The sequence below is a fragment of the Podarcis raffonei genome, chromosome 13 (assembly GCF_027172205.1).
Source record: "Podarcis raffonei isolate rPodRaf1 chromosome 13, rPodRaf1.pri, whole genome shotgun sequence".
Lineage (NCBI taxonomy): Eukaryota > Metazoa > Chordata > Lepidosauria > Squamata > Lacertidae > Podarcis > Podarcis raffonei.
In genome coordinates, this window is record NC_070614.1 from 9,243,166 (window position 1) to 9,386,614 (window position 143,449).

General features: G+C 46.0%; 3 protein-coding genes across 8 annotated transcripts; 2 read left to right on the plus strand and 1 right to left on the minus strand.

The window, feature by feature from the left end:
• Positions 1-7,845: 7,845 nt before the first annotated feature.
• On the plus strand, positions 7,846-57,707 carry SMYD1 (SET and MYND domain containing 1). 3 transcript variants are annotated; one of them, XM_053363053.1, is made up of 10 exons: positions 7,849-8,045; positions 32,662-32,838; positions 37,881-38,094; positions 40,952-41,082; positions 45,801-45,839; positions 49,631-49,823; positions 50,764-50,856; positions 53,073-53,236; positions 56,258-56,426; positions 57,288-57,707. In XM_053363053.1, the coding sequence occupies exons 1-10, from the start codon at positions 7,924-7,926 to the stop codon at positions 57,444-57,446; spliced, it is 1,461 nt and encodes a 486-aa protein (XP_053219028.1). In that variant the 5' UTR covers positions 7,849-7,923; the 3' UTR covers positions 57,447-57,707. The 3 variants fall into 3 exon arrangements, with proteins under 3 accessions (XP_053219030.1, XP_053219028.1, XP_053219029.1); XM_053363055.1 differs by lacking the exon at positions 32,662-32,838 and having other exon boundaries at positions 7,846-8,045; XM_053363054.1 differs by lacking the exon at positions 45,801-45,839.
• Positions 57,708-59,255: 1,548 nt separating this feature from the next.
• FABP1 (fatty acid binding protein 1) lies at positions 59,256-66,160 on the minus strand. Its single transcript, XM_053363077.1, has 4 exons — positions 66,043-66,160; positions 64,233-64,405; positions 62,374-62,466; positions 59,256-59,371 (listed from the first exon to the last, which is right to left on the minus strand). Exons 1-4 carry the CDS (start codon positions 66,107-66,109, stop codon positions 59,321-59,323), a joined length of 384 nt encoding a protein of 127 aa, XP_053219052.1. The 5' UTR covers positions 66,110-66,160; the 3' UTR covers positions 59,256-59,320.
• Positions 66,161-81,819: 15,659 nt separating this feature from the next.
• Positions 81,820-102,120, plus strand: THNSL2 (threonine synthase like 2). 4 transcript variants are annotated; one of them, XM_053363059.1, is made up of 9 exons: positions 81,820-81,853; positions 86,374-86,613; positions 89,865-90,059; positions 91,411-91,563; positions 94,566-94,796; positions 96,559-96,707; positions 98,598-98,723; positions 100,038-100,189; positions 101,789-102,120. In XM_053363059.1, exons 2-9 carry the CDS (start codon positions 86,391-86,393, stop codon positions 101,997-101,999), a joined length of 1,440 nt encoding a protein of 479 aa, XP_053219034.1. In that variant the 5' UTR covers positions 81,820-81,853; positions 86,374-86,390; the 3' UTR covers positions 102,000-102,120. The 4 variants fall into 4 exon arrangements, with proteins under 4 accessions (XP_053219034.1, XP_053219033.1, XP_053219035.1 ...); XM_053363058.1 differs by lacking the exon at positions 81,820-81,853 and adding an exon at positions 81,861-81,975; XM_053363060.1 differs by lacking the exon at positions 81,820-81,853 and adding an exon at positions 81,861-81,882.
• The last annotated feature ends 41,329 nt before the right edge of the window (positions 102,121-143,449 follow it).

Here is a 143,449-nt window from a genome sequence, read left to right on the forward strand (position 1 = left end):
AGAAGAAGAAGAAGAAGAAGAAGAAGAAGAAGAAGAAGAAGAAGAAACCTGCCTAGAAGTTGGCTCCAGTGCAGGAGAAGCAGAAGACAAGACCACCAGAGAAAGTTTGTGTTGTTTCAAAATGGCGGTACACCTTGGAGAAGGATGGATAGCCTAGCTGTTTCTAATAATATTTAAAGGTGAGCTCTCTTGTGCTGGAGGTGTACGGTGGGAGATGCATACAGTGGTACCTCGCAAGACGAATGCCTCGCAAGACGGAAAACTCGCAAGAAGAAAGAGTTTTCCGTTTTTCGAGGTGCTTCGCCAGACGAATTTCCCTATGGGCTTGCCTCGCAAGAAGAAAGCCCATAGGGAAATCTCCGGGGACCTCTTTTAAAATGCTGGTGGTCGGGAGCAAAGACTTTCGCCCACCGCCGGCCTTCAGAAGAGGTCCTGGACCTCTTCTGAAGGCCGGCGGGGGGCAAAAGTCTTTGCTCCCGACTGCCTGCCTTCCCGGGATAGCGGAGAAGCGCAGCGCGTTTCTCCGCTATCCCGACGGCTTTTGAAGGCAGGCGGGGGGGGGGGGAGCAAAGACTTTTGCCCCCCACTGGCCTTCCCGGGACAGCAGAGACTTCTCCGCTGTCCTGGGCGATCTTAAAATGCTGGCAGGCGGCAGCGAAGCCTTCGCTGCTGATCCCCAGCATTTTAAAAGCCCCTGGGACAGCGGAGACTTCGCTGCCGCCCGCCAGCATTTTAAAATCAACCCGGGACAGCAGAGGCTTCGCTGCCGCCCGCCAGCATTTTAAAATCACCCCGGGACAGCAGAGAAGTCTCCGCTGTCCCGGGGGCTTTTAAAATGCTGGCGGTCGGCAGCAAAGCCCTCCTGTCCCCGGAGCTTGCGGGGCGGGAGGTGGGGAGAAGGGCTGGCGGTGGGAAGAAAAGCCCTTGTCCCCCCCCCCCAGCCTTCAGAAGAGGTCGGGGGACAGACTGTCCCCGGACCTGGTCTGAAGGCGGTTTCCATAGGAACGCATTGATTGATTTTCAATGCATTCCTATGGGAAACCGTGCTTCGCAAGACAAAAAACTCGCAAGAAGAAAAAACTCACGGAACGAATTAATTTCGTCTTGCGAGGTACCACTGTATCCCCAAAATAATTTAATACTTGTTTTCAGATGTGGGGTGGAAGGGTCTGTGTTGCTCATTATCAAAGTGGCCTGTGATAATCCATACAGTAAGTGATGTGGCACATTACTCTTCCCCAGGTATAAGTTATTGTAATTTTATTTCTGGGGGGAAAGTGATCTCCTCAATGGAATTGTAACCTTGTGAGGAGTCACTTTGGCAGTATTTATTCCTTGTGTAAAGCTGCGAGGAGAGGCTTTCTTGAGTTCATTTTTGTAAGTGTATTTTGTTGCTGCTTTTTGAATAAAGTGGTCTGGGCAGCTCAGGAAGGACACATGTAATTATAGTTCAAACGGCCCATGTCAAAACTCCAATAATTTTTTTAATATTCCTGCCTGCCCCACCTCCTCAATTTTCACCATCCTTTGTAGGGATATTGTGTCGTGTGTTTCAACTTTGAGGAACACAAACTTAAGATTTCCTCCCAAATTCTGCAACGCATCTCTTTCTAGCTTCACCTGGAGAAATTATTTGGGGAAAATTAATGGATTTTCAATTAAACTTACATTGTGGGTAAAACCACTTTCCAAAGCAAATGGGACTTTGCCCTCAAATTCTGTGACTGGTAGGAAATCCATTTTTATGTACTGATAACCAAACTGTACATTAGTTGTTTTTGAGCCAGACCTAGTAACCACACTCTCAATAACCACTCACAATCACAGTGTCTGACCAGGCCGCCTTTTCTGTCGTAATATGTCTGTGTTTTGGTGATATGAGATGCAACTGTCTCAGTGCTGAAACCCCAGTGGGAAAATCAGATGTGCTCCGTTCCAATTGGTATTTTGCAGCCTAACACAGCTAATCGCGCCAGTTTTGATGGGGAAAAGGTTTTGTCTTCTCACCGGTGAATCTGTTGTACAGGCTGTTCCACTTTGTATATGTCTTTAAGTGTGAAGTAGAGATTCTGACCTTCAGGAATGACTGGCTCTTCAAAACTGAATGTGTGTTAATCTTCCTCGATGAATAGCCACTACAGCGGAGGATTATCATCGCCTTTGTAGTCTATAATGCGTCCACACTGCCCCTCTTATCGGCAGTTTTCTCACTCTTGGATTGTTCCAGTGAAGCGGGAAGTAGCGTATTTTTCGCTCCATAAGACGCACCTAGTTTTTAGAGGAGGAAAACAAGAAAAAAAATATTCTGAACGAAACAGTGGATGTATGATTTTTGTGGTTCATGCTGTGGCCACAGACATGTGATTTGACGGTGAGTTTGGGGTAGCCCAATGCAAAAATCCTGAGAATCCATGTGGATCTGTGCTTTGTAACCATGTTTTTGCGCCACTGTGGCCCCACGGAACAGTGGGTACATGATTTTTTTGGTGCAGGCTGTAGCCATGGACATGCTATGTGATCCGATGGTGAATTTGGGGTGACCCAATGCAGAAATCCTGAGGATCTATGGGCTTTTACCCCCCCCCCCGGCAGCCTCCTTTATCGCTAGCATTCCTTATCTCCCTCCCGATCGCTTACTGATCAGCTGCTTCCTTTCAACACTCCCTTCACTCTTGTTTGCCTTTGTGTCTTTTCCTTAGCTGGAGCAGTTTTTTGCTCCTCCTTTTCTTCTAATTTCTCTCCTCATTGCTTTAATCTTCCTGTCTCCTCTCCTTGCAAGTTCGCTATCTTTACCTCCCCCCTCCCAGGCAGCCTCCTTGATCACTAGAGTCCCTTATCTCCCCTCCTGATCGCTTGCTCAGCAGCTTTGTTTCAACACCCCCTTCCTTCTTTTCAAAAAAAAAGAGCACAATCTGGCTTTTGCCCCTGGGCAATTCGGCTCCAGGGACCACGCATTCGCTCCATAAGACACACAGACATTTCCCCTTACTTTTTAGGAGGAAAAAAGTGTGTCTTATGGAGCGAAAAATACGGTATAAAGGCTCATGAGACTTGATCAACCATCTCCAGAAGGACTCACCTTATTTTGTCTAGCCTTTGGTTATGATGAGTCAAGTTGGACCCAGGAATAAGTCACATCCCTACAATGTTTGCCAGACAAGAGGACAGACAGTTCATATTGTGGAGAAGTCAACAGAGATACTGACTTCGCAGGTTGTCAGTAAATATACCCAATCTGATTTAAGACTGTAATTCTTTAATATTGGGACTTCTGAGTAGATGTGTACAGGGCTGCATTGTAAACAACTGGAACTGCAGTTTGCTTCCCTCCATCATGTACAAATAAATAGCATCATGGAAAATATATTTGCTGTTATGTTTGATATAGGGTGCTGCATTGTAATGGTGAGCTGAAGGCAGTCAATATTTTTGCTCTACTAGTAGTTTGGAGGAAAAGATGGCTACAAACACATGGACCCATGAAAGGGAAAATAGCACCTCACGTTGACATTTTTTAGCAAAGGTGTTTCACAGCTGTGTGCCTTTTTTCCTGTTGTTTACTCATTTAGTCGTTTCCGACTCTTCGTGATCCCCTGGACCAGAGCACGCCTGGCACTTCTGTCTTCCATTGCCTCCCGCAGTTTGGTCAAATTCATGCTGGTATCTTCGAGAACACTGTCCAACCATCTCGTCCTCTGTCGTCCCCCTTCTCCTTGGGCCCTCCATCTTTCCCAACATCAGGGTCTTTTCCACGGAGTCTTCTCTTCTCATGAGGTGGCCAAAGTATTGGAGTCTCAGCTTCAGGATCTGTCCTTCCAGTGAGCACTCAGGGCTGATTTCCTTCAGAATGGAGAGGTTTGATCTTCTTGCAGTCCTAGGCTGCAAGAAAACTAGATTGAGGGAATGGGTGTGTGAAGAGGCTAAAGAATATTATAATTATTAAAATTTCTATACCACACTTCATGTGATGATCACGGGGGGGTGTGTGTGTGTTGCAATATACAAACACAAAAAGACATAATGTAATTATAAACATAAAACAATACCCCCCGAAGTGAATCCAAAATGAATTCACAATTTTCCAAACTTCTAAATTTAAAAGCTTAGAAAGGTCAGACGCCTTGGTACGTGCGACAATTGACAGGAATAAAACAGATTTATTTTCAGAAAACCTTTGAAGCCCACTAGTTAAATGCCCCCCCCCCAAGTCTTTATCACAACAGGTCTGTTTTATAGGCTGCGGCTGCTTTTGTACACGACTATGTTATTGTTTGGACAAAAGGGGAAAAAATTGTTCCCACAAAGTCAGGTCCACAAGTGGAAGGAGAAATGCAATCTCCAAAGAAAGTGCCTATTCATTTACATTAGTAAGACCAATATGCATCTCAGCACTCTAAACTTATCTGATTTTTTTTGCAGCAGAAATCCCAGAAGTGTGCACCAGTATTTTAGACCCTAATGAGCAGGGCTCCAGTTAAAAAACCATATCTGGAAATATAGAACCAGGGAACCCAAGGCAAAATCCTAAAGGTGCAGAAAAATGGGTTTTATAGATTAACCCTTCAATAAGAATATCCCTTTCCTGTCAGGGAATTTTAAAAGATATTCTGCACCAACATATATTTTCTGCCCCTGGCCTTGCTAAAACCAATGGCTAACTATATTACCTTAGTTCTATGGGGCTACTTAAGGTCGTCACATTTAACTCGCTTCTTCCAAATCTTAGCTGAATTGGGGCCAATATTTTTATTTGTCAAATGCTAATTATTTGTACTGCAGAAGAGACCAAGCCAAATTAACCTTCCCTGCCAATTAATGAAGCTCTTGGTGGTAGTTTCCTGAGTTGTGGTTGCCTAGTTTTCCACCACATGATGGGGCTATATTATTAACTTATGTGTAAGCTAAGAGAAGCCAGTCTTTTGAATGTTTGCAGCCTTCTGGAACTAAAAAATCCCATCCGATGCTGTAGTGGTCTTTGGCTTGTCTTGTGAAAGGAAGAATACCTGCTGGCATTGCTTGAACTTCTGGCTGCACATCAGCAAATTTCAACAAGGCATTTTATTGTTTCAACTTAGCTTTGTAATTGCAGTTCTGGGTATTACTCTGTTTGTTTGATTAACATACATTTACTGTTTGGACTACCTGTGTCCTGGTCTGGGTATATTCTCTTTTTTTTAACAGAATAAAACTTTATTTAGAGTTCAACAATAACAAGGGGGGGGAACCACAGTAGTTGCTACATCAAATCATTAGAATTATCCAGTTTTAACATTTTATAAATACTAATGAAGAAATCATACAACATCACTTTTAACTTACTGAGGTTTTCATAATACACTTTTCTCTCTTTATCTTTTTCTTAACGTATCAGAAAAGGGAAGACGAAGAAAAGAAACAAGAAAAGGAAAAGAGAAGAAGCCTTTCCGCTGCTCCCCGACCTGCTCTTTGGGGCTAGCGGTGGGGGAAAGCAGCGCTTCCCCCCCGCCAGCCCCAAAGAGCAGGTCGAAAGGAACCCGAAGCCTCCGGAGCGCAGCGGGAACTCCCACTGCACTCCTGAGGCTTCGGGTTGCCTTCACTGAACGCACCTTGTTTTAGAGGGGGAGAACAAGAAGAAAAAAAACTCCCCCTCTCTGCTCTGCGCCCCTTCAGCAAAGCGGCAGGAGAAATGGAAGGGGCTCCGTTTTGGCATAATAAATTATTATTATTATTATTATTATTATTATTATTATTATTATTATTATGGTTCTCCAGTGGCTGTGTGGGGTCTCAACAGCCGCTGACATCTGGATACAGAAAATGGTCTTTCTATTTTTGTGCTGTCGTCCAGAGACAGACCAGACCTGCATACCAGACTGTTACATTGATACCACCCCTTTCCTATCTCGAGCCAATATTTTTATCACTCCTGTTATAAAAAGAAAACATCTTAAGTCTCTTCCGTCTTAATCAATCCACCTTTGTAGATTAGCTGAGTCAGTCATGTTCACAGCGAGTGCTATTTTTAACTTTGATGCTTTCTAGCCTCAGATGTGAGTCACATTCTTGTAGAATTTAGATTTTGATCGTATGTCTTTGTAACTTTTATCCAGTTGCCCTTTTTAAAAATACAAAAAGCTGTTTGTATTTGTTGTACAGTGGTACCTCGGGTTACAGACACCTCGGGTTATAAACACTTTGGGTTACAGACTCCGCTAACCTGGAAGTAGTACCTCAGGATGAGAACAGAAATTGCGCGGCGGCCTTATAATTGCATACATGTGCTTAAAGGTGTGTGGACAATGCCTGATGAAATCTCCAAAGACAGGAATTTCAGAAATAAGACTTCTAATATTCAGGGGTGGGGTTAATCTTCAGAATTCTGCTTAAGATATTTGTCTTTCTCTGTGACTGAGCAGAGGTAGAATGAATTAAAAGCTGCAATCTATGTTCTGAACAGTTACAGTTACCATGCAAATGTGCTTAATTTGCATGTGGAACACATCTTTCATATATCATAATCTGGTTTAATGTAGTGTGGGCTTTTTTGAAGGTACATATATCTTGCCTAGGGACGTGGGTGGCGCTGTGGTGTAAACCACTGAACTTGCCAATCGGAAAGTCAGCAGTTCGAATCCCCGCGACGGGGTGAGCTCCTGCTGCTCAGTCCCAGCTCCTGCCAACCTAGCAGTTCAAAAGCACGTCAAAGTGCAAGTAGATAAATAGGTACCACTCCGGCGGGAAGGTAAACGACGTTTCTGTGCACTGCTGTGGTTTCACCAGAAGCGGCTTAGTCATGCTGACCACATGACCCAGAAAAACTATCTGCAGACAAACGTCGGCTCCCTCAGCCAGTAAAGCAAGATTAGTGCCGCAATCCCAGAGTCGTTTGCAACTGGACTTACCGTATTTTTCGCTCTATAAGACGCACCAGACCACAAGACGCACCTAGTTTTTGGAGAAGGAAAACAAGAAAAAAATATATTCTGAATCTCAGAAGCCAGAACAGCAAGAGGGATCACTGCGCAGTGAAAGCAGCGATCCCTCTTGCTGTTCTGGCTTCTGGGATAGCCGCGCAGCCTGCATTCGCTCCATAAGACGCACACACATTTCCCCTTACTTTTTAGGAGGGAAAAAGTGAGTCTTATAGAGCAAAAAATACGGTAACTGTCAGGGATCCTTTACCTTTATATCTTGCCTATGCTCCTAAGCAAGTTCATGTTTACATGAGTATAATCTCATCTTCACCTAAGGGACAAGCAAAGATGTCATGTCTGCTTGGGAAAAGGGTGCCAGATTTCTGCAAGACCTTTGAGTGACTTCCAAGCAGGTTGCATGGCTAGTGCCCTCTGGGCAGCTTATGTGCTTAGGGGGACGTGTTTTCAGTGCACAGTCTTCAAATGCAGCCCCACATAACTCCGCCTGTGTGTCAAACAAATGCAGCATTGTTTAATTTCTTTTTAAAACAGCGCAAACAGCATCGAATATTATTGGGCATTGCACGCAAGGCATGCTACTTAGCACTTTCTCAGCTGTTGGCTCCTGACAGGCAGAAGCATGTGGTTTCTAAAAATACACACAAGAACACACATTATCTTTCCAGTAGGAGGGTGTAAAGTAAATGTTGTGGCTGTCGCATGCACAATAATTTTCATTTTGGGGGAAAAATAATATTGTGTTATTTCGTTGGGCTAATGAAACAAACTGCGATCCTACAGGACCAAACTCTCCCCACCCATCCAAGGACACTTTGAAGCTGTTCTTGTGTCTACCTCCCCCTTTGCTATGGGAATTTGGTGTTAGTTGGGAGGTGCCAAGGCAGACCATTTATAGGATTGGCCATCTGTAAACTGGGAAGCCTTTAAAGAGCAGGAGTGATAAGAGATTTGAGTCACTTGGAAGCCCTCGTCTTACGAGCTTGGATGCTTTGATATAACAAAACGGGGCATGGAGAACGTGGACGTCTTCACCTGCGAGGCCAAAGGCAGAGGACTGAAGGCCGTGAAGGAATTTTGGGCAGGAGATGTCATTTTTGCAGAACGAGCCTATGCTGCAGTAGTATTTGACAGGTAAGGACAACCAAAAGAAATGGAAGTGTGTTGCTGAAAGTTTGGACCTCGCTGCTGACAGTGAATGGAAGAGGGAGCGGATGTGGAAACAGCTGGCTTTAATCCATCACAGTCTTAGCAGGGGGACTGCTGTGACTCCTTGTCTAATTTACTAATGAGAAGCATTTCAGGAAGAGAGATGGATTTGGCTGCTAACCAGAAGGTTGGTGGTTCGAGCCCACACAGGGACAGCTGTGGGCAGGATTCCCGTAAGGGGTTGGACTTGATGACTCTCGAGGTACCTTACAGCTCTACAATTCTATGATTCTATGACACTATAGCCAGGATAGAGCTGGTCCAGAGTGGTAGCTCAAAGACTGAGCTGCGTCAGGAAGTTCCCAGTTAAATTCTCACCTCTGCTGTGATCTCACTGGGTGGCCTTAGATAGGTCATTCGTTCTCAGCCTTAGTCTCCCCCATCTGTGACTTGGGGATAATAATACTGATCTGCCTTACATGGCTATAAGAATTACTGAGATATGAAGATGCTTTAGGATTCAAAGCACTGCATGGGTGGCAAACATTTATCACCATGGTCACCTGACACCAGCAGTCCTGCATATCATGCATATGAATGACTTGTTTGCATTATTCCTCTGAGGCTACCAGATTGCGTGCTACAGGGATATTTCCACCCATAGCTGTCAACGTTTCCCTTTTTTAAAGGGAAATTCCCTTATTCCGAATAGGATTCCTCGCAAGAAAAGGGAAAAGTTGACAGCTATGTTCTGCCTCTCTTTTATTAATACGTTTACTGTACTGAATTTTACAGGGATATGTCTCTCAAAGGGTGGGAGTAGGATTAATCGACCTTTTTATTTATTTTATTTTATTAAACAAGATTTATATATCAAGAAAACCTCTAAGCTATTTACAGAAATATAACACATTAAAAATCTAAATTAAAAAGTTAAAAACAGGTACTTAAAATCATTCAAAATCAACAGCAGCTACAAAAATTATAAAACACATGTAACTTCTGATTGTCTGGATAGGCTTTTTTACCATTTGCCCAAAGACCCCCAAGATGCAGTATGGCAATGAATACAGTGGTGCCTCGCAAGACAAAATTAATTCGTTCCGCAAGTTTTTTCTTCTTGCGAGTTTTTTGTCTTGCGAAGCACGGTTTCCCATAGGAATGCATTGAAAATCAATCAATGCGTTCCTATGGAAACCGCCTTCAGACCAGGTCCGGGGACAGTCTGTCCCCTGACCTCTTCTGAAGGCTGGGGGGGGGACAAGGGCTTTTCTTCCCACCGCCAGCCTTCAGAAGGCTGTTCTGAAGGCTGGCGGTGGGAAGAAAAGCCCTTCTCCCCACCTCCCACCCCGCAAGCTCCGGGGACAGGAGGGCTTTCCTCCCGACTGCCAGCATTTTAAAAGCCCCCAGGACAGTGGAGACTTCTCCGCTGTCCCGGGGAGATTTTAAAATGCTGGGGGTCGGCAGCGAAGGCTTCGTTGCCGCCCGCCAGCATTTTAAGATCGCCCCGGGACAGCGGAGAAGTCTCCGCTGTCCCGGGAAGGCAGGCGGGGGGGGAGCAAAGTCCAGGACCTCTTCTGAAGGCCGGGGGGGGCAAAAGTCTTTGCTCCTCCCCGCCTGCCTTCAAAAGCCGTCGGGAGAGCGGAGAAACGCGCTGCGCTTCTCCGCTATCCCGGGAGGGCAGGCGGGGGGGAGCAAAGACTTTTGCCCCCCGCCGGCCTTCAGAAGAGGTCCAGGACCTCTTCTGAAGGCCGGCGGTGGGCGAAAGTCTTTCCTCCCGATGGCCAGCATTTTAAAAGCGGTCCGGGATAGCGGGAAAGCCCTGCTATCCCGGACAGCTTTTAAAATGCTGGCGGTGGGGAGCAAAGCCTTTCGGCCCCCGCCGGCCTTCCTGGACCTCTTCTGAAGGCCGGCGGGGGGGCGAAAGGCTTTGCTCCCCACCGCCAGCATTTAAAAGAGGTCCCCGGAGATTTCCCTATGGGCTTTCTTCTTGCGAAGCAAGCCCATAGGGAAATTCGTCTTGCGGAACGACTCAAAAACGGAAAACTCTTTCGTCTTGCGAGTTTTTCGTTTTGCGAGGCGTTCGTCTTGCGAGGCACCACTCTATTTCCTCGTTGAGTTCCTACTTCCCCTCTTATTCTCCCTTTTATTCCTTCTTCTCTGCTACTAAGTGGATGCTTTAAAACCTGGTGATTGTTTTCACATACAGTAAATATATTATTTAGTTTGGATCAAGCCTTGGAGAGGATTCCCCCAAATTACTGGGAATTAATCAATTATTATTTTTAATTATATTTATTAATTTCCAAGGAAAAGGATATAGGCATAACAATGTCAAAACGATTGGTTCTCCCTCTCCCACCCTTCCTTTGGAACAGAAGACGAATGCAGCAAATTTGCACATATGTGTAGTTGGCAGATACTAGTCATCAGGGCTTGAATACTTTATAAAGGGATGCCATGTTCTAGCAAAATCATCCATATCAGTTGCATCATTCAGGGTGTGAACTCTTCGTGCGTTTCTCAGATACTTCCTGTTTCCAGGGTGTGATATGAAACGACCAAGTCTTTCCCAATCTTTTGCTATGAGCAATCGTGTCGCTACAAAGAAGAAAAATGATATGTTCCTTGTGCAACAATTTACGTTGAGTATCTTAAAAAATTCTTGGTAAACCCAAGCATGGGTTGCATTGTACATCCTAATTCGCAATTTTGCTTGTTTCTGTAAATACTCTTTTCCAAAATGGTTGCACTATCAATTAACTGAAATGCTTTTTGAATCGAGCAGTTGTGAAGTCCCAACTGGCTCCACTGACTCACTCCACCTTGAAACAAGGCACTTGCAAAGGTTTCTTTAACTCCCTTCTCCCTGTTGTGAACACTATAACTCCTCTGTGCACTGTAGTCAGGAATGGTGAATTTGTAGTGCATGCTCCCCTTAAGTAAAACCCAGCCTCAAGTGTCTTCCTTGAGACATTGATCTCCTGCTGCAGGTCTGTGTTTACAACCTCCCAGGGGGCTGCCTGTAAGCTAGTAACGGTAAAGGGACCCCTGACCAATAGGTCCAGTCGTGACCGACTCTGGGGTTGCGGCGTCATCTCGCTTTATTGGCTGAGGGAGCCGGCGTACAGCTTCCGGGTCATGTGGCCAGCATGACTAAGCCACTTCTGGCGAACCAGAGAAGCGCACGGAAACGCCGTTTACCTTCCTGCCGGAGCGGTACCTATTTATCTACTTGCACTTTGAGGTGCTTTTGAACTGCTAGGTTGGCAGGAGCTGGGACTGAGCAACGGGAGCTCACCCTGTCGTGGGGATTCGAACCGCCGACCTTCTGATCGGCAAGCCCTAGGCTCTGTGGTTTAACCCACAACGCCACCAACCAAGTAAATTACTCTTCCATGTTTGGAGCCTGAAGTCCAGTGCTGTTTTTCTAGAAAAAGAGGTGCTGGAACTCACCATGAATGTCTCCCTCATTCTCTTAAAATGGCAATGGTGCCCACCTGAGAAGTGCCAGAACTAAGTTCTGGTGAGTTCCAGCTGGAAAAAAACCCCTCTTGAAGTCCATCTTCAAGGTTCAGCAGACAATGCACACCCTTTTAGTATGCAGTTCAAATTCTTACTTCAAGAAATAGGCAAAAGATCTTCTAACTCTCCCTTCCAATTCATCCCTGTTTGAAAAGTAGTAAGAGTTTTTTCTTTGAGTTAAGTACTGAAGTTCTCACCCTGGGCCAGCAGGGGAATACTGTAGATAGTTTTTACTCAGATCCACATATGCAAATAGGGGATCGAAAGTGACGTTCAGTGATTGGATAGTTACAGAAAGTGGTTACTGTTGCGTTGTAGTGGAGCTCTATATAAGCAGGCTGGCTGAACCCTTCAGTTCAGGTCTGTTCTGGCCTGTGAATAAATGAGCTGTTTGGAGAATCGCTGTGTCGTCTGATATGTTCACCCACATCTTAACACTTTGCACACTTCATCTTCTGAATTCTGGGCCCCTTGTTGTACCCAAGCCACAAAATTTGGCAGAGGCTCTGTTGTTGTTCACACTGGTGTGTGTGTGTGTGTGTGTGTGTGTGTGTGTGTGTGTGACTTAAAATGCACCCTGCCTGCATTTTGGCTCACACAGGAGAAAGTGGAACATGTGCTGCAGACTATTGAGAGCCAGTGTTGTGTAGTGGTTAAGAGCGGTAAACTCATAATCTGGTGAACCAGGTTCGATTCCCCACTCCTCCACATGCAGCTGCTGGGTGACCTTGGGCCAGTCACACTTCTCTGAAGTCTGTCAGCCTCACTCACCTCACAGAGTGTTTGTTGTGGGGGAGGAAGGGAAAGGAGCCGCTTCGAGACTCCTTCGGGTTGTGATAAGGCAGGATATCAAATCCAAACTTCTCCTCCTATTTAGGGCAACTTTGGGATCAGAGGTTGTGCCCGAGGCTGGGTGAGATTGGAATAAAGCTGGTTGTAAATGAGGGCAAGATATTTCTTGTGAGGTGCGGAAGAGAGTCGTGAATTCTCGAATTGCTATTTGAAACAAGTTGATTGCTAGAAACCGAAAATTGCAGTGTTGCTTGTTTGGTTTTTATCTATGTGCTGCCTTCCACCATTTTGCACTTTTAACAGAACTGAAAAACGGCGGGAAATTGCTGTGCTTTATCTTTATCTTTTTAAGGATCTGGTGTACAAACTTTAAAACACTGAAGTTGGTACAGTTTTAAGACATGCAATGTCTTCCAAGCTCACTTGGGTTTGTTTGTTTTTAATTAACAGTTTTATTGGAGGCTTTCCACATAAATAGGCAAGGCATGAAAGATGTGCAGGCCCATTCAACAATATCTCATTGTGGAATTCTTGATTGTTATGTACGGCTGTCTTCTGACAAAAGGGTTGATATGTGTAGAAGCAGGAACTGTTGATGTTACTCTTAAGCTTGTTCCATATCACCATTGCTTGGATAGTAGGTGGTGAGCATGCCATTGCTAAATACTGTATGCACAAACAGATAGTGGTAGTTTTTCCCCTGTAAAGTTAAAGTTAAAGGTAAAGGGACCCCTGACCATTAGGTCCAGTCGTGACAGACTCTGGGGTTGCGGCGCTCATCTCCCTTTATTGGCTGAGGGAGCCGGTGTACAGCTTCCGGGTCATGTGGCCAGCATGACGAAGCCACTTCTGGCCAACCAGAGCAACGCACGGAAACACCATTTACCTTCCCGCTGGAGGTTTATCTACTTGCACCTATTTATCTACTTGCACTTTGACATGCTTTCGAACTGCTAGGTTGGCAGGAGCAGGGACTGAGCAACGGGAGCTCACCCCATCGCAGGGATTCGAACCACCAACCTTCTGATCGGCAAGTCCTAGGCTCTGTGGTTTAACCCACAGCGCCACCCGGTCCCCTGCCATTGCTAAATACTTTATGCGCAAACAGATAGTGGTAGTTTTCCCCCTGTGCTGTTGCACAACTTAGAAACCGTGGCTGCTTGATTGAAAACTCATCTATACACTTCTGCTTTTTCCATGGCTTTCCCCAGAACACAGGACAACCCAAATTGTGTGTGAGCCTTCTTTTGATGTACGTTTAATCTGGCTCATTCACCCTGTGTGGAAGAAACCAACCATGGCTGGGGATCTGACCATGTGGTCTTGGTGAATGGACTGCTAGTTTTAATCACATGAGACAATTTTATTTGTCTGGGATGAATTCTGGTCTTCATTGTGAAGTGCACACAACTTTTCTGTTAAGGAACAAACTCCTTAACAGAATTGCTCGCAAGTGTCAAAAAGAAGCCGAGGCTCTTTTGGTGTTTCTGGGTAATAATCCAACACAGATTTAAGAATATTCAATTCTGCACTGAATCGGTGAGTTCCAGTAGCTCCTGAGAACAGAGAAATACATTGCACTGGGCCCAATCCTTGGTGCTTGCAACAGATCATATAGTAAAGGTAAAGGGACCCCTGACCATTAGGTCCAGTCGTGGCTGATTCTGGGGTTGCAGCGCTCATCTCGCTTTATTGGCTGAAGGAGTCGGCGTACAGCTTCCGGGTCATGTGGCCAGCATGACTAAGCCGCTTCTGGCGAACCAGAGCAGCGCACGGAAATGCCATTTACCTTTCCACCGGAGCAGTACCTATTTATCTACTTGCACTTTGACGTGCTTTCGAACTGCTAGGTTGAAAGGAGCAGGGACCGAGCAACAGGAGCTCACCCCATCGTGGAGATTCGAACCACCGACCTTCCGATCGGCAAGCACTAGGCTCTGTGGTTTAATCCACAGCGCCACCCGCATCCCCAACAGATCATATGCACAACAGCAAAGAAAATCTATAGTGCAAGAATGTCCAGCATGTGAGTTGATTGCAAGGGATAGCCAGCCATGCATTCCCAAATCTTTTCTAATCACAGGGATCTAAAAGTTATTGGTGATATGTCCACATGCCCCAGGACTTCTGTCTCTCCACTGAATGTAGCTGGTAGTATCCAGAATGCAATGTACTGGAAATCAAGGAGCACATTCTAGAGCTTGGCTGTGTCTCTGATGCGTTGACAGCTTATTCCAGTATCTCATGTTACAATCATGGCATTCATGTTGGGAGAGAAGCTATGGCAGCTTGACATAATGTAATGAGCTACTGTCCTGTATCCAATTAAAAGCTTGCATCATTGCTTCGGAGGATTATGATGAAGCAGTTTTTAATGGATGAGATATTGTTTGGTAAAATATATCGTATTTTTCACTCTATAAGACGCACCAGACTACAAGACGCACCTAGTTTTTGGAGGAGGAAAACAATAAAAAAAATATTCTGAATCTCAGAAGCCAGAACAGCAAGAGGGATCGCTGTGCAGCGAAAGCAGCAATCCCTCTTGCTGTTCTGGCTTCTGTTGTTTTTTTTTAAAGATGTTTATTAAAATTTTCAAAGTTAATACAATAAAAAAGAGTCAAAAAGAAAAAAGAAACAAGGAAAAATATAACAAAAACTATAACAAAAAACAGAAAAATACCAAAAAACAGAAAAATACCAAAAGAGTTTAAAAACACATAGAATTCACAATAATTATTTTTCATTAACATATTTCCCCAACCTCCTCATACCTCCCTTTTTTGTATTCCAATTCCAATTGTTAGTTCAGCAAATTCTTATCAGTAATTTTTAACCTATTTCTGCACCTTTCCCCCCCCCCGTGTCACTCAAAACATTGCAGCTGGAAACCTCTTAATTTCTATCCGACATCATCCTAACATTCATTAATTTTACAATATTTCTGTAAATAGTCCTTAAACTTCTTCCAATCTTCTTCCGCCGACTCTTCTCCCTGGTCACGGATTCTGCCAGTCATTTCTGCCAATCCCATGTAGTCGATCATCTTCATCTGCCATTCTTCCAGAGTGGGTAGATCTTTTGTCTTCCAGTACTTTGCAAGAGCGCAAAATATGGTCTGAAGCTCAACATCAAAAAAACGAAGATCATAGCCACTGGTCCCATCACCTCCTGGCAAATAGAAGGGGAAGAAATGGAGGCAGTGAGAGATTTTACTTTCTTGGGCTCCATGATCACTGCAGATGGTGACAGCAGTCACGAAATTAAAAGACGCCTGCTTCTTGGGAGAAGGGCAATGACAGGCCTAGACAGCATCTTGAGAAGTAGAGACATCACCTTGCCAATAAAGGTTTGTATAGTTAAAGCTATGGTTTTCCCAGTAGTGATGTATGGAAGTGAGAGCTGGACCATAAAGAAGACTGATCGCCGAAGAATTGATGCTTTTGAATTATGGTGCTGGAGGAGACTCTTGAGAGTCCCATGGACTGCAAGAAGATCAAACTTCTCCATTCTGAAGGAAATCAGCTCTGAGTGCTCACTGGAAGGACAGATTGTGAAGCTGAGGCTCCAGTACTTTGGCCACCTCATGAGAAGAGAAGACTCCCTGGAGAAGACCCTGATGTTGGGAAAGATGGAGGGCACAAGGAGAAGGGGGCGACAGAGGACGAGATGGTTGGATAGTGTTTTCGAGGTTACCAGCATGAGTTTGACCAAACTGCGGGAGGCAGTGGAGGACAGAGGTGCCTGGCGTTCTCTGGTCCATGGGGTCCCGAAGAGTCGGACACGACTAAACGACTAAACAACAACAAACTTTGCAATAAGTATTCTTGCTGCTGTCGTAGCATACATAAAGAAAGTTCTATCCTTCTTTGGCACCAATTGGCCGACCATGCCCAGGAGAAAGCCCTCTGGTTTCTTCAGGAAGGTATATTTAAATGCCTTTTTCAATTCATTATATATCATCTCCCAGAAAGCCTTAATCTTAGGGCACGTCCACCAAAGGTGAAAGAATGTACCTTCATTTTCTTTACATTTCCAACATTTATTGTCGGGCAAATGATAGATTTTTGCAAGCTTGACTGAGGTCATGTACCACCTATAAATCATTTTCATAATATTTTCTCTTAAGGCATTACATGCCGTAAATTTCATACCTGTGGTCCACAACTGTTCCCAGTCAGCAAACATAATGTTATGTCCAACGTCTTGTGCCCATTTAATCATAGCAGATTTAACCGTCTCATCCTGAGTGTTCCATTTCAACAGCAAGTTATACATCTTTGACAAAATCTTAGTTTTGGGTTCTAACAGTTCTGTTTCCAATTTAGATTTTTTCACCTGGAAGCCAACTTTCTTATGCTGTTCTGGCTTCTGTGATAGCTGTACAGCCTGCATTCGCTCCATAAGACGCACACACATTTCCCCTTACTTTTTAGGAGGGGAAAAGTGAGTTTTATAGAGCAAGAAATACGGTAATTGGAGGTAGATGTCATATTTGGCTGGGAAGGTTATGAGAAACCATATATAACTCTGAATATCAATGACCATACCCTTTACCCAAAGAGCAACTATTTTGTGTAATGTCAACCCTGATATAGCCAAAGGTTAAGTACGCAGATTGAATAGCTCCACACTTAACAATGCTATCCTGTTTGCTTTTGTGTGTTTGAAGAATGGGGCATTTGAGGGTTAGAGTGGTCTGATCTCCCCAGAGTAATGTGTTATGTCTTTGTCCAATTTGAAATGCATCTGAAATGCACCACAAATTTTGAAACAAGGAAGCCTTGCTGCAGAACCTAGCAGTGGGGCATAGAGTGCAATCATATCTGCATATCTACTCTGTAATAGGGGCAGATGAATGGGTCACTTTGGGTCATAGCTGTTAACCGTCCCTTATTTAGCGGGAAACTCCCTTATCCCAGCGCCGTGTCCCGCTGCTGTCCCTTATTGATGATGTCCCTTAAATTTCCCGGGTTTCATGCTCGCCCGGCTCGGGAGGGAAGCAGCGGCTCAGGGTCCTTTGCCGTGCGCGAGAGAGAGAGCACTGGCGCTGTCGTCCTGGCGCGAGGAGTTCCATCGGCCCTTCCCCGCCTGAGAGGGGAGAGGGAGACAGACTCTCGCCCACGCCGCCCGCGAGCCCGGAGGCGGCAGCGGTGGCGGCAGCTGAGGAGGCCACCGAGGGAGGAGGAAGAGGAGGGGATGGGGAGGGACGCAGAAGGGTGGCGCTTCAGTGGCCACCGCGGCGCCTCATGCCGGATTGACAGCATCTGTCAATCCTACCAATGTATTACAGCATCTGTCAATCCTACCAATGTATTACAATAGCAAAATCCCTTATTTTGGCTGCTGATCCCTTATTTTCAAGGCTGCTGGTCCCTTATTTTCAAATCTGAAAGTTGACAGCTATGCTTTGGGTTTCTATCAGTTTCTCAGTTTTCCAGTTCTTCACATTTCTGAATTAGTTGGCCAGTTCTTTTTAATGAGTCCTTGTGAAAATTTGTGAGTATTTTAGTGGCAATTTCTCTTAATGCACACCTTTCTTTGCAAGCAATTTCCCTTAATATAATGCATTTTATAGACTTTCTCCACTAATAAATGCCTTCCAATAACAGACCAATCTTTGGACACTTTATTTGGTTGGAGCACTGCACCACAAAATTCAGAGAAGCATGAATTTCAAAGGATTGCTGTGTTTCAGTTTACATATTTTCAAATTACAAATTGGGTAGGGTTTGCATTAAGATCCTAACCATATGGAATTCCCCCACCATCCCTACTTGGTAGTAAGTCCTGGTGCACATCTGGGAAATGAACATTTTAAAGCTTCAAAAATTAAATGTTAAATGTTAAAAAATAAATGTTCGCTAGATGGTGAGGCACTACTCTGTGAGAGGGAAGGTTTTACTGTTTTGACAGATGTTCTCTCCCCTGCCCTCAGTTCTGTAAAAGTCTAAATGAACACTCCTGCCAGGAGATGTCATTTCAATATTATATATATCTTTAACTGGATACCTCAGGTTACAGTTTACAGTTTACAGACACTTCAGGTTACAGACACTTCAGGTTACAGACGCTTCGGGTTACAGACTCCGCTAACCCAGAAATAGTACCTCGGGTTAAGAACTTTGCTTCAGGATGAGAACAGAAATTGTGTGGCGGCAGCGGGAGGCCCCATTAGTTAAAGTGGTACCTCAGATTAAGAAGAGTTTCAGGTTAAGGATGGACCTCCAGAATGAATTAAGTTCTTAACCCGAGGTACCACTGTAATCAAGGGACGCGGGTGGTGCTGTGGTCTAAACCACAGAGCCCTAGGGCTTGCCAATCAGAAGGTCAGCGGTTCGAATCCCCGCAACAAGCTGAGCTCCCGTTGCTCGGTCCCTGCTCCTGCCAACCTAGCAGTTCGAAAGCACCTCAAAGTGCAAGTAGATAAATAGGTACCACTCCGGCGGGAAGGTAAACGGTGTTTCCGTGCGCTGCTCTGGTTCGCCAGAAGTGGCTTAGTCATGCTGGCCACATGACCCGGAAGCTGTATGTGGGCTCCCTCGGCCTATAGAGCGAGATGAGCACTGCAACCCCAGAGTCGGCCACGACTGGACCTAATGGTCAGGGGTCCCTTTACCTTTACCACTGTAAAACCCTTTTTCTATATTTGGTTGATCTGAAATTATTTGCCAAAGGGGATTGAAGAGGCATGGATAGAAGTGGAAAGGAGGGGGAAAGTGTAAGTGGGGCCTCCCCAGCTGATCTTGGGGGGCTGGGGGCTGAGTGAGGGCTGCTTGGCATTTTCCTCACCTGGGTGGCTACCTGGAAGTTCATCCATCTCGCTGGAGGTCTCCCTAGCTTCAACGTGGCACTCCAGAGGGATAGTTTCCTGTGTGGGGTCTGCAGTCTGGAACCTATAAAGACTGAAAAATGAGTGAATAATAATAATAATAATAATAATAATAATAATAATAATAATTGTACCCCGCCCATCTGGCTGGGTTTCCCTAGCCACTCTGGGCGGCTTCCAACAAAGATTAAAAATACATTAAAATGTCACACATTAAAAACTTCCCTGAACAGGGCTGCCTTAAGATGTCTTCTGAATGTCAGGTAGTTGTTTATCTCTGACATCTGATGGGAGGGCGTTCCACAGGGTGGGTGCCACTACCGAGAAGGCCCTCTGCCTGGTTCCCTGTAGCTTTGCTTCTCACAGTGAGGGAACTGCCAGAAGGCCCTCGGCGCTGGACCTCAGAGTCCGGGCAGAACGATGGGGGTGGAGACGCTCCTTCAGGTATAGAAATAGAAATAGAAATATCTTTATTGTCATTGCCCCCTCTCAGGGACAACGAAATTACTTGACTGCTCCATAAAAACACTAATTAAAACAATACAGTATAATACAGCAAGGAAGATTAGATGACTTTCAAAGTCCAGGCTTCCCATTCAGGGCTGAGATTGCTCTGGAGAAGAAGCTGTTCTTAAGACGGCTCGTTCTTGTCTTCATCGTCCTGTATCTCCGTCCCGACGGCAGGAGCTCAAAGAGACAGTGACCAGGATGCGATGGATCTTTTACTATGTCCAGTGCCTTCCTATGGCACCTTGTGGCATAAATCTGCTCTAAGGTGGAGAGTGGGCAGCCAACAATGCTCTCTGCTGCCTTAACAACTCTGCACAACCCCATCCTGTCCTGGGTAGTACAGCTTCCGTACCACACACATAAGCCATAAGTGAGCACGCTCTCAATGGCACAGTGATAGAAGGCAAGCAGCAGTTTCTGCGGAAGATGGTTTTTCCTTAGAATTCTCAAAAAGTACAGTCTCTGCTGCGCCTTCTTCACAAGCCCCCTTGTGTTGACACTCCAGGACAGATCCTCTTGTAATTCAATGCCCAAAAATCTGAACGTTGTTACCCTCTCCACACAGACCCCATCAATCAAAAGTGGCTGGATATTGCTCTGTGGTATACTGTGGTATACTGTGGCTGTGGGTCCCAGGAGTCAAATTGTTGTTACTGGCATCCATCTGTCTTGAGAGACAATGGAGTGGGCCACCAGGGGAGAAGTCAAACCAAAGAGACTTACTTCCCTGTCGCACAAGCCTGGGCAGCGTGGATGGAGGTCTTGAGCTACCCTGACGACAGGACCCCCCTCTCAGCCTCGCTGATGTGGTCCAAATGAAAGCAGAGCAAAACATTTGGCACCCGTTTAGCTGCATGAGTTGCTGGAAGGAGGTGTACAAGGCTCCCTCAGGTTTCCAAGCCCTGACAGGTTCTGCTGCCAAGTCAGCACTCAAGCAGAGTGTGATGGCCTGGGATTCGGACTCAGAGACTGAACCTGAGGAATCCCAGCCTGCACAGGAGTCCCCGCCTCCAGAACCAGCTGAGCCAGGGCTGGGGCATGAGCCTGAAGGGTCCTCACCTGTGCTGGGTCCTCAGGTGCAGGCGTCAGCTGAGTCTGCTCTGGCTCCTGAGGTGATGGAGGACCCATTGCCTGCAGGTGCTCCACTCTCAGCCCCGGCAGAGGAAGAGGAGGTTGCCTCTGGGTCCGGAAACCCTCCAGCCTCTCCTGAGTTGCAGAGGCTCAGGGCAGAGAGGCGAAGGGAAATAAATTCCTGCAGGAGGAGTGCTCGCCTCCAGGCCAGGAGAGGTGAGTCACCTGTGGACCAGGGCCGCTCTATGCCTTGGGGCAGATAAAAGCCAGTCAGCCCCGGTCCCAGGTTTCGGGAGCAACATTTTTGATAACCTGTTCCTGCCTGCACCCTGTCCTGCTGGAGCTCCTAACCTCACTCAACTCCTTGCCTTGGACTCTCCTTCTGCCTTGACGGACAGCCTACACAGGCGACATTTTTCCACCTTCGCCACATCAAGCAGTTGGTCCCTTACCTTTCCCGCCCCGACCTGGCCACAGTGATCCATGCGACGGTCACCTCCAGGCTTGACTACTGTAATTCGCTCTATGCGGGGCTGCCCTTGAAGCTGTCCCAGAAACTCCAGCGGGTGCAGAATGCTGCAGCGAGGCTCCTCACGGGGTCTCTGCCATGGGAGCATATTCACCCAGTGCTTTTCTAGCTGCACTGGCTCCCGGTGGAGTACAGGGTCAGATTAAGGTGCTGCTTTTGACCTTTAAAGCCCTTTGTGGCTTAGGACCCTCATACCTACGGGACCGCCTCTCCTGGTATGCCCCACGGAGGACCTTAAGGTCCATAAATAGCAACACCCTAGAGGTCCCGGGCCCTAAGGAAGTTAGATTAGCTTCAACCAGTGCCAGGGCCTTTTCAACTCTGGCTCCGGTCTGGTGGAACGCTCTGCCTCATGAGACCAGGGCCCTGCAGGATCTGATTTCTTTCCGCAGGGCCTGTAAGACAGAGTTGTTCCGTCTGGCCTTTGGCTTGGAGCCAATTTGATTCCCTCCCTCTCTTTCTTTTTTCTTTTCCTTCTCCTCCTGCGATGAGGCTACAATTTAAAATTTTAATGTTTCAGTATTTTAATGTTGTATTTTAATGTTGTTTTTAAGTTGTAATCATTCAACTTGTTTTTATTATTGCTTGTAAGCCGCTCTGAGCCTGGCCTTGGCTGGGGAGGGTGGGGTATAAATAAATATTATTATTATTATTATTATTATTATTATTATTATTACACACCACACTCTCGACCCCGGACTGGACACAGACCTTGCCGCATGGTAACCCCCCCAGGACCAGGACACAGAGACAGGTAGACTCAGAAAAAGCTTCTTAAAAAAAAAGGACATAAATTTCTTGCAGATAAGCTGAGCAACGCACACAACGTTCCATTTCCCCCTGTAGGATTAAACCAGGCAAGACTGTAGGATTAAACCAGACTGTTCCATTAATACAGTCCCTCTTAAGATACGTTCAGTGGACACACTGCCTTCCACAGAACTCAAGAAACTCGGCCACATTAAGGTGATGCAAACCCCATACCTCAGGGTAGGTAATGTTGTGTTTACTTTTGGTGTCGTGGTGACAGGATGCCCTGCTCCTGGCCTCGGGTGATCTGGGAAACTCTGCTGGGACAAGTAGCTCCCACTCACAAATGCATCGTTACCAAAGGTGCTGAAAGACTAGAGTCACATTGACAGGGATGCAATGGGTCGCTGGGCCATTCCTCAAAGGGCAGAGGAGGGCTATTAATAAAATTGTAGGGCAGGGGTGAGACGTGACTGACCCACAGCTCCTTGTCAGGGAAAGGATGCTCTGCGGACGCAACCCTGTATCCGTGGTGATGGTGGCATCTAAAACTGTGCCACAGCGTATGCTTTTAGAAGACATCTGAAGGCGGCCCTGCTTAGGGAAGCTTTTAATGTTTGATGCATTACTATATTTTAATATTTTGTTGGAAGCCACCCACAGTGGCTGGGGAGGCCCAGCCAGATGGGCGGGGTATAAATAATAAATTATTATTATTATTATGCAAAGCACCCACCCTACACTAGCACTGCATTTGTGACGAAGGAGGAATCCTCTTTCAAACCCTCTCCTTTCCCCTTCGTCTTCCCAATTTTCTTATTTTCCCTCACAGCCCCCAGCACACCCTGTTCCCTGTGACTGGAACATGGCCTTATCAAAGATGGCAGCATGCCAGGCGGTTGTCCATCCTTGACCCCCTTCACGAGTTGCTCATAAGAAAAGGGGGGGCATCACACTAGTACTAGCATAACACCAGTCTTGAAAGACCTACATTGGCTCCCAGTAAGTTTCCGAGCACAATTCAAAGTGTTGGTGCTGACCTTTAAAGCCCTAAACAGCCTCGGTCCAGTATACCTGAAGGAGCGTCTCCACCCCCATCGGTTCTGCCCAAACACTGAGATCCAGAGCCGAGGGCCTTCTGGCGGTTCCCTCATTTCGAGAAGCCAAGTTACAGGGAACCAGGCAGAGGGCCTTCTCGGTGGTGGCACCAGCCCTGTGGAACACCCTCCCACCAGATGTCAAAGAGAACAACAACTACCAGACTTTTAGAAGACATCTGAAGGCAGCCCTGTTTAGGGAAGCTTTTAATGTTCGATGCATTACTGTATTTTAATATTTTGTTGGAAGCTGCCCAGAGTGGCTGGGGAAGCCCAGCCAGATGGGCGGGGTATAAATAATAAATTATTATTATTATTATTATTATTATTATTATTATTATTATTATTATTATTATATTACTAGGATGGGTATGTCGCCATTACCTCTGGGATGAGAAGCATGACCTCATGCATTAGCATAGCTGTCTGCGAAGCAAAAAACCTACATGTGAATAGCTGCTTGCCCATAGGCTTCCATGCAGCCTGCCAGGGCCGGCTCACCCATGAGGCAACATGAGGTGATTTCTTCAGGTGACAGGAGCAACCGGGGCAGCAGATCCTGGTGTAGATCTTTATCCCCCGTGTTCTTGACGTTCTTTCCTGGTGGGGAGTTGGGCACTATTTTGTGGTTCACCTCAGGTTTCTTTTCCGGATTTAGGTTCTGTTACAGCCTTTTGCTCGACTATGGAACCAGCAGAAAATACGCTACAGAACTGATGAGAGATGATAGTTAATGATATTTTAATACAGGTCTTTGAAATGAAGATGTTGCACCTTTCCTCTCAGAAGTCACTGAAACCTTATTTGTTAGGCAGGCTCCACTACTTTGCGAGCTGACAAGCTCGACAGATTTATGTGGTCTATTTTTTTCTCCCTGGCAAGCTGTCGCAGCCAAGACTTGGAGAAGGGCAAGTGCAGTCGCCGTGGGTTTCGTTTCAGGGACTTGAGAAGTTCACGTCCAGTGAACTTTCTGAGGAGGGGAGCTTCTGCATCCTCTGAGTCAGATGATGGCAGTTGTAGGACTTCAGCTTCTATGTCTGTGGCTTTGGTGGCTGGGTGATGGACTTCAACAGCATGTGGAGAGCTTCAGATTCCTCTTCTCTAGTGACGAAACACTTGCAGGAATGGTCATCTTCAGCATACCTGCCTTATGTGATTCCATTCATCTGTCCATCTATCCATCTATCCATCCATCCGACACACAGAGGCGCAGAACATGTCCATGCCCACCAGGCCTGCCGCAGCATCACACATCCCAAATGCCTGCACATTGAGTGCCAATGTTGAAACATATTTGTGCAGGAGTAAATACGGTATTTTTTGCTCTATAAGACTCACTTTTCCCCTCCTAAAAAGTAAGGGGAAATGTGTGTGCGTCTTATGGAGCGAATGCAGGCTGCGCAGCTATCCCAGAAGCCAGAACAGCAAGAGGGATTGCTGCTTTCGCTGCGCAGCGATCCCTCTTGCTGTTCTGGCTTCTGAGATTCAGAATATATTTTTTCTTGTTTTCCTCCTCCCAAAACTAGGTGCGTCTTGTGGTCTGGTGCGTCTTACAGAGCGAAAAATACGGTATCTGGTGTATATAAAAGACAATTGTAAAGCATTAAAGACACTGGCTGGGTTGGAATAACTTTTACAATGGGTGGAAAAATAAGTTAATTAAACGAAATACGTAAGGTTAGAAAATATATGATATTTACCGAAGGGGTGGAGGGAAGTCCGAAGCTCGGCAGAGCTAAAGATAATTATGTGGTGCATATAAACTATAAATGTATGTTTACTGAAAATAATAAAAATATATTGGGGGGGAAAGAAACATATTTGCGAACAGCTGCATATGAATGGGCTCTCCGCTCAGTCAGGAACCCTGTGTGGTCAATGCTTTCATGAGTCCACCTTGCGCGTACCCCCACCCCCTTGATCAAGGCTAGCCCTCTTATCGTGGTGAGGGTGGCGCTGTGGGTTAAACCACAGAGCCTAGGACTTGCCGATCAGAAGGTCGGCGGTTCGAATCCCTGCGGCGGGGTGAGCTCCCGTTGCTCGGTCCCTGCTCCTGCCAGCCTAGCAGTTTGAAAGCATGTCAAAGTGCAAGTAGATAAATAGGTACTGCTCCGGCAGGAAGGTAAACGGCGTTTCCATGCGCTGTTCTGGTTCGCCAGAATCGGCTTAGTCTTGCTGGCCACATGACCCGGAAGCTGTACGCCAGCTCCCTCGGCCAATAAAGCGAGATGAGCGCTGCAACCCCAGAGTCGGCCACAACTGGACCTAATGGTCAGGAGCCCCTTTACCTTACGTGTGTATTTGGCAAAATTGCAAACGAAATGGGAACTAAAAATGCGGGTGAATTTTCAAGAGGACTCTCAAAAAAGTCAGACTGATGTGAAATGGTGGCAAAGTGAACTTTAGACTGGGAAAACAAGAAACTGAGAGAAACTGAGATTCGGCCACTTCAAGAAGTTCTGGTTTCTGTCAGCTGCCATGTCAGCAGGGTGAAAAGGGGCAGCAGAGCTTGTCGCCATATATGGCAGCAAGGAGACAAAGGCTTGGGATAAAAACAACTGCAACTGCTGCCTGAAGAAATAAACCGTCTTAGAGGAGGCCATGATAAACACAAGTTGTAATGAGGGAGGGACACTTGTATCCCATTTTACTCCTTAGGACTTATTTGTGAGCAAACATACATAGGAATGAGCCGCATGACCGCACTTCTGTTTCACATCTCCCTGAAAATAAGTCACACTTGACTTACTGCATTGTTGCAAGGATTAATGCAAGGAATTATTTAGATCACTACTTCACTTGTCCGAGATACTATATATCACATTACCATGTTGATGCAAGTGCATTGCAGGCCATGTAAGTCAGCGTCCGACTGAGATACATAAGCACTTCCAGTCCAATCCAAATCTTTAATACAGTCGTAGACCAGCATAAGATAAAAGCACCTCCATACATAAATAAAACCTACTAGATAGGCAGCAAGGCAGCTGCAGAAGTAGAGGGTACACTTATGCATCATTTCACCCAGTGGTTTTGCAACTTGTTCCTGCCTTCTTGTCTCAGTAAGGCAGACCCCTGACCATTAAGTCCAGTCGTGGCTGACTCTGGGGTTGCGGCGCTCATCTCGCTTTACTGGTTGAGGGAGCCAGCGTACACCTTCCGGGTCATGTGGCCAGCATGACTAAGCCACTTCTGGCGAACCAGAGCAGCGCACGGAAACACCGTTTACCTTCCCGCCAGAGTGGTACCTATTTATCTACTTGCACTTTGACGTGCTTTCGAACTGCTAGGTAGGCAGGAGCAGGGACCGAGCAACGGGAGCTCACCCCATCCGAGATACTATATATCACAGGGATTCGAACCGCCGACCTTCTGATCGGCAAGTCCTAGGCTCTGTGGTTTAACCCACAGCGCCACCCGCGTCCCTTAAATACACACATGCTTGCAAGCAATTTCCCAGAACACAATGCATCATTGTATGTTATTTTTTACTTTAGCATCCCTTTGATAACTACATCACAGCATGAGGAGAAGTGCTGGAAAAGAGAGGGGTGGACTTGGTTAGGGGGCAGAACAGAACAAGATAAACTTATTATTTATTTACCCTTTCTAATACAGTGGAACCTCAGTTGTTGAATGTAATCCATTCTGAAAGACCGTTCAACTTCTGAAATGTTTGAAAAACAAGGATCAATGGGCGGCCGGCAAAATCCATTGAAAAATGGAAAAACATGCAGTGGAAGCCTTTGACTTCTGAGGCAGTTTTGAAAATGGAAGCAATTATTTCAAGGTTTTCGGCGTTGGGGCTCCAAATCGTTTGGCTTCTGAGATGCTCAAAAACCGAGGTTTCACTGTATGTCCTTTCCTGTTTTGACCTACATATCTCCTTCCCCATTTCTTTAAGCATGCTGGAGCACTTCCTAGAGCTAAACTCCAGAAAGTTGTCTGTTTGGTCTGATTATGAAGATAGTTTTGCCTGTTTGTAGAACATGAAGCAGCTGTGTGAAGCTCTGGCTTGGATACAGAATTTGAGCACACTGCTACTGAAAAATGGAGCCTGACGAAAGGAGCCCTTGACGGAAGCATCCCAAACACCTCACCACAAGACAAAAGTACCAGGTTAAAATGTAATTTTGGAGGAAAGCAACAGACGTGTCCAACCAAACACACACAGAGCAGGGAGTGCCAGCAGTGACTGGAAGGATGTTTGGTTTTGTTAAAAGTGCAACACAGGGAAGTGTGTGGCAGTAACAAGAGTCTATTGTAGTTTATTCCCCTTGGTTTTTTCATGTTCCCATCCAAACGGAAAGCTACACTATAGCTGTAGGTTATGAGAAAGCTAGAGCAATAATTCGCCAATGAATTTGGGAGTGGAACTGCAATGCCACTTGAGCGAGATGAATAAACACCTAGCAATAAAAGATAATGGGAGAGGATTTACCCCAGCAAATTATTTGTCAAAATTACAAATGCAGTGGTACCTCGGGTTAAGTACTTAATTCATTCCGGAGGTCCGTTCTTAACCTGAAACTGTTCTTAACCTGAAGCACCACTTTAGCTAATGGGGCCTCCTTGCTGCTGCTGGGCCGCCGAAGCACAATTTCTGTTCTTATCCTGAAGCAAAGTTCTTAACCTGAAGCACTATTTCTGGGTTAGCGGAGTCTGTAACCTGAAGCGTATGTAACCTGAAGCGTATGTAACCTGAGGTACCACTGTACCCAAATACAGATGGTAATTTACCCTTGCTAGTTTCAACGTGCTGCCATCTGCCCTATTGCAGGGCAGATTTGAGGGTAAACCATACGTTGAACGAGTCTACCCCTGCGGCTATATCTGTATTGTCTCTGTTACACCCAATTGCAATTCAATGTATTCCTGTTGTGTTTTATGATTTTCCTGATTTAGTAAGTGAGTCTGTGACCGTAATAATGAAATTCATTCATGTTCCCATTAAGTTCTGTAGGGCAAAAGCCTCGCTTCTTGACACTGGGCCTCATCCTGAATTCTTTCCTCATCCACAGCAGTTATTAACCGACACCAGAAGCTCTGTCCATTTCAGCTTCCAAGTCCCTGCCCTGTGATCTATTAAAACATGCATCTTTAAAACCCACATTGCTCTCTTGTCTGAAACCCAAATTATGCTTGGCCCAGGGCCAGTTTAAGCTAGCCAGTATGTGCACAGTGAGTGGTATTTCTGAAGACCAGCAATGCCCTCAGAGGCTTTATCACTGTTCCAACTTGTATGTTGTCTGGTAGGTTCCCTATTTCTCTCAACCATTTCAGCATCTCTTAAAAAGTGTTTACTAGTTAACGCTTTAAAACTCAAATGCCCACATTTCCACGTGCAAACCGTGATCTATAATGGAATCTGAAAGGCAGAGAGAGGCTGGCTTGCAGCTGTTGTGTCACCTTTGACTAAATGTCCCCTACATTTGAAATGGAATTTATGGAGACAGCTGGTTCTTGTGCAAAGAGCAGCTGCAGCCAACACGTTTGCCACAGCCTGAGAGGTGACAAAGGTGTTCTACAAACCATTAAACAAGCACTAAGTTTACAGAGACAGAAGTGCAGCTCATTATTCCATATACAGTGGTATCTCTGGTTACGAACTTAATTTGTTCTGGAGGTCTGTTCTTAACCTGAAACCATTCTTAACCTGAGGTGCCACTTTAGCTAATGTGGGGCCTCCCAATGCCGCTGTGCGATTTCTGTTCTCATCCTGAGGTAAAGTTCTTAACCCAAGGTACTACTTCCGGGTTAGCGGAGTCTGTAACCCGAAGTGTTTGTAACCCGAGGTGTTTGTAACCCGAGGTACTACTGTAATACTCAACTCTATGTATGTATAATTGCCAGTTGATTCACCCATTAGGAGTATGACAGAACTGAGCAAGACATTTGTAACGTAATGTCTCTCATGTCTTGTTACGCTGCTGTTTCTACGGGGATATACACTCGGTATTTATCACTCCTGTTATACAAAAATCTCCAAATGGGTCCAAACTTCAGTGTCTAAAACTCCTGGTAGAGGACAAGGATCTAGACATCACGCTCAGGGTGGCCAAATTCTGTGCGACTGCCATAAAACTTAGGGAACAAGCTGTACTACCAAAATGATTAAGGTTTTAAATGACAATTTTAGGTTATATTTTAGTGATCAAGATTTAATATATATTTTTAACTGCTGCTATATCTGAATTAAGGGATGCGGGTGGCGCTGTGGGTAAAACCTCAGTGCCTAGGACTTGCCAATCGTCAGGTCAGTGGTTCGAATCCCCGCGGCGGGGTGCGCTCCCACTGCTCGGTCCCAGCGCCTGCCAACCTAGCAGTTCGAAAGCACCCCCGGGTGCAAGTAGATAAATAGGGACCGCTTACTAGCGGGAAGGTAAACGCGTTTCCGTGTGCTGCGCTGGCTCGCCAGATGCAGCTTGTCACGCTGGCCACGTGACCCGGAAGTGTCTTTGGACAGCGCTGGCCCCCGGCCTCTTAAGCGAGATGGGCGCGCAACCCCAGACTCGGACACGACTGGCCTGTATGGGCAGGGGTACCTTTATATCTGAATTGTCTCTGTTATACCCAATTGCAATTCAATGTATTCCTGTTGTGTTTTATGATTTATTCATTTTTGTAACGTAAAGTGTCAGTCTGCCTGCCTGTGTGAATAGCAGGCATTACATCTTAGCCTGCCCCAGAGATCATTTGGGAAGTCCAAGCAAACAACTTTGGCAGCCGAGGGGCCAAACCCCCAACACAGTTTCATTTGGCTCCTCGTGATCCTATAGCCAATGAAATGATTGTCCACAGATTCACCGGTACGGAAAATGTGTGTAGAGGTGGGAGGGAGTGTGGATGGGGAGCCCCTTCTCCCAATAGTTCCACTTTCTGCTTGTGATATTTCATGAATATTTTGCTACTTTATAAACTGCGCTTTATAAATGCGTGGTGCAATGTTATGAGCAGTGGTGCACAGATACCTAGTATTGCATAAACAGTATAAACCATGGAGTGCTGAGAGTGGATCATGAATAATGTGCTGCTGCCACTGTTGGCTGGTATATTGTGTTCCATATAAGCTGAGGTGTGTTTACGAGTGGAGGATGGTTGCGGATTAACATACAGTGGTACCTTGGTTCTCAAATGCCTTGGTTCCCAAACGCCAAAAACCCAGAAGTAGGTGTTCTGGTTTGCGAACATTTTTCAGAAGCCAAACATCTGATGCTGCTGTCGGCTATTGTTCCCGGGGCACTTGCACCAGTCAAAAGCTGCACCTTGGTTTTCAAACAATTCGGAAGTCAAATGGACTTCTGGAATGGATTAAGTTTGGTGCTTTTGGTTTTGCTATTTATTTTGCGTTTTTGTTTTTGAAGTTGTTTCGGTTTATTTGTTTTTGATGACTTTGTGGAATCCAGATCAGTTATTAATTGATTGCTTGATTGATTGATTTGATTGTGTGACTGTGGAAATGGATAAAAGCCTCCCATCCAAACAATGACTATCATCAGTGGAAGTAAGAAAAAATAATAATTTTAATTTTTACCATCTACAATACTGTCTTATTTATTTTATCATACAGTACATTGATTATTGCTTTCATTTTATGAATCGATGGTATCATTAGATAGTACAACTCATGTTAAATTGCTGTTTTAGGGGTTGTTTTTAAAAGTCTGGATCGGATTAATCCGTTTTCCATTACTTTCTATGGGAAAGTGTGCCTTGGTTTTGGAACGCTTTGGTTTTGGAACGGACTGCCAGAACAGATTAGGTTTGAGAACCAAGGCAAGGTAAGGTAAAGGTAAAGGTACCCCTGCCCGTACGGGCCAGTCTTGACAGACTCTGGGGTTGTGCGCCCATCTCACTTAAGAGGCCAGGGGCCAGCGCTGTCCGGAGACACTTCCGGGTCACGTGGCCAGCGTGACAAAGCTGCATCTGGCGAGCCAGCGCAGCACACGGAAACGCCGTTTACCTTCCCGCCAGTAAGCGGTCCCTATTTATCTACTTGCACCTGGGGGTGCTTTCGAACTGCTAGGTTGGCAGGTGCTGGGACCGAGCAACGGGAGCGCACCCCGCTGCGGGGATTCGAACCGCGACCTTTCGATCGGCAAGCCATAGGCGCTGAGGCTTTTACCCACAGCACCACCCGCGTCCCACCAAGGCAAGGTACCACTGTACTAAAATGTCTTGGGCAAAGCCTGCCCAAGGCTAATGTTTCTTCTGTTCTGTTTCAGAAGGATCACTGGTCAAATTGTTACAAAGCAGAATGTACAATTCAACCCATGCCTGCATTTATTAACAATCTTTAAAGATACTCATTTTAAATTATTGCAGAAGGAACTTATTGCTTTTCTTCTTGTACCAGCACATAGCAAAAAATGGCAAAAGATTGGATCGTCTACTATAACAAACAACAGGAAGTATGGACAATTGATTTATCTGAGAAACTAGCTTATGCCCTGAACAATGCAGCTGATATGAATTATTTTGCTAGAACATTGCATCCCTTTATAAAGTATTCAAATGTGCACCCTGATTGCTGGCACCCACCAGCTATGTATATAGATTTATGGGGAAAGTTGTTGTATACAGTATATGGGAAAGTTTGCTGTTTAAGAGGGGGAAACCAGTTGTTTAGATAATGTTATGCTTATATCCTGTTATAAAATTAAAAAGGTAAGATTGGGAGGGTATTGTGGTATTTTAACAGTAAGAGACAAATTGCACTCCCCACCCCCAATGGCTACAAATGAGTCTGCTTCCTTTATTATTTATTTATTCATTTATTCATTTCATTTAATTTCATTTCTCTACCGCTTTATATTTTTAAGAAAAATCACAAAGCAGTTTGCAGAATATTAAAACATCAATCAAACAATATGAAGAAAGTCAAATATAGAGTATACAGTCAAAGCAACATAATTGCTGTATTTTTTACTTTACAAGACACACCAGACCACAAGATGCACCTAGTTTTTGGAGGAGGAAAACAAGAAAAAAAATATTCTGAATCTCAGAAGCCAAAACAGCAAGAGGGATCGCTGCGCAGTGAAAGCAGCGATCCCTTTTGCTGTTCTGGCTTCTGGGATAGCTGCGCAGCCTGCATTCGCTCCATAAGACGCACGCACATTTTCCCTTACTTTTTAGGAGGGGAAAAGTGAGTCTTATAGAGCAAAAAATACGGTAACAGAAAACTAAAACGTTATCTTAAAGATGTCAAAATGAAACATTACAAAGGAGGTCAGCTACAGAATACATGTTTAACACAAACCAAGTTAACAAAAAAAAAACCTTACACATTTTTTTTAAACACCACTGCTAAGTGAAGTCAAATATAAAATGCATATTCAAAACAGCATAATTAACAAGAGAATAAAATACTATCATAATCATGGCAGGGTTCCTTGGCAGGCACCAAAAGGTGCGGCAAAAGAATCCAGTAGTTGGGGTTTGTTGTCAGGCATAGAGATGTCCCTACGGTCTTACCAGGAACCTCTCTTCCAGCCTCACTCACCTGGTCTGCCACACCTGCTTTAAGCGCCATGAGAAGCTCCAGCGCTGCGGTCAGTGCAAGTTTGCCCATTACTGTGACCGAACCTGCCAGAAGGACGCCTGGGCGAACCACAAGAACGAGTGCTCTGCCATCAAGCGGCATGGGAAAGCACCCAACGAAAACATCAGGTGCGTGAATAGGCTGGTTGGCAACGAATGTGTGTAATTAATTGCTCCAGGGCTATTAATAATAATAATAATAATAATTTTTATTTATACCCCGCCCTCCCCAGCCAAGGCCGGGCTCAGGGCGGCTAACAAGCAATAATAAATACAAGTTGAATGAATACAACTTAAAAACAAGATTAAAAGACAACATTAAAACATTGAAACATTAAAATGCAGCCTCATCACAGGGGAGAAAGGAAAAAGAAAGAGGGGGAGGGAATCAAACTGGCTCCAAGCCAAAGGCCAGGTGGAACAACTCTGTCTTACAGGCCCTGAGGAAAGAAATCAGATCCTGCAGGGCCCTGGTCTCATGAGGCAGAGCGTTCCACCAGGCCGGAGCCAGTGTTGAAAAGGCCCTGGCTCTGGTTGAGGCTAATCTGACTTCCTTAGGGCCAGGGACCTCTAGGGTGTTGCTATTTATGGACCTTGAGGCTCTCCGTGGGGCATACCGGGAGAGGCGGTCCCGTAGGTACAAGGGTCCTAGGCCGTGAAGGGCTTTAAAGGTCAAAAGCAGCACCTTAAATCTGACCCTGTACTCCACCGGGAGCCAGTGCAGCTGGAAAAGCACTGGGTGAATATGCTCCCATGGCAGAGACTCCGTGAGGAGCCTTGCTGCAGCATTCTGCACCCGCTGGAGTTTCTGGGACAGCTTCAAGGGCAGCCCCACGTAGAGCGAATTACAGTAGTCAAGCCTGGAGGTGACCGTCGCACTGTGGCCAGGTCGGGGCGGGAAAAGTAAGGGATCAACTGCTTGATGCGGCGAAGGTGGAAAAATGTCGTCTTGGCTGTTGCTGTAACCTGCGCCTCCACGGAAAGGGAGGCGTCAAGGATTACACCAAACTCTTAACGGAAGGTAATGGCACTAATTGGGCCCCCGCAAGAGAAGGGAGTTGGTCCCTCATCCCCATGCCATCCCGATCCAGCCATAGGGCCTCTGTCTTCGTTTCAATCGGCTCCCACGAAACCATCCAAGCATCTGGTCAGTGTGTCTGTGGCCGGTAACATTATCCTCACCCATGGATTTGTGCTCACACAGGTTTAGCCATGGACAAACAGAGGAAAAACACAATGGGGCACAATCTTGTCCAAACCTTACCTGTACAATGCTGCCAATCATTATAGACTGGGGGTCAGCAACCTGAGGCCCATGGGCCAGATGCGGCCCACGAAGACCGTTTTACCAGCCCATGAGCCGCCCCCAAACCAAGCTGCCCGCCCGGAGACTCATCAAGTGGCGCCAGAAATGGTGTCTGCACATGTGCAGATACCAGAAATCCCGTCTGCACATGTCCAGATGACAAAAATCGCTTCTGCGCAGGTGCGGTTTTTGGCGTCTGGGCATGTGCAGAAGCGATTTCCGGCGCCACGGACATGCGCAGATGCAATTTCTAGCATTGCACTGCGCCAGTCCAGCCCACGGACGATCTCCATGGGAGTGATCCAGCCCATGGCCGGTAAACCTTGCAGACCCCTGTAGACGGCATTAGGCCAGCTGGACCAACAGTCTGATTCATTATGAGATGACTTCCTATGACCCTATAACCACCCCATGGATTTCCAACTTGGAAATCCCTTTGGGTGCATCTACTTCTTTCCCCAGAACTCAAAACCTTCCGGAAATACTACTAGACTTCTAACCACAAGGCTTCTCCTTGAAGGATCTCCGTCTGGGCCACAAGGACTGAAGTGAAGCATTTAACAAGTCTTCTGCTCCTTGTGCTCTGTCCAGGGTCCTGAAAAATCTGTCTAGGCTGCTTGGCGTCTTGTTCTTCCTACCCAACCCATGAGCGTGGTCTCTCCATAACATGCTATGAGTATTGGTGACAGTAGGACAGTAGGATCAGTATTAAGAACTGTCACTTGTTAAACAGCTTTTCAAACATCCGCAGGGGACCCAGATGTTTTCAGGGGTAGATCTGGTATAGTCCCACAACCGGATGAGAACGAACAGAGATCTGTGTTCTGCATGTGATGTGGCAATTTTTAAAAATATTTCACCATGCTGTTTATTTTTATTTCTTTATTTCTTTTATTATTTCTTGTATTATTTATTTATTTATTATTTTATTTCTTTATTTAGAAGAATTTATAAACCGCTTACGGGAGGGGGGGTTATTGGTTTGTTTTCCTTTTCCTTTTGTTTTATTATGCATTTTGTGTTTTTATGTTGTGAACTGCCCTGTGATCTTCACTTGAAGGGCAGGATACAAATTCAATAAATAAATAAATAAACAGTAAGCAGTGTACACAAAAACATGATCATGGTGCACTGACTCTAGAATACCTTCTCAAGGCAAGCTTGCCTGGTTCCAAGCCTGCTGTATTTTGGGCACCAGTTGAAGACTTTTAAAAATTAGCCCAATTATTCTAAATATTGCCATTATTCATATTTAAATATTGCTTAACGGCTGCTGCTCTATTATGTTTTATATAATATATAATATATTATTATATATTATATATATTATGTTATATATTATATATATATATTATATAACTTATTTATAAGCCTTTCTGAGAGCTAAAGCAACGACATATAAATGCCTAAAATGACCATTGCTAACCAAGGACAGTTTGCCCTGATTTCTATTGTGGGCACAATGATGTTAAATTATGTTTGCCACATAACCAGATATTCCCTTCTGGAGGCAAATGACATCAGTAAAAAGAAGGTGGGGAATGTCTTATTTTTCCACTGTCCGCCACTTATTATTATTTTTAATTCCAGAAATTAAATAATAATAATAATTTAGAAACCTCCTGTAACACTAAATCCTGAAACAAGAAGATACTGTATCTCAAGAAGTTAAGAGGAAGATATCTTAAGCTACCGCCAGGAATTTGCACTTGTTCTCTATCAGGTTCAGCCACTGTGGGTTCCTTTATCAACTTGTCCTATTTATAGAAGTGGCTAAAAATACTCCATTGTGATACAGGAGGCTGGAAGGTATTGTGAGCTGTAATGGAAAGTATGCTTCAGGCTGTGGAGTTAGTGCTTCTGGAAGGTTGCCAGCTGTGACTGTGTTTGTAGCAGGAGGGAAATACCAGCATGAATTTTCCATTCTCAAATGCACAGGGGGAGAATCTGCTTTGTTAGCAAGAGCAACCCAAGAAGGTCTTCCTTTCTATACTGTTAATCTGATGATCCAGTCAACATCAGTGAACACAATGCATTAACACTCACTGGATCCCAGTCAAAGTTCGGTTTTGTTCAGTAGCAACCCCAGAGCTACAGGGAATAAAAGCTTACAAATACCAAGACAAACCACAAGCTACTGAACATAACTGAAATAATTTAAATTTAAATTATTTATACCTCGCCATATCTGGCTGGGTTGTCCCAGCCACTCTAGGTGGCTTCCAACACATATAAAAACATAAGGGCTGCCTTCAGGTGTTTTGTTCTTTATCTCCTTGACATCTGATGGGTTTATTGCTATACAGAGCTGAATTGAAATGGAAAATGGAAATGCTATGGAATGTAGAATGCACAGTGGTTCCTCAGGTTAAGAACTTAATTCGTTCTGGAGGTCCATTCTTAAGCTAAAACTGTTCTTAACCTGAGGCACCACTTTAGCTAAAGGGGCCTCCTGCTGCCGCCACACAATTTCTGTTCTCATCCTGAAGCAAAGTTCTTAACCCGAGGGACTATTTCTGGGTTAGTGGAGTCTGTAACCTGAAGCGTATGTAACCTGAAGCGTCTGTAACCCGAGGTACCACTGTATACAGAAAATGGAAAATGGAATATATATAGCAATTAATACAAAATCAGGCAAGATATTATCAAATGATTATCAATTGAGTATGGTCTACATATGGATTAACAAATGGAATGTAATGACAAAGCAATAGGTCAAAGCCAGGGGTCAGCAACCTTTTTCAGCCGTGGGCTGTCCCATGTGGTGGACCAGACTATATTTTGGAAAAAAATATATGAACAAATTGCTATGTCCCACAAATAACCCAGAGATGCATTTTAAATAAAAGCACACATTCTACTCATGTAAAAACACCAGGCAGGCCCCACAAATAACCCAGAGATGCATTTTAAATTAAAGGACACATTCTACTCATGTAAAAACATGCTGATTCCTAGACAGTCCTAGGGCCGGATTGAGAAGGCGATTGTAGCTGTGAGAGACAGAATAACAACAGGAAAACCCCCAGAAACCCAGAAGACAAAAGTAAGAGATTCTGTCTCTCACAGCTACAATAAACCTACCATTAAAATTATGGACTGGTCATTTCTTCGTCAGAGGGCAAATGGGCAAATTTAGCATGGGATCAAATACTTATTTCCCTCACTGTATGTTCAAGCAGAGAGAGCCTGCCCCCATTACGCCACCGTCGCAGGGGAGAGCAATGATAACCTCTCGGTGTATGGCCAAAGTCTCCCCTAAAAACAACCCCTTTAACGGGGAACCCTGGTATTGCCGCCGCAAAGAGGAGGGGGGAGTGGGTCACCGCTGCACGCCCCCCCCCATTCAGGGAAGATAGACTAAAGGATTCCACCCAAGGCCTGATACCGCCAAAGTTGTGACGTTTTGCTACGGGAAAGTCAAACCTGCCAATGCAGGAGAATTCCTTTCTGGCCCTTCAACAGTGACCTTGACGTAGCAGTGCCCGCGTACCAGCGGAGAAAAGGTTAACCTGCAAAAGAAGTCTTAACTGAGGGTGGGTAGGGTGGGAGAAGCTCTGGAGCCAACTGACGATTCCCAGGTAAGATCCTCCCCCTATTGTGTGGGCAGGTAGTCCCTCCCCCTACCTGGCCTGATCACCTTGGCAACGCCTCCCCAGGCGGGATTGGGCAACTGGCTGAGGTAGGTGGAGACCTCCAGGTATCCCAACTAGGGGAAGGCGAAACCAAGCCTGTGCTAATGGTGCCACATTGGGTCCAGGGGGCTGCGCGCGACCACGCAAAGAGTGCCCCCCATTTAATGTGGGGAGCGGTTACTGTAACTCCTTAAGGCATAGTGGTTAAATGCACATTTTTGGCCTACTAGGTTGGCTGCCCGAATCTTGTGGAGAATAGAGAAAGAAGGAGGAGGCCTGACAGAGGGATGCTTGGTTTCCATTGACAACCTACAGAACCACGTGGATCACTTTGGAGACGAAGAGAAGAAGGAGATGAGGATCGACCTGGAGAGCTTCTTGGAGTTCTGGCCACCTGACAACAAGCAATTTGGCATGACGTACATCTCTCACATATTGGGTGTGGTATGTCTGCCTAATGACCCAAGCTTGGTTGAATAAAGGAAAAGCTACAGTAGTTATATTGTGCTGCTCATCCCACCATTTAGTGGCACCTTATGAGGGCATAAGGGGGTTCTGCTGGAGTTTTTGCATGTGCTGATTCAGGTTATACAACAGAAGGGATCTAATGTGGGTTTTGTGCGGTTCTCAAGACCCCAGCTGACTAACCTTGCTTCAGATTTTGGAGTATTTGTAAGGCAAGAAAACCAGGCTTTCTTGTCTTCCTAGGTCTTCCCTGGTATTTTAACATCTTCTGTACTTTTTGAAGACCACTTATCTTGCAAGCTGGTTTTAACCCTATTGGTTTCTTTTTTTAATGATAGCCGGTCAGGTTTTTTTTAGCCCTCTGTTCTAAACCACTGAGCCTCTTGGGCTTGCCAGTCAGAAGGTCGGCGGTTTGAATCCCCGTGACGGGGTGAGCTCCCATTGCTCGGTCCCAGCTCCTGCCAACCTAGCAGTTCGAAAGCACACCAAAAAAGTGCAAGTAGATAAATAGGTACCACTCCAGTGGGAAGATAAACAGCATTTCCATGAACTGCTCTGGTTTCGGTGTTCCGTTGTGCCAGAAGCAGCTCAGTAATGGTGGCCACATGACCTGGAAAAACTGTCTGCGGACAAACACCAGCTCCCTCGGCCTGTAAAGCGAGATGAGTGCCACAACCCCAGAGTCGTTCGCCACTGGACTTAACTCTCAGGGGTACTTTACCTTTGCCCTTTTCATATGATGAGGCTGTTTTTGCTCTGGTTATTCTTTAAGTATGATGTAGTATTTTTTACAGTAGGGACGCGGGTGGCGCTGTGGGTAAAACCTCAGCGCCTAGGACTTGCTGATCGCATGGTCAGCGGTTCGAATCCCCGCAGCGGGGTGCGCTCCCGTCGTTCGGTCCCAGCGCCTGCCAACCTAGCAGTTTGAAAGCACCTCCGGGTGCAAGTAGATAAATAGGGACCGCTTACCAGCGGGAAGGTAAACGGCGTTCCGTGTGCTGCGCTGGCTTGCCAGATGCAGCTTTGTCACACTGGCCACGTGACCCGGAAGTGTCTGCAGACAACGCTGGCTCCCGGCCTATAGAATGAGATGAGCGCACAACCCTAGAGTCTGGCAAGACTGGCCCGTACGGGCAGGGGTACCTTTACCTTTAGTATTTTTTACATTTCATTAGTTTATATCATTCTGTGCTGGCATCATCACTTTACTGGTATGCGACCTTTCCACAAAAAACTCATGCTCAAAGCTTGTAATGACAATAACATTAATACACTGTTAAACCTACCTATTGAATGTTGTGACAAGAGAATTTTGAGTAACAAAGGCAATGAATGGATGAATGAATGAATTAATAGTCAAAGAGCAGATTTGGCCAATGGGCAGGCTTAGAGCCCTACCCTAACCACAATTCACTGTTAGCTGGTCCACAGAAGCCTACCAAATTTTATTCAAGATGTAGAGAAAGAGTGCGCCTGTAGGAAAGAAAGGATTATTTCCCAGGATTGTACACATGTGAGAGGTTCCAATATTAAACATACTGTTGAATTTTATATATAAAGGACTGATTCTAATGCTAGTCATACTCATAGCAGACCGATCATCATCATCATTATTTACATTTATATACCGTTCTTCACGGGTGGCGCTGTGGGTTAAACCACAGAGCCTAGGACTTGCTGATCAGAAGGTCAGCGGTTCAAATCCCCGCAACGGGGTGAGCTCCCGTTGCTCTGTCCCAGCTCCTGCCAACCTAGCAGTTCAAAAGCACGTCAAAGTGCAAGTAGATAAATAGGTACCACTCTGGCGGGAAGGTAAACGGCGTTTCTGTGCGCTGCTCTGGCTTGCCAGAAGCGGCTTAGTCATGCTGGCCACATGACCTGGAAGCTGTACGCTGGCTACCTTGGCCAATAGAGTGAGATGAGCGCCGCAACCCCAGAGTCGTCTGTGACTGGAACCTAATGGTCAGGAGTCCCTTTACCCTTTACCTTACTTTTCTTCATCATAAGATTTCTGGACGGTTCACAGAATAAAATGCAGGCTAAAAACAAGGAAATCATTAAAGCAAAACAGCAAAATAATTACCTCCCTTCCCACAGACACATTTAAAATTTAAACACATTTAATCAGCCTGGTTGAAGAGGAACGCTTTCACCTGGCACCTAAAAATATATAATGAAAGTGCCAGATGAACCTCCCTGAGTTGAGCATTCCACAAACATAGTTTAGTAGACCTAAGTTAGTCATGCCCATTCATTTCAGCGGGTCTCCTCTGAGTAGGAATAGCACTGGCTACTTGGAGATTTTGTTGCAGACCTTATCCTTTGCTATGCTTTGGGGTTGCACGGCAAAATACGTCTGTCCTACCTCTCAAAAGGGACGCGGGTGGCGCTGTGGGTTAAACCACAGAGCCTAGGACTTGCCGATCAGAAGGTTGGTGGTTCGAATCCCCACGACGGGGTGAGATCCTGTTGCTTGGTCCCTGCTCCTGCCAACCTAGCAGTTCGAAAGCACGTCAAAGTGCAAGTAGATAAATAGGTACCACTCCAGCGGGAAGGTAAATGGCATTTCCGTCCGCTGCTCTGGTTCGCCAGAAGCGGCTTAGTCATGCTGGCCACATGACCCGGAAGCTGGACGCCGGCTCCCTCGACCAATAAAGCGAGATGAGCACCGCAACCCCAGAGTCGGCCACGACTGGACCTAAGGTCAGGGATTCCTTTACCTTTACCTCTCAAAAACCATCCAGGAACTAGTCCTGAGAATACAGAACTTGGCTGCTCCTGTTCTGGAAATCCACAGATCCCCTAATCTGTCTTGCTCTTCTGTTTTGCGGACTAGATAAACTGCAATGGCTTCACTCTGAGTGATCAACGGGGACTACAGGCAGTTGGTGTGGGTATCTTCCCAAACCTTTGCCTGGTGAACCATGACTGTTGGCCCAACTGCACGGTCATCTTTAACAATGGCAAGTAAGTCATCTCCTTCTGCGCATCAATGTGAGAAACTAAGCTTATCAACTCAGGGAATTTCCAGAAAATTAATCTACTCTGAGCTGAGAGGTTGCCTGGCTCTGTTGATTCCTGTTTTGGAGCTGCATGAAAATACATTCTTGTGAGCATTTCTGTTGGCTTCTAACATTTCATTGGGACCTAGTCACTGATAAAGATCCTATCAGTTCTTGGGGCAGTGGGGAGAAAACGCATTGGAAAATGGCAAATTTCCGCAGCCCGTTGGAAAGTTCTCCTCTGCAAGTCCCACTAAAACGATTGGGAGCTGTGTGTGAGCGTTACTATATCAGTGGGGTTTGCGCCGAGAACACTGCTAGGGGTTGTGCACAGAATGTGTGATTTTGACAACCCTGCAGAACAATCTTAGAATCATAGAATCATAGAGTTGGAAGAGACCACAAGGGCCATCGAGTCCAACCCCCTGCCAAGCAGGAAACACCATCAGAGCACTCCTGACATATGGTTGTCAAGCCTCTGCTTAAAGACCTCCAAAGAAGGAGACTCCACCACACTCCTTGGCAGCAAATTCCACTGTCAAACAGCTCTTACTGTCAGGAAGTTCTTCCTAATGTTTAGGTGGAATCTTCTTTCCTGCAGTTTGGATCCATTGCTCCGTGTCCGCTTCTCTGGAGCAGCAGAAAACAACCTTTCTCCCTCCTCTATGTGACATCCTTTTATATATTTGAACATGGCTATCATATCACCCCTTAGCCTCCTCTTCTCCAGGCTAAACATGCCCAGCTCCCTTAGCTGTTCCTCATAAGGCATCGTTTCCAGGCCTTTGACCATTTTGGTTGCCCTCCTCTGGACACGTTCCAGTTTGTCAGTGTCCTTCTTGAACTGTGGTGCCCAGAACTGGACACAGTACTCCAGGTGAGGTCTGACCAGAGCAGAATACAGTGGCACTATTACTTCCCTTGATCTAGATGCTATACTCCTATTGATGCAGCCCAGAATTGCATTGGCTTTTTTAGCTGCCGCATCACACTGTTGGCTCATGTCAAGTTTGTGGTCAACCAAGACTCCTAGATCCTTTTCACATGTACTGCTCTCAAGCCAGGTGTCACCCATCTTGTATTTGTGCCTCTCATTTTTTTTGCCCAAGTGCAATACTTTACATTTTTCCCTGTTAAAATTCATCTTGTTTGTTTTGGCCCAGTTCTCCAATCTGTCAAGGTCGTTTTGAAGTGTGATCCTGTCCTCTGGGGTGTTAGCCACCCCTCCCAGTTTGGTGTCATCTGCAAATTTGATCAGGATGCCCTTGAGTCCATCATCCAAGTCGTTGATAAAGATGTTGAATAAGACCGGGCCCAAGACAGAACCCTGTGGCACCCCACTAGTCACTCTTCTCCAGGATGAAGATGAACCATTGATGAGCACCCTTTGGGTTCGGTCAGTCAGCCAGCTACAAATCCACTGAGTGGTAGCAAAGTCAAGACCGCATTTTACCAGCTTCTTTACAAGAATATCATGGGGCACCTTGTCAAATGCCTTGCTGAAATCAAGGTAGGCTACATCCACTGTGTTCCCTTCATCTACCAGGCTTGTAATTCTGTCAAAAAACGAGATCAGGTTAGTCTGACATGACTTATTTTTCAGAAATCCATGCTGACTATTGGTGATCACAGCATTCCTTTCTAGGTGCTCACAGACTGTTTGCTTAATGATCTGCTCCAGAATCTTCCCTGGTATTGATGTCAGACTGACTGGGCGGTAATTATTTGGGTCCTCTCTTTTCCCCTTTTTGAAAATAGGGACAACATTTGCCCTCCTCCAGTCTGCCGGGACTTCGCCTGTTCTGCAGGAATTCTCAAAGATGACTGCCAGTGGTTCTGAGATCACATCTGCCAGTTCTTTTAATACTCTTGGATGCAGTTCATCTGGCCCTGGAGACTTGAATACATCTAAACTAGCCAAGTATTCTTGTACTATCTCCTTAGTTATTCTGGGCTGTGTTTCCTCTGCTGAATCATTTGCTCCAAATTCTTCAGGTCGGGCGTTGTTTTCTTTATCGGAGAAGACTGAGGCAAAGAAGGCATTGAAGAGTTCAGCCCTTTCTGTGTCCCCTGTTTGCATTTCACCATCTTCTCCTCTGAGTGACCCCACTGTTTCTTTGTTCTTCCTTTTGCTACGAACATACCCATAAAAGCTTTTTTTGTTGCTTTTAACCTCTCTAGCAAGCCTGAGTTCATTCTGTGCTTTAGCTTTTCTGACTTTGTGTCTACACGTGCTGGCTATTTGTTTGAATTCCTCTTTGGTGGTTTCCCACCATCTTGGCTCTTGACAGATAAGTTAGGGGAAATGGATAACGTGTGAAGTTTAAGCGAACATCAGAATGAAGCTGCCAAATGTTGGTCTTCAACACATCGGCCTATTTTCCCACAAATCCTTTTCAGTTCATTTCTAACACAATTAAGCAACTCTGTGCATGCATTTGTGGTTCTGCAGGCTTGTTGTTGTGCAAACTTCATAGCTTTGCAAGATGGAAGCCCCTCTTCACCCCCCCCAATAAAAGCAGACAGGTGGCACCAGCCTGGATTTTAAAGAATCTGCAGCTGTAGTTAAAGGCATAGCTGAAATGTCTTTCCTCCAAAACCAAAAGCTCGTAACAGAAACTATGCATTTATCTGCCTGGCAGATAAGTGGTGCCATAATCAGAATATCCTCAGTAAGGAAGGAGATGGTTTATACCAACAGTCTGATCTACAACTACTTTTTCTTTTTTTTACATTTTATCCTATTAGAGAAGTTTCAAAACAGTCAGACTAAAATATTGCGACAAAAGCACATCACAGTTTGAACAGAACAGAAACAGGAGAATGTAAGTCACAGGACAGATCTGATACCAACTAGTGCACGGGAAGTTGCTGGGCTGGGGAATTCATCTCATCTTTGCCATCACAATATTGTTGGTTCTTCCCAAACAGCAAATTTATTTTTTAAAAAAAACATCTTCCCCGAAAGCTAGAGAGATCATCCACCAAGTAGCATCAAGGCACAGATCCTATGCTGAGCTTTCGAAAACCTAAGTAAACACTCAAGTAGTTGTTATGAAACAATCCATTAGCAGCCTGTTCAGTTTTTAAAGAGAGAGAGAAACTGTGGACTTTACAGCTGCAAATAAATGTTTAAAGTGTGTTGCAAAGTGCATTATACAAATGTGACACTAGATGGCGATGGCGAGCTATGACAAATTCAATACTTTTTTTCAAAACGTTATTTTAAAAAGCAACATTTTAAATATGTGTCTAGATTCCCCCTGTGTTGAGAAGGGGCAATTAGGGGTGAAGAAGTGTGTAACCGTTCCTCTGTCTGTAGTTTCTGCAGTCCAAATGGCTCCCTCGCTGTTGCTCCCCCATGAGATTTCAAATGGCTCTTTGTCGATTGAGAGGAAGGAAGCTTCCAAATGGGTCTTGAGATCAGCGCTCTCAGCCAGGCAGCTTAACGGCACAAATATGAAAAGCACATTCAATTGTACAAAACATATAGGGAGGGCCACTGATAAAATCCATTAAGAGCGTGACAGAATGAAAAGTCTTTAGAGCCCATTTGAATAGCTGTCAACCGTCCCTTATTTGGCGGGAAACTCCCTTATCCCAGCGCCGTGTCCCGCTGCTGTCCCTTATTGATGATGTCCCTTAAATTTCCCGGGTTTCAAAGGAAGCAGCTCCTCTCCTTCCCTCCCTGCCGGACAGGGAGGAGGGAGGCTCCAACTGTGTTGCTTGGCTGCTTGGCCCGCCCCCTCCAGCCTCCTCTCACCAGCCTCGGCCCCCGGTTGCCCCTCAGGCTCTTCTGCTGCCATCCTCCTTGTGGCCGCCGGACTGAGCTTCTCTGCCTGGGGTCTCCGGATGAGATGGGCAGCCTGGTGCAGCCTATGCATTGCTGAGGAGCCTTGAGAGGAGAGTGAGTACAACCATAGAGAAAGCAGTTCAGAGAGAGGAGGCGGAGGCGGAGGTGTGGGCAGGTGTTCCAAGGGCTAACCATAGAGGGGGAAACGGAGGAAGGGCCGCAAGCGCTTCTCCCATAGATTTGTAGTGGTAGACTAGCATAGATGGTCTGATCTGCAGGTTTAATTCGGGCGCTATTCCCCCCCTCTTCCTCCCGCCCTGCCTGATGGAACTGAGAGCTGCAGATGGAGCACGAGAGAAAAGATACAGAACTGCAGCAGCATCTTCGTAGCTTGGACTTCGTTTTGTGCGAAAGGTCGTAGCTGCTTGTGGTTATTTAATTGCAGTGTTTCCTCGGCTGGTGTCTTGAGCAGCAACCTCTGGAAATGAAGGGCTAAAAACCGGCGCTGCTCTCCCAAATTATCTGGTCCCTTTTCACTTCGTACGTCAGCTGGTTGTCTAAAATCCCTTATTTTGGCTGCCGATCCCTTATTTTCGAGGCTGCTGGTCCCTTATTTTCCAATCTGTAAGTTGACAGCTATGCCCATTTGAAGGCTGCAGGAAAGGGGTGGCAATTCTGTCACCTAGCCGATAGCCTCGTAAAGTCATGGAGGAGTTAGGACTCCAACTTGCAATTTGATATGCTGCTGCCTCTGATCTCTACCTTGGCCCTCGAAAGCTGTACGCTAGCATTTGATGTACTAAATGTATGGATTCCATTTGCTTTTATTCCTTTCTTTTTTTAGTGTGTTTACCTCTGTCAAACTGCAGGTGTCTGTTTCTTTCTTTCAGTCATCAGGCTGTAAGATCAATGTTCCACACTCAGATGAGGTGGGTTGGCCTTGATACCATAATATTTTCCCTTTCACTGCTATCCCGCTCGAACACTAGTACCTACCCCAAAGTCCCACAGGCAGTAATAACCAAGTTACAAAGATGACTTTGTTTTTACTCTTTCTACCACCTCTGTGCAAAGTCCCACTAAACCCAACCCTTCATTTTGTAATCTCTGCATTTGTAAGGTCTTTCTTTTAAAAAGTAGTCATTATGACAATAATTCCCCCTCTCCTCTGACAAACTTCCCCATACCTCTTAATGCCTGCTCCAATTTATTTTCCTCTCCAATTCTTTCATTGGCAATGATAGCATGAGAATTTCTAACGATGGTAGTGTAACCGTAGTAGATCCAGTAGATCTTTTATTACAAGAGCAAATAACGTGGCATTGTCTGATACTCTGATTTTGGCTGCATTGACAAACACTTTTGGGCCCCTGTTAAGAATTACAAAACCTTAAAAGCGATTAAAATGGCAAAAGCCACAGGTGTTTACAATATCAGTTTAGCTAGTTCTAGGCTGCAAGGCGACACCTGTTTCTGCTAAGGTCTTCCAAGCAAAGATCAGCCCTCTTGGTGGAGCCTCTTTCTTCATGTGGGAATGAGTAGATGTAGATCCCATGGGGCCAATCCAGCCAAAGTTAAGTACTTAAAAAAAAAAAGTCTAATTTTACGTATTAACTTAATAACACAATAAATGCTAAATTTCATTCATTTCAATGGGAGAGAGTTGAGCACATGGTGTCTTGGACTGGCTAGATGCAGAGGAACGGTGGAAGGAACCAGCTGGGGAACCCCCAAGGGAAGAAAGCTCAGAGACTGGGGATTGGTGGTGGGACAGGGATGAATGATCAGAGGGAGCAGATTGGGAGGAGGAGGTGTCGGAAGATGAAGAGGCAACAGGGCTTAGTGAGCAGGAAGAGGCTGTGGCAGAGCGCAGTTCAGACTCCGAGGCAGAAGCAGAGGCTGGGGAGGAAGACGGCAGGGTGCTGAAGAAGTGAGGGTGTCTCCTCTTGTTACAGTGTCCAGCTCTTCTCCACCTTGTCTCCCAGAACATGGAGAGGGGTGGAGAGGGCAGAGTGAAGAGAGAGAAGGCAAAAGAACCTCAGGTTGCTTGGGAAAGGAGGAGATTTGAGGAGCTGTAGAAAGGAGAGGATCTTCAGTTCTTGCAGCTTCTTCTTTGGGGGCAAAACCTACAGGCTGTGTTCATGAGCCTTGAGCTGTTTTGTTTCTTTGAATGAAGATTTAACTTCATTGACACCTTGTGAGCTATTGCTGACCTGTCCCTGACTCCTTCCTTGACACCTGGTGAACTCTCCCTACTGAAATCAATGTGTGATCTTCTTCTTCTTTTAATCCTTTGCCATTCATTTCATATTACAATTTTCTGGTGTGCTTACCCTTGCCACTGGCTCCCTTTGTAATGATAACAAAAATTAACAAACCTAAGTAACTCAGTGAAGAAGGGCTTGCCAATCAGAAGGTCGGCGGTTCGAATCCCCGCGACGGGGTGAGCTCCCGTTGCTCGGTCCCTGCTCCTGCCAACCTAGCAGTTCGAAAGCACGTCAAAGTGCAAGTAGATAAATAGGTACCGCTCCGGCGGGAACGTAAACGGCGTTTCCATGAACTGCTCTGGTTCGCCAGAAGCAGCTTAGTCATGCTGGCCACACGACCCGGAAGCTGAACGCTGGCTCCCTCGGCCAATAAAGCGAGAGGAGCACCGCAACCCCAGAGTCATTTGCGACTGGACTTAACAGTCAGGGGTCCCTTTACCTTTACCCCGGTGAAGAGGGAGGGAATGACTGGCAAGAAATGGTGTGCTCAATCAATTACAAGCAGCTTAAAAACACATGCTTAGAAGGGCGAGGTCCTCTGGGCAGGCAGGTCCACGTGCTTTGGAGTGTAGAAGCAAGCACATCAACCTCCTGCCACTGGTTACCTCCTCCCTTTGCAAGAAGGGAAGAGATTTGGGGGCTGCAAAAACCGTAAGGGTTATTCCAAGCATTCCTGGTGGTCAGGGCCGGTCCAAGACATTTTGGAACCACAAAATGGCATCCCCACCACCCACCAGGGAAGAAGGGATGGGTGAAGTTCTGCACTGGGGACAAGCAGGGGAATCAAATCAATCTTACCAGATGGTTGAAGTGGGAATCCAAAGGTGGTGGGCGGTGGGGAGGATCCTGCTCTCAGTTATGCCTAAGGATGGGAGGAGACCAGCAGTGCCTCTTATTTGCCCATGGGGGGCGCTACCAAGGAGGTGGCAGGTTATGCCTTCAAGGAGTGTCCCACAGCTGCCCGAGTTGATTGGCTCATCTCGGGTCATGGGTGCAAATTAGGCTGTCAAAACTCCAGTGGTTTACAAGGGAAACGGTTGCTTGCATGTCTCTAGATAGAATAGCTGATTGTAAAAAAAAAAGGCCTTTGCTGGGAGATGTTGCATGCTTGAAACTTAAGTCTCCACAACTAACACATTGTTGTCTTTTTAAACCTGTGTGTATCTAATTATGAACATGGTTAATGTGGCATGTAAAGGAAATAAAAAAGACTGGTGCTTTCAATTGAAAAGTTGTGATTGAATTTGAGTGCACTGTGGCAGATGTTTGCTATTGGTCCCTGCAAATCAGGGCTGGGGAATGCCATCAACCTTGACCATTAGCTAGGCTGGCTAAGACTAATGGGAGTTGGCGTTCAACATCTGGAAATCCACAAGTTCCTTGGTCCTGCAGCAAATGAGCAAGCACTCATAGATATGTATTCTTCATCTCCTGACAAATCTAAGGTCCTAATGAACTGTTATGGGGTAGCACTGTTGAAACTAAACAGCTGTGGACCTGGTCAAGGAAGTTTGTGCGGGCCTTTCTGAGCTTTTCAAGAAAGAGCAGGTTATATATGCCTAAAAAAATGTTTAATTTTTAAAAAATTAAACAACTCTTGTGGTACCTGAAAGTCTAGCACATTTACCATGGCATAAGCTTCTGTGGTCTCTGTTCCACAATAATAAAATTGCCATAATAAATGTGTCAGTCTTTAACTTGCCAAAGACTCTTTATTTGCGGCAACAGACTAACACGGCTACCCCTCTGGAAATTAAGGGAAAAGGTTGGGGAAACTGAAAGATCTTTACATGCAACATGCTAACAACATGCGGCTGAAAATATTTGATACCATTCTGCAATCTGGGGAGTCCCAAAGCCTATTTAAGCAGCCCTATTGAAATGACGCGGGTGGCGCTGTGGGTTAAACCACAGAGCCTAGGACTTGCCGATCAGCAGGTCGGTGGTTCAAATCCCCGCGACGGGGTGAGCTCCCATTGCTCGGTCCCTGCTCCTGCCAACCTAGCAGTTCGAAAACATGTCAAAGTGCAAGTAGATAAATAGGTACCGCTCTGTCGGGAAGGTAAACGGCATTTCCGTGCGCTGCTCTGGTTCGCCAGAAGTGGCTCAGTCATGCTGGCCACATGACCCGGAAGCTGTACACCGGCTCCCTTGGCCAATAAAGCGAGATGAGCGCCGCAACCCCAGAGTCATCCGTGACTGGACCTAACGGTCTGGGGTACCTTTACCTTTTATGCAAGTAGCCAAATACAGCCTTCCTTCATGCAGGATTTGTGTTACCTTGGTACAGGGTTTTGGTTACGTGGAAAGTAGGCACAGCTTTGGGAAGTAATCCTTTCGTCCTAGGCCTTGTGGGTGGTAGTGGGTCATTCCTGATATCTTTATTACTGGAAAGCTACACAGAAAAGTCTCTGGTGTTTATCTGGCGCTGTCTCTTTGCTTGTTGACACCAGGATCGAGCTGCGTGCTCTGGGTAAGATCTCCGTCGGGGAAGAGCTGACTGTTTCCTATGTAGATTTCCTCAATGTTAGTGAAGACAGAAAGCAACAGCTGAAGAAGCAGTATTATTTTGACTGTACCTGTGAGCATTGCCAAAAAGGAATCAAAGACGACCTGATGATGGCTGTGAAAGAGGGGAATGAAAAGGTATGTGACTGAACTTGAACTAGTTCCTTCTACAGTGGTACCTCAGGTAACATACGCTTCAGGTTACAGACTCCGCTAACCCAGAAATAGTGCTTCAGGTTAAGAACTTTGCTTCAGGATGAGAACAGAAATCGTGCTCTGGTGGCGTGGTGGCAGCAAGAGGCCCCATTAGCTAAAGTGGTGCTTCAGGTTAAGAACAAATTAAGTACTTAACCGGAGGTACCACTGTACTTGGACTACTGCAATGCGCTCTACGTGGGGCTACCTTTGAAGGTGACCCGGAAACTACAACTAGTCCAGAACGCGGCAGCCAGACTGGTGACTGGGGGCGGCCGCCGAGACCACATAACACCGGTCTTGAAAGACCTACATTGGCTCCCAGTACGTTTCCGAGCACAATTCAAAGTGTTGGTGCTGACCTTTAAAGCCCTAAGCGGCCTCGGTCCAGTATATCTGAAGGAGCGTCTCCACCCCCATTGTTCAGCCCGGACACTGAGGTCCAGTGCTGAGGGCCTTCTGGCAGTTCCCTCACTGCGAGAAGCGAGGTTAGAGGGAACCAGGCAGAGGGCCTTCTCGGTAGTGGCGCCCTCCCTGTGGAATGCCCTCCCACCAGATGTCAAAGAGAACAACAACTACCAGACTTTTAGAAGACATCTGAAGGCAGCCCTGTTTAGGGAAGCTTTTAATGTTTGATTTATTACGGTTTTTTAATATTTTGTTAGAAGCCACCCAGAGTGGCTGGGGTATAAATAATAAATTATTATTATATTATTATAAAATGAATTTCTGAGCTCTGGCTGGTGTACATAATCAGGAATGTAATTGATCCTGGAGTTTTGCTAATGAAAAGATAATTGGGTTGCCAGCTGGGCACTTTTGAAAGAGTCTGATAGGAAGACCTAAGACGCACATTTGAATCGTCTCCCCTTGCCTCTTGCAGCCATCTAAGGAACTGGTGAAAGATGTCATCCAGTTCTCCAAGGAAACCCTGGAAAAGATTGATGAGGCCCGTACCGAAGGGATATACCACCAAGTGAGTCGCAGAAGGGTTGGTCCTCTGCTTATTAATGTGTTGAGGAAACCCAGACAATAACATTTCACGTCTACATTATTTGATAGCTAGGGACATGGTGGGAGAAAATTATTTTCATGTTCCCCATTTGCCTGCTCAAAAGAAGGCTCTGAGTGATTGGGAAGAACAATGATAAAGGTAAAGGTAAAGGTACCCCTGCCCGTACGGGCCAGTCTTGACAGACTCTGGGGTTGTGCGCCCATCTCACTTAAGAGGCCAGGGGCCAGCGCTGTCTGGAGACACTTCTGGGTCACGTGGCCAGCGTGACAAAGCTGCATCTGGCGAGCCAGCGCAGCACACGGAAATGCCGTTTACCTTCCCGCCAGTAAGCGGCCCCTATTTATCTACTTGCACCTGGGGGTGCTTTCGAACTGCTACGTTGGCAGGCGCTGGGACCGAGCAGCGGGAGCGCACCCCGCCACGGGGATTCGAACCGCCGACCTTTCGATCGGCAAGCCCTAGGCGCTGAGGCTTTTACCCACAGCGCCACCCGCGTCCCTAGGAGAACAATGATAGAATACATGAAAATAGTTCCTTCCCTTAACTTAACAGAAATATTTAGCTGCCAGGCAAAGTTTAAGGTTTTACCATATGTGTATAAAGCCCTAAACAGCCCAGGTCTCCTTTCTTACCTGAAAGGATGCCTTTCCCCTAGGAACCTTGTACCTATTGGACCTCCTCTCCTGGTATGCCCTGTGGAGGACCTTAAGGTTCATAAATAGCAACACTCTAGAGGTCCCAGGCCCTAAGGAAGTCAGATTAGCCTCAACCAGGGCCAGGGCCTTTTCAACACTGGTCCGGTCTGTTGGAACGCTCTGCCTCATGAGACCAGGGCCCTGCGGGATCTGATTTCATTCCGCAGGGCCTGTAAGACAGAGTTGTTCCGCTTGGCCTTTGGCTTGGAATCAGCCTGACCCCCTTTCCTTTTTCTTCTGTGATGGAACTCCTATTTGGGGACTTCCCTGGCTTTTTATCTGGCCCACGTAGGACCAGTCTGGATAGTTGGCCTTCATGAAGATTTGACGTTTTCTCCCCCCAAACAGTTTTTGACCTGGGCTTCTACTGAAATGAGGCTGCATTTTAAGTTGTATTTTAATCCTGTTTTTAAGTTGTATTTTAATCAATGGTTTTATACCTGATGTTAGCCACCCTGGGAAAACTGGGAAAACCATGGCTTTAACTATACGGACCTTTATTGGCAAGGTGACGTCTCTACTTCTCAAGATGCTGTCTAGGCATTTTTCCCAGTAGTGATTATGGAAGTGAGAGCTGGACCATAAAGAAGGCTGATCGCCAAAGAATTGATTCTTTTGAATTTTGGTGCTGGAGGAGACTCTTGAGAGTCCCATGGACTGCAAGAAGATCAAACACATCCATTCTTAAGGAAATCAGCCCTGAGTGCTCACTGGAAGGAAAGATCATGAAGCTGAGGCTCCAGTACTTTGGCCACCTCATGAGAAGAGAAGACTCCCTGGAGAAGACACTGATGTTGGGAAAGATGGAGGGCACAAGGAGAAGGGGACGACAGAGGATGAGATGGTTGGATAGTGTTCTCGAAGCTACCAGCATGAGTCTGACCAAACTGCGGGAGGTAGTGGAGGACAGAGGTGCCTGGCGTGCTCTGGTCCATGGGGTCACGAAGAGTCAGACACGACTAAACGACTAAACGACAACAACAACAACAAGCCACCCTGAGCCTGGTTTTGATGATGATGATGATGATGATGATCATCATCATCATCATCATCCAACTCAGGTGGTTAAGTGGTGTCCACTTCTGGGTACCACATACTCCAGGAATTTGTTTAATGAGTACCTCGGACTTTTAGTGTGAGGGTTGAGTGCAGGGTTGGGGACCAAACTACCCCAGAAGGAGCATGGTGTGTCCCCCACCAGTGGTACTACCCTTCCCCCAACACACCAAACACCCCATTCCCCAAACATGATAGTGCCCTAGCTGACAATGACAACTGTACAGGAAAGGAATGGCTATCCTCTTGGGAAACAAAATACCATTTCGGATATGTGTGTTAAGCGGTTACCGAAACCGGCCGTTTATGTCCCAACTCCCTTGTAAAACAGCATGTCTCCAGAGCTATGCACTGCAGAGGCAGATTTGTTCTGCCACAAGTGTACCTCTTTCTATGATGTTCCTTTCTGTGTGTGGTTTGTCCTAGGTTGTAAAGCTGTGTCGAGAGTGTCTGGACAAGCAGGACCCAGTGCTGGGAGACACAAACCTTTACCTACTCCGGATCCTCAGCATCATGTCGGAAGTTCTCTCTTACCTCCAGCTCTTCGACGAGGCAGCTGGTTATTCAAAACGAATGGTGGATGGTTACATGTATGTATATCCATTTTATTCATTTATTTGGAATATCTCTAGGCTGCTAAAAGCTACCAGCAGCAATAAAAATGCAACAGATAAAAATGATTTTGAAACAGTTTTCCAAAATGAAACATGATGCTGGCTGCAAGCCAACTCACCTTTCTGTAACAATGTTGTTCTTGTTGTTTAGTCGTTTAGTCATTTAGTCGTGTCCAACTCTTCGTGACTCCATGGACCAGAGCACGCCAGGCACTCCTGTCTTCCACTGCCTCCTACAGTTTGGTCAGACTCATGTAACTAGCTTCGAGAACGCTGTCCAACCGTCTCATCCTCTGTCGTCCCCTTCTCCTTGTGCCCTCACTCTTTCCCAACATCAGGGTCTTTTCCAGGGAGTCTTCTCTTCTCATGAGGTGGCCAAAGTATTGGAGCCTCAGCTTCAGGATCTGTCCTTCCAGTGAGCACTCAGGGCTGATTTCCTTAAGAATGGATGCGTTTGATCTTCTTGCAGTCCATGGGACTCTCAAGAGTCTCCTCCAGCACCAAAATTCAATAGAATCAATTCTTCGGCGATCAGCCTTCTTTATGGTCCAGCTCTCACTTCCATACATCACTACTGGGAAAACCATAGCTTTTACTATACGGACCTTTGTTGGCAAGGTGATGTCTCTGCTTTTTAAGATGCTGTCTAGTCTGTAACAATAGGGGAGCTTTAAAGCATCCAGTGAAAGCTGTACAATGTCATAACCTGCTTAGGTTCACCAGGCAGTTCCATCCTTTCTCTGCTCTTCCGGAACTTATTTGCATATATAAACGATGCAGTTAATATATTCCGTGTAGCCAGTACAGTGTACGTGATCCGTGCGGGATGTACGTTCGCAACCCGCAGCATTCGCAACCTGCAGCGGCGCGTCTGTGCATGCATGGGTTGCAATTCGGCGCTTCTGTGCGCAAAGCACGATTTAGCGCTTCTGTGCATGCGCAACTGCCGAAACCCAGAAGTAACCCATTCCTGTACTTTCGGGTTTCAGCACAACCTGAAGCGTCTGTACCCCGAGGTATGGCTATAATGCTTGTTTTTATGATGCTACCAAAATGTCCATCATCAGGTCAAGTATGTGTGTTTTTGTCAAAAGTCTCTCTTTTGGGCATGAACTGAGTAGGTGCACAATTCATAGCGATCTATTCCTGTTTTACCCGGTTGGTGCAGTTTGGACCGAGGGCTGGCAGCAAAGCTGTCCGCAAGTGAAGAAATGGAGTCAGTTCAGTGGAAGGGACAGGGGAGGCACCAGTGCTATGGGGGCCAGCGACGGAGCAAGCCGATTGGGCACCTGGGGCATGTGCCCTGTCCCCAGGGGTGGGGCCAGCTGCCCGTGGGGTGGGGCCAGCCAGGGCAGGACGTTCTGCGGGGCCTCTGAGGAGTCTGCCTGCCTCCTCCCACTCAGCCGCCCTACAGCTGAGGGGGAGGCTGTGGGCAGACGAAGCCACCACGTCACTTCCAGGAGAGACATGTGGCTCAGGCGCGCTACAGGCCCCGCAGTGAGTGCTGCCTGGCATTTTGTCACCCCCCTCCGTGGTGACACCCAGGGCGCACTGCCCCCACTGCCCCCTTCCTTTGCCCCTGATTTCAGAGTCTGGGGCAGGAGGCACCTTCCTATGGCATCCTAGATTGTAATTGTTTACTAGTCCCTTAGCAATTACTGGGAGCCATAGAGAATAAAGTCTATTGCTGTCGGCATCGTCCAATCATTGATGATCACCATCCAATCCAACCTTTATGTGGTCATGTGCGAAATCCCTGGCAACTAGCTGCTTGTCTTGTCCTGTACGTTTCCGAGCACAATTCAAAGTGTTGGTGCTGACCTTTAAAGCCCTAAACGGCCTCGGCCCAGTATACCTGAAGGAGCGTCTCCACCTCCATCGTTCTGCCCGGACACTGAGGTCCAGCGCCGAAGGCCTTCTGGTGGTTCCCTCACTGTAAGAAGCCAAGTTACAGGGAACCAGGCAGAGGGCCTTCTCGGTGGTGGCACCTGCCCTGTGGAACGCCCTCCCACCAGATGTCAAAGAGAAAAATAACTACCAAACTTTTAGAAGAGATCTGAAGGCAGCCCTGTTTAGGGAAGCTTTTAATGTTTAATAAGTTATTGTATTTTAGTGTTTTGTTGGAAGGCACCCAGAGTGGCTGGGGAAACCCAGCCAGATGGGTGGGGTATAAATAATAAATTATTATTATTATTATTATTATTATTATTATTATGCATCCCAAAGATCCGTGAAATTACATTGGCAGGATCTCAAAGGGCGCCAGGCTTTCACCCTCCCATAACCGTTTACCCCACCTTAAGTTTGTATGTTCACTTTTTGAAACCTATCCATCCGTTCAGCTTGCGCCTCCAACCATTCAGCATCACTGCTTCCAAGACATGGTCCAAAGGCACAGCAGCAATGGTTGTGTAGTCCCAGAGACCCAGCATAACTTTCCATTCATTATGGAGGCTGCAGTCATTGGTGGAAGAAGGAATGGAGTCAAATTTCCTTCTTCGGACTGAGCCCTCCATTAAGCAAATCGCCACATCTCCAACAAGCTGGAAACCCAAGCAAGAAGCAACATACTGTATTTTTTGCACCATAACACTCACTTTTTTCCTCCTAGAAAGTAAGGGGAAATGTCTGTGCGTGTTATGGAGCGAATGCCTGCGGGTGGCGGGGGGGGGGGGATCTGCCACAGTCGTGAGCAGAGGATCCATGGTTCCCCTTCCTTCCCTCCTCCGTGGTTACAAAGCATGGATCCACATGGATCCTCAGGATTTTTGCATTGAGCTACTCCAAACTCACTGTCAGATCACATGTCTGTGGCCACAGCATGAACCACAAAAATCATATATCCACTATTTCATTTAGAATATTTTTTTTATTGTTTTCCTCCTCTAAAAACTACGTGCGTGTTATGGTCTGGTGCGTGTTATAGAGCGAAAAATACGGTATATGCCCAACACTGATTTGCAAATGTCAAGTGGCTTCCTTGTGTATTTCCCCTAGGAAACTCTACCACCCAAACAACGCACAGCTAGGGATGGCCCTCATGAGAGCTGGAGTGACGCAGTGGCATGCTGGCCTCATTGAAGCAGGCCATGGGATGATTTGCAAAGCCTACGCTATTCTTCTGGTGACCCATGGCTCCACCCATCCAATTACCAAAGATTTGGAGGTAAGTGACTCGTGGTATTGTGAGGCTCCAGGCAGGTTTGCTGGGGAAAGTTTAAGCCCCGCCCACTCACGGATTCTGCCAGTGAATGAGTCAGCCACGCGAGAGTGGTGCTCCGGACAGATAAAGTTTATTTTGCAGCAAAAGCAAGCCTTCACAGCCAAGCAGGGAGGTATTTGCCTGCTTGCTCTCGAGCAACCCCTTGGAAACCTAACAAGTCTTGACTGTTTTAACACACTGGCAACACCTCCTGTAGAATTATATTTGCAGAATGAATTGCAGGAACCAAAAAACTCATATTGAAAAATACAACTTTTGAGTTGTCTGGCTCCCCAAAATGGCAACTAGGCATTCTGTTTCGGCAACTGTAACCCTGATTTAAGCAGCCATTTGGCAGCTAGCTTGTATATCTGAGTTTCTAGCACTGCCCACTAAACGCTCTGTTTGTAGCCTGACCAGTGGGATCTCAACTTGAATAGAAGAGCATGTTTCTAGCTGTCATGACAATGACACTTAGAAATGTGTGGACTTTATGGAACATCAGAAGCCACAGAGTAGGGGCTAAATGAGAGTTACATTGGCCTTTATTAGTTCGCATAACCCCTAAGAGCAACTGCTTGCTGTATGACTAGCAGAAGCAATAAATTATGGAAGATTATCATAATGAAATGCAGACGGCAGATTTTTTAAAAACTTGATTTTGCACAGAGGATACACAACATATAGTATGACAAGGCCAAATGTTAGCAGTTTGCGATGAGAAACTGGGTTTCAGGGTTGAGGGCTTCCTCACGCATCACAAGCGGAGCAGGATCCTGACTCTCAAGAAATTAGCTTTGTGTCTCATTGTCTCCATCCTTTCAGGCCATGCGCGTTCAGTCAGAGATGGAGCTGCGCATGTTCCAAGAGAATGAGTTTATGTACTACAAGATGCGAGAGGCAGCGCTTCAGAACCAAACAATTCAGGTCATGCCTGAGCCCGCCACCAACGAGATTTCACCTGGCATCTTCCAGAAGAAATAAGAATGGGATTGTTGGCTGGCCTGGAGGTATCTCCTTGAATTCCGACAGCTGGTGCAAATCAGCCATTTTGGTTCTGAACAGGAAGGAAGTGCCAAGGAAAGAGGGGGTTTGGTTCTGAATGTCCGGCTCTCCTGAGGACAGCGCCAGAGAGACATGCTTTTTCTACATGCCCAGCATGTTGAGTTAGAAACATTTCACAGGAGGAGTCAAAGCCTACATTCACTCATTTCAATGATCAATAAAGTTATTATGATACTTCAACACTTGTTTCAGTCACTTGTGTTCGGTTTACTTTTGGAAGAACATCACTTTGCCACAGTTCGTACATCCATCTCAGATGGAGGTTACATTTATACTCTTATTCCTTAAAAAGCATTTGAGTTTTAAGATGTTGCCTTAAGTGTGTCCCAAGTAAAGTAAAGGTAAAGGGACCCCTGACCATTAGGTCCAGTCGTGGCCGACTCTGGGGTTGTGGTGCTCATCTCGCTTTATTGGCCGAAGAAGCCTGCGTACAGCTTCCGGGTCATGTGGCCAGCATGACTAAGCCGCTTCTGGCGAACCAGAGCAGCGCACGGAAACGCCGTTTACCTTCCCGCCAGAGCAGTATCTATTTATCTACTTGCACTTTGAGGTGCTTTTGAACTGCTTGGTTGGCAGGAGCAGGGACTGAGCAATGAGAGCTCACCCCGTTGCGGGGATTCGAACCGCCAACCTTCTGATCGGCAAGTCCTAGGCTCTGTGGTTTAACCCACAGCACCACCCGCATCCCATTGTGTCCCAAGTACTACCCTTCATTTGCACCAGGCCTACCAGTTTAGCTTAGGTCAGGGGTTGACAAGGTTTACCTTGGCTGGGCCGGTTCACTCGGGTGGAGATCCTCTGTGGGCGCCGGAAATCGCTTCTGCACATGCCCAGACGCCGAAAATTGCGCCAGCACAGAAGTGATTTTCAGCATCTGTGCATGCGCAGAAGCGATTTCCTGAGCCACAGAAGAGAGTGGCTCCCCCCACAGTTTAACGCAGTACGCTGGGACTCGCCAAACAGGCAGCTTGGTTCTGGGGCGAATCGTAGGCTGGTTAAACGGCCTCTGTAGGCTGCTTCTGGCCCATGGGCCGCATGTCGCTGACCCCTGGGTTAGGTTTTCATAAGATAACAAATCTGGGGATTCTTAGTTAAAGCATCATTTATTTCCACTTAGTGCCTTCCTTTTTCTTGCTGAATGTCTGTCCTAGCAAAGCTATCCAGCTTTTCCGATGGCCTTATGGGTGTTCAAAGGCCTTATGGGTGAAACCCAAAGGCCTCTACTGATTCCTTCCACTCACAAGCCATCAAGCATGAATCATAAAATATCATAGCTGTCAACGTTTCCCTTTTTTAAAGGGAAATTCCCTTATTCCGAATAGGACTCCTCGCAAGAAAAGGGAAAAGTTGACAGCTATGTAAAATATTAGGAGATTAGGGTTGCCATATTTCAAAATGTGAAAAATCCAGACAGAAAGGTTGCTGAGCTTTTTCTAAAAAAGGTTTGGCCAAAAAAATTGGGCGTTTTTGAGCTACTTCTGAGGGAAATCGGCAAAAACGACACTGCGGCCATGGGCTGCCATATGTCTGGAGTTTTCCGGACATTAGCCGATTTCTGAGCGGACACTGCTTGTGGCTGCAGTATTCCTATACGTCCAGAAAATTCCAGACGTATGGCAACCCTATAATAAATCCTGTTAAGTTGGGAGAGAGACCCAACCTGCTCTGGGCGCTCTTGTCTTTGATAGCCGTCTTCCGTACACCAATAATGACAGCAACGAAGAGGCATTTGCATACATTTCACTTTATTGTACTACTTTTACACAGTAAAAGTATAGAAATGCCTGAGTTATCTAGATTCTTTTGCTGATCCTCTTGTATTGAATGTCACCCATGCTCAGTGTCTAGAAAGGAAAGGAAAAAACCAAGAGTTTTAATCATCCACAATTTATACTTAATTTCTTTCTTTTTTTTTAAAAAAAAATGTTTTCATTGATACCTTGCCCTTTCTCCCAAAAGAGATCAGGGCAGCATATCCAGGTTTGTACCTATTACCTGGCTGCAAATCTGCATTGCTAAACTTAGAGGAGCATGAATTTCAAAGGATGACTGTGTTCTGGTACATGGATTGTTTATAGAAGGCTTGAATTACCGTATTTTTTGCTCTATAAGACTCACTTTTCCCCTCCTAAAAAGTAAGGGGAAATGTGTGTGCGTCTTATGGGGCGAATGCAGGCTGCACAGCTATCCCAGAAGCCAGAACAGCAAGAGGGATCGCTGCTTTCACTGCACAGCGATCCCTCTTGCTGTTCTGGCTTCTGAGATTCAGATTTTCCCCCCCTTGTTTTCCTCCTAGGCACGTCTTGTGGTCTGTTGCGTCTTATTGAGCAAAAAATACGGTAGGTCGTTTTGCCTAGACATGCAAACTGAATTGAATTTCCTTGCACCCTGGTTCCCCAATGGCTACTGATCCTGTGCCCAGCATACATGATGCAAGCAAACCTTGAACCCAGAGTCTTGAGCCTACTGCACATTTGGTATATATGGGTCCCCCAAAATATTACTCCCATTTCTATTTGGTATCACCAATAATTATAATAAGGTAACAATCACTGATATATTGTCTGCAACCAATGCCTGACACCCTGTTATCTGACCCAGATTTTGTAAACCACTCTAGAATCATTGACAGTGCTTTTTTGAAAATCCCCTAATAAATAAAAATGTAATCAATATAGGCATAAAAAACCAATAAGAGGATTTTGCCTCCTACTCAAAGTATATACATTAATACCATGAGAAATCTTTTTCAGGATGACCTCAAACTTCAAGTTAGCCTTCCCAAGAATGACTAATACTTGATTTGTCCATGGGATGGGATGCTGTTCTCTTAAACATCTGCACCAGGAGTGTAAAACTTGAAACAGGATGACCTTTAAAGCCCTAAATGATCTTGGTCCAGTATACCTGAAGGAGCATCTCCACCCCCATTGTTCTGCCCAGACACTGAGGTCCAGCGCTGAGGGCCTTCTGGCAGTTCCCTCACTGCAAGAAGCCAAATTACAGAGAACCAGGCAGAGGGCCTTCTCGGTAGTGGCACCTGCCCTGTGGAACGCCCTCCCACCAGATGTCAAAGAGAACCACAACTACCAGACTTTTAGAAGACATCTGAAGGCAGCCCTGTTTAGGGAAGCTTTTAATGTTTAATAGACTATTGTATTTTAATATTCTTTTGGAAGCTGCCCAGAGTGGCTGGGGAAACCCAGCCAGATGGGCGGGGTATAAATAATAAATTATTATAATTCTCCACTTAGCAGATGACCCAAAGGCTGTGCCCCCCTGCCATACATTAAAATATTTACATTCTACCTGAATTTGAAACCAAACCACCCAATGCATTGAAACTGAAAAAGTATGGATATGAGGAACATGCTAAATCCTTTGATACGGTGGTGCAGGGTAGCCTATGCGGTGGACCCCAGATATTGTGGAACTACAACTCCCACCAGCCTTGACCATTAGCTATGTTGGCTGGCGTCAAAGAGTGAGCCTTCAGTAATCACAACATTCAGAGTTGGAGTTATTAGCAAAAACACAATTTCTGCACTGCAAACTTGGCTGAGGGTCAGGCCCAAAGAGCACAGTAAATCTTCTCTGGCAGGTCTTGCCCCCATGAAGCAGTTGTTGAGACTGAAAGTCCCCATTTTCCCACAGCCGTCTTAAGTCCCTTTCTCTCCAGGGTTTTCCCCAAGCTATCAGAGACTGCTTCTGCGTTCAGCCAACCACTTCTCCGCCCTTTTTATGCCTCTTCTGGTTCTGGGAGAGAAGAGGGCGGGGAGCTTGTCACAGCAGGAGGGGGGAGACACCCGTGACTCTTCACTGCCCTGACTCATCTCTGCATCTTGGCCTCCTTCCTCTCTCCTTGCCTTCTTCAGCTTCTGCCTCTGGTTCTCGACTTCTCTGGGCCACTGTGATGGCCTGGGACTCGGACTCGGAACCAGAGATGTCTCAGTCTGCACCGGATCCTTTGCCTCAGGCAGCATCTGAACCTAGTCTGGAGCCTGATTCTGAAGAGCCCCAGTCTTCACAGGTTCTCCAGCTGGGCCAAGTCCGGGGCCTGAGCCTGCCCTGGCTCCAGATGCGGGGATTACTTCGTTGCCTTCAGCTGGGCCATCACTTACAGCTGCTCCACTACCAGTTGGGTCAGGAGAGGCTGAGGCGGCCGCTGGGTCTAGTAACCCACCAACATCTCCCAAGCTGCAGAGACTAAGGTCCGAGAGAAGGAGAGACCTGAGTACTCGCAGGAGGAGTGCTCACCTTCCGGTGAGACAGGGAGGTGAGTCACCGGGGGATCAGGACCGGCCGTTACCCCGACAAAGAGAAAAGTCTGTCGGACCCCGCCCCAGGTTGCAGGAGCAACTTTGCTGTTTGCTAGAACCTGCCTGAGACCCTGTGCCTGACCTTGCCTGGTTTCCTGCCTTGGCCCTGTCAGACTGACTCCTCGCGGAATCCTGGGATTCGGGATTGGACCTGGACCGCATTGCTTGGGTTAACCCCTGGGCCCAGCACAGCCACTGACTCTCCCACCCCTTTAAGCCCTGTAACCTTTTCAGCTTCTGCCACCTCCTCTTCCAGTCTTCTCCCTCTGACTACTCATCGTTGCCCCACCACCACTCCCTGGGCTCTGAGTCTTCTTCTCGTGGTGGTTCCCCAGCTGGTTCCTCTCCCAGTCCATGACACTTGGGACTGATGGGAGTTGTTCAACAACATTTGGAGGGTGTGAAATTGTCTCCTCCTGTTCTAGAGGCCTTAACTTCCAAGGCCCTCTGAAAATGGAGCAGTTAGGGTAAAATATTGTAGTGGTGGTCCAGGCTGCAATGGAGGCCTCCAGTTTAGGTGGACTTACATTAGTGATGGTGTCCCCATTTATTTCAGTGACAGACTTGATGCCCTTCAGGTTCACAACCATCTTGTTGTCTCCTTCCATTTCAACAACGGCCTGTGGGAGAAGAAAAGCAGCCGCGATTGGGTTCCAGTTCAAGCGCTGACATTTTCATGTACCTTGTCAACATGTTCATAAGTTTAAGTTTTCCTCCACACATGAGGGGTGCCCAGTGAGCTTGCCTTTTTATTATGATCTATGGCAGTTTCCCCCAAACTTGGGTTTCCAGCTGTTTTTGGATTACGATTCCCATTATCCCTGACCAGCCAGGGATGATGGGAGTTGTAGTCCAAAAACAGCTGGAAATATAAATTATTAGAAGTCACTTGAAAGTACCAAACAGGCCTAGGATTAAATTAGGATTTAATGAAATAAATGGGATTTGGAACAGTAAGAAAAGTGAATAAGACGGAAATATTTTTTGTTTAAGAATGATATTGGAAAGCTGTTACATGCAGATACAATTCAGAAGGGAGGATTTGAGGAAGTCAATTAACAGTGTAAACAAAATTGGGTTTTCAAGGGATATGGGGTTAGGATTACTTTTTTAATTGTGGTGGTTTTGGTTCTGTTTTTTTTTTTTAGTATTGTATTGTATTGTTTTCTCTTTGGTATTTTTTCTGTTTTTGTTTTGTTGTATTTGTTATAATTGTGAAAAATATTTTTTTGGGGGGGGGGGAAACAGCTGGAGACCCCAGTTTGGGAAACACTGATCTATGGCAATGTGTCAGTATGGCTCTGTGAAATATGTTACACCTCTCTGTTTTCATTAAGTGAGAAATATGCACGTATATGATCAAAGAATGTGGTCTTCCCACATACATTCCCTGGGAAAAAAATGCTTTTGCCTGCTTCATAATATTTCTTTTGATGCTGCTGTATATGATATGGTTACCAGACGTCCCCAGTTCCTGGGGACAGTCCCCGGATTTGCAAATCTGTCCCCGAACAAATTCCGTCCCTGGAATGTCCCCAGATTTGCACATTTGTCCCTGGGAAACATGGCAGTGGCGCCCGCCATTTTTCCTCACCAGAAGTCCCCATATGATGTGTATTGTGCGCATAGGATGTGTCTTGTGCGATCTCCTGCCCCCTTTGTTTTGACTGATCGGGGGAGGCTCAGGAGTGGCGGGCAGCCGGCCATTGCCCAGTTTTTTAAAAACTCTGCGTATTTATGTTTCACAGGGTGTGAAAGAAGGGCTTTGCACCTTTATACAATATGCATGTGTGCTTGGGCCCAGGGTCTTTTGCCTCACTATCACCACTACAGTGCTACCTCGGGTTACATACGCTTCAGGTTACAGACACTTCAGGTTACAGACTCTGCTAACCCAGAAATAGTACCTCGGATTAAGAACTTTGCTTCAGGATGAGAACAGAAATCGTGCTCCGGCGGTGCGGCAACAGCAGGAGGCCCCATTAGCTAAAGTGGTGCTTCAGGTTAAGAACAGTTTCAGGTTAAGAACGGACCGAATTAAGTACTTAACCCGAGGTACCACTGTATTGACTCCCTGTTGCTCCTCAGCTTCAAAAAAAAAAAAAAAGTGTCCCTGGATTCATTGGAAAAAATCTGGTAGCCATGGTATATGGGGAAGATAGAGTTTGTGTACGTTTGTAGGCGGGATCTGATTGTTCTCGTTAGAAACTAGCTTCCTGTTCAAAGAAGGAAGCCCTGTATCAGGTGTGGGGGACCTTTGATCCCCCAGACACTGATGAACTACAACTCCCATCAGCCACTGCAAGCCTGGCCAATGGGACCTATCGTTCAGCAAAATCTGGAGGGCCATAGGTTCCCCGCCATATATAAATGGAAAAGACTCTACCTTGACCCTCTCTCCTGTTGGCGTCTGCAGCTCAGCCTCCGCTCCGATTGTAAACTCGTTAGTCAACACCTTGCTTCCGGTTGTCACGGTGACCTTGAACTTCTTGCCATTCTGAACAATTTCAGAGATGCTTTTGAGGTCCTTGCCCTTTTCAATCAGCTCATCGGAAAGGCCTGGGCAGAAGGAAATCAACAGTCATATGCAATGTACCTCAGGTTACAGACGCTTCAGGTTACAGGCTCCGCTAACCCAGAAATAGTGCTTCAGGTTAAGAACTTTGCTTCAGGATGAGAACAGAAATCATGCGGCGGCGGCAGCAGGAGGCCCCATTAGCTAAAGTGGTGCTTCAGCTTAAGAACAGTTTCAGGTTAAGAACGGACCTCCGGAACGAATTAAGTACTTAACCCAAGGTACCACTGTAGATCATTAAATAACCCTATGGCCCTGAGATCTTTTGATAAAGGACAGTATATAAATTAATAATAATAATAAAATAATAATAATAATAATAATAATAATAATAATAATAATAGTTACAGATAGGTAGCCGTGTTGGTCTGCCATAGTCAAAACAAAATTTTTTTTTCCTTCCAGTAGCACCTTAAAGACCAACTAAGTTAGTTCTTGGTATGAGCTTTCGTGTGCATGCACACTTCTTCAGATACACTGAAACAGAAGTTGCCAGATCCTTCTATATAGTGAGAAGGTGGGGAGGGGTATTACTCAGAAGGGTGTCGCTGAATTGCAACTCATTACCAAACTTAAAACCATGGAGAGACCTGGTCTGAACAAAGACATTGGATTCTTATCTCATTATACATGACAAAGCCATTTTTCACCTTCTCACCCCTTGCTTTTTCCTGTAAGACCTATTGCAGTCGTTAAGAGTCGTCAACAGGCTCATCACAGCTATCTGCCAATCACCCATTCCCACCACCCTTCTGAGTAATACCCCTCCCCACCTTCTCACTATATAGAAGGATCTGGCAACTTCTGTTTCAGTGTATCTGAAGAAGTGTGCATGCACACGAAAGCTCATACCAAGCATACCAAGAACTAACTTAGTTGGTCTTTAAGGTGCTACTGCAAGGAAAATTTTTTTTTTTGTTTAATAATAATAATAATAATAATAATAATAATAATAATAATAATAATAATAATAATGGGGGTGGGGACTTCACAGCTCTCAGAACATTTCCACATGAAGGTTGCAATCCTATGCCCACTTAGGTACTTTGAATCACAATACCACTCACTTCTAAGTCACACAGATAGGATTACATTGTTTGTGCGTCTTTCAGGTGGTTGTTCAAATGAAAGAAAAAGCTATGGCGATACATTTTTGTAATGCAAGTGAGCACTCTGGGAGAATGTAGATTTTATATTCACATTAGAAATCTGACTGAGGTGAGACCTGCTACAACCCTCCTTTTTGAAAATAGGCTTAGCTACTACACTCTATCAGACAAAACTTCTTCACGGCTTAGAATTGGATAGTACGTCAGGTTAATTCTGCTTTTGTGGCATGAAGATTGCCACAAATTTTAAGGCAGGTTATCGTCACTATGCTCTGCACGAGACTGAAAGACATATGCATTCATTTTAATACCAGCAGGAAAGTAAGGAATATAAAAAGGACAACATGTGATCATAAAAATCCAATTACATTTGAGACAAAAGCACCATAACATTTTTTTTTATTCTTTACTGGTTATTGTTTGATTTCAAATGCCTTTTTAAAAGACAAAAATGAAGACAAGGGCGAGGCATGGAGCACAAACAAGTTAACCACCTCATTTGACCAGCTTACCAATGGCTTTCATGAAGGGCTCAAAATTCTCATGGGTTTGGAGTTCAAACTTTCCGTTGAAGCTCATAATGGCGATTGGTTCTTTGGAGAGAAGAGAAGAGAAGGCAGCTCCTTCGGAGGCCGGCTCTTCCTTTTATAACCCTCCCTCGCCTTGAAACTTGGTCAGAGGTTAAGTGATTTCACTCCTTCCCCCTTTTGCTGAAGCATCAACTTTGTACCGCAGTGATAGGCAATATCACTAAATCACCTGAGCTAAGTGTAATTGAGAATTTGCACTTGCCGCGCTAGAAAGCCTCTGTTTTCTGCAGGTGGAATACATATAATAAGAAACATCTGTAAAAAGTTAGGGCAAAAATATGCAAGTGACCTTGAAGATCAATCAATCTGCATTCTGTAGTAGGACTACAAATGTTGGAAATGCTTGCGAAAGATTGAAAGTTTAAGGAGGAAATTGCTGCAATAAGCATTACGAGTAAACTCAAACTCACTGGTCAATGAACTTTCCATTGATTGCTGTGGGTCCACCCTGAGTACAGCTTAATTGGCTATCACCCATAGTGTTTTTCCTTTCCCCCCCTTTTTTCTTTTTAATAAAGTTTTTTATTGATACAAGAAAAAAGAAAGAAAAAACACAAATACCAAATTACACACAAGAATAACCATAGACATATAATTTTCTTAGCAAACAATAAAACATCTATTGCTCTTAACACTAAAGACCTAACCTCCCGTCTATTCCATATTTAAAATTCATATTACTTATTGCCAACGCACACTTTTATCATAATTAAACTTATTCTTAATAAATCTAATTTCTTATATCTACCTTGCAACTATTACTGAAGTTCCTCGAATGCTGCAACAGAATTTAACTACTATATTTATTTTTCAGATATTCTTTGAAAACCTCCCATTTTGAAACAAATTCCTGTTTTGATTTATTCTTTTTTTCCCCTGATAAACCATCTAATTCGACATATTCTGTCAGCTTTTGGATCCAATCCTGTATAGAGGGGATTTCATTACTCTTCCATTTTGCTGCGATCAAAACTCTTGCTGCCACCGTTGCATATAAAAAGATACCCTTCCTCTTTTGTGGAATATCCAGATCTGTTATTCCCAGGAGGTAGGCCTCTGGTTTTTTATTGAAAGAGATCTTTAACATTTTTTGCAGTTCTGCATGGATACTCTCCCAGAATACCTGTATTCAGTATTAACACTGATGTTGGAATTTTTCTCTAGAGCAGACTTTTAATTGGTCTGTTGCCTTAAACTGAGCTATATTGGTATGAAGGTAAAGTCAAACAATCATTTGCCCTGCTGTGAGTATATCTGCCATTTTTATAGTAGTTTTGCTGCATGGCTTTCATTTTATTTAATACTATTTGTTTCATTGCATTTCATACTCTTGGAATCCTGGAATTTGTGATTTGGTAGGGGTGCTAGGAGTTATCTGTTGCAGGTCCATAAGCCCTGCTCCCCACTTGCAGAATTGTAAATTCCTAGATTTGTTGAGAATAAATAATTGTCAAATCACTGTACGTATGTGGTGTACATCTGCTCTAAGAATCCTCTGAGGCAAAGAAGCAAAATTGTCGGTCTTCTTCAATCTGTTGCACAATGTGGTTGCAACAGAGCAACGTGTATCACCAGAACAAACAAGTCACATACTTTAAAAATAATTTTCTCTAGTCACTGACATGGGCCTAAGGAAACCCAGCTTCTAGTTTCTACCCTCCTAGAACCATTTCCTCTTTCTCCTTCTTAATATTCCTTGAAGCTCTGCTTGCTGCAACTCATTAAAAGGTAAAGATAGACAAGTAGAACAGGTTATGTATGGGGAAGAAGAGGTGAGGCGTTTTTCAGAAAAGCAGTGCAGGAATGGCCAGATCACCTCTGATACAATGCAATTGAGTTCCGTCCCTTCCAGCCATATTTCATCTTAAGGCATTTCCTTACTGTACAGTAAAGGGAAAGAACCCCTGGACAGTTAAGTCCTGTCAAAGGCGATTATGGGGTTGCGGCGCTCATCTCGCTTTCAGGCCGAGGGAGCCGGCGTTTGTCCACAGACAGCTTTCTGGGTCATGTGGCCAGCAGGACTAAACCGCTTCTGGCAAACCATAGCAGTGCATGGAAACGCAACGGGACACCGTGACGGAAACCGGAGCACACGGAAACGCCATTTACCTTCCCGCTGTAAAAGTAAAGGGACCCCTGACCATTAGGTCCAGTCATCTCGCTTTATTGGCCGAGGGAGCCGGCGTACAGCTTCCGGGTCATGTGGCCAGCAGGACTAAGCCACTTCTGGCGAACCAGAGCAGCGCACAGAAATGCCGTTTACCTTCCCGCCGGAGCGGTACCTATTTATCTACTTTCACTTTGAGGTGCTTTCAAACTGCTAGGTTGGCAGGAGCTAGGACAGAGCAACGGGAGCTCACCCCGCTGCGGGGATTTGTCAAGGGACGCGGGTGGCGCTGTGATCTGAACCACTGAGCCTCTTGGGCTTGCCAATCAGAAGGTTGGCGGTTCGAATCCCCACAACGGAGTGAGCTCCCGTTGCTCTGTGACCCATGAGCCCTGTCATTTGGTGGACCATCTATTTCCCATCTAAATGTAAACAGCCTGAAGTAGACAGAAAGTACTTTGTGCCTTCAGAGTTTTGCCTGGAGACATATAATAAATAGTCCATCTCCCAGCACTGAAAATTAAAAGCAGAGAGAAAGAGAATAGACCTGTTATACCATTAGGAAATGTGGGGATTTTCCCACCCGCCCACCCACTCAATTGTCTCCTGCCAAATCTACCCTCTGGTTTCCCCCCATAGGCCTGTTTTTAAAATTTTAATTTTGCATCTTACAAAAGCTTAAATAAGTGGAAGCATTACTAAACTTCTTAGGCATTTAAGAAGACTTTGCTGAATCCATTTGGAGACTAGTTTAGGCTTGGGGGGGAATTCCAGCCAGAAACTGGTAATTTCCCCAGGCATCAAAGAAGCTATTTGCCTCTTGTCATTTACTGCAAATGTCACTCTAATGTGATCCCTCTGGAGGCTTTACAAATAACCGTCATTGTTCTATTCCACAAATCCAACAGTATAAAGCTTTTTAATAGATGGAATCACTGGCTGAATATACAGTTCATCCCCTCTCAATCTATTTGCATTGGCTAAATGTTCAAACTTTTAAATCACACCTTTGGAGTGGGGGTGGGTGGGTTTGTTTTTGTTTTTGTTCTAAATCTGATGAGAAGTTATTTCAGCTGCCACTCAAATTCTTGAAGACCTACTGGTATTCAAGGCAAGCCTGCTTCTGGAAACTCATCAGTGTTGCGTGGGATAAAGCAACTAATTCCTAATGCTCCAAGGTGGCTTCTCAGCAAAGAGAAGGTGAAATAAACTTGGGGACAAACTTCATGGAAATGTCCCGTGCATGGAAGATACAAAGCTCTACCTGTTCCTGGGAGTTAGCCTGGGAGCAAGTCCGCTCACCCTTTCGGTGTGGTGGCATTGCAGGACAGCAGAGACTCCACAGGAGTCCCGGCTAGGTACCGTAATCGCAGCCTAAGTGCCCCTTCTTGGTAGGCGGCGGGGGTCTAAGCCGGCTCCCTCAGCCTATCAGGAGCCAGATCCTGGCCTGCATCCTGGCCTGGCAAATGGGGATGCAAGCTTGGGCACGGGCTGTGCCAGGGGGTGGAGCTGACGGAGCAGGGAAGGCTTCTCTTGGGTCCACTCCCTGGCCATTTAAACAGCCCTCACTTGCGGCCCTACCTGCTTTTCCACCCACCCACCCAACCTTGGTTCAAGGTGATAGTCAAGGACTTTGCTGGGGCCACAGTGGTCGCTGTTTTATGGGGCCAGGTAGGAATTTGTCCACCGGGCAAATTCGCTCCAACCCGCTGGTTTTGCCTACCTCGTAGCAATTGCTGCAACTGGGCTGGGCATTGGGGCATTGGGTTGGGCATTGGGTTGGGCATTGGGGCATTGGGTTGGGCATTGAGTTGGGCATTGGGGCATTGGGTTGGGCATTGGGGCATTGGGTTGGGCACTGGGGCATTGGGTTGGGCATTGGGGCATTGGGTTGGGCACTGGGGCATTGGGTTGGGCATTGAGTTGGGCATTGGGGCATTGGGTTGGGCACTGGGGCAGTGGGTTGGGCATTGGGGCATTGAGTTGGGCACTGGGGCATTGGGTTGGGCATTGGGTTGGGCATTGAGTTGGGCATTGGGGCATTGGGTTGGGCATTGGGGCATTGGATTGGGCACTGGGGCATTGGGTTGGGCATTGGGGCAATCCTTTGTCTTGGACGGAGGGGAGGTAGTAGTTCCCGCCTGCCCCTCCAAATGCTGGGGTATCCCATTAAAGGGATCTGGGAAGAGTGGTCATGTCCGCGTGCCCAGGCGGGGCCAGGGCTAAAGGCCCTGCCCCAGTGTGATAGCCCGGGACTCAGGTTCGGACTCGGAACCAGAGGAGTCTCAGTCCGCACCAGATCCTTTGCCTCAGGCGGCATCTGAACCTAGTCTGGGGCCTGATTCTGAAGAGCCCCAGTCTGCAACAAGCACCAGCTGAGCCGAATCAGGGGCCTGAGCCTGCCCTGGCTCCAGATGCGGGAATTACCTCGTTGCCTTCAGCTGGGCCATCATTTACAGCTGCTCCACTACCAGTTGGGTCAGGAGAGGCTCAGGCGGCCCCTGGGTCTAGTAACCCACCGACATCTCCTGATCTGCAGAGACTAACGTCTGAGAAAAGGAGAGACCTGAGTACTCGCAGGAGGAGTGCTCACCTTTGGACGAGACAGGGAGGTGAGTCACCGGGGGATCAGGACCGTCCTGGATGGGGCCCTGTGGCTGCTGTTTATAACTGAACATGTTAATGGCACTCATGCAATTGATGCAATGTACATTGCTGCAGAGGGATGCGGGTGGCGCTGTGGTCTAAACCACAGAGTCTAGGGCTTGCCGATCAGAAGGTTGGTGGTTCGAATCCCCACAACGGGGTGAGCTGCTGTTGCTCAGTCCCTCCTCCTGCCAACCTAGCAGTTCGAAAGCATGCCAGTGCAAGTAGATAAATAGGTACCGCTCCGTCAGGAAGGCAAACGGCGTTTCTGTGCGCTGCTCTGGTTCACCAGAAGCGACTTAGTCATGCTGGCCACATGACCTGGAAGCTGTACGCCGGCTCCCTCGGCCAATAAAGCGAGATGAGCGCCACAACCCCAGAGTCGTTCACGACTGGTCAGGGGTCCCTTTACCATTACATTGCTGCAGAGACACCTGCCCCGTGATTTTTATGGATCTCCTTTGTTCATATCGAGGAAGGCAGTTAGTTTTTTTCCTTCCCTTTTAATCAAGTTGCTGAGCTCTTCTGCCAGCAGCCATATATGTAAATATACTGTGTATATATAGGTAGTCTGTTTCATTTAACTGCTGTTTGCTCCTTTTATTGTATGCCATTCTGATCTTTTTAGAGAGGAGGAACAGGATATGAATGATTTTACATAAATACATGGGTGGAATTCAATGCCATGCAAAGGTAACCGGTCCATCAACCCAAAGATTTCTGCTTGCCAAGTGGAACAATATCACCAGTCCCTCCACTCCATGCTCTTCCAGAGATTGTCATGACCCTTTGGAGCAAATTGGGGGAGGGCACAAGAGGGCACACAGGGGGAGGAGAAGAGGAAAGTCCCGTTGCACTAACAGGACTCGCTGCTCTTCCAAGTCCACATTCTCAGCAACTTTGCAGTCCTGTCTCAGCGACGTCTACACTGTAGACGTCCACAGAATGTGGTCATGTCCACAGAACAGAAGATGGCAGGATCCCCAAGGATGTGCTATGTGGGGAGCTGGTTTCAGGCACCAGGCCCAGCTCTGCATTACAGTGGTGCCTTGGTTTACACACTTAATCCCTTTCCAGAAGTCTGTTCTTAAACCAAAGCCGTTCTTAAACCAAGGCGTGCTTTCCCATAGCAGCGGGGGTCTCAATTTACAAATGGGACACACGTTCTGCTTCCAAGGCAAAATTCACAAACCAAAAGACCTACTTCTGGGTTTGCAGAGTTCTTAATCCAAGTTGTTCATAAACTAAGCTGTTCTTAAACCAAGGTAAGGTAAAGGAAAAGGGACCCCTGACCATTAGGTCCAGTCGTGACTGACTCTGAGGTTGCGGCGCTCATCTCGCTTTATTGTCTGAGGGAGCCGGCGTACAGCTTCCGGGTCATGTGGCCAGCATGACTAGGTCCGCTTCTGGAAAACCAGAGCAGTGCACGGAAATGCCGTTTACCTTCCCGCCAGAGCAGTACCTATTTATCTACTTGCACTTTGACGTGCTTTTGAACTGCTAGGTTGGCAGGAGCAGGGACCGAGCAATGGGAGCTCACTCTGTCGTGGGGATTCGAACCGCCGACCTTCTGATCGGCAAGTCCTAGGCTCTGTGGTTTAACCCACAGCGCCACCCGTGTCCCTCTAAACCAAGGTACCACTGTACGAAGATGTCTGGAAACATGATATGAAGGCTGGCAACATCAATCTCTCTTGCAGAGATAGAGCCTGGAGACAGAGAATCAGGTCGTGTTTCCACAGCAGTGACCAGAGAAGAAATGACCGCTGGGAGGAGCACAGCCAGATGAAATGCCCTGGTGCATGTGCAACAGCACAACACCTTCCTCTGCCCCCGCTGCAACAAAACACGTCTCTCCTGCATCGGTCTCTACAGTCCCAGCAAGTGCTGCAACCTTCCAGCGCTCCCAAGGAACACTCCGCCATTGTCTCCTGAGACAGATGGATGCCAACAACAACATGGTCCATAAAGGGGTGGGGTGGAGTATGAGAACCACTGGTCTAGACTCTAGACCAGGGGTCAGCAAACTTTTCCAGCAGGGGGCCGGTCCACTGCCCCTCAGACTTTGTGGGGGGCCGGACTATATTTTGAAAAAATAAATAAAATGAACGAATTCCTATGCCCCACAAATAACCCAGAGATGCATTTTAAATAAAAGGACACATTCTCCTCGTGTACAAAGATGCTGATTCCAGGACCGTCTGCCGGCCAGATTTAGAAGGCGATTGGGTCGGATCCTACCCATGTTCTCTAAACCATTTGGCTTCATGCAACATATGTGCGATGGTGGGATTTGACAGAGAAAAGCAAGACAGACTTTCTGCAGGCAATGGCTTTCCCACCTGCCTTGCCCCACCCTCCCGCTCCTGAGAGCCTTTAAAAAAAATAATTTTATAAGTTGTGCATCCTTGTTTCTCAATTTGAGCTTTTTACATGGTTTTGTATGCTTTCTGCACTGTGCTTTGTACTTTGTACTTTTTATGCACTGTGATTTGCTGTTATTTTATTGATTACAGATTAGTAATTATTTATTGCAATTGATAAGTGTAAATTATTAAATTGTTATTTGCTGGTGCTTAATTGTACTGTTTACTATTGGATTCTAATGGATCATTGAATATTGCTTTATTCTATAGAAGTTGTTTATTTTGAAGTTATTGTGATTTTTTTATGTAGGATCTGATTGTTACTATTAATGTTTTATTATTTTTATGTGTGTTGGAAGCCGCCCAGAGTGGCTGGGGCAACACAGCCAGATGGGCGGGGTTTTTTAAATTTTTTTAAAAGAATATTATTACAGTATTATTAAACTACCTCGGCTTCTGGTGTCAGATAATCTGAGTGCTCTCTCTGTCTCCCCTCATAAACATTTGCTTTGCAGTTTCACTTCCACTAGAGATTAAAGGGAACCTAAACTTTAGTGGAGCCTCTTGCAAAACTGGCCTACTCTGTTGGGAAACAGTAAAACCCTTCTTTCCCACATGCATGGTTAAATAGATGTAATAAACAAAAATCTGCCCTTGTTCCCTTATGGGGAACACAAGAGCCCTTATAGAGTCCTTTGTAGGTTCTCCATCGGTCGGAGAAAATAACAGAGGCCAACCAGAGAATATTGAGAAGCAAAGCCGCTCGTAAGCCTGATCTTTATTGAACTGTTGCAACAGGGTGCGCAGAAGGCCTTATATAGACATTTTAAATTTCCTGCCCTGGAGCTCAAGACCACCCCTCCATACATCATACATACATCACAGAAGGGGTGTAACCCAAGACCACCCCCCCACAAACATCATACCTACATCACAGAAAAGGTGTTGTTTTTCCTTGTCTGCCAGGTTATCTGATAATGCCTTATCTGATAGTCTTTCCTGGTAATCTGTCACCCTTTGAGATGGTGATTTCCCAATTCCTGAGGCGATGGGAAGGTTCCCTGACCCCCTCCCTCCTTGCAGAGAAAACATTTGGTCAGTTTGGGAGTCAAAATGGTTTCAGGTCGGTCTTCCTGTGCTGATCTATGTACGTGTTTGGTTGGTACATTTATGAACATTTATTATATATATAAAAGACCTTAAATTTTATTACAGTGGTACCTCGGGTTACATACGCTTCAGGTTACATACGCTTCAGGTTACAGACTCCGCTAACCCAGAAATAGTACCTCGGGTTCAGAACTTTGCTTCAGGATGAGAACAGAAATTGTGCTCCAGCAGCGCGGCGGGAGCAGGAGGCCCCATTGGCTAAAGTGGTGTTTCTGATGGGTTGCTTGAAGCAAAACAAAACCACTGCAAAACCAGTTTCGTAGGCTATTCCTGCCCTGTCTTTGCTGACTCACATCTACGGTTTCCATTGCTGCGCTGCAGTCCAGGCTGGTCTGACCAAGGAGATGGTCGAGTCAACCAAAATCCCCTTGGGGCACCTTCTAATGGCAGGGATTGGGAGCCTGGTCTCAGCATTTCTGGATCATTGCGGTCCAGATCTTCAGAGTGCAATATGTAGTAATGTGTCCTGACACAAGCAAGCAAAAGTCCTCTCCCAATAAGGCTTAGAAGCAAAGTAGCTGTTTGCTTTCTCCTCGGTTCTTGGAGCTGGGCTAAATAACTGTCTTTTTTCCCTTCCAATAATTTTTATTATTTCCCCCCCCCAAATGTCTTAAACACAGTGCAGCTTAACAATGTTATTCTCCTTTCTATCTATATCTTATCCGAATTAACTTCCCTCCACCCCTCTTCTGGCTTCTCTACATTGCTCTTACTTAAGCGTGATTACTATATATACATTCTATAAATGTCTATAATTCCTTAATAAATTTTTGTATTATACTTTAGACATTTGTTGTTTAGTCGTTTAGTCCTGTCCGACTCTTCGTGACCCCATGGACCAGAGCACGCCAGGCACTCCTGTCTTCCACTGCCTCCCACAGTTTGGTCAGACTCATGTTTGTAGCTTCGAGAACACTATCCAACCATCTCGTCCTCTGTCATCCCCTTCTCCTTGTGCCCTCCATCTTTCCCAACATCAGGGTCTTTTCCACGGAGTCTTCTCTTCTCATGAGGTGGCCAAAGTATTGGAGCCTCAGCTTCACGATCTGTCCTTCCAGTGAGCACTCAGGGCTGATTTCCTTCAGAATGGAGAGGTTTGATCTTCTTGCAGTCCATGGGACTCTCAAGAGTCTCCTCCAGCACCATAATTCAAAAGCATCAATTCTTCGGCGATTGGCCTTCTTTATGGTCCAGCTCTCACTTCCATCCATCACTACTGGGAAAACCATAGCTTTAACTTTAACGGACCTTTGTTATTACAGCATTACATCTTGTGGTCTAACCAAATGTTTACAATAAACGTTATGAGTTTTATTTCAGTCCTGTGAGTGGGCTAAATAACTGTCTTAACCACAGTGGCCTGGAAAAAAGCTGGCGTTCCACTGTGTGTGTGTGTGTGTGTGTGTGTGTGTGTTCACATGTTCCATTATGATCTGTGTACCTATTGTGTGCACAAATGATTGAGCTTCACAAAACCGCAGATGTGCAGCCTTCCACACAAACACTTGTGCATGTGCAGAGGCAGTTTGCACCTGTCTTCAGTATAACGTGTGAAGAAGCCTGATGTGAACCAGGAGTGTGGGCCCTGCTGCCTTCTCCTCTCTCTCTTGATTCAGCTCTCTCATGCTGGTCTGTGGACAAGACTGGTTGTAAAGGATGGCGCCTGCAAAACTCCTCCAGGTGGCATTTTCTGCCCTTGACCAGTGTGCAGAATTGTAACTTGGCCATCATTTTCATTGCAGCTACAATGTTACGAAGTTATGATGATAATTCAGGATAATGGTTTTCTTTAATCAATGGACTGCTAAGCCATGTAGTAATAACTATAAAGAAATCCGGCGGCGCCAGGTTGTGCAGATTAGATTAGATTACTGCAGTCAATGGCAGTTTATGATAGGTCTTGCAACTGATCACAGACAGTCCCTGTGTGACTGCAGACTGTATATGTACCGCTGCATTAATAAAGTACCATATTTTTCACTCTATAAGACGCACCAGACCATAAGACGAACCTAGTTTTTGGAGAAGGAAAACAAGGGGGGGAAATTCTGAATCCCAGAAGCCAGAACCTGAAGTCTGTAACCTGAAGCGTCTGTAACTCAAGGTACCACTGTGTACAAAAATACATACCCATTACAAATTATCTTTTTATAATATACTTAGATGAAACAGCTACTTAGTCTATAAGAGAAAAAAGTCAGAAGGAAGAAAATACAAGGAAAGGAGAAACCTAAAGAAGGAGAACACAAGAAAAAAGGAAAAGAAAGAAGGAAGGAAGGAAGGAAGGAAGGAAGGGAAGAAAAAAATAAAAGGTCTTTCGGTTCTCTGTCCTGCAGCTACATATGATATTCATTCCTTAAGACAGAACCATTTTACCTTTTAGTCTTCAAATCCAGATACAGTGGTACCTTGGGTTAAGTACTTAATTCGTTCCAGAGGTCCGTTCTTAACCTGAAACTGTCCTTAACCTGAAGCACCTCTTTAGCTAATGGGGCCTCCTGCCGCAGCCGTGCTGCTGGAACCCAATTTCTGTTCTCATCCTGAAGCAAAGTTCTTAACCTGAGATACTATTTCTGGGTTAGCGGAGTCTGTAACCTGAAGCGTATGTAACCTGAAACGTATGTAACCCGAGGTACCACTGTTTCTCAGGTTACATATGCTTCAGGATGAGAACAGAAATCGTGCTCTGGTGGCGCAGTGGCAGCGGGAGGCCCCATTAGCTAAAGTGGTGCTTCAGGTTAAGAACAGTTTCAGGTTAAGAACAGACCTCCAGAACAAATCAAGTTCTTAACCTGAGGTACCACTGTATTACAAGATCATTTTCACGCAAAAAGTCCACAACAAATTTCCAATCCTTAGCAAATGTCAATAATGACTTTACTCTCCACTTGTATATTTGTCAATGAAGCATGTGCTGGGAAAATCCCACGGCTCCCCATGGCTGTCTCCAGCCAATGGCCACCAACCTGCACCCACTGGCACCCAGTACAGTTGTCCCTGCAACTTCCTGGGACCCCAAACCGACTTGAACGAGCAGCACTGCGGAGCCATTTCGGGACTGACCTTTGGCTCTGCAAATTGGCCTCGTCTTGGCTCTTGTCCTTTGGTCTCAGAACAAACAGTGCTGCTGAGGTGTCTCGTTTTACAGCCTCTTGTGAAAAGCTGCCAGTTAAGGCAGCGGTACAAAGGTCTCGGCTGTATCCTTTCTCAACTCGTCCAACGGCTTCCGTCCTACAAGGCACCTTGACTTTATTAGCTCGCAAAATGGATTATGATGACACCGGGAGGTGCCTAGAAGTCTTTATTCACATTGTCGCAGGAAACCTCCCCCCCCAATCATTCAGTTTGTACAAACTTCACAAACACTCACTCACTCACTCACTCACTCACTCACACACACACACACACACTACATATGCTACGCTTCTGTTATAAATTCATAGAAAATCAACCATACATCGGATCTGCACCGTTCCACTTTTATTTTACTCCATGAAGGAAGGACTACAAAATGGGGAAGGTTTGATACAGGCCACCATAATCCCTTGAGCATACCAACACATCCACAGGAGCCCTGCCCAGTTGCTATGCCAACCCTGATGATCCCAGACAGAAGACAATCAAGATCACAAAGAACTTGCATATGGGAGTGGATTCAGCACAGACTGGAACAAAGGACAATGATCAGCTCTTCCCTCTGGGGGCAGGAAACTGCAAGCTCCCCTTTGTCACCTGGAAAGTACTCATGGGGAAGGGGAAAGGAGGAACCAGCCAGGTGACAAGATATTTGGGTTACCTCCACAACTCCTCCCTCAACCCCTCCTTTTTGTGATGTAGTTGTGATGTAGTCTTAGGGGTGTAGTTTGGGGGATTAGTAACTAATAAAAGTTGGGGTCTTCTTTTCTCCTCGGCTTCCATTTTGCTTCATCTTGTTGCGGGTGGGAGTCCTGTCGCGACAGTATCCCATAAAGGCCAAGCCTACAGGCTGCTGTTTTGCTCCAAGTTATCCTGGTTGGTGTCTTTGTTTTTGTCCAAGGGAGCCCTCGGATTTCTCCGTTAACAACATTCAAGCATTACCTTATGTTAAGGAACCTCATGCAGGAACACAGAAATCTGCCTTATACCAAGTCAGGTTATGAGTTTATTTAGCTCTGCACTGCCTCTATTGATGGGCAGCAGAGAGCTAAGAAGGGAGGCAGACAATCTCTCTGAGCTCTCCCTGGAAATGAAGGTGATTGAACCTGGATTATTCTTCAAAGTATGTGCTCTGTCAGTCGGGACGCAGGTGGTGCTGTGGGTTAAACCACAGAGCCTAGGACTTGCCGATCAGAACGTCGGCGGTTCGAATCCCCACGATGGGGTGAGCTCCCGTTGCTCGGTCCCTGCTCCTGCCAACCTAGCAGGTCGAAAGCACGTCAAAGTGCAAGTAGATAAATAGGTACTGCTCTGGCGGGAAGCTAAACGGCGTTTCTGTGTGCTGCTCTGGTTCGCCAGAAGCGGCTTAGTCATGGTGGCCACATGACCCAGAAGCTGTACATCGGCTCCCCCGGCCAATAAAGCGAGATGAGCACCACAACCCCAGAGTCAGTCACGACTGGACCTAATGGTCAGGGGTCCCTTTACCTTTATGTGCTCTGTCGCTGAGCCACACCCTTTCTCCTGAGCAGATTCTTCTTCTTATTCACTTCCTTTCTGTTATCTACTGAAGTTCTCACCCTGGGCCAGCAGGGGGATACTGTAGATAGTTTTCACTCAGGTCCACATATGCAAATAAGGGATTGAAAGTGACGTTCAGTAATTGGATAGTTACAGAAAGTGGTTACTGTTGCGTTGTAGTGGAGCTCTATATAAGCAGGCTGGCTGAACCCTTCAGTTCAGTTCTGTTCTGGCCTGTGAATAAACGAGCTCTTTGAAGTATTGCTGTGCGTTCTGATATGTTCACCCACAACTTAACACTTTCTATACCGCTTTATATTTTAAAGAAAAAAATAATCTCAAAAGCAGTTCACAGCATGTTATACACTGAAAGAAAATTATATGTGAATGATGTGTCGATGGTATTTAACTCCTAGCAAATCAGCAAAAAATGTACAAAACAGGCTCAAATGTATGCTGGGAATGTAAGGAAAAAGAAGGCACCTTTTATCATATATGGTGGAAATGTAAGGTAGTAAAAGGATTTTGGGAAATGATATATAGTGAGTTGAAAAAAATGGGTATTAAGGGGGTAAAAATGAAGAATGATATTGGGATATATGTATACAGATAATAATGTTAAAATGTCAAAGGATGGGGCAACTTTGATTGTATCATTGTAGCAATGTAAAATCAAATAATAATAATAATAATAATAATAATAATAATAATAATAATGAGACGCGGGTGGCGCTGTGGGTTAAACCACAGAGCCTAGGACTTGCCGATCAGAAGGTCGGCAGTACGAATCCCCTCGACGGGGTGAGCTCCCGTTGCTCAGTCCCTGCTCCTGCCAACCTAGCAGTTCGAAAGCACATCAAAAGTGCAAGTAGATAAATAGGTAGCGCTCTGGTGGGAAGGTAAACAGCATTTCTGTGTGCTGCTCTGGTTTGCCAGAAGCGGCTTAGTCATGCTGGCCACATGACCCGGAAGCTGTACGCCAGCTCCCTCAGCCAATAAAGTGATATGAGCGCCGCAACCCCAGAGTCGGCCACGACTGGACCTAATGGTCAGGGGTCTCTTTGCCTTTACCGTACCCAAATAATTCAATATCTTCGCAAACCAATCCTCCTCTTTCTCACTGACCTTAAACCCTTTTATTCTGTGTATCTTCACGCTTTTATTTTCATTTGGAATGCTTATTTTTAAGACCCTCTCATTCTATCCTGAAGAATCTGTATCTGAAGAAGTGTGCATGCACATGAAAGCTCATGCCAATTAGTTGGTCTCTAAGGTGCTACTCTAAGGTGCGAAAGGCTGGGCTGGATGAATCCCAAGCCGGAATTAAGATTGCCGGAAGAAATATCAACAACCTCAGATATGCAGATGACACAACCTTGATGGCAGAAAGTGAGGAGGAATTAAAGAACCTCTTAATGAGGGCAAAAGAGGAGAGTGCAAAATATGGTCTGAAGCTCAACATCAAAAAAACGAAGATCATGGCCACTGGTCCCATCACCTCCTGGCAGATAGAAGGGGAAGAAACGGAGGCAGTGAGAGATTTTACCTTCTTGGGCTCCATGATCACTGCAGATGGTGACAGCAGTCACGAGATTAAAAGACGCCTGCTTCTTGGGAGAAAAGCAATGACAAACCTAGACAGCATCTTAAAAAACAGAGACATCACCTTACCAACAAAAGTCCGTATAGTTCAAGCTATGGTTTTCCCAGTAGTGATGTATGGAAGTGAGAGCTGGACCATAAAGAAGGCTGATTGCCAAAGAATTGATGCTTTTGAATTATGGTGCTGGAGGAGACTCTTGAGAGTCCCATGGACTGCAAGAAGATCAAACCTATCCATTCTGGAGGAAATCAGCCCTGAGTGCTCACTGGAAGGACAGATCATGAAGCTGAGGCTCCAATACTCGGCCACCTCATGAGAAGCAAAGACTCCCTGGAAAAGACCCTGATGCTGGGAAAGATGGAGGGCACAAGGAGAAGGGGACGACAGAGGACGAGATGGTTGGACAGTGTTCTCGAAGCTACCAGCATGAGTTTGACCAAACTGTGGGAGGCAGTGGAAGACAGGAGTGCCTGGCGTGCTCTGGTCCATGGGGTCACGAAGAGTCGGACACGACTAAACGACTAAACAACATATGTCTAAAATATAATACAAAAATTAATTAAAGAATTATAGACATTTATAGAATGTATATATAGTAATCACGCTTAAGTAAGAGCAATGTAGAGAAGCCAGAAGAGGGGTGGAGGGAAGTTAATTGGGATAAGATATACAGTGGTACCTCGGGTTAAGTACTCAATTCGTTCCCGGAGGTCCGTTCTTAACCTGAAACTGTTCTTAACCTGAAGCACCACTTTAGCTAATGGGGCCTACTGCCGCCGCGCCGCTGCTGCACAATTTCTGTTCTCATCCTGAAGCAAAGTTCTTAACCTGAAGCACTATTTCTGGGTTAGTGGAGTCAGTAACCTGAAGCGTATGTAACCTGAAGCGTATGTAACCTGTGGTACCATTGTAGATTGAAAGTCGGACACGACTAAACAACAACAAAGGTGCAACTGAAGGAATTTTTTTTAATTTTGTTCCTTCTATCCAGATGAGCTTCATCGCGGGGAGGATTTTAATCGAGAACCGGAAGTGTCCGTGCGTGGGAAAGTCTCTGCGCTCCTTTACCTCTAGGGGTTTTTGCGATCTGCCCAGCAGGTCTCCGGATCTCCGGCCCGTCGGTTGCTTTTGCAAAGAGCCTCGCAAAGGGGAAGGATCTGCGCCGGCGAGGGCTCCGTGGAGCCGGTAGGAAACGGAGTTGCCTTGACCCCAAGGTGCGTTCCCACGCGAGAGGGAGCCTCAAAGTTCTGCGCGCTTTTGCGCGCTTGGTGCGGAGTGGCCCGTTGCGCGCCCCCCTCGTGAACCGGGTGGGTTTGTAGCAGCGCAACACGCGTGTCTTGGGAATTCAACTTGTGGCTCCCCGTGGGGAATCGGCTCTGGCATCCTGTTCTCCATCCCATTATGATCACAGGGCAAGAGTGCTCCTGAGCAGGTGCAGAGTGTTCAGGGCCGGACTGAGACCTTTGGAGGCCTTAAAAGATTTGGGTGCGTCCATATCATGGGTGTAGCCAAGGTGGGAGAAGGGAGGGGCAGCTGCCCCCCCAATCAATACAAATACAGTGGTACCTCGGGTTACATACGCTTCAGGTTACAGACTCCGCTAACCCAGAAATAGTACCTCGGGTTAAGAACTTTGCTTCAGGATGAGAACAGAAATCGTGCTCCGGCGATGTGGCCGCAGCAGCAGCGGGAGGCCCCATTAGCTAAAGTGGTGCTTCAGGTTAAGAACAGTTTCAGGTTCAGATCGGACCTCCGAAACGAATTAAGTACCTTTACTTAACCCGAGGTACCACTGTACATAGCTATTGTATTTTAGTGTTTTGTTGGAAGCCGCCCAGAGTGGCTGGGGAGACCTAGCCAGATGGGCGGGGTATAAATTATTATTATTATATTATTATTATTATTACTGAGATTCTGTCCCCCCCCCCCAACAAAAGGCCTGCTCCCCCAACAAAAATCCTGGCAACACCCATGTGTCATATGCTGTAGATACAATTCAGAATATAAACAATAATAAACTGTAAAATGAAATTTTATTTTGGGAAATGAAATGAAACCTGCAGTAAGATGGAAAATAAAGTTGATATTTGACTCCCCCCCTCCTTTTTCCAATTGCAAAGCCTTTGATTGGAGCTTCAAAACCAGGGGTCAGCAAACTTTTTCAGCAGGGGGCCGGTCCACTGTCCCTCAGACCTTGTGGGGGGCCGGACTATATTTTGAAAAAAAAATATGAACGAATTCCTATGCCCCACAAATAACCAAGAGATGCATTTTAAATAAAAGGACACATTCTGCTCATGTAAAAACACCAGGCAGGCCCCAAAATAACACAGAAATGGCATTTTAAATAAAAGGACACATTCTCCTAATGTAAAAACACACTCATTCCCGGACTGTCCGTGGGCCGGATTTAGAAGGCGATTGGGCCGGATCCAGCCCCCGGGCCTTAGTTTGCCAACCCCTGCTCAAAACGAACCACACTAGGTAACATCTGAGGGAAAATGGACATAAGTGAATCCCACTCCACTCCATTGACTCAGCTGAAGCCCTTTGGCTTCTCCCTTCCCAGGCCTGTCTCCCTGCAGTCACTCTCCCTCCTACCCATAATTCAGCAGTACAAAAGGTCTGGTACCCGAGGATGCTCATTTGCCAGTTGTGTCATGCCTGTAATCCACGGGTGTCAAACACAAGGCCCGCGGGCCGAATCCGGCCCGCCAGACCTCGTCATGTGGCCCGTGTAGCCGCCGCCGGCTGCCAGCCTTCACCTTTTATTCTCGCTTTTATTTTTATTTTTTACACAAGAAAGCCGCCTCTTCAGTGCATGCACGGCAGCCTACAAGCCAGAGGACGTCTGCCCTCTAGCAGCGCCGGCCATTCTACACAGGAAACCTCCACTTTACATGTCCTTTACATAGTCCTACAGATACAACCGGCCCTTTGAGGGTGACCAAACTGCTGATGCGGCCCCCGATGATTTTGAGTTTGACACCCCTGCTGTAATCCATTTATAAACACACACACACAACCAGTGTGGTGTACTGGCTGGACTAGGAGCCGAGAGACCATGGCTGACAAAAAGACAGCACATAAATGTAGCCTATGCAGCACAGATAACTCTGTAACCATGTCCATCCCATAAGACTCTTGGCAAATGTCTTCTGCTTCGTTGGCAGTTGTACATTTTCTGCCAGTTTCTGCAAAGAACGACATGCAGCCCTGAAATACAACAACACTGATTTCAGGCAAGGCCAAAGTGCATTCTTTTATCCGGTACTCATCATGCTGCCCCGATGAGGCCAGTTGTTCAGTGCTGCTGAACTTTGAACCTCATTCTTGAGATCAGCTGCAGTCTGCAATTGGACGCTGTTGGCGCTTTGCTGGAAACCAGCAAAAATCAAGGTTCTGGCAAAACATTACAGGCAAAAGAAGTGAGCCAACAAAATGCAAGGCATGAGTGTTGGATTACTGTAGCTGGCAATTTTCAGTAAATGTCGTGGACCCTCTTTCTTCAAATTTGAAACATTTCCTTCCACCACCTCCAGTTTGCTATAAATGGAGACTTTTGCTGAGGCACCCCATAATTTTGGTTCAGCCTGTGCCAAATATCTAAAGGATCTACTACTTCCTTCCCATCGAAGAGCGTTTATGCTTGTGAGATTAAATGCTTTGCCCTCCGCAGTGACCAAAGGCAGTTTCCAGTGCCAGATTTATGTACAGTGGTACCTCGGGTTAAGTACTTAATTCGTTCCGGAGGTCTGTACTTAACCTGAAACTGTTCTTAACCTGAAGCACCACTTTAGCTAATGGGGCCTCCTGCTGCCGCCGCACCGCCGGAGCACGATTTCTGTTCTCATCCTGAAGCAAATTTCTTAACCTGAAGCAGTATTTCTGGGTTAGCAGAGTCTGTAACCTGAAGTGTATGTAACCTGAAGCGTATGTAACCCAAGGTACCACTGTATAAGCTAAACAAGCTATAGCTTAGGGCCCCACTCTCTTGGGAGCCCCCCCAAAAATTAAAGGAAAATAAAACACTGGATGTACATTTCCAAAATATAAGATAAAAAACAAATAAAATAAAACCTACATGCAGCAACAGTGTTTTGTGTTGTTTAGGCTCCTCCTGCTAGCCTGCTCCCTAATATATCACTGGTTTGCTCATTTCTACTTCTTAATTGCATTTCTGTTCAACAATTGCTTTAATAAAATAGATATTGTGTTCTGTCCAAATGGCTTTAGATACCTATTAGGTCCATAAATGAGCAAATAGCATATACCGTATTTTTCGCTCCATAAGACACACTTTTTTCCTCCTAAAAAGTAAGGGGAAATGTCTGCATCTTATGGAGCAAAAGCATAGTCCCTGGAGCCGAATTGCGGAGGGGAAAAAAGCATATCGTGCTTTTTTTTTTTTTAGAAAGAGGGAAGGGGGTGTTGAAACAAAGCCGCTGAGCAGCTGATCAGCAAGCAATTGGGAGGGAGATAAGGGATGCTAGCGATAAAGGAGGCTTCCTGGTAGGGAGGTAAAAGCACATGGATCCGCAGGATTTTTGCATTGGGTCACCCCAAATTCTCCATCAGATCACATAGCATGTCCATGGCTACAGCCTGCACCAAAAAAATCACACATCCACTGTTTCGTGGGGCTGCAATGGCACAAAAAACATGGTTACAAAGCACGGATCCACATGGATCCTCAGGATTTTTGCATTGGGCTACCCCAAACTCACCGTCAAATCACATATCATGTCTGTGGCCACAGCATGAACCACAAAAATCATACATCCAATGTTTCATTCAGAATATTTTTTTCTTGTTTTCCTCCTCTAAAAACTAGGTGCGTCTTATGGTCAGTTGCGTCTTATGGAGCAAAAAATACGGTGTTCAACACAAAAAACAGTGACCATTTGTTGTTGACAAAGGACAGCTGGACATATAAGGGCCCCATTACCTTCAGGAGCTGAGGGCCTCATCAAACCTAAATCCGGCCCTGGCAGATTCTCACACATTCCATTTCAAGCCCGTTTCTGTGCCTGCAGTCGAGAAGTACCTTATTCAATGGACCACATTCTCTTAGGTTGCCCTTTACACAGCAGACCTTGCCAGCTGATGCTGAGCAAAATGTTGGACCTCCGGCCCACAACTCCCAGAAGAAGCCAAAGAAGGTTTCTCCTGGCAGATTGGGACAAAGATATTACTGCTTTAGTAGCTTCCTTTTTAGCCACAATCTTACCCGATAGGGTTCCCAACAAACTATCCTTTCAGGAAATAGACAGGGTGTAGCACAGGCACAGGCAAACTCAGCCCTCCAGATGTTTTGGGACTACAACTCCCATCATCCCTGACCCTGGTCCTGTTAGCTAGGGATGATGGGAGTTGTAGTCCCAAAACATCAGGAGGGCCGAGTTTGCCTAGGCCTGGATATCCAAATGCACACAACCATAGTGTGACCTTCTAACCCTTGATAGCTTCACCCTTGTCTTTTTCATTATTCCAGTTAATTGAAATGTTTTATGCTGTGATGCCAATAAAGGTATTTGATTGATGATTGATTGATTGATTGATTTTGGTTCAGGATTGCCAAATCTGGTTTCTTTCTGGTTGCTAGAGATACTGGTCACAGGAAGACAAAAGTTATGAGATGTTTCAATAGCCTGAAGATCCTCAGGTCTGAAGATAATTTGCTGTAATTGCTTTGTGTGTTGCAGGGACCAAGAACGGAAACATGAGGTATGTCAGCACCCGAGGAGGAGCCGGAAGTGTCGATTTTGAAGGTGCTCTTTTATCGGGCTATGCAAGTGATGGTGGTCTTTTCATGCCTCAAAAAATCCCGGCTTTAGACTCTGCCACACTTCGAAAATGGAGCAGCTTCTCTTACCCAGAACTGGTGAAGCAATTGTGCTCTCTCTTCATTTCGCCTGAACTTATTCCGGAAGCGGAACTGAATGGTAAATGAATCCAGATCAGCTATTGAGATTCGACAGCCTTAAAAACTATGTTAGATTTATTTCATGGAAAAATGTTATTTGCTCCCTTTCATATAATTAATTTTGGGTGACTCGACAGCAGCGGTAGATGTGCTGGTAGTATTGATTATTCTTACTGTGTTTTATTCAACTTTATCAGAGCCAGTGTGGTGTAGTGGTTAAGGGTGATAGACTCGTAATCTGGGGAACCGGGTTTGCTTCCCCGCTCCTCCACATGCAGCTGCTGGGTGACCTTGGGCCAGTCACACTTCTCTGAAGTCTCTCAGCCTCACTCACCTCACAGAGTGTTTGTTGGAGAGGAGGAAGGGAAAGGAGAATGTTAGCCGCTTTGAGACTCCTTCGGGTAGTGATAAAGCAGGATATCAAATCCAAACTCCTCCTCCTCCTCCCCTTCTTCTTCTTCTTCTTCTTCTTCTTCTTCTTCTTCTATCAGTGTGCATTGTGCAACAAAATACCGGGTCCCTGCTCTCAGGGCAGTTTGAAATTTCCAGAGAAGCAGATGGGTCTGAACCACTCAGGGTGCTAAAGTTGGATTTTTAATATATATATATATCTTTATTAATTTAAAATAAATACATTTATGAAAAACAGACGTACATACAAGTAAACAAACATACAATCAAACAAACAAATAAATAACAGAAAACTCAAACAAACCACCACACTATAAGATATAAGAAGATTAATATAATTATCACCATATATACTCCTGGTATAGAACACAATTATAAAATTTATAGAAAAGAAATTTAAAATTTTAAACTTGTTCTTTTAACCTGGAAATACAGTCAAACCCCGGCTCCCGAACACCTCAGTTACAGTACGTTTCAGTTCCCGAACGCCGAAAACCCGGCATTCCGGTTTTCGAACATTTTTTGGAAGCCGAACGTCCGACGCGGCTTCCGCTTGAGTGCAGGAAGCTCCTGCAGCCAATCGGAAGCCGCGCCTCGATCGTTGAACATTTCGGAAGCTGGACGGGTTTCCGGAATGGATTAAGTTCGACAACCGAGGTTTGACTGTAGCAGTCATGGGTGAGGATCAAGATCAAGACTGCAACAAGCAGCAGCCGGGGGCGGAGTTAACCCTTTCCTTCTGTGCTGCGTTCCCAACAAAACTTCTATCGCAGGCAGAGGCAAACTCGGCCCCCCAGATGTTTTGGGACTACAACTCCCATCATCCCTGATCATTGGTCCTGTTAGCCGGGATGATGGGAGTTGTAGTCCCAAAACATCTGGAGGGCCGAGTTTGCCTAGGCCTGTTCTATTGGCACCAGCAGGAAAGAATATCTCTGACCAGCCAAATAGTATTGGGGATTGGGATGCAAGACCCCAGTTGAGCTTCAGACCATATTGGGCGGCTCCCAATCAAGTGTTAAAAACAATACAGCATTAAATATTAAAAGCTTCGCTAAACAGGGCTGCCTTCAGGTGTCTTTTAAAGATAAGATAGCTGCTTATTTCCTTCACATCTGAAAGGAGGGTGCTCCACAGGGCGGGTGCCACCACCAAGAAGGCCCTCTGCCTGGTTCCTTGTAACCTCACTTCTCGCAATGTGGGAACCACCAGAAGGCCCTCGGCGCCGGACCTCAGTGTCCGGGATGAACGATGGGGGTGGAGACGCTCCTTCAGGTATACAGAACCGAGGCCGTTTAGGGCTTTAAAGGTCAGCACCAACACTTTGAATTGTGCTCGGAAACATACTGGGAGCCAATGCAGATCTCTCAGGACCGGTGTTATGTGGTCCTGGTGGCCACTCCCAGTCACCAGTCTAGCTGCCGCATTCTGGATTAATTGCAGTTACCGGGTGACCTTCCAAGGTAGCCCCACGTAGAGCGCATTGCAGTAGTCTAAGCGGGAGATAACCAGAGCATGCACCACTCTGGCGAGACAGTCTGCGGGCAGGTAGGGTCTCAGCCTGTGAGCAGGTGGAGCTGGTAGACAGCTGCCCTGGACACAGAATTGACCTGCGCCTCCATGGACAGCTGTGAGTCCAAAATGACTCGCAGGCAGCGCACCTGGTCCTTCAGGGGCACAGTTACCTCATTCAGGACCAGGGAGTCCTCCACACCCGCCCGCCCCCTTCCCCCAAAAACAGTACTTCTGTCTTGTCAGGGTTCAACCTCAATCCATTAGCCGCCATCCATCCTCCAACCGCCTCCAGACACTCACACAGGACCTTCCCTGCCTTCACTGGTTCTGATTTAGAGGTAGAGCTGGGTGTCATCTGCATACTGATGAACACCCAGCCCAAACCCCCTGATGAACTCTCCCAGCGGCTTCATATAGATATTAAAAAGCATGGGGGAGAGGACGGAACCCTGAGGCACCCCACAAGTGAGAGCCCAGGGGTCTGAACACTCATCCCCCAACACCACTTTCTGGACACGGCCCAGGAGAAAGGAGTGGAACCACCGTATAACAGTGCCCCCAGCTCCTCTAGACGGGATGAACCAGGGTTCTCCTCGCCACACCTCTTTTGTCTGACCACAAAGATTAGCCCAAATTTGTGGACTCTTGGTCTTGCATTTCCCCTAATTAAATATTGTTGCCCTTATTCTGCAGTGCAGCATTACTGAGGTAAAACTTGACTTGACCATCATGTTAATATGTCTGAAGAGCCAATATATTGCCGTGCCATTTTTAAAATCCCCCCCCATGGTAAATCTTTTATTGGTTTAAAATACAGATCATTTACAATGAAGGTAAGTATAAGAGAATTGAATGCAAAAAACAACAACACACACATCAAGACATAAGAACAAGAAAAAAGAAGATAAAAAGATAAAAAAGAAAAGAACAAAAAATTTATACTGAATCATAACCATTAAATAAAAAATTTATGCATAAAACTTCCAGTCGTTCTCATTATACTGTTTATATAATCATAATTTTATCACACGGCATTACATTAGATCCTTTTTCATGTATTCCATTAAAGTTTTTGTTTCATTCCTTTTTGTTTACAGTTATCATCATTCCAATTCTGCTAAGATGGTATTATTTGTACAATATAATCTTATATATTCCTTAAATATTTTCCATTCTCCATATATTTCCTGATTTAAAGCTCCTTTGACTTTTCCCGTCAATTTTGCTAGCTGGAAATATTCTATCATGAGCGTCTGCCATTCAGTTATCGTTGGTATTGTTTTGCCATATTTTCTTTCATGGTTCCAAGCTAACGATGTCTTTTGACTTGTTGTCTTCCGCTAGACCTGATTGACAGAGCATTCAGCAGGTTCAGGCACAAAGATATTGTTCACCTGACGAGACTGGAGAAGGGCTTGAACGTTCTGGAGTTGTGGCACGGTGTAACGTACGCGTTCAAGGACTTATCGTTGTCCTGCACGGGGCAGTTCCTACAATATTTCCTGAAGAAGAAGAAGAAGCATGTCACAATTCTAGTGGGTATGTTTGTGACTAGGACTAATGGATTTCTGCTTGTTTTTAATAATTTTATTTATTTATTTTATTAATACCCTGCCCTCCCCAGCCAAGACTGGGCTCAGGGAGGCTAACATCAGGTATAAAATCAATTGATTAAAATACGACTTAAAAACAGGATTAAAATACAACTTAAAACGCAGCCTCATTTCAGTGGAAGCCCAGATCAAAAACTGTTTTTTGGGGGCGAGGAAAACGTCAAATCTTCACCAAGGCCCCCTTTATCACCTACACAGCCCAACAAGACAAGGACAAAAACCCACCGACAGCATACAAATCAATATGGCTAACCTGATCCAAAACACCCACTCACACACGAAAACAAAGACCACCACAGCCAACCACAAATCAACAGCCACACCCACGGCCAACCCCAACCTCTCTCACCACCAAAGGAACACAAGCGAACAGCAGAGAACCTGCACAAGCAACGCTGACACAAAACCCCACATATATTAAGTAAAATAGAAATATCACCACCCGATAAGGCAGACTTTGGCTACTCGCCACAAAGCTCCACTGTCAGAAGCAATATGTATTTTGGATCCTAGTTGGTTGGAATCAATAGTAGAGAGATTGCTGTTGCTCTAAGGTCCTGCTGACAGCCTTTCCATAAAACATTGTGAGAACAGGATACTGGACTGGATGGAATCTTATGCTCAGGACAGTGGGAATGAATGAATGAATGAATTTTTATTTGCGTCAGCCGTCGACCATCGTAATAAACAACAATGCAATATACAAAGAATAGAAATAAAAAAGTCAATTATAGAAAATACATTTTAGGGTTTTAAATCAATAGTCAAATAGTGGATCTTATTCTGATTGCCCCAGCTAAAAACCTTGCAGCCTTTGCTGTCACCTGCTCATCTTGATCTGCCAAGAGGAAGGACACTGTGGCTGGGCGACGCAGAATGGACAATAAAAGAGGGGTGATAATCTCATTCCTCAACTCTTTATAAAGAGTGCAAGCCTTCAGTTCGGTACTGCCATATCCACAGGGACATAAGCGTTTTTCGTGTGGAATCTGTTGGAACCGTCCCTCAAGTACAGCTGAGGGCAACACATTCAATCTTGCGAGAGTAAAAGCGCGTCTATATTTTAGAATTGCTAGGTTATGCAGATAGGGTGCCAGAGAGTCGAAATGGGTACGTGGGAAATCGTCATACCATGGGAGTGGGAACCTAAAAGCGGATCAGCGTTATTGATGGAGTTTCCTGGGAGTCAATTGCTTGGCCTGGAATGCGCCTTCTATCCCTCTGATCTTGCAGAATCCCAGCAAGTCTTTAACAGTCTTGGTTATTTTTTTAAACAGGGACTTCAGGGGATACTGGGAGTTCAGCCATCGAAAGTGTCCGGGGTGAAAAGAATGTGGACATATTTGTTCTGCTGCCACGCGGCCTCTGCACTCAGGTGCAAGAGCGGCAGATGACGACAGTGATTGAAGACAACGTCCACGTGTTTATCAGTGAGCGACTCCATTTTTAACTTCAGAATGCTTCTGGGTTCGGTCATTGTGGATTTGTTGCCTAGTGGGCAGTAGTGGTGTGCAGTGCTTTTTTCTGGGGGTACGCATGCCTCTAAACATTTTGTGAATCTAAGTTTGGCCTCATTGAGGGGCAGTATTTCAATATGGGGGACGTGGGTGGCGCTGTGGTCTAAAACACGGAGCTTAGGGCTTGCCGATCAGAAGGTCGGCGGTTCGAATCCCCACGACGGGGTGAGCTCCCGTTGCTTGGTCCCTCCTCCTGCCAACCTAGCAGTTCAAAAGCACCTCAAAGTGCAAGTAGATAAATAGGTACCACTCCGGCGGGAAGGCTGGCCACATGACCCGGAAAAACTGTCTGCGGACAAACGCCGGCTCCCTCCGCCTATAGCGCGAGATGAGCGCGCAAAACCAGAGTCGTCCGCGACTGGACCTAACGGTCAGGGGTACCTTTCCCTTTACCTGTTTCAATATGAGTAGGAAAATGAGAGTACCCCTAAACTTTTTTTTTTTATAGAAAAAAAGCACTGGTGATAAGTATTAAAGTCTGTGTGAGGATATGCAGCCAAGTTACAAATGCACGATTGCTAGATAATCCCAAACTATCACATCCTCTAAACTTGTGTGGTGGGAAGGTGAACAACCGAAAATTAATATTTTCTACTTTCAGTCACTGCACACTCTTCTCCTTACCTGCAATGGGGTAGGATGTCTGTGAGCTCTCCAATAGGGAGCTGCCTCCATTTTGGACTATGGACCTTTGTAACTTTTAAGAATTATTACCTGCCTGATTTTCATCACTGTATTTGTTGAATCCTGGCAAGACTTTGCCAAGTGAGCAAACCTTGTATTTTTCTTGTTTACTTAAACAGTCTGAGGGTGATTTCATTGTTAAGAGGGAAACATAAAAAAGGGAGACAAAATCCTAGTCTGCCTAAGCATCCTTGGATATCATAATTATTCTAGAAGGCTATGCACAGAGTTTTCTTTTCAGCCGGAACACACCAGAACTCAGTTCCAGCACCTCTCAGGTAGGCGCCATTGCCATTCTAAGAGAACAAGGGAGGCATTCATGGTGAGTTGCGGTACATCTTGCGCTAAAAAATAGCACTCGTTATGCAACCTTGTGCCAAATAGCTTCTGGAGATAAAGTGTACATGGATAGTGATTTCTCTCTCTGCTGAACTAGGTATTTGCATTCTCACACAAGTGGAAAGAGGAAGGATAATTAACAAATAAAATATCCTCTCCTGGTCATCTAAAACCATCCAACAAAGCCCACAACATCTGAATGGCACCATGTTGTCTGCTCTCGGTGTAGACAGTACTGAACTCAATGGACCACTGCCAGTGTTGGGAAATCTGCAGTCAAAATCACAATTACCGTATGTTTGCTAAATAAGTATATGAAGGGGTTAAGACTCACAGAGTTCCTGTATTCCTAGAGAAGACAGATCTGTGTGATGTTATACAGTCGTACCTAGGAAATTGAATGGAATCCGTTCTGGAAGTCCGTTTGAATTCCAAAACATTCAGAAACCAAAACATGGATTCTGATTGGCTTCCTGCAGCCAATCAGAAGCCTTGGGAGTCCCATTGGACATTCGGGTTCCAAAAGAATGTTTGCAAACCGGAACACTCACTTTCAGGTTTGCATCGTTCGGGAGCCAAAACGTCTGAGTTCCAGAGCGTTTGACAACCAAGGTACAACGGTATTCCCTAAATCCTGTGCTGGGAAATAGGGCAAAGGATCTTAATCTTTTCTCCTTCCTCCTCACCTCTCTTTCTTCTTTTCAAGCCAGGAATGTGAGCAGACATACATGCCTGGCCTCTGCTCAGAGCCCAGTAAAAAGCACAAAGTGTTTTTACTCTGCTAAGAGTGCTTCACAGCCTGATTACTCTCGTATTTCTCTCACATACACACATGGGACAGGAGGTTTAAATTTTACAGTATTTTTCACTCTATTAGACGCACCGGACGATAAGACGCACCTAGTTTTTAGGGGAGGAAAACAAGAAATAAGAAAGGAACGCAAAGCCTCCTGAGCTAAGAGGGAGCGCTCCTCCATCTTCGCTCAGGAGGCTTTGTGGGGCTATCCCTGAAGCCAGGAGAGCAAGCAGGATCGGTGCGCACCGACTTCTCTTGCCCTCCTGGCTTCAGCAAAAGCAAGCCTACTGGCTTTCCTCCCGCAAGAGCCGCGTGCTCTTTAAAGGGAGTGCGGCTCTTGGGGGCTTTTCTGGGAGGTGGGGGAAGGGACAGAGCCATGCGCTGTGTCCCTTCCCCCACCTCCCGCAAAAGCCAGGGATAGCCGCACGAAGCCTCTGCAGGGCTGCGGGATGAAGGCTCCCCTCTGCCCTGCGGAGGCTTGGCGCCGCTAAGGCAGAAGCTAGAAGAGCTAGAGGGAGCGCTGCGCAGCGATCCCTCTTGCTGTTCTGGCTTTTGGATAGCCCCACGAAGCCAGAAGCCAGGACAGCCAGTGGGATCAATCCTGCTTGCTGTCCTGGCTCCTGGCTTAGCCATGCGCAGCCTCTCCTGGGCAAGGGGAGCCTTCATCCCCTGTCCGAGAGAGCCTGCGCGCGGCTAATGCTCCCCCAAGAGCCGCGCTCCCTTTAAAGAGCTGCGTGGAGTGTGTGTGCGGCTCTTGGGGGCTTTTCCCTGAGGAGGGAGAAGGGCAGCCCTTCTCCCTCCACGCGGCTCTTTAAAGGGAGCACTGAGCAGAGCCTCCCCCCTGCATTCGCTCCATAAGATGCACACACATTTCTCCTTTTTAGGAGGGGAAAAGTGTGTCTTAGTTTATGGATTTCATTCTCAACCCCTCATCATCAGCTGGCAGGTCCTTTTACAATCTTTGGTGCCCTGCTTCCTTCACAATCCCCTTCACCTCTGGGCTGGCAATGGCGCAGTGGAGCGAGGCACTCTTCTGCGACACGACTGATGTAGCACTTTTCATGCTTGCCTCTTCCATCCCTGCTTCTCCCTCCAGCTGAAGGCAACAGTGATGAAATTGATGAGCCCATCAAAGAACTGTTTGCGGATGAGGATTTTTCAAGAAGACACAACCTGATGAGTCTGAATTCGATCAACTGGTCCAGAATTATGGTGCAGATCGCTCATTTTTTCTACGCCTACTTCCGGTGTGCTCCATCTATGGATGCTACTCCGCTGCCAGTTGTGGAGGTGGTTGTTCCAACTGGGGGAGGAGGAAATCTCACAGGTTAGCGAAACAACAACAACACCAAAATGCTTCCTTGAGTCATGATGAATTTGTTAGGATATTTCCGTTCCACCTTAAAAGGGAGCAGGCTTTGTGAGTCACAGAGTCTGCGTATTTCCTGTTCACAGGATGTTTATGTTGTCAGTTGCTTTCGTTTCTCTCTTGTTGCCTAAGCATACCGATGCAGGCGGTCATGTTTTTCTTTGTTCTGACCAACGCTAAATAAACTGTAAATATGCTCTCCTGCTGTGCATCTTTTGCTGTGTGAATTCTGCTGATAGAGTGTGCACCAGCCTAAGAATGTGGCAATCTATTTCTGAGGCTTCGTGTCGCTATTTGCTGATACTGCGTGTCTACGGGAGATCGATGGATCGTCCGGCAGCCGGCTTGGGGGCTCAGATGGTCTTTGTCTCCCTGGCAGTATCCCAACAGAATTGTGCTGGACCTGTCTGAAAGTTGCATCAATGGAAATGGAAGGAGCTGTAAAACGAGCATCGCTTCAAAGACAACTTTTTATTTTCCTGCTTTAGTGCAAACCTAGTACTCCTAAAGGGACGCGGGTGGCGCTGTGGGTAAAATCTCAGTGCCTAGGACTTGCCGGTCGTATGGTCGGCGGTTCGAATCCCCGCGGCGGGGTGAGCTCCCGTCGTTCGGTCCCAGCTCCTGCCCACCTAGCAGTTCGAAAGCACCCCTAAGTGCAAGTAGATAAATAGGTACCGCTTTATAGCGGGAAGGTAAACGGCGTTTCCGTGTGCTGCGCTGGTGCCGGCTCGCCAGAGCAGCTTCGTCACGCTGGCCACGTGACCCGGAAGTGTCTCCGGACAGTGCTGGCTCCCGGCCTCTTAAGTGAGATGAGCGCACAACCCTAGAGTCGGACACGACTGGCCCGCACGGGCAGGGGTACCTTTTTACCTAGTACTCCTAAAGGGACGCGGGTGGCGCTGTGGGTTAAACCACAGAGCCTAGGACTTGCTGATCAGAAGGTCGGTGGTTCGAATCCCCGCAATGGGGTGAGCTCCCGTTGCTGGGTCCCTGCTCCTGCCATCCTAGCAGTTCAAAAGCACGTCAAAAGTGCAAGTAGATAAATAGGTACCACTCCGGCGGGAAGGTAAACGGCGTTTCCGTGCGCTGCTCTGGTTCGCCAGAAGCAGCTTTGTCATGCTGGCCACATAACCCGGAAGCTGTACGCCTGCTCCCTCGGCCAATAAAGCAAGATGAACGCTGCAACCCCAGAGTTGGCCTAATGGACCTAATGGCCAAGGGTACCTTTACCTTTAGTACTGCTAAACAATCTAGCCAAATTTCTGAGTTTTGCTGACTATTTCTTCTAGTTCATCGTGGTTCGCTGAGCCACAGGCATTGACTGAGCCCCTGTGTTTAATTGTCATAGACCTGGGATTGGGCAGCTGGAATACAGCCAGTTTATGTAACCAGAACAACTAAATTCTGCAACCTGCATAAATTACATAAGCAGAGCGGAGTGCATGCTTTACATATTTCTGCTGTTTTGCATAATTTGGCTGGCTTTCATCACTCATGTGGGACAGACAAGGAACCATGCAAAACATATAACCATAAAACATAGCAATTAATTTAACCGTAAAATGCCACCAGCTTCCAATATCACCAATCACAACTGTATTCAGTATTGACAATCAGATCAAATAGAATAGTTGAAATGATTTCTGAACCATATTGTGCAGCTGCTTTATGTAAGGAGATATGTGGTACAAATTACTGATGGTTTGTTTCTTTGGTCCAGCTGGATGTCTTGCACAGAAGATGGGGCTCCCCATTGATCTTGTGGCAGTGGTAAATGACAACGATGTGGTACACAGAGCTATCCAACAGGGTGATTTCTCATTGTCCAGGTCTGTGAAGTCAACACTGGCTTCAGCAATGGATATTCAGGTAATTTACCTGGAGAGGAACGTGCTGTTTAGTATGGTAGAAATGTGAGGACCTCTCTTTCAAATCAGAACCAGTGATGGTCCTGTGTGAGTGCCTGGGGGCGGTTGGAGGATGGATGGCGGCAACGGATTGAGGTTGAATCCTGACAAGACAGAAGTACTGTTTTGCGGGGACAGGAGGCGGGCAGGTGTGGAGGATTCCCTGGTCCTGAATGGGGTAACTGTGACCCTGAAGGGCCAGGTGCGCAGCCTGGGAGTCATTTTGGACTCACAGCTGTCCATGGAGGCGCAGGTCAATTCTGTGTCCAGGGCAGCTGTTTACCAGCTCCATCTGGTACGCAGGCTGAGACCCTATCTGCCCGCGGACTGTCTCGCCAGAGTGGTGTATGCTCTAATTATCTCTCGCTTGGACTACTGCAATGCACTCTATGTGGGGCTACCTTTGAAGGTGACCTGGAAACTACAACTAATCCAGAATGCGGCAGCTAGACTGGTGACTGGGAGTGGCCGCCAAGACCACATAACACCAGTCTTGAAAGACCTACAATTGGCTCCCAGTACGTTTCCGAGCACAATTCAAAGTGTTGGTGCTGACCGTTAAAGCCCTAAACGGCCTTGGTCCTGTATACCTGAAGGAGCGTCTCCACCCCCATCGTTCTACCCGGACACTGAGGTCCAGCGCCGAGGGCCTTCTGGCGGTTCCCTCATTGCGAGAAGCGAGGTTACAGGGAACCAGGCAGAGGGCCTTCTCGGTAGTGGCACCCGCCCTGTGGAACGCCCTGCCACCAGATGTCAAAGAGAACAACAACTACCAGACTTTTAGAAGACATCTGAAGGCAGCCCTGTTTAGGGAAGCTTTTAATGTTTGATGCATTACTGTATTTTAATATTTTGTTGGAAGCCACCCAGAGTGGCTGGGGAAGCCCAGCCAGATGGGCAGGGTATAAGTAATAAATGATGATGATGATGATGATGACGACTCCCCCAGCCTTGCTGAGAGATCAGCTCCATCGGTCTCCTCTCTCCCCCATTTGTCAATCATCATCAGCTATTCCATCAGGCTGACGCAGAGGGAGAAATGGGCTGCGGCTCTGCTTAGGAACCAGCTACATCTGGCTTCCATTCCAGCTGGCTTTTTGCAGGAACTTCTGGGCAAGAACTGGTGCCTGTGTTTGCCTGCCAGTTTGACAGCCAATTTCCTCCCCTTCTCAAGGGAAAAGGTAGAGAGGGAAACACAGAGAGTCAGTTTCGGGAAGTCTGTTGGGATGTTCTTCCTGGATGAAGCCCTGGTTGGTGGGGAAACTCCTTGCAGAGTGACTCAGCTGCCTCGAGATCCTAAGTCCATTCCCTTGAACTATATAGAGAAGGGATGGAGAAACCGTTGCTCTCCGGGTGGTGTTGGACTCCAACTCCCATCAGCCATATCCAGAGGTCAGGGATTATGGGAGCTGTAGTCCTGAAAAATCTGATCTCTCTCCCTGATTTAGAGCCACACCATAGCCCTATGGGCTTTCTGGAATGTGACTGTGTACAGTGGTACCTCGGGTTAAGTACTTAATTCATTCTGGAGGTCCGTTCTTAACCTGAAACTGTTCTTAACCTGAGGTACCACGTTAGCTAATGGGGCCTCACGCTGCCGCCACATGATTTCTGTTCTCATTCTGAAGCAAAGTTCTTAACCTGAGGTACTATTTCTGGATTAACGGAGTCTGTAACCTGAAGCATCTGTAACCCGAGGTACCACTGTAATGAGATTTGTTGATGGGTGCCTTTTTCCTGCAATCCATTTCCTTTGGCTCCTACAGATCTTTCCCCATATCTAAATACTTGCTTGTTTCTGACCATAAACCTCCTTCTAGAAATCGGCTTGTGCCATCTTTTCCTTTGCTAGGAACCTTACAACATGGAAAGGGTCTTTTGGCTGTTCTCTGGCTCAGACAGCAACTTGGTCCGAAGTGTGATGGAAGAATTTTACTCCGCTAAAAAAGTCCAGCTCCCGTCCCAGTTGCAAAAGAAGGTTAGCTATGATTTGCCAATGAGTTTTCAGTTTACTTTTAGTTTGAAGGCTCTCTTTCAGGAGTGGCAACTGTGCAACGGACCTCAGGTCAGAAGCATCGCTTCCTGGAAGGGAGAGGAGAGGTATTGGTGGAGAGATCAATGCGGTGCTTAGGGATGGCAGCATAAAAGTGTGCTGATCAACCAGTTGCAATGTTCACTGGGCAGATGTCTACAGTTTCTCTGGTGGAATCTAGGTGAAGGTACCCCTGACCATTAGGTCCAGTCGTGGCTGACTTTGGGGTTGCGTGCTCATCTCGCTTTATTGGCCAAGGGAGCCGGCGTACAGCTTCCGGGTCATGTGGCCAGCATGATTAAGCCGCTTCTGGCAAACCAGAGCAGCGCACGGAAATGCCGTTTACCTTCCCGCCAGAGCAGTACCTATTTATCTACTTGCACTTTGAAGTGCTTTCAAACTGCTAGGTTGGCAGGAGCAGGGACCGAGCAATGGGAGCTCACCCCGTCGTGGGGATTCGAACCGCTGACCTTCTGATTGGCAAGTCTTAGGCTCTGTGGTTTAACCCACAGCGCCACCCGCGTCCCTCTGGTGGAATCTACACATACAGAAAAAAACACTGTGGAAAAAATGTACTTAAAGCGTTATACAGTGCTACCTCGGGTTACGAATTTAATTCATTCTGGAGGTCCGTTCTTAACCTGAAACTGTTCTTAACCTGAGGTACCACTTTAGCTAATGGGGCCTCCCGCTGCCGCTGCGCGATTTCTGTTCTCATCCTGAAGCAAAGTTCTTAACCTGGGGTACTATTTCTGGGTTAACAGAGTCTGTAACTTGAAGCGTATGTAACCTGAAGCGTATGTAAACCCGAGGTACCACTGTATTTGGGACGCGGGTGGCGCTGTGGGTAAAAGCCTCAGCGCCTATAGCTTGCCGATCGAAAGGTCGGCGGTTCGAATCCCCGCGGCGGGGTGCGCTCCCGTTGCTCGGTCCCAGCGCCTGCCAACCTAGCAGTTCGAAAGCACTCCCGGGTGCAAGTAGATAAATAGGGACCGCTTACTAGCGGGAAGGTAAACGGCGTTTCCGTGTGCGGCTCTGGCTCGCCAGAGCAGCTTCGTCACGCTGGCCACGTGACCCGGAAGTGTCTCCGGACAGCGCTGGCCCCCGGCCTATAGAGTGAGATGGGCGCGCAACCCTAGAGTCTGTCAAGACTGGCCCGTACGGGCAGGGGTACCTTTACTTTTACCTTTTTACCACTGTATTTGCAGCTGTATCCTCTGAGTCTGCTTGCAGCTTTCTGTGTCCTCTGTCTCATTGCAGCTTTCTGAAGGTCTGAAGTCTTGCTCAGTCTCTGATGAAGAAATTGTCCAAGCCATGAGACGCTGCTGGCAGGACAACCGCTATCTCCTCTGTCCCCATTCCGCCACTGCTGTTTGCTACCATTATAAGCATTCCAGTCGCCATCCAAACACGTAAGCATGAATTTGTCTGCACGCTTTAGTAGCTTTCTTATTACAGAATTATATGTATTATAGAATATTGTTAGTATTATTATAATATACTAAAACATGCAAATGAATATAGCAATTTTAAAGAAATGTTTATTATTTGTTAATTGCATAAATAAATTATATTGCAGCTATAATCAGATTAATAAAACCATAGTGTTAACAACAACAGCAACAACAACCTGTGCTTTTTGTTTCTTACCAGTATATTAGCCATCCTGGGAACATAACATGATGTTGATAAAAATCATGTTCATCCTACATGCTGTCTGGGATAAGGCAGCAAGCACAGCACCATCTTGAAGTTCACCTGAAGAATGCAAAATGTGAACAAGTGGGGACAAAATTGTTTGCAAAGGCTGTACACGCTCTCTCACGCACATTATGAGCTGCGGTAACATAGCTGCTAAGAAACTGAGCTGTGAACTGGGAAGCCCCTGGTTCAGATCTTGCCTTTGCTGCAAACTTGGACAACCTACTCTTTCTGAGCCAAAGTGCTGGTGCTGACCTTTAAAGCCCTAAACGGCCTCAGTCCTGTATACCTGGAGGAGCGCCTCCACCCCATCGTTCAGCCACTGAGGTCCAGCGCTGAGGGCCTTCTGGCGGTTCCCTCGCTGCGAGAATTGAAGTTACAGGGAACCAGGCAGAGGGCCTTTTCGGTAGTGGTGCCTGCCCTGTGGAACGCCCTCCCAGCAGATGTCAAGGCAACAAGCAACTATTTTACTTTTAAAAGACAACAGAAGGCGGCCCTGTTTAGGGAAGTTTTTAATGTCTGATGCTGTATTGTTTTTAATATTCGGTTGGAAGCCGCCCAGAGTGGCTGGGGAAACCCAGCCAGATGGGTGGGGTATAAATAATAAATTATTATTATTATTATTAGAAGAAGAGTTTGGATTTGATATCCCGCCTTTCACTCCCCTTCAGGAGTCTCAAAGCGGCTAACAATCTCCTTTCCCTTCCTCCCCCACAACAAACACTCTGTGAGGTAAGTGGGGCTGAGAGACTTCAGAGAAGTGTGACTGGCCCAAGGTCACCCAGCAGCTGCATGTGGAGGAGCGGAGACGCGAACCCGGTTCCCCAGATTATGTGACTACCGCTCTTAACCACTACACCACACTGGTGTAATAATAATAATAATAATAATAATAATAATAATAATAATAATAATAATTATCCACTCCCCCACCTGCAGCATGGGAGATAATACTATAAATTTAGCTTGTAGTTATTTATCTCCTTGACATCTGATGGGAGGGCGTTCCACAGGGCGGGTGCCACTACCGAGAAGGCCCTCTGCCTGGTTCCCTGTAGTTTCCCATCCCTCGGAGCTGAACCTCAGTGTCCGGGCTGAACGATGGTGGTGGAGACGCTCCTTCAGGTATACAGGGCCAAAGCTGTTTAGGGCACAGTATGTGAAGGGACCCACAAGGATTTGAAGATCAACAAATTTACTGTGGCAAGAGCATTATTTGAGACGGAACCCATTCAGTCCTGTCCAAATTTCAGAGACGTTTAGAGGTTTGTTGCAGAGATGTGCTCATTTCCTCTTTTCTTCCGCTCCAGTTCCAGGTGTTGCTTGGCTCCTGCCTCCCCTGTGAAGTTTGAAAATGCCATTCTTAAAGCCGATCTCACCCTCGACATCTCGCCTGAGATACGGAAGCTGAAAGACATGGAGACCAGATCTTGTGCCCTGAAGAGAGGCGATGACTGGGCAAAACTACTGCGGCAGCAAATAGAAGCAGTTGCGAAACAGAGAAATTCTAAGCCGAGCTGAACATTTGCAACGAGTCCCCTAGTTGATTGCTCCATCAAAGCCTCCTACTTCTGTGCAAGGCATATGATAAGAAAGCTGGCGCTGCTTTCGCTAATGAATAAAGCATAGTTGTGTCACAGTTCTTGCAGAATCATCATCATCAACAACAACAACAATAGTACAGTCATACCTTGTGTTGCGTTTGCTTCAGGTTGAGTGTTTTCAGGTTGTGTCCCGCGGCGACCCGGAAGAACCGGAAAGGGTTACTTCTGGGTTTCACCGCATGCACAGACGCTCAGAATGACGTCACGCGCATGCGCAGAACCAGCGATTCGCAACACGCGCAGACTTGGGTTGCGTTCTGCTCAGGTTGCGAACAGAGCTCTTTGCAACCAGAGGTACCACTGTAATAATAAATTTATACCCCACCCATCTGGCTGGGTTTCCCCAGCCACTCTGGGCGGCTCCCAAGAGAATATTAAAAACACCAAACATTATACATTCTACATTTCATAGCATTTCCAGTTTCCATTTCAATTCATCATCATCATAATTCATTATTTATACCCCACCCATCTGGCTGGCTTTCCTCAGCCACTCAGGGTGGCTCCCAACAGAATATTAAAAACACCAAATGTTAAAAACTTCTCTAAAAAGGGCTGCCTTCAGATATCTTCTAAAAGTCAAATAGTTGTTTATTTCCTTGACATCTGACGGGAGGGTGTTCCACAGGGCGGGTGCCACTACCGAGAAGGCTCTCTGCCTGGTTCCCTGTAACCTGACTTCTTGCAGTGAGGGTACCGCCAGAAGGCCCTTGGTGCTAGACCTCAGTGTCCAGGCTGAACAATGGGGGTGGAGACGCTTCTTTGGGTATACTGGGCCTATTACCCTCTAAAAGTGATGAGCAATTGTTGTTGGCATTTGTCTGCCTCAAGATACAATGGAGTGCACTTCTGGGGGTGAAATCGAATTGCTGGGGAATCACAGTGCCTGCTGTGGTTGCGGAGACCAGTAGCTTGTAACTATTGTTTCTGCTATGGAAGTGAGAGCTGGACCATCAAGAAGGCTGATCGCCGAAGAATTGATGCTTTTGAATTCTGGTGCTGGAGGAGACTCTTGAGAGTCCCATGGACTGCAAGAAGATCAAACCTATCCATTCTGAAGGAAATCAGCCCTGAGTGCTCACTGGAAGGACAGATCCTGAATCAGAGGCTCCGATACTTTGGCCACCTCATGAGAAGAGAAGACTCCCTGGAAAAGACCCTGATGTTGGGAAAGATGGAGGGCACAAGGAGAAGGGGACGACAGAGGGTGAGATGGTTGAACAGTGTTCTCGAAGCTACCAGCAGGCAGTGGAAGACAGGAGTGCCTGGCGTGCTCTGGTCCATGGGGTCACGAAGAGTCGGACATGACTAAACGACTAAACAACAACAAAGCATAAGTGTAAGGGTGGCATGCTGCCACCAGGGGGCAGAGCCACCTAAGCTTTGATTTCTTTAAAAGCTCTTCTGTTCCTAACTGAAATGATTCAAGAACACTCACTTCCTTATAAGTAAAAACACGGAGTCATGTCTCTGCAATACCTTCTCCTTCTTGCGTGGTTGGCAAGGAATTTGGTTCCGTTCACATTTTAATACTAGCCAACCTAATACGCAGTTCGCAAAACAATATATGGATTGAAATGCTGCCCTCCTTTGACGTTTGCACTTATTCAAATTTTGTGGCACAGTTCCAGTGAAATAAAACACAAAAATGAATGTATTGGATGGAAGGGTGCATGAAAATACACATATTAGAGAAAGCAACGTACCAAAATACAGTCATACCTTGGGATAAATATGCTTCAGGATAAGTATTTTCGGGTTGCGCTCAGCGGCAACCCGGAAGTAATGGAGCGCGTTACTGCCGGGTTTTGCCGCTCGCACATGCGCAGACGGTCAAAATGATGTCACACCCATGCCAGAAGCGGCGAAACGCAACCCGCGCACGCACAGACACGCTGTCGCATCTTACATTCTGTTCAGGATGCGAACGGAGCTCCGGAACGGATCCCGTTCGCATCCCGAGGTACCACTGTAATGCATTGGGTTGGTGAAAATTGCTTGCGAAATATGTATATTAGCAAAATTGCATACAAAAATGTGTCTATCAGGAGAAAGGCACATTGGGTGCTGGCAGTTTTCGCGAGGACATAAAAATATAATACAGTAATCACAAACACATGCTGAAATGTGGTGAACTGACATTATTATTATTATTATTATTATTATTATTATTATTATTATTATTATTATATGCCACTCATCTGACTGGGTTACCCCAGCCACTCTGGGTGGCTTCCAACAATGTCTTCTAAAAGTCAGATAGCTGTTTTATTTCCTTGACATCTGATGGGAGGGCGTTCCACTACCGAGAAGGCCCTCTGCCTGGTTCCCTGGAACCTCACTTCTAGCAGTGAGGAAACTGCCAGAAGGCCCTCGGAGCTGGACCTCAGTGTCTGAGCTGGACGATGGGGTTGGAGACGCTTCTTCAGGTCTACATGGCAGAGGCTATTTAGGGCTTTAAAGATCAGCACCAACACTTTGAATTGTGCTCAGAAACATACTGGGAGCCAATGCAGATCCTTTAGGACCAGTGTTATATGGCCCTGGCGGGCACTCCTAGTCACCAGTCTGCCAGCCACATCAAGTGAAACAGACAGTGTGTGCTTCTGCTTCTGCAGAAAGACAAAATAACTCAAAAAGAATAAATATGCTTTCCTTGTGGAGGGGGTGAGCTTTGGGCAGAGGAGAGCAATGCTATAGAGCAGGGGTGGAGGTTAGCAAACGAAAGGAGTTAATATTATTAGAAATATGAATTTGGAGAACTGTTATACAGGTGACATAATGAAATTCAGTTAGAGGGGATTTGAGGAAGTCAGTTATCAATGTGATGAGAACTAGGTATTTGGAGAAACAATTTTGTGTGTGTGTGTTTAGTATATTGTAGTGTAATGTGTTTTTTCTTTGTTGTGTGTTCTGTTATGTCATTTTTGTGATAAATGTTGAAAATCAATAAAAAAATTGGGGGGGGGGATATAGAGCAGGGGTGGCCAACTCCCTAGAGACTGGGATCTACTCACAGGATTAAAAACTGGCAGTGTTCTACTCCTGTTTGGGGGATTCAGGTTAAAGTTGTTGAGCTTTTTTTAGGGAGGTGGAAAGCTCAGATTTTTGAAGATTCAAGCCTAACATCATGGGAGAAAGCGGCCTCACTCCCATCTTCCGTTCTGCAGATTCTGCAACAATGCAGATCAGAGCGACAGGGCAGGGCCGGATTCTATTTTACCAACGCTAAATTTTACCAAACCTCCCGAGGATCTGCCAGTAGATCGCGATCGATCATTCCTGCTATAGAGGTTGGGGACATTGCCTGGCAGAGATGGAGTGGTGAGGCATCTTGTTCTTCCACCCCGCCATATTGGATGGGTGTTTCCCATCTTCCTCCCATTGACCCTGCCAATGTGATTGTGGTGGAGATTAAATATGGGCGCTCCAGAGCAGGCATAGTTTGTGTGTGTGCTGGAGGAATCCTGCAGATCCCAGATCTCCTCTGATCCACTCCCAGCATGCCCCATTCAGGCCTCTACTGGTGTCAGAACACCAATGGCAAAGGAGTTGTGGCAGCAGGAGAGCTTTCCGCAGCAACAATAAATGGAACTTGGGTCACCCTCAGTGGCCGGCCAAATTGCACAGCATGAGAGGTGCCCGCCAAGACTGTTGCAGTCTTGCAGGTTTATGAACGCCCCATAGATTATTGTCATCCCTCTTGAAATATGAAGAGTCTCTTTGTTTAAGGAGAATGGCACGTATCGGACACTGCATAGCATGTGCAAATTGGTTCCACTAAGAAAGTATTGTATTTAGCATTAATTCTTTAAAGGTAAAGGGACCACTGACCATTAGGTCCAGTCGTGGCCGACTCTGGGGTTACGGCGCTCATCTCGCTTTATTGGCCGAGGGAGCCGGCTTGCAGCTTCCGGGTCATGTGTCCAGCATGACTAAGCCACTTCTGGCGAACCAGAGCAGCACACGGAAATGCCGTTTACCTTCCCGCCGGAGCGGTACCTATTTATCTACTTGCACTTTGACGTGCTTTTGAACTGCTAGGTTGGCGGGAGCAGGGATCGAGCAACAGGAGCTCAATTCTTCTAATGGCCTGGTGGGAAGATTTCAAGGAGAGGAGTAGCCAGAATGTTGCTGGTCTTTCAGCAGAGCAGAGACCTCGCAGGCCCATCCATCTCGCTCCCCTATAGCTTGAGATGATAGAAAAGTCCTGTAGTGATTGATCAATGAAGGCTCCTTCAACATTTAGGACGACACTTCCTGATACACTCATCAACTGATCAGCAGTGTGTTTGAAATGAGCTATTACATTTGTGTTTTTCGATGACAGCTGTCCCTAAGGTTCTATAAGTGCGATGAGTCCCATTCATGCCTTTTCATCTGATTTTGTCCAAGGCAATGACTCAATAGTTGAATTGGAGTTGGCTTTGCTTTTGAATTTTGGTTGTGTAATGTTTATCTTTCCTTCTTTGAATCTTATTTGGGGAGAAAAAAGAAAAGAAAAGAGGAAGTGTGAACTGTCACAAAGGACAAAGACCGAACTTTTGAAAGAGGTGCAGAGAAACTTGGCAGGGGAAACTTTGTCACCTTTCCAATTATTCGCAAGCCAATGTTTATTTCTTGTATTCTTTATTTGTTTACTGGAAGAAGGGATTGTCCATGAGGAAATATTCTCATTCTCTCTCTCTCTCTCTCTCTCTCTCTCTCTCTCTCTCTCTCTCTCTCTCTCTCCCCTCTCTCTCCCCTGCAAGGCTGTCCAAAAATCTGTAGCCAGAGTAGAGTGGTACCTCAGGTTACATACACTTCAGGTTACAGACTCTGCTAACCCAGAAATAGTACCTCGGATTAAGAACTTTGCTTCAGGATGAGAACAGAAATCGAATGGAGGCAGCGTGAGGCCCCATTAGCTAAAGTGGTGCTTCAGGTTAAGAACAGTTTCAGGTTAAGAATGGACCTCTGGAATGAATTAAGTTCTTAACCCGAGGTACCACTGTACTAGTATTATGAAGAGAATTTTATGAAAACTTCTCTGAATCCACATTCTCTTCATCAGGCATGATTGTACAAATCCTTATCATACCTGCTTTGTCACATTTCCCCCTTTGAAGTGGAAAGCCCAGAACTCTTGAGCTTTTCTTTCAAGGTGATGAACCCCATCCCTACCACTTTGGGACGCGGGTGGCACTGTGGGTTAAACCAAGCCTAGGACTTGCCGATCAAAAGGTCGGCGGTTCGAATCCCCGCGACGGGTTGAGCTCCCGTTGCTCGGTCCCTGCTCCTGCCAACCTAGCAGTTCGAAAGCATGTCAAAGTGCAAGTAGATAAATAGGTACCGCTCTGGCGGGAAAGTAAACGGCGTTTCCGTGCCCTGCTCTGGTTCGCCAGAAGCGGCTTAGTCATGCTGGCCACATAACCCAGAAGCTGTACACCGGCTCCCTCGGCCAATAGAGCGAGATGAGTGCCGCAACGCCAGAGTCGTCCGCGACTGGACCTAACGGTCATGGGTCCCTTTACCTTTACCTTTTACTCCCCCAACTCAGCTATCATGTCTTATTTACTTCTGTATCATTTATTTATTTTACCCTTTCAGCGTATGATTTTATTTGTGCTCTGGGTGGCTGCAAACCAGCTTAGCGTTCTTTGAATGTCAATTATTCTAATCAATAAATGAAATAAATATCTGAAAGCATTTCTTAACAAATGTGATGTTGTGGTGATGGTATCTGTAAACCCAGCTCACAATGGCTGCACATGCACTATATATTTAAAGCACATTGTGTTACTAGGAACTGTAGTTTGTTAAGGGTTGTAGTAGGCAGTGCAGCTCTGTGAGGGGTGAACTACAGTTTCTAGGATTCTTTGGGGAATGACATATGCTTTAAATCTATGGCCCAGGATGAATGACAAATACTGCTTGTGTTTGGCATCCCAATTCTAGGTACCTTGGTGGGGAAGGGAAGGGTGTAAACCCCACTGAATTCTTTTACCAGAATGTAACTGTACACAGTGAGAGCTGGACCATAAAGAAGGCTGATCGCCAAAGAAATGATGCTTTTGGCCCTAAGAGAGAATATTATGAAAATGATTTATAGGTGGTACATGACCCCAGTCAAGCTTGCAAAAATCTACCATTTGCCCAATAATAAATGTTGGAAGTGTAATGAAACTGAAGGTACTTTCTATCACCTTTGGTGGACGTGCCCAAGGATTAAGGCCTTCTGGGAAATGATCTATAATGAAATTAAGAAGGTGCTTAAGTGTACCTTTCATAAGAAACCAGAGGCTTTTCTCCTGGGCATGGTAGGCCAATTGGTGTCAAAGAAAGATAGGATGTTTTTTATGTATGCTACAACAGCAGCAAGAGTCCTCTTAGCAAAGTATTGGAAGACACAAGAACTACCCACGCTGGAAGACTGGCAGACGAAGGTGATTGACTATATGGGACTGGCGGAGATGACGGGCAGAATCCGTGACCAAGGGAAAGAAACGGTGGAAGAAGACTGGAAGAAATTTAAATTTTATCTTAAAAATTGTTGTAAAATTAGTGAGTGTTAAAATGTTATGGGTAAAGCATAGCAGATTTGCAGCGATAAATGATTGGATAAGTGAAAAAAAGGTTAAAGAAAGGGAACTATAAGTAATTTAGATCAGGGGTTGCTGAAAAAGTTTAAAATAGGGATGCAGAAAATGGAGGCATGGGGAAGTCGTTGAAATTGGGTATATGAAAAAAAAATTATGAAATTATACATGTTTATATGTTTGTTTGTTTGTGTATTGTTTGTTTGTAATGTCTTATAATATATGTTGAAAAACTAATAAAAATTTTATATAAAAAAAAGAAATGATGCTTTTGAATTCTGGTGCTGGAGGAGACTCTTGAGATTCCCATGGACTGCAAGAAGATCCAACCTATCCATTCTGAAGGAAATCAGCCCTGAGTGCTCACTGGAAGGACAGATCCTGAAGCTGAGGCTCCAGTACTTTGGTCACCTCATGAGAAGAGAAGACTCCCTGGAAAAGACCCTGATGTTGGGAAAGATGGAGGGCACAAGGAGAAGGGGACGACAAAGGATGAGATGGTTGGACAGTGTTCTCAAAGCTACCAGCATGAGTTTTACCAAACTGCGGGAGGCAGTGGAAGACAGGAGTGCCTGGCATGCTCTGGTCCATGGGGTCACGAAGAGCCGGACACGACTAAACAACTAAACAACAACAACAACAACAAAATGCATTTTGTAGAGTACGGTGCTCTTTTCGGGCAAAGACATCGAGGCAATCTTGTTACATTTTAATAAGCCAGCTATTTAAATTTGTGCTTCTAAGCCGACAGAACAAAAAAATCACATATATGGAGCCCACAGGGTAGGCAGTTCTAGTACACTTGAACTGAGACAAGTGGGTACACTAAGTGAAAGGAAATAAGTTCTGAGAAATTCTTAGTTAGTGGTTTACATGGGGAAGATGTTACAGTGAGTCAACGGTGGAGTGATCCAGTACAGTTAGAATACACTTTGCTAAATCAAGTACAAAAGATTACTTAGTTGACTTAAAAAAAAAAATTATTCATCCCAAATTGGGAGTGGGGGGCGGAGGGAGAATAAATCAAATGGCCAGGCTTTGTTCTTGCAATTTGCTGCAAGGCATTCCTAAATGTGTTAATGATAATGAAGCACCTTGCTGTTGTCTTTTAAATGGATCTCTTTCAGGCTGTAATTAAGTACAGACACCCGGCCCTACCTGTCTGAGGAAGGCAGTAGCAGGCAGGCTTGGGAGGGATTTTAGAAAGTGTTCGGGGGGGGGGGGACACCCCACCCCACAAAGGGCTCGTGTACATAAAGAGAAAAGGAACAATCCAGACCCTCTGCCTTGCAGGACACCTTTGGGAGAAGAAAAGGCTAAGGAGGAAACTCTACACAAATCCTTAAGATGGCTGGATGGCTGTTTTTGGGGGACAGGGAGCGGGTTGGTGTGGGGGATTCCCTGGTCTTGAATGGCGTAACTGTGCCCCTGAAGGACCAGGTGCGCAGCCTGGGAGTCATTTTGGACTCACAGCTGTCCATGGAGGCGCAGGTTAACTCTGTGTCCAGGGCAGCTGTCTACCAGCTCCACCTGGTACGCAGGCTAAGACCCTACCTGCCCGCGAACTGTCTCGCCAGAGTGGTGCATGCTCTAGTTATCTCACACTTGGACTACTGCAACGCGCTCTATGTGGGGCTACCTTTGAAGGTGACCCGGAAACTGCAATTAATCCAGAATGCGGCAGCTAGACTGGTGACTGGGAGTGGCCGCCGGGACCACATAACACCGGTTCTGAGAGATCTGCATTGGCTCCCAGTACGTTTCCGAGCACGATTCAAAGTGTTGGTGCTGACCTTTAAAGCCCTAAACGGCCTCGGTCCAGTATACCTGAAGGAGCGTCTCCACCCCCATCATTCAGCCCGGACACTGAGGTCCAGCGCCGAGGGCCTTCTGGCGGTTCCCTCATTGCGAGAAGTGAGGCTACAGGGAACCAGACAGAGGGCCTTCTCGGTAGTGGCGCCCGCCCTGTGGAACGCCCTCCCATCAGATGTCAAAGAGATAAATAATTACCTGACATTCAGAAGACATCTGAAGGCAGCCCTGTTCAGGGAAGTTTTTAATATGTAACGCTGTACTGTTTTTAACACTGATTGGGAGCCGCCCAAAGTGGCTGGGGAAACTCAGCCAGATGGGCGGGGTATAAATAATAAATTATTATTATTATTATTATTATTCAAAGCCTCCTTCCAGCAACTCCTGCAGTCAAGCTAGTGCCAAACGTCTTGCTCTGCTTTCCTTTGGACCCCATCAGTGAGGACGAAAGGAGGGAATGTGGGGACCACCAGTCTTCACAACTGCTTCATGGCCGCAAGATCTCCTCAAAAGACTTGCTGAGACCACCAGGTCAGAGCTGTGCTTTGTTTCCTTGAAGAGTTAACTACACTGGTCTCGGGTGGTGTAGAGCAGGCACCCCCAAATCCGGCCCTCCAGATATTTTGGGACTACAACTCCCATCATCCCTAGCTAACAGGACCAGAGGTCAGGGATGATGGGAACTGTAGTCCCAAAACATCTGGAGGGCCGAGTTTGGGGGTGCCTGTTGTAGAGTTTTATTGCTTAAAGGTAAAGGGACCCCTGACCATTAGGTCCAATCGTAGCCGACTCTGGGGTTGCGGCGCTCATCTCGCTTTATTGGTCGAGGGAGCCAGCGTACAGCTTCCGGGTCATGTGGCCAGCATGACTAAGCCGCTTCTGGCGAACCAGAGCAGCACATGGAAACACCGCTTACCTTCCCGCCGGAGCGGTACCTATTTATCTACTTGCACTTTGAGGTGCTTTTGAACTGCTAGGTTGGCAGGAGCAGGGACCGAGCAAAGGGAGCTCACCCCATCGTGGGGATTTGAACCGCCGACCTTCTGATCAGCAAGTCCTAGGCTCTGTGGTTTAACCCACAGCTCCACCCACCTATGCCTGAATCCAACCCCGACAGATGGAGGGCCAAGCAGGGGCTGAACCCCACTGCAAAAATAACTGCCAGGGCTGCCAGCCGACTGAGAAGGGGGCTCCATACAATTCCTTCACCAAGGTGCCAGGAGCGGCACAATTTTTGTGTTCCCCTCCCCATGACTGTGCCGTTGGCAGGGGCCAACGTGGCGAACCCCTGGGTATACCCCTATTATGGAACAACTCTCATAATCCCTGACCATTAGTCATGCTGGCTGGGAGTGATGATGGGAGTTGTAGTCCAACACAGCTGGAGGGCACCATTTTAGCTGCCCTTCATACGAAGCATGGAAAATCGTAATAAGCAACTGGTTACTTTTTTTTTTATATAGATTTTTATTAAGTTTTTCTTTTACAAATAATTCATACAACCATAATTACAAATTTGCTGTTTTTTGAACTTCCACGGCACCTCCCTCAATCATCCATTTTTCTTATCTTCATGCATTTTCTATATAATATTGCCAATTTAATATTAACCTTCCATCTCTGTTTCTTTTTTACAATATACCTTGTATTATCACAAAGCCTCCTTAAAACCCACTAGCGTTGTCTGTTCATCACATATAGTTTTCAGATAATCCGTAAACTTTCCCCAGTCCTCGATGAATTTGTGATCTTTCTGGTATCTGATTTTTCCAGTCATTTTATCCAGTTCTGCATAGTCCATAAGTTTCATTCTCCACTCATTCAAGGTCGGTAATTCCTCGTTTCCACTTTTGGGCCATTAATGGCAACTGGTTACTTTACTTCATTTTTTGGGGGGGAGAATTGTTTCGGGTCATGTGGCCAGCGTGACTAAGCCACTTCTGGCGAACCAGAGCAGCCCACGGAAACACCGTTTACCTTCCCGCCAGAGCGGTACCTATTTATCTACTTGCACTTTGATGTGCTTTCGAACTGCTAATAAGCAACTGGTTACTTTACTTCATTTTTTGGGGGGGGGGAGAATTGTTTGTTGTTCATTTGAGGAAAAGCTCAGGAAACACAGCGAGGATTAAGTAGCGCGAGGGAAGCAGGTGGTGGCAACCAAACGGTTGAAGCGTTTGGATCTGTTTCAAGAGAGGTGCCTTCCCACATTCCTCGGGATCAGGGCCTTCCAAAATAGGGAGGGAGAGGGGAATTCCTGTCCTGTGCCCCACCTACCAGAGGAGCTGTGAAAAAAGGCCACAGAGCACATACAAAAAGGGGCTTCAGCCCAAGCGAGCCCCTTTATTCTTCTCTATCCTATAAAATCCCAAGTTATTCACTTCATAGCACTGGCTTCTAACCTGCCGAATGCTAACAGAGCCTGCAATTAATCCTCTGATTACAGAATGCTTTTGATCTGTAAGGGGATTATAGATCTGCATCTCTACTTCTTACATTTCTGCATAAGCGTGCGTGTCTGCATAAAGCATGCTTTTTCTACAGATCTATAACTCGCAGAGGCAGCAGGTATATTGACAATTTGTCTTAATATACAGTGGGATATAGGCAAGGATTACTAAAAGCTGAAAGTGTTGTCCTTAGGCGGGGAAAATTCCCATTCTTTCACTGGGAGTTTCCCTCCCAACGAACTAATGCAGGATTCGATCCAAAGCTCTCGTTTTGGTTGCTTACCAGGGGTTCAGGCCTGCCCACAGCGACAGATCTCGGCCCTCCAGATGTTTTGGGACTACAATTCCCATCATCCCTGGCTAACAGGACCCATGGTCAGGGATGATGGGAGTTGTAGTCCCAAAACATTTGGAGGGCCGAGTTTGCCTATGTTTGTCCTAGAGGGGCTACCTTCCCAGGTGGATGTCTCCTGTCTGCCTCTCGCTTCCCTCTACTGCATGTGCAGAAACTGTCTTCTTGACCATTGGGTCCAGTAGCAAAGTGGTAGGTAAAAGGACCATTAGGTCCAGACGTGGCCGGCTCTGGGGTTGTGGCGCTCATCTCGCTTTACTGGCCGAGGGAGCCGGCGTACAGCTTCCGGGTCATGTGGCCAGCATGACTAAGCCACTTCTGGCAAACCAGAGCAGTGCATGGAAACACTGTTTACCTTCCTGCCGGAGTGGTACCTATTTATCTACTTGCACTTTGACATGCTTTCAAACTGCTAGGTGGGCAGGAGCAGGGACAGAGCAACGGGAGCTCACCCCATCATGGGGATTCGAACCACCGACCTTTTGATCTGCAAGCCCAAGAGGTTCAGTGGTTTAGACTACAGCAACACCTCGGTAATGTTTTGTCTGGCTAGTTGCAAAAGAACTTCCAGGAAACCAATGTAAAGAACGAGGATGCAGTCAGACTATCTTGTGGGTTTCTTATCCCTTTGGAGGATGAATGCTCAGTTCCCTTTGAAGACGGATTGATTGTTAAACCGCTCTAGGAGGGGAATAAAGGTAAAGGGACCCCTGACCGTTAGGTCCCGTCTCAGATGACTTTGGGGTTGCAGCGCTCATCTTGCTTTACTGGCCGAGGGAGCTGGCGTACAGCTTCTGGGTCACGTGGCCAGCGTGACTAAGCCGCTTCTGGCGAACCAGAGCAGCGCACGGAAACGCCATTTACCTTCCCGCCGGAGCAGTACCTATTTATCTACTTGCACTTTGATGTGCTTTCGAACTGCTAGGTTGGGAGGAGCAGGGACCGAACAACGGCAGCTCACCCCGTCGCAGGGATTTGAACCGCCGACCTTCTGATCGGCCAGCCCTAGGCTCTGTGGTTTAATCCACAGCGCCACCCGCGTCCTGGGAGGGGAATAGAGGTCCCTTAAATACTCGCAGCACCCTTAACAAACCCCAGCACCCAGAATTCTATTGGGGCACCCCTAATTGTTTATCATAGTGCTGGAAATGTATGGTGTGAATGTGATCTTACCTTAGGGGGGGAAAAAAAAAACCAACACACCAGGAACCAGGGACTCAGCTACATTAGTAAAAACAACCAGATATTTGAATAGTTATAAACATTCAACACCAGATGGCACCAGGGAGCACAAAACCTGTCTATAGCCTTTTTATATAGTGTCCCCCCCCCCCCATTTGCTATAACAATTTAATTTCTGACTTATTTATACATTTACGCCCCTTTGTGTAGATCTACCCCACGTCACGGTAGGCTAGTGTAAACTGTAAGAGACAATACGTAATAGAAATGAAATCTTTAAACGGTTTGTAGTTTTAAGCCTTGTAGTAGTCCAACATCTTAAAAAGTAAAGTAGAGACATCACCTTGCCAACAAATCTCTGTATAGTTAAAGTCATGGTTTTCCCAGTAGTGATGTACGGAAGTGAAAGCTGGACCATAAAGAAGGCTGATCGCCGAAGAATTGATGCTTTTGAATTATGGTGCTGGAGGAGACTCTTGAGAGTCCCGTGGACTGCAAGAAGATCAAACCTATCCATTCTGAAGGAAATCAGCCCTGAGTGCTCACTGGAAGGACAGATCCTGAAGCTGAGGCTCCAGTACTTTGGCCACCTCATGAGAAGAGAAGACTCCCTGGAAAAGACCCTGATGTTGGCAAAGATGGAGGGCACAAGGAGAATGGGACGACAGAGGACGAGATGGTTGGACAGTGTTCTCGAAGCTACAAACATGAGTTTGACCAAGCTGCGGGAGGCAGTGGAAGACAGGAGTGCCTGGCGTGCTCTGGTCCAGGGAGTCACGAAGAGTCGGACACGACTAAACGACTAAACAACAAGTCCAGCAGCAGTTTTCCTGAATGCAAACCGTTTTGTTTTCCTGCAACCCTCGGACCTTTAAGCTGCCCTGCTGCCACTGAAACACCACCAGAAGATGCGCCCTATGCTAAATCAATGCGCGCTCAGTGTCAACGTATTCAGTAAGTTCTCTAAGATGACAAGGTTCTCTCTCCTGCCCGTTTTGTGAGCCATACATGATCTTGCAAGGAAGGCAACTTCTAAATGTGGGTGCCACTGCTCTGGGGCCCCCTGGAAACTGAATGAAGAAAAATCCTCTGTCCTGGAGATGTGGGTGGGGAGAGGATAATGTTTTAGTGTGGAACCATCTTCCACAGTAGTAAGCAGTAGCTTTTGTCTCAAGTCCTTGGCCCGCATCAGGAAATCCGAAGCAGTTTCTTTGACCCTCTGAAAGGCATTGTGTTAGCCGAGGTGACATATCCCTCTGTGACAATCTTCCCTTGGTCAGAAGGTTCCTGCTGCTGTCGGCTGTGCTTGAGTTCTCCCGGTCATTATTTCGGCAAGGTCATGGTACAATTTCCTTCCACATAGCTTCTCTGGCTACTCTGAGGGCCAGTGGCTTTAATTATGGCCTCCTTCGCTCCCAGCTCTGAACACTTTGCGGAAGTCCCGCTTTAATTCGATTCACTAGACTAGAATAATCCAGTCCTTCCTTTTTATTCTGCCCCCCCCCAAAAAAAACTGGCCTTTCACCTTTAATCCCCTCCTATGCAAGAAGTGGCCAGGTAAGGTTATAAACGCTGGGTGATAAACTGTGCCACACAGACACTGGCAGTGCAGTTCTCAACAGGCCTACTCAGGAGCAGGGATGGAGGAGGAATTTAGCTCAGTTTGGATTGTAATGAGAGTCTACCCATTTCCCACAAAATTTGCAAACAGAAACACAGCCATTGCTCGGAATCCACACATCCCTGGGTTTGGGGGTGCAGTTCTCAAGTCAAAGGATGCACCCAAAAAAATAGAAAATAAAATGTTGACATTAGGGGAAAGCGTGCAAAAAGGAAAAAGAAGCACACATAAGCGAAGGTAACATATAAAGATGCATTGTATGGGAGGGGACTGCTTGCAAAAATGTGTATGTAATGTGAATTTAAGACTCGGGGAGGGGAAATGAGAAACTGAATTTGGGGGGGGGGGGTTCATCCCTACTCAGAGGTAAGGCCCTTCGGGTTCCATGAGGCTTACTCCCAGGTAAATGGCCTTAGACTTGCAACCTTAGGCTGCTTATCAGACAGATCTTCTGGCCAACAGCTCTTACATAAGCTGTGTTATATATTTCAGCTAAAGCAGCTAACTTTTCCCTTCCTCCTATCTCTTGGGATTCTGAAATAATAAAACAAACACAGGAGTGCCTTAATCTGCAACTGGCACAATAATTCTTCTAATGCAGAGGTTAGTAAATGAAAGGAGTTAATATTATTAGAAATATGAATTTGGAGAACTGTTATATAGGTGATATAATGAAATTCAGTTAGAGGGGACTCAGGGAAGTCAGTTATCAATGTGATGAGAGTTGGATATTTGAAGAGATAATCTTTTTGTGTGTATCTAGTTTGTTGTAGTGCTGTATGTTTTTCTATGTTGTGTGTTTTGTTATTTTTGGAGATAAATGTTGAAAATCAATAATTTTTTTGAAAATAATAATAATAATTCTTCTAATGTAGGGGAGGCTAATCTGCAGGCTGCAGGACATATCCAACGCCCACAAGCATTTTTGCACGGCCCCCCAAAAACAAGTCCCTGCCCCGCTGCGTTTTGATAACGGCAGCTGTGCATTTGTGCTTTTCCTGATCCACGAAAGGGTCAGGAAACAGATTGCTCACTCCACTGCTCGCCAGATCGATCGTCTCATCTGCGACTGCATCAGATATGTGCACTCTGTCCCTGCCTCTTGGCCTATCCTACCTCAAAGGGTTGTTGTGAGAGGGGAGAGGCCCATTTATGCCACCTTGGAATATAGATGGGTAAAGGTAAAGGTAAAGGGACCCCTGACCATTAGTCCAGTCGTGACCGACTCTGGGGTTGCAGCGCTCATCTCGCTCTATTGGCCGAGGGAGCCGGCGTACAGCTTCCGGGTCATCTGGCCAGCATGACTAAGCTGCTTCTGGCGAACCAGAGCAGCACACGGAAACGCCGTTTACCTTCCTGCTGGAGCGGTACCTATTTATCTACTTGCACTTTGACGTGCTTTCGAACTGCTAGGTGGGCAGGAGCAGGGACAGAGCAACAGGAGCTCACCCTGTCACGGGGATTCGAACTGCCAACCTTCTGATCGGCAAGTCCTAGGCTCTGTGCTTTAACCCACAGCGCCACCCGCGTCCCTAATATAGAAGGGAGGTACACGCGAACAAACAAAATGAACAAACAAAATTCATGCAACATTTCATACACTGCAAAACAACCGCCACCAAGGAGCGCTGTTGCTAGCCGCTCGGGTGCCTAATGTACGACTGTATGTTGGAAGTTCTCCAGAGTGGCTGGGGTGGTGTATAAATAATAATAATATTATTATTATGGAAGAGGACATTATTTCCCTACTTTTGTCAGAGAAATGTTGGAGGGTATGTGACAGTTCAAGCTTCAGGGCCTCCCAAAATGTGGATCCACCACTGGCTCCAGGTACTTATGCTCAGTTGCTTAAGTAAAGTACAGTGGTACCTCAGGTTACATACGCTTCAGGTTACAGACTCCGCTAACCCAGAAATAGTGCTTCAAGTGAAGAACTTCGCTTCAGGATGAGAACAGGAATCGAGCTCCGGTGGCGCGGCAGCAGCGGGAGGCCCCATTAGCTAAAGTGGTGCTTCAGGTTAAGAACAGTTTCAGGTTAAGAACGGACCTCCGGAACGAATTAAGTACTTAACCTGAGGCACCACTGTAACAACAACCTCTCTTGGGACCTATCCAAAAGTCACCTGTCAGTCTTAGGAGGAGATCTGTCCTGTGAGACATTCCTACAATATTGGGCCACTCTTCAGTGGGCAGCAGCGGTGACCCTCCCCTCTCATTCCTAGTTAATTGGTGTGAAATTGGAGCAAGTTTCCAGGTGATAATGTGTTTGCATTTGCTGCTTGGCTGAGCTGCCCCGGACACACCATCCCAGCTTCATTAAACCTCCAGCTTTCGCCTCTGCTCCTGGCTGTGAGCGTCCAACTTTATTTCCTGTGCTCTGGACACACAGCATCCGAATACATGGCAGGAAGGCAGCAGGATTGGTGCTGACCAGGTTGCTGCTACCCAAGCACTTCTAAAAGATGTGAAAGGAGGGGGGAAAGATTTCATACTAGATAAAGACATATCCCTGCCCGGGTACATCTTGCAAAACTTCAAATGAATCCTTGCTTTCCCATGCTTGTAAGGGCACATTTTAATGCCCTTTAATTGCCAGCTCTTAATTAATTGTTCCCAGAACTCTTTGAAGACATTGGATGCTATATATATACTCTTACTAACACCCAAGTGAGGCCCCTCTCCCAAAAAAACCTAATGTAGAGATAATACGCAGGTGTTAAGATTTATGTTTAAAAAAGCCTTTGACGGTCCGAAAGGAATAATGAAGGCGTCTGGGTTACGAAACATCATTATGGCGAGAAATAATAACATCAATAAATCAATGGGCCACATACGTTTCTTTAAAACCAATCTTCAGTTTTGACTTACAATAATAAATGGAGTTTCAGAATTTACATTATATATCAGTTCCCAAGGCCGTTTCTCAGTTGCAAAGCTCTCCACGTATTGGTTAAAGCAAGAGCAAAAAATAGCAAATATAAACATGAAATTCACATTTAAAAGTTTAAAACAGTGTTTCCCTAACTTGGGTCTGCAGCTGTTTTTGGACTACAGTTCCCATCATCCCTGACCACTGGTCCTGCTAGCTAGGGATGATGGGAGTTGTAGTCCAACAACAGTTTGAGACCCAAGTTTGGGAAAGACTGGAATCAATAAATTAGAAACACCGGTGTGCAGCATCTTGATATAATTTTGATAGCTCATTACTAACTCAACTGAAAAGGAAGTTAAATTGTCCCCCCAGGCATATATTACACAGGTATTTTCAATGGTTTTATTTGTTTTGTTTTATTTTTTTTCTTAGTTTCAGGTTGCATTTTTGTTTTGATATTGGTTTGTTTGTTTTTTTGGTAGACTGCACTTCTTTGAGATTTAGAAATAATATTTCTAAAATGAAATATTATGTATCGTTTAATAAATGCATACATATTTTTATTTAGATTTATATACTGCTTAACAACAATAATCTTTGAGTGGTTTATAGAGAACAGAATAGATCAGGCATAGGCAAACTTGGCCCTCCAGCTGTTTTGCGACTACAACTCCCATCATCCCTAGCTAACAGGACCAGTGGTCAGGGATGATGGGAACTGTAGTCCCAAAACATCTGGAGGGCCCAGTTTGCCCATGCCTGTAATAGATAAATAAAGTGAAATGTTATTTTCACTGATACTTCTACTTTCCACTTGATGGAACAACAGAAATAGGGAACCTCTGATCTCCTGGGTGCTGGTAACTACATCTCCCATTATCCTTAGCCATTGGCTATCCTTGCTGGGGCTGATGGGAGTTGTAGTCCGTCAACATCTGGCAGGGGTGGCACAGGCCTTCAGTTCCTGGACTAGATAATCTGCTGGGACCCTTCTTACGGCTCTCTTTTACTCCCTAAAGGTAAAGGTAAAGGGACCCCTGACCATTAGGTCCAGTTGCGGAGAACTCTGGGGTTGTGGTGCTCATCTCACTTTATTGGCCGAGGGAGCCAGCGTACAGCTTCCGGGTCATGTGGCCAGCATGATGAAGCCGCTTCTGGCGAACCAGAGCAGCACACGGAAATGCCGTTTACCTTCCTGCTGGAGCGGTACCTATTGATCTACTTGCACTTTGACGTGCTTTCGAACTGCTAGGTTGGCAGAAGCAGGGACCGAGCAACGGGAGCTCACCCCGTCGTGGGGATTCGAACCGCCGACCTTCGGATTGGCAAATCCTAGGCTCTGTGGTTTAACCCACAGCGCCACCCGCGTCCCTTATCCTGCACGTATAACATTCATCTAATTCACAAGATGTGAAAGAGAGGATGACGCCTAATTGGGGTGGGCAGGGCTGGCCCAAGACATTTTGGCGCCTGAGGCAAATCACAAAATGGCATCCTCCAAGGAAAGAGGGTTGAGCGAAGACCTACATCGGGAACAAGGTGGGGCGTATCAAATCAATCTTACCCAACAGGTGAAGGGGGAATCAGTTGTCACGGGGTGGGGGTGGGCACTCTGAAGCAAGTCAGGTGGGCGCAGAGCCCAGGAGACCCCCAGAGGGCAACCCCTGCCATTTCTTCCCTAGACGCAGGATGAAGTGGTTTACGGGTGCCACGGGGGTGGGGGGTTACCTCAGGTGCAGATTTATTAAGAGCGCAACCCACGCTACACCACTGGGCCACAGTGGTCCCAAAGGTGCCGTGAAATTGGCAGGTACAGTGTGAGGGGCTGCCCTCTGGAGGGGCTCCAGTTGGGCAGTTGGAGTCCACGTCCAGCACCTCCCGGGAGAGCAGGCATCTAGGAGGTGGACCCACAGTGACATGCTAGCCCTCTTCTCAACGGTGATGCCACCACTCTTTTGTGACTTGCCCCGGGCACTGGCAACCCATGCTACACCACTGGTGGGAGGAGCTCAGCAGTGCCTCCTATTCACTGAGAGGCCACTGTAATAATAATAATAATAATAATAATAATAATAATAATAATAATAAAATTTATTTATATCCTGCCCTCCCCAGCCGAAGCCGGGCTCAGGGCGGCTACCAACAATAAAATAATACAACATTCTAAAATCATTTCAGTATAAAATTAATTCAAATTAAATTGATGGCAACCATTGGGCTAGAGTTCTGTGAGGATTGCCAAAGGAGGGGGTCAGACTGTGCCTTGGCCAAAGGCCTGGTGGAACAGCTCTGTCTTGCAGGCCCTGCGGAAAGATGTCAAGTCCCACAGGGCCCTAGTCTCTGGTGACAGAGCGTTCCACCAGATTGGAGCCGCAGCTGAAAAAGCCCTGGCTCTGGTTCAGGCCAGCCTAACCTCTCTGTGGCCTGGGACCTCCAAGATGTTTTTGTCTGAAGATCGTAAGGTCCTCTGTGGGACATACCAGAAGAGGCGGCCCCGTAGGTACGAGGGTCCTAGGCCGTATAGGGCTTTGAAGGTTAAAACCAGCACCTTAAACCTGATCCTATACTCCACTGGGAGCCAGTGCAGCTGGTATAGCACCGGGTGAATGTGATCCCGCAGCGAGGACTGTAGACTCAGAGGTGGCGGCGACTGCCAAGAAGATGGTAGATCTGGCCCCCAAGGAGTTTGCCGCAGTTGTCACGGTTACCGCGGCGCTAGCAACGGCGATGATGCATTCCTTGGAGGTCAGATCCTGCCACCTGAAGTGGTCACGTCACCTTACCTTATGAGTGGGCCAGCCCTGAGGGGCTGGGGAATACATGCTATTGTAAGCTGTGTACCCGATGGCTGCAGATTCCCCAAAACAGAGGCTGTTGCATAATCCAGCTGCAATATTCCTTGGTGGTTTTAGAAACGAGATACCTGTTAATAACTGAGCAAGTAATTGACTTGCAGCTGGCTAATTAGCACTTTTGAAAAAACAGGGCGGGGCAGGGCGGCAACAGCTGTGGGCACATCAGATTTCTTTTCGGTTCTTACGCAGGTCTTTTCAATAGTTTTAAGCTATTAGTTATGGTGTTCTATTTATTCTTGCTGGATTTATAATTATTCCCCTGTTCTTAATTTATGTAAGATGCCCTAAATTTGTTTCTAGAAAGATGGGATATATATGCCTTAAATTACTACATTACAAGTACATTGCTTTTGGCTTTGGAAAATCTACTTGCGGACAAGGAATGTTCCATGCTGTGTGAGTCCTGTTGCCCCTGAACGCTGATTTCTGGCAATTCACTTAAGGTAAAGGGACCCCTGAACATTAGGTCCAGTCGTGACCGACTCTGGGGTTGTGCTCATCTCGCTTTACTGGCCGAGGGAGCCGGCGTACAGCTTCCGGGTCATGTGGCCAGCATGACTAAGCTGCTTCTGGCGAACCAGAGCAACGCACGGAAACGCCGCTTACCTTCCCGCCGGAGCGGTACCTATTTATCTACTTGCACTTTGACGTGCTTTTGAACTGCTAGGTGGGCAGGAGCAGGGACGGAGCAACGGGAGCTCACCCCATTGCGGGGATTCAAACCGCCAACCTTCTGATCGGCAAGTCCTAGGCTCTGTGGTTTAAGCGAGAGTGCTACCCATGTCCCTCTGGCAATTCACTTATCCAGATCCAAATTCTAGGATGCACTTTCGTGGGGGCAAATCTAAAACAATGTCTTGGTTAGGAAATGACTTTGCCCTCGTCCACACTGATTTATATACACAGGTTTTTCTTTTTTTTCTATTTTCATTTCTCCCCACCACTTTCCCTGGGAAAATCCGTTGGATGAGGCAAACATCAAACGTGTTTTCTGAAGCTTCATGTTTGTTCATATTCAGTGGTAAACAGTGGGTTTTCCTGGGGAAAGCAGTAGGGCAAAAGGAAAACCTCTCAGACCCATGCTCAGGAATCAGGGGACAAACAAAAGACAACATGGGGCAAACAGAAATAGGATGAGTCCCTTTTTCCTGGGATAAAATAAAATCCCTCTTTAATAGCTCTGATGCACTGGCAGTGTCTCTTTTTTCTCTTAGCTTTGTTGTTGTTGTTGTTTAGTCGTTTAGTCGTGTCCGACTCTTTGTGACCCCATGGACCAGAGCACATTAGGCACTCCTGTCTTCCACTGCCTCCCACAGTTTGGTCAAACTCATGCTGGTAGCTTCGAGAACACTGTCCAACCATCTCGTCCTCTGTCGTCCCCTTCTCCTTGTGCCCTCCATCTTTCCCAACATCAGGGTCTTTTCCAGGGAGTCTTCTCTTCTCATGAGGTGGCCAAAGTCTTGGAGCCTCAGCTTCAGGATCTGTCCTTCCAGTGAGCACTCAGGGCTGATTTCCTTAGCTTGGGAACCCTAAACTGCTTAAAACTCTCATTAAATACGGTAATCATCGTCCTTCCCTCTTGATAATGAAGTTTTCCAGTCATTCCTGTAAAACTGCAACTACATGACATGCAGGGCCGGATTTGGGTTTGTTGAGGCCCTAAGCTCCTGAAGGCAATGGGGCCCTTTATATGTCCAGCTGTCCTTTGTCAACAACAAATTGTCGCTGTTTTTTGTTGTTGAATATATGCTTGCTCGGTCCCTGCTCCTGCCAACCTAGCAGTTCGAAAGCACATCAAAGTGCAAGTATATAAATAGGTACCACTCTGGTGGGAAGGTAAACGGCGTTTCCGTGCGCTGCTCTGGTTCGCCAGAAGCAGCTTAGTCATGCTGGCCACATGACCCAGAAGCTGTCTGCGGACAAACGCCGGCTCCCTCGGCCAGTAAAGCGAGATGAGTGCCGCAACCCCAGAGTCGGCCACGACTGGACCTAATGGTCAGGGGTCCCTTTACCTTTACCTTTATATGCTGTATATAGTAATTTATGGACCTAATAGGTATCTAAAGCCATTTGCACGTAACAAAATATGTATTTTATCAAAGTAATTTCTGAACTCAAATACAATGAAGAAGAAGTATATTAATAATGAAATACAATTAAGAAGAAGTATATTAATAGTGAAATAATTATTAAGCTCTAACTTAAAATGATTTTTTATGCATAACAAACTTAATAATGCAAACACATTGGCATTTGGCAATAACAAAAGTTCCTTTAGAAACACAATTTACAAAGTTTGGGAGCCAGGGTACCACTGTATGTAGAAATGAGCAATTTTAGTGAGCAGGCTAGCAGGCGGGGCCCATTACTTACATCATAGGAGCCTACACAACACAAAACACTTTTGCTGTATGTAGGTTTTATTTTATTTTTATCTTATATTTTGGAAATGTACATCTAGTTTGGGGCCCCCAAGAGAGCGGGGCCCTAAGCTATAGCTTGTTTAGCTTATAAGTAAATTCGGCACTGATGACATGTGTATTTGTACATACATAACTGCTGGGAACGCATGCTTGTGTGTGCGTGATCCCAAGACAGTCGGTCAGGAGCCCCAGAGCCTTAACAGGGAAGTTGCTATTAAGATAAGCAAAATAAATTGCTTCTTGGGTGTCTCTGCGTATTAGAACGGGTTATATTATTGGCACAGAGTAACCACAATGTCTATTGTGTTACGGTTTTCACTTGGTTGTCATTTTCACTTTCAGCAAAGGCGTGTGCTTCATGCTCCAAAACAAGTTTCTATTTATGGAATTATAGTCTCTTTTTTTTCTCTTCCAAGAAAACAAGCCAAACTTCCCAACACATGAAAGATAAAAATAGGATGCTTGTGTTCACACCAGAACTATGAGTGCCAGAGTCTTGTTGCCAACTCATCTCTCTCTCTCTCTCTCTCTCTCTCTCTCTCTCTCTCTCTCTCTCTCACGCCTGCTATATATTGTATAATATTTGCAAAGTCTGCACTGTTTTAAAAGCAAAGGTTTCATCTCTGATGAAAATAGGGATGCCCTATTTCATCATCATCATTCCTCAACTATCTGACTTGGTTGCCCCAGCCGCTCTGCGAAGTTCCCAACACATATAAAAACATAACAAAATGTGTAACATTATAAAAGTTCCCTATACAGGGCTGCCTTCGGATGTCTTCTAAAGGTTTTATACTTATCTCCTTGGCTCGGGAGGTCGCACAATCCCAAACCCTCCAACATTTTTCTGATGAAAATAGGGACATCCTAAGGAAAAATGAGACATTCCGGGATCAAATCAGAAACTGGGATGGCTTCTGTAAATCCAGGACTGACCCTGGAAAATAGAGACTCGTGGAGGATCTGAAGGTGATATTTGTTGTGTTTCAATACATTCTAGAAATGTTTATATTTTGCAAGCTGCCCTAAGACCTAAATGGTGGGGAAACAGGATACAAATATGTTACACACAGAGAGAGATGTCCTTAGCATTCATGTCACAGCAATAATTCAAATGTGCACTAAATTTAAGAGGCACTCAAAGACTGACAGCACAACCCAAACCTGAAGTATGGCCTGTTGAATTCATTGAGGATTACTGCCAGGTAAAGATTGCAGCCTGCATGTCTAGACACCCCAAGAAAGCAGCTGAAGTACATCTTAATGTACGGTGAAAATGTACTTGAAAAATGCCTTCCATTTTTGAAACCGGATTCACTATATACCGTATTTATCCATGTACAGTGGTACCTCGGGTTAAGTACTTAATTCGTTATGGAGGTCCATTCTTAACCTGAAACTGTTCTTAACCTGAAGCACCACTTTAGCTAATGGGGCCTCCTGCTGCCGCCGCACGATTTCTGTTCTCATCCTGAAGCAAAGTTCTTAACCTGAGGTACTATTTCTGGGTTAGGCGGAGAGCTGTAACCTGAAGCGTATGTAACCCAAGGTACCACTGTACAGTCAATACCTCAGGTTACAGACGCTTCAGGTTGTGTTTTTTTCCAGTTACGGACCGCCGAAACCCAGAAGTACCAGTACTGCCTTCAGGTGTCTTCTAAAGGCACAATGGCAAAAAGAAATACTGTCATATCTCGGGTTAAGTACTTAATTTGTTCCGGAGGTCTGTTCTTAACCTGAAATTGTTCTTAACCTGAAGCACCACTTTAGCTAATGGGGCCTCCTGCTGCTGCCGCACTGCTGGAGCACGATTTCTGTTCTTATCCTGAAGCAAAGTTCTTAACCCAGATACTATTTCTGGGTTAGCGGAGTCTGTAACCTGAAGCATATGTAACCTGAAGCATATGTAACCTGAGGTACCACTGTATAAGATGCCCCCATGTATAAGACAGCCCCTATTTTTTGAGCCCAAAATGAAGAAATAAATATTTTTAACATTTTGTTTTAAACTTTTAAAAATAGTCTTATACACGGAAAAATACAGTATATATATTGTATGAAAAATTATAATATGCCATCTATGAAAATATTTTATATGCTTCTTAATCTTGAAGGCAGTCTCTATTACACAATGTACTTGAGAACCTCACCTGAAATGTACTTCATATAGACATCAGTTTTGTGTGGATACATGTTTGGACATCTGGAGGACTTAATATTAACTTATATGTTTCATTTAAGATTGGTGTACTGATGATCGCTGTATCTGCACTATAGTGGTCTACTGTTATTATTAATATTATTTGTATATATTTATTTTTGTTTTTCTCTCTCTTTTTCATTTTTATTTCATTCTTTTTCTCTTCCCCCTTTCTTGTTAAATGTGCAAATAAATTTTATAACAACAACAACAAACTAGATTGTCTTACTGGTCCAGGCAGTAGCACCATGTTCTGACAGGTAGCCGGTATTGAGAAATAAAAAAAACCAGTGTCCTTATCAAATGAACTTGAGACATTTTGGTGCCTGAAGTGAAAAATCCAGGTCATGACATTATGTTTGCTGACTGGGAGCAGTTATGGACCACCGGTATAAAGTTCACGGCATGTAATGCCTTAAGAGAGAATATTATGAAAATGATTTATAGGTGGTACATGACCCCAGTCAAGCTTGCAAAAATTTATCATTTGCCCAATAATAAATGCTGGAAATGTAAGGAAACTGAAGGTACTTTCTATCACCTTTGGTGGACGTGCCCAAGGATTAAGGCCTTCTGGGAAATGATCTATAATGAAATTAAGAAGGTTCTTAAGTGTACCTTTCATAAGAAACCAGAGGCTTTTCTCCTGGGCATGGTAGGCCAATTGGTGTCAAGGAAAGATAGGACGTTTTTTATGTACGCTACAACAGCAGCAAGAGTTCTTTTAGCAAAGTATTGGAAGACACAAGAACTACCCACGCTGGAAGAGTGGCAGACGAAGGTGATTGACTATATGGGACTGGCTGAGATGACGGGCAGAATCCGTGACCAAGGAAAAGAGACAGTGGAAGAAGACTGGAAGAAATTCAAACTTTATCTTAAGAACTGTTGTAAAATTAATGAGTGCTAAAATGTCATGGGTAAGGTAAAACAGATTGGCAGCGGTAAATGATTGGGTAAGAGAAAAAGGATTAAAGAAAGTGAATTACAAGTAATTGAAATTAGGGGTTGCTGAAAAAGTTTAAAACAGGGATGCAGAAAAGGGAGGCATGGGGAAGTCGTCGAAATTGGGTTTAAGAAAAAAAGGTTATGAAATTATACATGTTTATATGTTTGTTTGTCTATGTATTGTAAGTTGTAATGTGTCTTAATTTATGTTGGAAAATCAATAAAAAATTTATTAAAAAAAAAAGAAGAAGTGAAAAATCCAAATGGCACCTGTTTAACATGGGGCAAATTCCCCTGGGACTTTGTCCTTGGCAGGCTCCATTTAAATGAATGGGAACGGGGTTAAGGCATCTTCTTCTATTTGTCCTCTTGTCAGTTTCAGTTTGTTGGTTCGTTTTTCTAGTAAGACTGTTTCCCATATCATTTGATACCCTTGGTCTATGCTTTCTCCTGACAAGTCCCTCCAGTGTCTGGCTATGATGCTTCTGGCTGTTGATAGTAGGTGGGTTATGAATTCTTTGTGTTGTAAGTGGTTACCCTTTATCACATGCACAACCCAACAAGACAACAACAAGAAACCCGCCAACAGCATTCGAACCAATCTGGCTAACCTGATCCAAACACCCACACTCACACACCACTCACACACGAAAACAAAGTTCACAACAGCCAATCAAAGACAACCTGGGACCCACGTACCTACGGGACCACCTCTCCTGGTATGCCCCGCAGAGGACCTTAAGGTCCACAAATGACAACCTTTTGGAAGTCCCAGGTCGCAAGGTGGTTAGATTGGTCTCAACTAGGGCCAGGGCCTTTTCAGTACTGGCCCCAACTTGGTGGAATGCTCTGTCACAAGAGACCAGGGCCCTGCGGGACTTGACATCTTTCCGCAGGACCTGCAAGACAGAGCTATTCCACCTGGCCTTTGGTTTGGACTCAGACTGACCCTTATGTTTCCCTCCCCTTATGGTTTTGATCTATGGGCTACTTTTAAACTGAGGCTGCATTTTAAATTGCATTTTAACCTGTATTTTAAATTGCCCCCCCATTATGTTTTCAATGTAATTTTACTGGTGTTAGCTGCCCTGAACCTGGCTCTGGCCAGGGAGGGCGGGGTATAAATAAAATTTATTATTATTATTATTATTATTATTATTATTATTATTATTATTAACCAACCACACCCGAGGCCAAGCATAGGCAAACACAGCCCTCCATATGCTTTGGGATTACAACTCCCATCATCCCTGACCCCTGGTCCTGTTAGCTAGGGATGATGGGAGTTGTAGTCCCAAAACATCTGGAGGGCCGAGTTTGCCTGTGCCTGCCCTAGGCGAGTCCCAACCTCTCTCACCACCAAAGGAATACAAGCGAATAGCAAAGAGAACCTGCACAAGCAACGCTGACACAAAACCCCACACATACACCGAGGAGAATAGAAGCATTGACACCTGAGCCCATTCACGAGGCCCCCCTCCATCTCTTGCCTCATTTTCTTCCTAATGTAACACTAATGTCTCAACAAATAAAACTGATCTGTAGAAAATGTAACTTGAAAAAAGAGGCGTTGCAAATACTTTTGTAAACCAATAAATCTTTAATAAAAATATTTTTAAAAATGAATGTATGAATGGGAACGAAACATGAAGGCAGAGTGTTGTTGTTGTTTAGTCGTTTAGTTGTGTCCGACTCTTCGTGACCCCCTGGACCAGAGCACGCCAGGCACTCCTGTCTTCCACTGCCTCCCGCAGTTTAGTCAAACTCATGCTGGTAGCTTCGAGAACACTGTCCAACCATCTCGTCCTCTGTCGTCCCCTTCTCCTTGTGCCCTCCATCTTTCCCAACATCAGGGTCTTTTCCAGGGAGTCTTCTCTTCTCATGAGGTGGCCAAAGTATTGGAGCCTCAGCTTCAGGATCTGTCCTTCCAGTGAGCACTCAGGGCTGACTTCCTTCAGAATGGATTGATTTGATCTTCTTGCAGTCCATGGGACTCTCAAGAGTCTCCTCCAGCACCATAATTCAAAAGCATCAATTCTTCGGCGATCAGCCTTCTTTATGGTCCAGCTCTCACTTCCATACATCACTACTGGGAAAACCATAGTCTTGAATAGTTATTGTGCATGGGAACTTCATTGTGAGTTGTGCCCCATCACACATGTGATGTAATACTTTTTTAGGGGTGGAGGGAACTTCCCTGCTTTTGCCATTTACAATCCCAGCCTCTTCTCTATTTGTCATCAAATTGATGTGAATAAAAGTTTGGCTTTGGTTAAAACATTCACAGCCCAGAGTCACCAGATTTTCAAGGCATGGGCTAAACCAGCCATTAGATGGTGCTGTTTCTTTCTGTGGCTAAGTAACTGATTGCTGAACTACAAAGGCTGAAAGTTATGCTGTATCTACATGTTCCTAAGAGGCATTGTGCTCTTGCATGTTTATTTCACAGGGACTAGAACTTCTGGTAAAATGTACCCTGTGAGTTGGACCTGTCTGCTTGCTAATCTTCCCCCTTCAACAGGGTCCAAACTTTGCTGCATCTTCTTTTACTATACGGACCTTTGTTGGCAAAGTGATGTCTCTAATTTTTAAGATGCTGTCTAGGTTTGGGAGAAAAGCAATGACAAACCTAGACAGCATCTTAAAAAGTAGAGACATCACTTTGCCAACAAAGGTCCATATAGTAAAAGCTATGTTTTTCCCAGTAGTGATGTATGGAAGTGAGAGATGGACCATAAAGAAGGCTGATCACCGAAGAATGGATGCTTTTGAATTATGGTGCTGGAGGAGACTCTTGAGAGTCCCATGGACTGCAAGAAGATCAAACCTCTCCATTCTGAAGGAAGTCAGCCCTGAGTGCTCACTGGAAGGACAGATCCTGAAGCTGAGGCTCCAATACTTTGGCCACCTCATGAGAAGAGAAGACTCCCTGGAAAAGACCCTGATGTTGGGAAAGATGGAGGGCACAAGGAGAAGGGGACGACAGAGGACGAGATGGTTGGACAGTGTTCTCGAAGCTACCAGCATGAGTTTGACCAAACTGCGGGAGGCAGTGGAAGACAGAAGTGCCTGGCGTGCTCTGGTCCAGGGGGTCACAAAGAGTCGGACACGACTAAATGACTAAACAACTAAACAACAACAACTTTTTAATTCATTTTTCTTCTTCTTTATTCCCCCCATTTAAAAATCCCTTTATTTTTTAAATTTTAAAGAACACTGAATAGGAAGCAATTAGAGGCAATAGCGGCAAGGAGGAAGCTTCTAAACAAAGGTACAGTAGCCCTGAAAAGTCTCGACAGTGTGTTGCCAGTTCGCACTTTTAAGGCTGCTGCAATATTTGCATTTTAATGTTAAAGATTGTCATGAAGTAAGTGACAACACAGAAAATACTGGATTGTACTATGTTGAAGCCAAGAGAAGAACAGGTGGCGTTTCTAACAAACAGATGATATTGCTTCAGTACAGTGGCACCTTGTTTCTCAAACGCCTTGGTACTCAAACGCCTTGATTCCCAAACACCTTGGTTCCCAAATGCCTTGGTTCCCAAACGCTGAAAACCTGGAAGTAAGTGTTCTGGTTTTCGAATGTTTTCCTGAAGCGGAATGTCGGATGTGGCTGTTGACTATTGTTTCCGGGGTGCCTGCACCAATCAGAAGCTGCGCCTTGGTTTTTGAACATTTTGGAAGTCAAACGGACTTCCGGAATGGATTAGGTTTGGTGCTTTTGTTTTTGCTATTTATATGGCGTTTTTGAGGCTTTTTCGTTTAATTTGTTTTTGTGACTGTGTGGAACCCAGTTCAGCTACTGATGGCCTCATTGTGTGGCTGTGGAAATGATAAAAGCCCCCCATCCAAACAATGGCTATCATCAGTGCAGGTAAGAATTAAAAAAAATTTTTTTTTTGATCATCTACAATACTGTCTTATTTATTTTATAGTACAGTACATTGACGCTGTGGGTTAAACCACAGAGCCTAGGACTTGCCGATCAGAAGGTCAGCAGTTCGAATCCCTGCAACGGGGTGAGCTCCCGTTGCTCGGTCCCTGCTCCTGCCAACCTAGCAGTTCGAAAACACATCAAAGTGCAAGTAGATAAATAGGTACCGTTCTGGCGGGAAGGTAAACGGCGTTTCCGTGCGCTGCTCTGGTTCGCCAGAAGCGGCTTAGTCATGCTGGCCACATGACCCGGAAGCTGTACGCCGGCTCCCTCAGCCAATAAAGCGAGATGAGCGCCGCAACCCCAGAGTCGTCTGCAACTGGACCTAACGGTCAGGGGTCCCTTTACCTTTACCTTACATTGATTATTGCTTTCATTTTATGGATCAATGGTCTTGTTAGATAATAAAAATCATGTTAAATTGTTGTTTTAGGGGTTGTTTTTAAAAGTCTGGAATGGATTAATCAATTTTGCATTACTTTCTATGGGAAAGTGCACCTTGGTTTTGGAACGCTTTGGTTTTGGAATGGACTTCCGGAACGGATTAAGTTTGAGAACCAAGGTACCACTGTATGTCTCTTCTTTGCATTCTAGCAGGCAGAACTGTGGCTGATAGAAACCAGTGTGTGCTGTGGGCTTTCTACAGAATTTCATTGAGGGAAAGAACCTGTACCACATGTGAGGTGTGGGGCGGGGGAGAGTCGCAGTGGCCTATTAGAAAAAAAACAATACTTTATAATGCCACAAAATAGCACGTAAGCTTCTATGTAACAACAACAACTTATTTAATTTACTGATTGCTTCCTATGGAGCACCACAAAGTGATTTGGAATATTGTAACTGCTGGCTCCAATTTTATTTCTGATGTGTTTGCAACACCAAAGTGACCTCCTTGGGCGCAAGCCTGGACAGTATTCCTGGAGGTTCTGGGCTGCCCAGACGATAAGATCTCCCTCTCTGCCTTGCTGATGTGGTCCAAAGGAAAGCAGAGAAAGACGTTTGGCGCCAGCTTGGCTACAGGACTTGCCAGAAGGAGACATACAAGACGCCATCCAACCAGGGCCAGATTTAGGTTTGATGAGGCCCTCAGCTCCTGAAAGTAATGGGGCTCTTTATATGCCCAGCTGTCCTTTGTCAACAACAAATGGTCGCTGTTTTGTGTTGAATTTATGCTATCTGGTAATTTGTGGACCTAATAGGTATCTAAAGCCATTTCCACATAACAAAATACATATTTTATCAAAGTAATGGTTGAACTGAAATACTATTAAGAAGAAGTATCCAGTTTTTTCCCCTTTAATTTTTTTGGGGGGCCCTAAGAGAGTGGGGCCCAAAGCTATAGCTCCCGCTCTTTATTTTTTCCTTTTTCCTTCTGTGCTAGAACTCCTACTTGGGGACTTCCCTGGCTTTTTTCTGGCCCACGTAGACCAGTCTGGATAGTTAACGTTGGTGAAGACTTGCGTTTTCATCCCCCAAAAAGTTTTTGAGTTTCTGCTGAAATGAGGCTGCATTTTAATGTTGTATTTTAATCTTGTTTTTTAAGTTGTATTTCAATCAATTGTTTGATATCTGGTGTTAGGAGCCCAGTCTTGGCTGGGGAGGGTGGGATATAAATAAAATTTATTTTTATTATTATTTAGCTTATACGTAAATGTGGCACTTGCATGCAACCGTCCGAGAGACTTCAGATTTGTGTATGGTTTACTCCTTAGCCTTTTCTCCTCCCGCAGTTTGGTCAAACTCATGCTGTCAGCTTCGAGAAGACTGTCCAACCATCTCGTCCTCTGTCGTCCCCTTCTCCTTGTGCCCTCCATCTTTCCCAATATCAGGGTCTTTTCCAGGGAGTCTTCTCTTCTCATGAGGTGGCCAAAGTCTTGGAGCCTCAGCTTCAGGATCTGTCCTTCCAGTGAGCATTCAGGGCTGATTTCCTTCAGAATGGAGAGGTTTGATCTTCTTGCAGTCCATGGGACTCTCAAGAGTCTCCTCCAGCACTGCAAGGTTACCTGGGAGTTAATCCTATGACTGACTCCCTCCCCAGAAAACATGGATAAGGCTGCATGGAACTTTGTATTTTAGGTTCATCTGAATTCCAGGGCAGCCTGCAAATATTTTATTTCTGTCTGTCTTTCCTAAAAACCTCCTCCTCCTCCTCCTCCTCTTCCTCCTCCTCCTCCTCCTCCTCCTCCTCCTCCTCCTCCTTCTTCTTCTTCTATGAAGAAATACGTTTCCTTGTGCTGGAAACTCCATGAATACAAATGTTTGGAATTGGCTCAACTGTCTCCAGTGACATAATTAGAAGGCTTTTGATATGCCAGATTGGCTGATCTCTGTTACTTCCCTCTGGTGCAGGGGAGTGTCAGCAAAAGGATTAGCCTCAAGCTACTTCCTGACACTCTGCTAAATCTCTCTTGCTTTGTTCTCCATCCAAGAAGTGGAAGGGAGTAAGAAAGGAAAGTAACTAAAGCAGATACTGAAGCCTGCCTGGATCCTTAAGTCCACAACTTGCCTTTCCGTAACCAGACAAGATCCGCTTACTGTCGGATTGCAATTCTGTCACTGAGGTTGTTATGATTTGGGAGTCCTGGATTTGGAGCAAAGAGAAACAGGTTCCCTTGCCTGCTAACCCACAAAATTCGCTGGCTGAATTTGGGCTCCTTGTCCTCTGGAACAGCTAGTACAGGCACCCCCAAACTCGGCCGTCCAGCTGTTTTGGGACTACAACTCCCATCATCCCTGACCACTGGTCCTATTAGCTAGGGATGATGGGAGTTGTAGTTCCAAAACAGCTGGAGGGCCGAGTTTGGGGGTGCCTGGCCTAGTAGTTTAACGACGGATGAAACGTGTGGGGAGAGGAATGGGTCATACGTGAGGAAATTCAGTTTGGTTTGCATTTTAATGTGAATCTGTCCAATTTTTACTTCCTGAAATAACATGCAAAATGCAGCTGTTCTACTGCTCCCACTCCTCAAAAATTATTTTAATTGAAATTTTCACATAAACAAGTAACAAAAATAAGCAGGTCCGTCACTTTCAGAATACAGCAACAAAAGTCATAATATGTTTCATATTAGAGTTCAAGAGTCATTGGGAGAAACATCCCTCCAGAGGCAGAGGATACAGGTGATCTCGGATATTGGTTGCCCTCAGTAGCAAAACAAATTAAAAGGTAAAGGTAAAGGGACCCCTGACCATTAGGTCCAGTCGTGGACGACTTGGGTTGCAGCACTCATCTTGCTTTATTGGCCTAGGGAGCCGGTGTACAGTCATGTGGCCAGCATGACTAAGCTGCTTTTGGTGAACCAGAGCAGTGTCTGGAAACGCTGTTTACCTTCCCGCCGGAGCGGTACCTATTTATCTACTTGCACTTTGATGTGCTTTTGAACTGCTAGGTTGGCAGGAGCAGGGACTGAGCAACAGGAGCTCACCCCATCGCGGGGATTTGAACCACCGACCTTCTGATCATTAAGTTATAGGCTGTGGTTTAACCCACAGCACCACACGTGTCCCTCCAATTTAAAGGTACCAGATATTAATTAAAGTGTCCAAGGAGGACTCTGTCCTAGTTTTCCTGAATTCTTGGGCAGAATTTTCACAAAGAACTGATTGCCAGAGTCTATGGCTGCATGGCAGTTGATTCCATTTCCATGACATTTCCCTGTTAATTTCCGCGATATGATTGAGCTTTCACATTATGTTAAAGCCGATTCCGGAATTATAGTGGGATTACTGTGGAATATCGGGCAAGTTTAGTATTGTTTGCAAACAGATTCTTTCCAGTAAGCAAATGAGTGCTAAATTCCTGCCATATTCCATTATCATTCCAGAAGGGGCTCTATGTTCTGTGAAAGCTCAAATGCAATAGCGGAACAGAACACGCGGAAGTTGTGGAAATGGAATAAACTTCCATGTGAACGCAACCTGTACAGTATCTTATCCCCTGCTGTTTATGTGTTGAATGCACTATGAGCTGAGCTAACGGTAAAATAGTCCCCCCCTCCCCGATGAGGGAGTCCACACAGAGTAACTTTAAGGGTAAAGGGACCCCTGACCATTAGGTCCAGTCGCAGAGGACTCTGGGGTTGCGGTGCTCATCTCGCTTTATTGGCCGAGGGAGCCGGCGTACAGCTTCCGGGTCATGTGGCCAGCATGACTAAGCCGCTTCTGGCGAACCAGAGCAGCGCACGGAAACGCAGTTTACCTTCCCACCAGAGCGGTACCTATTTATCTACTTGCACTTTGACGTGCTTTTGAACTGCTAGGTTGGCAGGAGCAGGGACCGAGCAACGGGAGCTCACCCCGCCTTGGGGATGTGAACCGCTGACCTTCTGATCGGCAAGCCCTAGCTTTTCCAGGAATTGGCCTCCTGGGTCATAGCTGTTTCTCTTAAAGGTTCTCTGTGATGGATAGTTAATTGATAACGCATACACCACAATCTTTGATACCAGTTCTTCAAGGAAAAATCACCAGCCCCTTTCCATTTTCTAGCCATTTCAAGCTGCTCTGCCACCAGACACCTGAGAACCTGCAGATTCCCCCTTAAAGACAGATAAGTGGACTAGCCTTTGGCTGGGTCAACTGTCCATTCTCCAAAACCCACACACCTCCTAATTTTGTGATGCAGTTTTTTCCCCAACCAAAAACTGTGCACATTAGGGGAAATAGTGCATAACAGTGCATATATTGATGAGAATAACATGCACAAATGCGTTTCATAAGAGGACAGGTGCCTAATAAAATGATTAGCAAGGGATTCCCCCCCCCCCCCAAAATGCAAACTAGTCCAGAAATGTTGAGAAACACTCCTGCCTGGGGCCTGGAGAGTCACTGTCAGTTAGGATAGACTCCAAGGATAGCCAACAGATGTTGCAGCACTACATTTCCCATCAGCCCCATCCAGCAAGGTCAGGGATGATGGGAGTTGTAGTCCAACGACAACTAGAAGGTCTGCCTTCCCTGGTGCAGACGATCTTCAGCTAGATGGGTCTGCAGTCTTATTCAGTATAAGGCAAATTCCTCTTCTCTTCCTGAACGAGAGGATCTTAGCGTAATGTTGCAGCCGCTGTTGGGTCACAGGGCGCCATCTTGAAGTTTTAAACCAAGCAGCCGGTCCTGTATTGACACATCCTCTGCGCTTGTTGGTCGTGATCCTGATCCATTGTACTCTACATTTTAACCTAATCTCCAAAGCAGGAGGAATATGAGCGAGGAATTTAGGGTTTATCTTTTTTTCAAAGCGAGCTGAGCCCACTCCATCTGCCAAGATCAGCCCTGATGGATGCCTTCATGGATTCTGTGATGTTTGATGCTTCGCTTAGCTGCCTTTTGTCAAGTGTATCGGCTGTAAATCACTCAGTTCCTGGCTGTGCTTCTGCCCATTATTTACCGTTCCTCCATAATCCATGTGTGAATACCACCTTTAATTTCCCAGGCCAAAACAAAATAATAAAACTCTTCATAATCTCCCAGCTTTTCCCAAATCCCAAACTCACATTAGCCATTCCATCCTTTTCTTTCAAAAGGATACTGTTTTTGAGGGACTCATAAAAATAAAAATCAGCGAGCCTTTATTACTGGACTCGTTTCCCATCTGTTTCAAAGAGCTGCACCCGTTTCCCTTCTTTGGATTAAAGCAGAAGGTAAGTGTTGCCAAAAATGGCACCAGACAATTTCATGATTAATAGAAAGTTAATCCTTGCAAAGAATAAGACTGAGATAGTTTGGCTGAGGTCTGTAAATGTTGCATGTTTGAAAGAGGGAATGGCACCTGTCTCTCTCAAGGCAATTTGCATCACCTCTGTCAGATATGGGTGCAAGGGACTGTATAGATCAGGATGGTCCAACGCATGGCCCAAGGGCCTCATTTGGCCCTCGTGGCCTTTTTGGGCGGCCCTCAGCAACATTTGATGCCCTGCCCCAGCCCACACACTGCCTTCCCAAGGCTGGACAAGCGAGGCGCTGGGCTTTGGGAAGGAGACGTGTGGGTTCTGGCAAGTTTCTAGTGTCCTGCCTAAAAGGTAAAGGTAAAGGGACCCCTGACCATTAGGTCCAGTCGTGATCGACTCTGGGGTTGCGCTGCTCATCTCGCTTTATTGGCCAAGGGAGCTGGCGTACAGCTTCCGGGTGACTAAGCCACTTCTGGCGAACCAGAGCAGCGCACGGAAATGCCGTTTACCTTCCTGCTGGAGTGGTACCTATTTATCTACTTGCACTTTAACGTGCTTTCGAACTGCTAGGTTGGCAGGAGCAGGGACCGAGCAACGGGAGCTCACCCCATTGCGGGGATTCGAACCGCCGACCTTCTGATCGGCAAGCCCTAGGCTCTGTGGTTTAACTCACAGCGCCATCCGCGTCCCAGTTTCCTGCCTACTCCTTCCCAAAGCCAAGTTAGCATTTCCCCAGCTTTGGGAAGGAGGTGGGAGCGCTCTGGGAGCCTGCCAGAGCCTTGCGTCTCCTTCTCAAGGCTCAGCACCTTGCTTAGCCGGCTTTGGGGAGCAAGCACAAGGGCTGGGAGAGCATCAGATTTTTTGCTCTCCCCATGCCTGGCACAAGAAGGCAGGGGGCAGCCTGCAGGTTGAAGTACTCTTGTGGACGCGAGTGGCGCTGTGGTCTAAACCACAGAGCCTAGGACTTGCCGATCAGAAGGTCGGCGGTTCGAATCCCAGCGACAGGGTGAGCTCCCGTTGTTCTGTCCCTCCTGCTGCCAACCTAGCAGTTTGAAAACACGTCAAAGTACAAGTAGATAGATAGGTACCGCTCCGGCGGGAAGGTAAACAGTGTTTCTGTGCGCTGCTCTGGTTCGCCAGAAGCGGCTTAGTCCTGCTGGCCACATGACCCGGAAGCTGTACGCCGGCTCCCTTGGCCAATAAAGCGAGATGAGCGCCGCAACCCCAGAGTTGGTCACGACTGGACCTCATGGTCAGGGGTCCCTTTATATTTACCTTACTCTTGTGGCCCACTTGGTATGAAAAGTTGGACCACCCTGATATAGATACACACACACACACACACACCACACACACACACACACACACACACACACACACACACACACACACTTGTAGCTGGTGTTGCTCAGGGTTTCTTTCAAAAGGATACAGTGGTACCTCAGGTTAAGAACTTAATTCATTCTGAAGGTCCATTCTTAACCTGAAAGTGTTCTTAAGCTGAGGTACCACTTTAGCTAATGGGGCGCTGTCGTCATGCGATTTCAGTTTTCATCCTAAAGCAAAGTTCTTAACCCGAGGTACTATTTATGGGTTAGCGGAGTCTGTAACCTGAAGCATCTGTAACCTAAGGTACCACTTTACCTCGCCTGATTGCACTGGCTGCAAATCAGTTTACAGGCTTAATTCAAAGTGCTGGTTTTCACCTATAAAGTGTTGCAGGTAGATGGAGTTCTTGAGCAGAGAGAGAGATTGCAGGTTGAGATGATGGACTACAACTCCCATCACCCCTCACTAAGCAAAGTGCATGTTATTGCCCTCCAGTACCAACTGAGAACGCAGCAACCCAATTTTGTAGTTGTGCCTTAGATTTCAGACACCTTGTAACTCGAACATTTTGGCTTCCGAACGCCCCAAACCTGGAAGTGAGTGTTCCAGTTTGCGAACGTTCTTTGGAAGCCAAACGTCTGACACGGATTCCGATTGTCTGCAGGAAGCTCCTGCAGCCAATCAGAAGCCGTGCCTTGGTTTTTGAACTGTTTCGGGAGTTGAACCGAGTTCCAGAACGGATTCCGTTCGAGAACCAAGGTATGACTGTACAGTTCTTCTCTTTTGGAGGGTGGGAGGTATGTTTAATATTATTATTTTTCTTCAGTTCTAATTTTCTTCCTTTATTTCCTTGCTTCTTACATGTAATTAAATTATATGTTTTTGATTTTTAAAATTTCATTAAACACATAAAAAGGTCCATAAATAAAGGTACAACAACAAAGGTACAACATCTGGAGGCAGCCATGTTGGGGGAAGGCTGGCTTAGACAAATAAGATCCTTGCTGGTTAGTCTCCATACCATCACAGTGGCTCATCTGAACTTAAGGTGCGTTCAGATGCGGAAGCTCTTGCATCAGTTTTCCTGGTTATAATGCTAGCATTTATTTTACATTTCGCTACCTATTGTGATTTGGAACTGTGGCTTTTTGACCAATGTGCTGCCATGCAGCGCTAAATTCGTCCCCATCAGTGGGCATAGTGCAACACAACAATTGGTGTCATTGAACACATTGCCAACATTTATACACTTCTGCCACCAACACCCCGCCACCGCCACACCTGATTCACCCATGAAAATGGCAGGAAAGAACTGTATGCCAGAATACCACCCCCAGTTCTGTCCTATGATGGCATGAGCCATGAAAAGAGCAGGAAAAGGGCACTGCAAAATTCCTGTGATTCTCCAGTTTGATGGGGTTGCAAACATTCCCCACCACCACCACAACTGGAAGCCATTAACACAGAAATGGGCACTAAATTTCTGCTAGATTCCACTAGATTTCAAAAAGCGGTGTTTGCATTGTGTGAAAGGAAATTATCAGGCAAGGAAGCATTGGGAAAACACAACAAGGTGCTGTCTTGGATGTAACCTACCGTATTTTTCACTCTATAGGACGCACCGGACCATAGGAGGGGGAGAACAGGAAAAAAAATCTCCCCCTCTCTGCTCAGTGCCCCTTCAGCGAAGCGGCAGGAGAAATGGAGCCCCTTCCATTTCTCCTCTCGCTTCACTGAAGGGGCGCTGCGCAGCTCTCCCTCTCTCCTGCTGCGCTCCAAAGGCTTGCGGATAGCTGCCTGAAGAACCTGGAGTGCAGCAGGCATTTGCGCTGCGCTCCGGAGGCTTCAGACTTCAGGCAGCCATCTGCAAGCCTTCGGAGCGCGTCGGGAACTCCTGCTGCGCTCCGAAGGCTTGCGGATAGCTGCCTGAAGCCCCCGGAGTGCAGCGGGAGTTCCCTGCACTCCGGGGGCTTCAGGCGGCTTCAGCGAAAGCAACGCGAAGTCTCCAGAGTGTGGGGGGAGATCTCCCTCTGCGCTTCGGAGGCTTCGCATTGCTATCACTGAAGCCAAGGAGCCTGCATTCGCTCCATAGGACACACACACATTTCCCTTTCATTTTTGGAGGGGGAAAAGTGCGTCCTATAGAGCGAAAAATACGGTAAATAGTTTCAAAATGCTTCTAGGTCGGGAAAATATTGTTTCTTCTGCCTTGCTTGATGGCAAAAAGAAAAATGAGAGCGAGAGAGAAAGAAGGTAATCAGGTAATTAGAAGTTAATTAAGAACCTAAGGAAACTTAGATCTGAGCTATATAGCAGTGCAAGAAAGTTGCTGTAGTTTTGCAAAGCTTACCACGAAGGAGAACAGTTCTGCAAAGTCAGGTCTTGGAAACTTACCACAATGATCAACTCATCGATAACGTTTGTAAGGAGACTTCAGTGAAGGTAAGGTTCACCACACCAAAGGAAAGGTTGGAAGATCAGATTTCAAAGCCACCTGGGCCTTTAAATTGGATGCCTTTCACACCAAGTGGAAAAAGCTCTCATGCAGTCTCCCAGTGTCCTAATTCCATACAGAATGACTGCTCTTAATTTACCCCTTTCTTCAGAGCAATTGTTTGTTTGGCAAGCCCAGGAGAGGACTCCAGACCACCATATTCCATGACATTTTAACTTCCAACTGGCTGTTTTCTGATTTTAATTGTATTTATACCTTTTGTCGATATTATGGCGTGCTTTTTTGAAAAGTTGTTAGCATTCACCTGACTCTCCCAGATCTCCTAGAAATTAAATCTCAGTTGGGTGGTAGATGTATCCTGACTTTCCTTCTTTTCTCAAACACACTATTTTTAATTGCATTTATTTGTATTGCTGCCTTTCCATAATAAACGACGCTGAAGGCAGCTCACGACATGAAAAAAAATTACATAAATCCCTAATTAAAAGTGAAATGAAATGAAAACGTGTTACACAACAAAATGTAAATAGCAAGTTCATCAAAGCATCTTATTGATAAATATTCAATAAGGTTAAACACACCCACACAATAACAGCAGAATATTAAAACATAAATCACAAATCAGCTGAAATCATGCCTCTCCCATACCAAATCTTGGCCCTAACAGAACCCCCTAAACCATGGGTAGGCAAACTAAGGCCCGGGGGCCAGATACAGCCCAATCGCCTTCTAAATCCGGCCTACGGACGGTCCAGGAATTGACGTGTTTTTACATGAGTAGAATGTGTCCTTTTATTTAAAATGCATCTCTGGGTTATTTGTGGGGCATAGGAATTCGTTCAATATTTTTTTTTTCAAAATATAGTCCAGCCCCCCACAAGGTCTAAGGGACAGTGGACCGGCCCCCTGCTGAAAAAGTTTGCTGACCCCTGTCCTAAACACCACCCCTGACCCTGATCATCGCTAGGAACAGTGCTCCAAATTGAATATTGTATTAATATGTTAGTAAAAGGTTATCTGAAGCTCAACATTAAAAAAAAACTAAGATCATGGCCACTGGTCCCATTACCTCCTGGCAAATAGAAGGGGAAGAAATGGAGGCAGTAAGCGCTTTTACTTTCTTGGGCTCCATGATCACTGCAGATGGTGACAGCAGTCACGAAATTAAAAGACGCCTGCTTATTGGGAGAAAAGCAATGACAAACCTAAACAGCATCTTCAAAAGTAGAGACATCACCTTGCCAACAAAGCTCCGTATAGTTAAAGCTATGGTTTTCCCCTAGTGATGTATGGAAGTGAGAGCTGGACCATAAAGAAGGCTAGTCGCCAAAGAATTGATGCTTTTGAATTCTGGTGCTGGAGGAGACTCTTGAGAGTCCCATGGACTGCAAGAAGATCAAACCTCTCCATTCTGAAGGAAATCAGCCCTGAGTGCTCACTGGAAGGACAGATCCTGAAGCCGAGGCTCCAATACTTTGGCCACCTCATGAGAAGAGAAGACTCCCTGGAGAAGACCCTGATGTTGGGAAAGATGGAGGGCACAAGGAGAAGGGGACGACAGAGGACGAGATGGCTGGACAGTGTTCTTGAAACTACTAACATGAGTTTGACCAAACTGCGGGAGGCAGTGGAAGACAGGAGTGCCTGGTGTGCTCTGGTCCATGGGGTCTCGAAGAGTCAGACACGACAAAACAAAATGTTATCACACACAAGCAAAAACATGTTTCCAGCAGTGTATGGTAAGAAATGCAGGTGGAATATACGTTGTAAAGCAGATGTAAATTATGAAGCTGCCAAAAAGAACAGACACAAAGTGCTGGGAGTGCAACTTTCAAAATATTGTACACATTTGGCAATGGTTCAGCTTCTTCGTATGCTGGTGAGCCCCTGGATCCTGCCACAGTTAGTGGCATTTCCCTTTAGTCAGAGGAAGAACCACATGACTCAGCATCATACGTGGTGCAGCCCCCTAAGTCGGAAAATTTGGGGGTTTTCATTTTCTGCTGTACAAAGGGATAATTAAACTTTACTTAGACTTACAAAGACTTGCCATGGAAAACTGTTCAAGACCACACATGCATTTATTTCTTTTAATTCCAGGGCTGGAGGTGGGCTTGGGACATTTCTTTGCCTGGAAGTGGATATCTGTGTGGTCTCCAAGTCTCCCTTATTATAAACCTACAAGCTTAATACAAGAACGTATTACTTCTATCTTTTGATCTTTGCCTTTCAAGCTAGTTAACAGCTCCGAGTAACACTCTTCTTGACAGAACGCACCGTTCTTGGTATTGTGGTTTTCCTTCAAATATAAATTATGTGGATTGATAACATATTGCAGAGGTGGGGGGGGTGTGCTTATGGCAAGGATGAGATCTATGCACACACGCTCTGGCAAAAGTGAACTAGCTGAGTGGACTCCCGGTATAAGGTGCAAAGCATCACCTCTTTCCATTTCTAGAGAAAAACATTGGGCAGTGAACTTAGCAGGTAAAGGTAAAAGTAAAAGACCCCTGGATGGTTAAGTCCACTCAAAGGCAACTCTGGGGTTGCGGCACTCATCTCGCTTTCAGGCCAAGGGAGCCGGCGTTTGTCCACAGACAGCTTTCCGGGTCATGTGGCTAACATGACTAAACCGCTTCTGGTGCAACAGGACACCGTAACGGAAACCAGAGCACACGGAAACGCCGTTTA

Excerpts from the sequence above, each read along its gene's own strand:
- SMYD1 (XM_053363053.1), top strand. The coding sequence starts at position 7,924 with ATGGAGAACGTGGACGTCTTCACCTGCGAGGCCAAAGGCAGAGGACTG. Across the intron at positions 8,046-32,661 it reads GCTGCAGTAGTATTTGACAG|CCTCACTCACCTGGTCTGCC; the intron begins GTAAGGACAACC and ends CCTCTCTTCCAG. Across the intron at positions 50,857-53,072 it reads CCGAAGGGATATACCACCAA|GTTGTAAAGCTGTGTCGAGA; the intron begins GTGAGTCGCAGA and ends GGTTTGTCCTAG.
- FABP1 (XM_053363077.1), bottom strand. The coding sequence starts at position 66,109 with ATGAGCTTCAACGGAAAGTTTGAACTCCAAACCCATGAGAATTTTGAG. Across the intron at positions 64,406-66,042 it reads GCCCTTCATGAAAGCCATTG|GCCTTTCCGATGAGCTGATT; the intron begins GTAAGCTGGTCA and ends CCTTCTGCCCAG. Across the intron at positions 59,372-62,373 it reads ATGGGGACACCATCACTAAT|ACACTGAGCATGGGTGACAT; the intron begins GTAAGTCCACCT and ends TTTCCTTTCTAG.
- THNSL2 (XM_053363059.1), top strand. The coding sequence starts at position 86,391 with ATGAGGTATGTCAGCACCCGAGGAGGAGCCGGAAGTGTCGATTTTGAA. Across the intron at positions 94,797-96,558 it reads GGGAGGAGGAAATCTCACAG|CTGGATGTCTTGCACAGAAG; the intron begins GTTAGCGAAACA and ends TCTTTGGTCCAG. Across the intron at positions 100,190-101,788 it reads TCCAGTCGCCATCCAAACAC|TTCCAGGTGTTGCTTGGCTC; the intron begins GTAAGCATGAAT and ends CTTCCGCTCCAG.